This window comes from Apostichopus japonicus, chromosome 17 (genome assembly GCF_037975245.1).
Source record: "Apostichopus japonicus isolate 1M-3 chromosome 17, ASM3797524v1, whole genome shotgun sequence".
Taxonomy (NCBI): Eukaryota; Metazoa; Echinodermata; class Holothuroidea; order Aspidochirotida; family Stichopodidae; genus Apostichopus; species Apostichopus japonicus.
Genome location: NC_092577.1, coordinates 15,266,013 through 15,367,890, shown reverse-complemented (window position 1 = coordinate 15,367,890; position 101,878 = coordinate 15,266,013). Strand labels below are relative to the sequence as shown.

The window sequence follows — 101,878 nt, the reverse complement described above, 5'->3', positions numbered from 1 at the left end:
AAATAAAATGTGTGGATTAGCATGGAATTGCCCTAAAGTATTAGTAGTAGCTTTTACTCGTTGTAGTAGGTCTATAGTAGGCTATTACATGATGGGACCAAACGTTCAATTTTAATTAGGCTTTACATTATCTTTAGCCAAGGCCTAATGTAATTAGGGGCAACGCTATTCAAGTTAGTCCAGCCAAGGACAGATTATGCTTCGAAAATAACATAATACGGCCCTATTACCATTTACTGAACTACATAAATGGGTAACTTAACACTCTGCCCGCGCGCCGACTGACTCGCACATCTGTATTTGGATAGATTTGATCGTACCGAACAGTTTCATAGGCTAGCTACGCACAATCGAAGTTCACATATGTATAGATATTACACCACAATAAGAGTGCACATCCGTCTGAGATGGAAAATAGCTCCAAAGTGCTCTACTGTAATAATGGTTTTGGCATTTTCTAAGTCATCTTCATTCTTTTTAATGTTTGGATGTTGAAGAGGATGAAATAAACTACCGATGGTCTAAACAAATCTGGAGGATTGAAGGAGATTTAAGGTATTTTAGAAAATCTTGGGTGAAACATGAAGATTCCGCAGCGACAGCTGCCAGATGGGATGGGGAGCACCATGATAAAATTTGAGCTCTTCTAGCTCAAAATCTAAATGGTCATGGTGGCAAAAGTTGAATGTTTAATGATGAACATGACAGTTGAAAACTTCTTATCTATATGCTATATCGGCCTGGAATAGTGACGAGTTAATAGTGCGTAAGTCAATGGGAGCAATTAATTGTGGTGCGATGCCTATAGGCAAAATGGTGATTTAGTCAATTTGGCTGAAAAACAGCATGTTAATGGCTCTACAGTATAGTGTAGCAATTGATATTTCGCAGGAGACATTCCATGATTTCATATATCAGTGGTTTCTGTGGTCAGAAATGAGTATTTAGGTCAAAATTTTGGCTTTTAGGCCTGGGATTGATGAGATGGACTTTGTTAGGGTCCTATTGTCACACAGTGAGCTATTTTTCCATACTTGAGTTATTTTTAATGTTTCTTTAGGCTCAGCGGCTACCGATGACTAGCAGTGAGGAGGACGCTCGGTCCTATATAGATGTGTGTGGTCGACACTAGTTTCACGAAGCTTGCATAGCAACGGTAATCAATGTACAGGACGTTTCGTTGTATGGATAACAGTAAATTTGGAATAAGTTTATTCCAAATACATAAAATGTGGTTGTCCCAGCTTGGTCACTGCCATATTGTTTACTCCCTGACTTAAATGGTAGCAATGAGAAGCTCAGTAGTAGCACTAATAACTATTGACTTTTGAAGATTCATGTTGGCGAGTGGCCTTCATATATAATTGCCTTAAACTTTGATGTTATAAACAGATGCCTTGGTAGTGTTGTGTAGGACTAACATTTTGACCACTGTTTGCTTTGGACACATTAGGGGCCTTTTCAAAACTTGCCGTTGCGGTATGCCGCGGAAGAGCACAGCTCGTGTGCACTCAGGTGTGTCTCATTATTGCAGCAAGCTCAAGTGAACACTCCCGAGCCTTTCCGAAATATTCCACCAAGTCACTTAATCCGATTAGAGTTACAAAGAAAGCATTGCTGCTAGGAGCAGAAACGATCGATACTCTCAGTCCAGGAAGTTATTATACTGTAGTGATTTACCGAGTTCTACGTACTGTTTCGTGAAGAAAGTGGTTCCCCAGCTATTGTTGTTTACAACATCGTAACTACAACTATCGGAATACAAGTACCATCAGTATACACCTTGTCAAATTTGTAGGCCATCAGCCTATACTAGGCCTACATCGCACAACATCAACCAACGGCCCACAATAAACTTTCAAGAAAGAAAAACTGAATTTCTGTTGAAGTTGTCACTTCCTAACAAATTTCGTTGTGAAATATTTTTTCAGTTTATGGTATATAAAAAAAGGTCTTAAATGCAACCTGTTCGTAAAAACTTTCCATTTGTATATTCTGTTTATTCGCCCGTATCGAGCACTGAGTTACGGCCAAGTCACGCAGTTACTGTACATAAAAAGCCTAGCCTAGCATGTGTGAAATAGCGTTATGTGCAGCGCGTTCGAATATGGAAGTGATTCCAGCATATCTCTCGCCGCCTAGCGCTACTTTCCGTCAAGAAAGGAGTCCGTGGCTTCGGCCTTAATTATATTTAGCCGCTCAGTATGTACTGCGCTTGCTGCTTAGTATATGTGCACTGAACGTAAGTTTATCAAACAGAGGGCAAGCAGATCGAACCTCGTTAAAAATGGATAATACTGTACGCGTGCTTCGCATCGTGTGCATAAATTTTTTCTGGGTGTTTTAATACCGATAACTTTTACAAAGCCATTTATAGCGTCCGAATTGACTAGCACATAAAACTTTTCGCCAGAGATTTTTTTTTATGTATCCTTTTAAACAACATTCTGTTACGTTTGATACCATCATAAATTCAACACAACTTTATTATTTTTCACCTTTATCGACCAGACTATAAGGACTTCGCTAAAAACAGACCAACTGACACCCATCGTTAATATATTGAACACAATCTTTATTACAAAACATTTCTTAAGGCAAAACAGCAAGAAAATATAAAGAAATTATTGCCTTAGAACACAACATGTATTGGTCAAGGAAAACCTTGCGAACCAGGTTCGCGGGAAATCCGCGATGCTCGCTGGAAATCCAGCCTGGCTGGAGGAAAACAAATTCACGCGAAACTGGCATATCGTGCTAAATGCAACTAATACCATGTAAACAAGGCTCTAGTACACCCATTTATGAATAAGCCGTAAGACCACATCTGGTGTTAAGCGGGGGAAAAGAAAGTATTTTCTAGAATTTCCAAAAATACGGAAAAAATAATATCCTACCATAGTTAAGTGCATAGCAAATAGCCTAACCACCTCGTCGGTTACGGATGTCACATAACTACAAAAACACAACTAATCGTATTTTGCGAACTTGACGTGTTCTAAAAGAACATGGAAACAATATTAAGCATTTAGTTAATCATGCCAAGTGGCCTAAAACATATTTTATTACAAGGTTTACTTTCAAAAAGATGGCCATAGCTATAGGGGCCTTGATATCGTGTGCTGCGTGTATGGTATGGACTGTGCCTCGTGTATCATGGGGAATACTCCATGAAACGTTTCTTGGAAACGTCCCAAAAATCGTAACAAACAGGTGTTAGACAGGGGATGAGCTCACAGTTGTTTGGCAAGGTACCTGGGGAAATTCGTTGCACATGTAGCCTACCGTAGTATATAAGTAGGGTTAAACCGTACTGCAGTTCTAAACTGATGTACGTATAGTGCACGCTATTCATTGTTAGGCAGTCTAGAAACTGGGCTTTGCCGAACGTTGTTTGTTCATAATATCGGAAGTTTTGTAAGTTAAACTTTTTAAAGATTGTAAGACAGATTAAATCTCTTTTCATTTTATAACATAATATAGCTACTCTTACTTGTCATTTTAAAATTGTCATCAGTTTCGTGACAATTTAAATTAAAAAAGTTCACAGTATTTTGCATCCTCAACTGCGAATTTTTTATCGCCAGACACGCAAAAATACCAAAATAGGTGCCTGTAATTTTTGGACCTGTAGTTTACTTGAATTACCTTTATTCTGTTCAAGTTAAGCTGCACATGGTAGACTGCATGTATTTCTTCTTCTCTTTCGCACTTGGTGTGCAGAATTTCACAGAACATTGACTGACAAATTCATTGCAAAGTGATACTGTTGCTTAAAGGCATTGAAGACTCGCCCCAAACCGCGTGCGGCCATTTGAAAAAGTTAACTTTCTGTTGCTTGCAAGTGACGTTTTGTTCGTGTCGCTACAAAATGCAGACAGTAATGAAACGTGATACCTTGTTAGCTTTAGCTGGACCTGAGATGTCCATTGCTGTATTGTTTGTACACTGTGCTGTGGGTATTGACCGCAGCTGTATGTACTGACTGTACACTAGTGTCTAATTACCGACGGTAGCAAGCTGTGTGTATTTTCTGGGATCGATGGTGGTGTCTAACACTTCTGTTACACCTCATTCGAAACTAGCTCAAATAACCATTATACGTTTTTTTGCGCGAGTCTTCACACCCTTTAACTACTTGTTAGTACTAGGGTGGCAAATAATATATAAATAATGGATCCCCTCCGGAGATGTCAGATGAATGTGTCTTTGTCTGTAGTGATTGTAATTGGTATAAGCTCAAGCTTTGAATTCTTCCTGTGATCTAGATCAAGCTTGACAGGTGATATGACATTGTTAACTACCCTGATCTGCTGGAGAAATCTTTTCATGCAATTTGCCTTACTTTGATGGTTGACGGTCTTATTAATTAATACATGACCTGTTTCTTCAGTGAATTTTGTCTCCATGCAACTCAGTCAGATATTTTGTGAATATGTTACATACCCTGCAAGAATACTTTAAATCCTTTATTTGGGTGTTACTAAAACGAATGACAATTGCGTTACGCATAACGAACGACAATATGTTGTACACACTTAAAAATTGCGTTGACTAAAACGAATGACAGTGAATGACAGCACAGACATTTGCTTCAACCGGATATCACAGTTCAGACTTCGTGGGTATATATTAAAGCCACGCAAACCGAGTGGACGCGAAGTGTGTGGCTTACAGATCTAGTAAAGTACGGACAAGATACAAACGCACCTTATAGTAAGCGAAATTGTAAGTCTGATTTTAAAAAGTAAATTGACGTCATTTTTCCGATATTAATTGTTAGAAACTAACAATACTATAATCTTGAAACGGCTACAATTTTTATACTTTAATAGTACGATATCATAGCATTTTCCACCCAAATTAATCGTGGATATATCAGTTTGAAACATACCAATAAGCCAGCATCTAACAATTACCCCAGTTATCTTTCTATTTAAATCTACAGAGGTAATTGTCAAAAGCACAGCACTCAAGCGCATTCTCACACAAAAACTTTCCCTGTGGTTTCTATCCGTAAATTACACCAAAACTCTGCAACCACGTAACATGCGACTTTCCTCAAATCATTTTTGAGCAGAAAACCAATAACCGCATTTACTCCACTGCGTTAATGATATCTATCAATCTATCTCTTCTCATCACCGTCATTCGTTGTCATTCGTTGTCATTCGTTGTCATTCGTTGTCATTCGTTGTCATTCGTTGTCATTCGTTGTCATTCGTTGTCATTCGTTGTCATTCGCTGTCATTCGCTGTCATTCGCTGTCATTCGCTGTCATTCGCTGTCATTCGCTGTCATTCGCTGTCATTCGCTGTCATTCGCTGTCATTCGCTGTCATTCGCTGTCATTCGCTGTCATTCGCTGTCATTCGCTGTCATTCGCTGTCATTCGCTGTCATTCGCTGTCATTCGCTGTCATTCGCTGTCATTCGCTGTCATTCGCGAATGATAATTAACCCTGTACAAAGTCAATTGTCATTCGGTCATTCGTTTTAGTTTGTCCCCTTTATTTAGTCATAGTACAAGGTGTCCACATTTGATTGAGATAAGGGTATTTAGCATCTTGAACACTTTAATGTAACCACCATGTTTTTAATCTGTGCTGTTTTGGTAAGTAGGCCTATAATCAATTGTGAAGACTTCAAAATCTTTATCAATAAATTTGAATGAGCTTGAAGTGGCCTTGGAAAGTGACAAGTTTAGTGTGTAAGTCAATGGGAGCAATTAATTTTCCCAAACAGGTTTGCAATTACGTAGTTTTCAGCGAATCAGATTAGGTTAGTTTAGTATAAAAAAATGGATCAGGAGGGACACTCAAGGACCCTATAGGAGAGGGGAAAAAAAACTGAAGACACAAACACTCAGACCCGATTACAATGCTTAAAGTGCTTGTCCAAAGCATTCTTAAACCCATTCACACTACATGCAAACTTGTACAACTTTCTCAGGCAAACCATTCCTCATTTCGATTGCTCATTATAGCAGCACCAATAATTAAGTTTGAAGTTTGGAAGTTTGAAGTCTGTAGTGACTGGACTGCAAGCGAGCCTATAAAGTATTCCCTCTCGCAAAGTGGAACAGCCTACGTATTTTGTTTACAAACATTCTGTTGCCCAACTTTCTTGCTTATCTCCCTCCCATTTATAGTAAACTTGAACAAAGAGGACCAGTGTTCAACGATCGAGAGACAGTTTTGGGTTATAAGTTCAAGTGTACAGCGACATCGTTTTTTCAGCCAATTCGTTAAGTGAATTGGTTAGCGAAGGTTGTTTTCTAAGCCGTAATATTACTTTAGCACTACAATATATACCAGCGCCTACACCACAGCGATAGCTGGCTAAAAAGGCCGATACTTCGTATATTCTTCGGGAATCCACCGAACATTTTATGTGTGGGATGTAGCAATGCAACCCACCAATTACTAGCGGATTCAGTTATTCAATTATTCAATACTAAGCATTATTTTATATACACGGATCTATCCTGGAACTGACAGTTCAAGTTCCCTGGACCGACGCCAAGGAGGGTTAAACTCGACAGAACTATTATTAGAGGTTAGTAGTTTTTATTATTATTAAGTAGACCTCTAAAAGTCTAGAAACTGTGTTTCCCTTCAAACGCACTAACTTTACTTTTAATGTTTGGATCACATGTTGACCTTAATTATGGTACATATGCTACATTCCATTTGGGTTTGTGTTAACGTTATCCATTCTTGAGTCGTTCTATTGAAATCTGAATTCGTTTCGTGGAATAGGTACACTTAATTCAACTTGACGCCGCGAGTTCCCTAGTCTAGATGAATATACTCAAAACAGTACGTGTGCAGTATTATATATTTCCGTCACTGCGTTGTGTACACAGTTATATTACTTTAAGGCCTACAGCGCATGTGTGATGCACCCTGTACGTAACTTTCACTATGCGATGTTATCGATTAATGCCTTCACAGAAAACTTCGATGAAACATCGATAATAGATCATACAATTTTACCAAACAAGTGTGCTAAATATGTCTAAACCAATTCAAAGATATATACTTATACTTACGAAAAGCTTCGGGTAATTTTGAATGGGTATATCTTCGTTACAACGAATGGATTGCAGACATTTTGGTAACGTCGAAATGAAGGTTTTTATGGTGATGACGTAACTTTTCCGACCAATCATGAGCGACTATAGTCAATAGTCATAAGCCAAATTGGCCCGTTGACCTCCCCGAAGATTATAAACAATGTTAGGATTCTAACCTTTTATAATGTTAATCCGGTGCCTGCAATCTTCGAGTAGCTGGGCTGCAGAACGGCCGGACCATTTGGTTAAATTGTCAATCCATCGTAAATGCGGTCGGCCTGGCTTACGTTTGTAACCACAGGGTAGCCCACAGAGTACAGCACAGCACATGTAAGGCCTCCACAACGTACTGCATGTCCGAACCATTTTGCGTTATGTTGAAGAACAGTTTCAGAAGAGAACAGCCATCGCCCAGCGATCTTCGTGTTTAGTTCATCATTCGACACATGGTCTTTCCATGTGAGACCAAGCAAACGTCGCCAAATTTCTCTACCTAAAGCGTCAAGGCGATTCATGTCAGCCGCTTTTATGGTCCAGGTGCACCCGATTCTCCTTGTCGTCACGATAACTAACGTGGTTCTTGCTAATGGTGATCCACGATAGTTATCGTGCTGTGTTATAACTTCATCACACATGTTATGAATTTCACGATAACTATCGTGGACCCTTACAAACCATTCAAGGAGACTTTTGATAGTCGGATATTACAGAAAGCGACTGGGATGCTAACTCTAAAGTATTGACAATTTACATTTCACATTGCGCAATCCACTTACTTTTGAAGGTCTCACTGAACTAAATTGTTTGACCATCGGCGCATAAGATTCAACCCTAAGCTAGGGTTGACTGACAAAGCAGGCCAGTGTAACCGTTTTTAGAAGTGATTGTCAGTTAGTGAGCAATTTGTGATTTCGGTTTATTTTTCGCCACAGTAGTACAAAACGCATGCAGTTAATTCCAATTCTTAATATTTTTCATGATATTATTGGATGAGAAACACTCATTCAGCAGTAATGTCATCTAAAAAATTTATGTCAAATATTGCTTTGCTTTGGAAGCCATTGGGGGGAGAAATGCCCTCCCACTTGCAACATTCTCCTGCTTTAAATTTATTTAATGTAATGGTCACATGGTCAATCATAAGTGCATCATCATGTGAAATTGCTAAATACACAACCGCATTTCAGTCTATATACATTATCAATAATCCTTTTTTTATTAAGAATTCTGACAAATGGTTACCACACTTGCAATTATGAAGATTTTAAAGCAGATTGACCTCATATATGTTATATAATTGCATCAAAGTCAACAGGGCACTACTTATTATGGGCCACTCACCCATCAAGTATTTTATTGAGGAAACCAAACCCATCGATTATCATGAAGATGCCCAACAGTCCCCACCAACCACCCCCTCCCCCCTTTTACTGATCTAGCATCCCTTTTCGAACCTTCACTCGCGATTGCTCCAAGAACAAGGAGGATGTTTCATTCATTTTCAGTTGTCTGACCCCCCCCCCCCTTAAAAAAGAAAAAATGAAAGAAGATATGACATTATGGTACTGGGTATATTTGCCTGCACAGATGGGTTGTGGTTGGGTACCATTCTTGCGATTTATACGTTTTCTTGTTACTACTCATGCCAGCTATGGTGATGCAACTTACACTGAACATTTTCAGGTCAATACCATATTTGCACCCAATACTGACGAAACTATTCCATGTTCATTTCCGACCTTTTTCGGTACAACCATGGACCACCACATACATATTTTCCGGGGTAATTAAAGTATCATATCAGAAACGATGGAAAGAACATGATAGCAACCCGCCTGACAGAAACTTTTCCCTACGTAACAGTGCTTAGGTCAGTAACGTGTCAATCATTGAGGTAGCAAGTCCCTGTCAAATGTGACTTGATACTATGATACTTCATTGGAATCATCTAATTGTGGTGACGACGGTTTGGCTGCCAGTTAACCAACATCTTCCAATTTAATTGTTGTAATCAAAGTTTTGAGTCGACTTCTTCAACAGTAATATAATCCTTTCAGTTTTCATGTTGATTGCAGTCTTTGATATGACCTTCATGTGCCATATTGTTCATTAATCTTTTTCATCTACATAATCTTGTGGTGCTAATTTTATCCATGCAAATGTTTGTCAAAAGGCAGAAATAAATAATAAATAAAAACAGTTGAAGAAGTTTGACCAAAGGTAGGTGACCATATTTGAAAATCTACCATATTTGGGCTCAATGCAACATACCATTAAAAAATAGTGTTCTTAGGAATGGCAAGACTTGTTTCCCAGCAGCCACATGATTTTGCTGTAGGCAACAATATTCTCACTACCAATCAGAAGAAAAGATCAGAAATGGTGAACACATTGGCACACACATTGTAGAGAGAGCCCATATCTTCACAGAAAGAAATAGAATACCATATTAGACATGTATTGGTTATCACAAGAACTACACAAGTGCTTGATGCCAAAATCTCCTCCTATTGGGGCTGATGTATTACCATACTTTGCACGATTTTTTTCATGTACCAGACACTAGGTGATGTCCATTCTTTAAAGGTCATCTGATGTATTGCCAGATTTGTTCTTCAAGTCAATTTTCATATGCTCTGCTTTGCTGCAGAGTTATATTTTCTCAACACAAGTCATGAATAACTCACATAGAAAGAAGAAACAGAAAACAAGTATTGATGAAATTTTAATAGATTCTTATATGGAATACATATAAAAAGGTGATTGTCATATTGCATCATTATGATAGACAGCTTAACTATCTCAAGTGATACATGGTAACATTACATATGTTGTGTTCATGTAGGAAGTAGAATCCTCTCTAGTAAGGTTTGAATCTATTCCTTGAATTAGCCTACCGTGTAACTCATGTGATATCAACTTAGTAGATGTTAACTCCCATAAGTCCCAAATTGCACTTTCGAGTCATACTTAACCACAACATTCTAGTGAAGATGAGGCGCGACTCCAATTCAGCAAATGGCCACATATATATGCGACCCAAAAAATGTTGAGGAATTTTCACAACATTGTAGCAAAATAAAAAATGTGTAAAATATGTAAACCTATTAAATGTATGTAGAGCTTAATAATGTGTTATGACACACTAGTTATTTTTGACTGTCATTTTTTGTGGATCAGAGGGTATGACATGATACTACTGTACACTCTAATACTGTTCATATGAAATGAGCCCTTTAATACCATGGTAGTTTGGTTAAAGGGAGGATTTCGAATGAGCTGCTACAGTCAGTGTGACTTATTAGTAAATGTATGTATGTAAATGTGTTGAAGGAACAACACTTCCATGCAATGGTTAGACTGGAGAAGCTGATTTCTAGTATCTAGTACATTTTGATAAACTTAGCAAAGAGTAATCATAACCAATCACCACTTCAGTTCATTTTCATCAGCTGTAAATACTGTCACTTCAACTAGCTTTGTATATAGATGTGCTTATTACAAACAGTTGAAATAGTAGTTCCTGGTCTGCTGAATTACGATATAATTTACATTTGTACTTAAATGCTAACGACATGGGGCTTAAATACTTTACCCAAATAGCTAGGGTTCTTTCCTCCGTTGACATATAGTCACTGTGTTTGTCATCACTACCACTGTTTAACATAATCACTAAGTCCCTCACACGTCTTTAGTTGTTTCTTTCTTCCTACTGAATCTTCACTCATGGCTGATATCCAATTGCATTTGGTTACCATCATGCACAAATAATATGATGGGAATTTAAAAATTTGTTACACTGTAGAGATGTGCAGTCTGGCAAGAGTCTGGCATGTACCTGTTACGGAACTTGATCATCCCGAAAGGGCAATGAAAAGGCAAAGGCAAGATGAAAGCAATCACATTGACAGCTTTAACGATACAATATGAAAATTGGGCTATTTGGAAGATGGATGTCACCATAATTACATTGGCGCACATAGATAAAAGCTCCATAGATTATATTAGGAACATGTTGTTGAAAATTTCATGTAAAATATATGTTGCAGAGATGAATATGTTTTGTGAAGTTAACCAATTCATTTCATCTTGGCTGTCATGATGCTGGTGACCGGGAATAGCACATATATATCTCCAACAGAAGTCACTGCAAGAAGTCAGATCCTGGTAAATAGGTTGGAAGATCCTAAAGACAGCTGTGCAATAAGGAAAACAGATACATGAACACAATGTAAATGAAGGCAAGCTATTCATAAAAGCAGTATAGATAGATAGATAGATAGATAGATAGATAGATAGATAGATAGATAGATAGATAGATAGATAGATAGATAGATAGATAGATAGATAGATAGATAGATAGATAGATAGATAGATAGATAGATAGATAGATAGATAGATAGATAGATAGATAGATAGATAGATAGATAGATAGATAGATAGATAGATAGATAGATAGATAGATAGATAGATAGATAGATAGATAGATAGATAGATAGATAGATAGATAGATAGATAGATAGATAGATAGATAGATAGATAGATAGATAGATAGATAGATAGATAGATAGATAGATAGATAGATAGATAGATAGATAGATAGATAGATAGATAGATAGATAGATAGATAGATAGATAGATAGATAGATAGATAGATAGATAGATAGATAGATAGATAGATAGATAGATAGATAGATAGATAGATAGATAGATAGATAGATAGATAGATAGATAGATAGATAGATAGATAGATAGATAGATAGATAGATAGATAGATAGATAGATAGATAGATAGATAGATAGATAGATAGATAGATAGATAGATAGATTAAATTAAATTAAACAAATTAAAGAGTATCAAACCTAGAAATGTACTGCATTCAATGCATGACAACACAAAAGACAAGCTTGCTGTTTAAATGTGTAACACAATGAATCTCTTGTCATTGGTTGTTGGCACAGATGCAAGTGTCATAGGTTGAAAGAACCAGAAGCACCAGGGGAATGTCCCCAGCACCCTAACCTTTGTGAAAAATGTTAACAATGTCCCTCATGAAAATGAAAAGCCCTACTTTAAAATTTGTATTCCCAATTGAATATGTAAAGTAGACTGAGTTTTCTAATTATCTCAGTCTCAGCTGTTGTTTGAATTGATTGCTTCAAATAAGCTCTACTGGTATAACAGCTCAAAACAGTGGCAAAAGAAGCAGATATGGTTCCATGGATACCAGTCAGGGGTAGCATGCCAACCAAGTTAGAATGGGTTATTCCTAACATATAATCATAATTAAAAGATCAGAGAGGCATACAATTTGAAAGTCTATAATCTACACAACTGTTTCTCTGAGCTTTTCATGCACATACCACAATAAATTTTACTGCTATTCACAACAATTGCCTGTAGGTCTTCCAGCCCATATGATGATGGCCGATTGAATGAGACACCTGGTGGTAGGCCACAAACACTGACTTCCCCAGCCGCTATTTTCTTGTAGCTCATCCGACGTTTCCCAGTCAATGCACCTTTAAAATGTAATGCAAACTGAATTATAAAAATCTGACTGGGAGATATTTTAATGAAATTTTGAACAGTGCAAATAACTTAAGGCTAAGACAGGATTTGAAAGAGCGACTTTGGGATTGCGAGTTCTAAGCTCTATCAACTGAGGTAAATCAGCCCTTATTGACACTACTGATCCCTATTTCAACCCTGTTTCACCATTGATTTCTTTGTACTTTTAAAAATTTCATAGCAAATCTGATAGCAACCACTGATAATTAGTTTTGAGTTGTTATTACAATTACTGATTATTTCATAGAAGTAGTATGAAAGAAGCATCTGCAAAGCAGCCATATTTTACAGTTGGTACCATTTGATCTCTAGCTGTAATACTAGAACGGATCATTTTGTCACCATTATTTGGTTTTCATGTTTCGGATGTTTTTAAACTTGATCTATTACCCTCAAATCATATTTGACATCCATGATGAAGGTATGGATCGATTACCCATGAACGACTTTTGAAGTTCCACTTTTGAAGTTATAAATAATACTTATTTCTGAAGATAATTTGTTTAATTCAGATGACCATTGGACTGAATGGAAAAAAAAAATGTATCACTTCCTCACCAAATTTTAATTTCAATTTTCTGGGGATACCATATTGACCTAAAATGAACCCTCACACAAACAACAACTTACTAAGTGCAACCTGGTACATGACACAGACACACTGTTACTTCCCAGACTTTGATCTCTGTTCACTTAAAGGCATTGAAGACTATCCCCAAACCGTGTGTGGCCATCTGAATAAGTTAACTTTCTCTTGCTTGCCAGTGACGTTTTCTTCATGTCGCTACAAAATGCAGACAGTAATGAAACGTGATACCTTAATTGTTATCTTCATCTGGACCTTAGATGTCCATCGCTGTATCTTTGGATACTGCGGGATCGATGGTGGTGTTTAATACTTCTGTTACACCTCATTCTAAACTAGGTCAAATTACCGGCATTAGACGTTTCTTTTTCGCGAGTATTTACACCCTTTAACATGAATTGAAATATCTATTGAAATCCATAAGAATCATCTACTTGCCAAGGGCTAACATCAAACTAAGTTTAAATTTCAAATATCATTCACTTCTGAAGATATCTTTAAAAGTTTCTTGACTTCTGTTGACTTTAAAACACATTGACTGCCTTATAAAACATTAGGAATCTTGTACTTACTACATGAAATGCACATATCAAGTTTGAAGTTCTCCCCAATTTTTATTTTCTGGAGATATCACGGACACATGTGTTTCAGACTTTCACATATATGAGCAAACACACAAGAGGTGTCATCTACTCACAACAGGCAATGTACAAAGAAGGTTTAAACTTCAAGCAATATTTAATTTTAGAGCATCACGTTGGGTTTACACGCATATTGTGACATGAAGCAATATGCTCAAATGGATGGAGGGGCTTGAGCAGGTGACCCACCTCTGTAACAATTCAGGAAAAACACTCAGATGGGGATAACAGCCTCTCCCCTTAGACCACTCCCGCATATCAAACAGGAGAATCACAAATGTAGCCCCCCCCCCCACAATCTTATACTATATGCACAACACTGTTCATATACAGACACAAAAACACCATGGAATAGAGTCCTTCTGCAAAGAATAATATCAAATTGTATTTAAACTAGCTCTCACAATGTGGCAAACTTAATATATGTTTACATTTTACCCAGAAGCTTTGGAATATTTATCTACCATAGAACAGGGGTTCAACATCCTACAGGCCGATGTTTGGATATTTCCAGCCCACCATGGATGCATTGTACCTATAAAGGTAGAACCAGCAGGCCCACCATTAACAATATGTTTTTTTTATTTCACATTAATTCACTTTAAATGGTATAAACAAAATTACACCATGTTGCATTTAACACCATTGATCATGATAAACTTTTCTCAAAGGGAAAGAGGATCAAGGTACCTTTCCCCCTTTGGAACCTTTCCCATTTCAGGAAAGCATTGCAGACCATCATAGTCCAGTCAATCTATGATTTAACCTTAAACAAATTGCAACAGAATTTATTTCAACGCAAATTGATAGAATAAATTCGTCTGAGTAACATACTAAAAATCGACATAAATCGACATTTGCCAAATTCCGAAATTTTGGCTACAAAAGGAGACGGTTTTGTCGATTATACTTATGCTTCTTATCAGCTACGGTAAACAATTATATAGCCGTTGCCGTGGCTACATCCTACTGCTTACACTCGCGCACGCTCGGTCACGAAAACCTTTGACTTAAGGATGTAACGTTTTTGAGTCTTTGCTATCTGTGTGGAATGTTCAGGTAAGGAATAGATGTACATTTTTGTTATACGTAATAGCCATTGCGTTTCTCTAGTTTAAAATCAATTGAATATAGCACAAAAAGAAAGAAAATAATCGAAAGAATAGCTTCGCTTAACTGGTGTGAGGCTGGTATTACACACAAAATACATGTACTGATGTAGCCTATATCGCTGACATTGGAGGCCTAGTTACGTTTAGACTTGGACCTTATCTAAATTCGAACTCCACGCAAATAGAACATTTGCTGGTGTATATTTTAATTTACCACAAGGTTACAAAGAAAACTAACCCCCAACTACCATTTACAAATGCAGTCTGGCTAGTTTCGCACGTAATACGAACGTATAGGCTAGCGTAACGTTAGGCCTAATGTTATTTTAAGCGAATGAACGGTCGATAAAGAACGCAATATATTCCAATAAGTCTAACTGCATTCGTTAAAACAGCTGTAAAACCATAAGGTATATAAAACTTGCAAATAAAAAAAAGAGCGATTAAAATAGGCTTAATCAGGGTTGCACTCAAAGGCAAGCCGAGATTTCGAAAATTTTGTACGTACGGATGCCTTTACGTACCATTAGTAATTACGTACAAATTGCTGGAAAAATGAAGAAATCATGGATTTTCTTTATTGATCCACATTAAGTTTCATTTTTTCATACATTAATATTAACCAAACCATTATTCATTCGTATTCTTTAGATAACAACCGCATTTTCATCGATGATTATGATACAATCTTTGTAAACTTTGCAACATAATTGCATACTTTTGAAAATGTCACTTAAGATAAACAAACGTGACTGTGTCGTCGTATGCTTTTCACTATTTACTCTTTACGGGGTTTGGGGTGTAATTAGGTTGTATCCCTACCTTAATGCTCTATCAGTGACCTAGTGCACTAAGTAAAGTAAACCTGCACATATATCTTCATTGTACAATTTTTGTTTTTATTATTTTCTTTATTAGATGGACGTGTGCGTCATCTGTCAGATTTCTTTGGAAACTGACTGCGACCCTGACGTGACATTGCGAAAGAAGGGAGTTCAAGGTATTATTGAGGCAAGCCAAGAACGTGGTGATGAACTTACCATATCTGTTGGACAGAGGGTTCACCAAAAATGTCGTAAACGATATTGCAATAAACGATCCATTGCTAGCGATTTGAAACCAAATGTAAAATGCGGTTTAAAGCGTAAATTACGTTCACAAACTGAACAGTTTTTGTTTGGTGAACACTGCTTTTTTTGTGGACAAAATGCTGAAGTGAACGGTAAAAAAGGTCATCAGGCTTACCCCGTCAAAACCTTTGAATTTGAAAGGAAAATTGAGTCGGCATGTGACGACCGAGATGACGAATGGGCTAAACAGGTGAAAGCCAGAGTTTCACTTGTGAGCAGCTTCCAAAGTCTTTTAAAGGTAGTTCTAAGAGTAAACGAAGCCCTGGACGTCCCGAAGATGAACATCAAGCAGCCGCATTTATCAGAGTTGCGGAATATTTGAAAGAAAATGACGAAGTACAAGCTACTCTAAGCGATCTAGTCGAAAAAATGAGAGAGTTTTGTCCGAACCCTTATAGCACTGTATACATGAGGAAAAGGCTACAAGATCACTTTGGTGATACAATTTTGATAACTGAGGTTAACGGCAAACCAAACGTTGTATCATTCACAAACACAGTATGGTCAATTTTGCAAGAATTTTCAAAGAGACCACGGCATCAAGACGCATTTTCCGAGAAGTTGTTTATAGTAGAGGCTGCTGCAAAACTTATCAAAAGTGATATAAAGCAAATGGAAGCATCGCATTTGAGATATCCATCCTCATCAAGTGTGTCGTCAACTGAGCAAAATCTTCAGTTTATTCCTGACAGTTTGAAACTACTCTTAAACACTATTATGGTTGGAAAAGAGAATGATGTGAAAGTTTCTTCAATTGGACACGCCCTCATCCAAGCTGCACGACCCAGGGTTTTGATGGCTCCTCTACAAATTGCATTAGGAATACAAATGCATCACCACTTTGGATCTCGGTTCCTAATAGATACTTTGAATAAACTGGGATTCTGTTCTTCGTATTCTGAAGTTCAAAGGTATGAATCGAGCGCAGCGGCAAGCCAAGGAATCCATATGCCACCGATTGGTACAGACCATTTTGTGCAATACGTTGCGGACAATGTGGATCATAATGTTAGGACCCTTGATGGGCACGGTTCCTTTCATGGTATGGGTATCATTGCGGGAATCACTCCAGGCATCATAAACCAACGAGCTGTAGAACGGTTATCGGTAACTACCAAAGAACTCACTACCATGGGGACGATCAACATATCTTATTATACGCGAAAACAGAGTATATTGCCGGAACTGAGTTTCCAAGAAATCAGAGATCTTCACTGCGATGATCCAACGTGGAAGCTGGATTTGTTATGGAAGATAATGCGCCCCATCAAATCATCAGTTCCAGGATGGTCAGGTATGATGCAGATGATGCAACAGGGGGAACACCCAGGGGAATCGTCTGTCTTCTTTTTTCCAATGATAGACATGAATCCCAGTGATAACTCATGCATATATTCTACTTTGAAGTTTGTATGCAATGAAGCAAGACGACACAACACAAAGGCTATTCTTACTTTCGACCAACCCCTGTACTGGAAAGCTTTAATGATAGTACTTAACGAACCTGAAGGTAGCGATCTCAGGTCCACAATTTTGCGTCTTGGTGGGTTCCATCTCCAAATGAGTTTTCTTGGTTCTATTGGTCACTTGATGGCTGGCTCTGGTTTGCGTGAACTTTTACAGACAATTTATGCGTCAAACACTGTCAACCACATGCTGACCGGTAAAGCTGTAGCAAGAGCGTTGCGAGGGCACTGTTTGGTCGATAGTGCACTAAACTATATGGTTATTTCAAAGGTCTTTACAACAAATATTGAGACGAAAGAAGTAAACATCCAGGTTTCAGAGGATAAATACAGTATCAAATATGGTACAACAACAGGCCAATGACAATGCGAGTACGTTAATGAATGATGAGCAAGAAACAAATCAAATGGATGAAGATCTAGTTCATGAATCAGAAGAACCTTCTGTATGCAGGACCGATGAAGAACTTCTTTTAACGGCAAAGAACCTCCATGACAGACTGATGGACAAGGCAATCTCACCTCAAGAGGTCTGCGAAAGCGATGTGCTCGACAGTATAAATAAAGAGCTTGAAAGGAAGAAACTTTCTTTATCTAATCTTCGCACAGGAACACTTTGGATGCAGTACATGCATATGGTTGATTTGCTTCGCTTGTTTATTAAAGCTGAACGGACTGGGAACTGGAATCTTCATCTAAGTACAATAAAAGAAATGTTACCATTCTTTGCTGCTGCAGGACACAACTTGTACTTGAAATCAGCATACATATATCTGCAAATGATGATACAATTAGAAGTGGATCATCCCGAAGTTCATGCCGCTTTTCAAAATGGTCATCATGTGATCCGTAGGAGTAATCGGTTTTGGGCTGGACTCTCATCCGATCTTGTGATTGAGCAGGTACTGATGAGATCTCTGAAAACAACAGGTGGTTTGACAAGAGGACGTGGCATGACAGACGCCGAAAGGGCAAGATGGATACTTTCAATGCCAGCATGTGCAGATATGAACAACGCTATGCAAGAGGTATGTGGAATTGACTACCACACAAGCAGTCAGCATAAAGAATCCTCCGAGGCGCGAAAGGAAAGGGATCACAAAGATCTGTTCACTGTAATTTCGTTTCTGCAAAATAGGGATCCGTTTGCAGAAGATCCATCTCTACGAAACATTGAAACAGGTGTAATAGCTGACGGAAATGTAAACGTAGACAAGGCCAAAGATGTCGGGTCGACTATTGTGCAAGAAATGGCTGGAAAAGGAGTGACAGGATTTTCTTTCAAGCGATCACAGCAGGCCACCACAATGAATGCCAAAACAGCTGTCAAAGTGGATGGAGATTCAATTGAAGTTGATCCACAACTCCTTTTCCAGCGATTATTATTGGCGTCAAATGGTATGTACGATGACAAGGCAGAACTTTTCCGTTACGAATTATGCAGTCACCCATCATCACTGTTTGATACATCTGGTCTTATGAGAGCATCGAATAAGTCTTCCCACGCTGATGCAATATGGGGGCTAGGTGAATGTAACGCACAAGAACTGCCATCAGTTGGACTGCAGTTTGTATTAGACGGTGGTTCCCTCCTACAGCGTCTGCCGTGGCGCCAAGGCGAAAGCTTCAACACTATTTGTAAGATGTACTTGGACTATGTCAACAAAAAGTATGGTAACGCCATTGTTGTCTTTGATGGTTATTCAAATGGCTCATCTACAAAAGACTCTGCTCATATCAAGAGGTCAAAAGGAGTTGTCGGATCAACAGTATTGTTCACTGAAAGCATGCCTTGTAGATCCCGTAAAGACATATTCCTCGCCAATTCATGCAACAAACAAAGATTTCTTAACATGTTGGGTCAAAAAATGCAAGAAAGAAGTCTTAGTGTGTTCCATGCCGACGACGATGCCGATTTACTGATTGTACTAAAAGCTGTCGAATGCTCTACAAACAAAGCAACAGTTGTTATTGGTGAAGACACAGACATAGTCGTGCTACTTTGTTTCCATGCCAACAGTACCTCACACAATGTATACTTCATGAGTGAAAAATTAAACATGCAAAGGATCTGGGACATACAGAAGACAAAGAAAGTATTGGGAGAAGACATGTGCAGGCATTTACCATTTGTGCACGCTATAAGTGGCTGTGACACCGTTCGGAATAGGAAAAGGTGCAGTTTTAAGGAAAATGGCAAATGACGATCATTTTAAGAATCAAGGTGAAGTATTTTCTAGACAGGCCTCAAAAGAAGAAGTAATTAAAGCCGGTGAAGAAGCCTTAGTCTTTCTGTATGGAGGTAGTCGAGGAGAAAGACTTGATGATTTGCGAGCTCGAAATTTTTTTAACAAAGTAGCGTCGAGTAAAACATCTGTTAAAGTACAGACCCTGCCACCGACATCAGCAGCAGCAAGATACCATAGCTTAAGAGTGTTTCTGCAAGTTCAACAGTGGATTGGAACAGACAGTGATTTACTGCCCCACGAATGGGGATGGTATACGAGTAATAACAATCTGATGCCCACCAAGTCACCTTTACCGCCAGCTCCTGAAATGCTACTGCAGGTCATCAGATGTAAATGCAGAACCAACTGTGATTCGAAACGATGCTCCTGTAGGAAGCATGGGTTGAAGTGTTCTGTAGGATGCAGTGAATGTCGTGGAATCAGCTGCTCCAATGTTGCAGACTACGACAACGATAGTGAGGAAGACTGACCGTAGTGACCTATTATTCAAGGTATAATTGACTTCATCAGTGTTTCAGTAAAATATTTGGTTTGTAAAGCTACTCCATATGAGCCGTTTGAGGAAAAATCACGAAAGTTATCTAAAAGATTCAGCACGCCAATTTGATCGTTTCTTCAATCAAATCAATATCCCTCAATATTTGATAATTCGTTTTTAATAAAGAGGGGAGTCTGGGCATGCCCGATTAAAGTGAGAGTGAGCACATTGAAAAAAATGTATAAATTGTTACAACGACCCACAAAAATAAAAAAATAAATGTTTCTCTCTACCACCGTTCTATAGATACCCCACCCCACCCCCCCCCAAAAAAAAGCAAGTCACAAAACGAATCGCCGCTCGGTTAGAAAGTACTAATTGGCTACATGAAGCGATGTGGGCACTGCAAGTTTAGCTCGATTGCAAATGGATAGTACTCGCTGCTTATTTACAAAAAATGGCAATGTGTAAAGAAGTTAAATTTCAGTTTTAGTTTTGTAAATCAAGAGATGCCCATACAATGTGATGTCAAAGGAGAGTCACATGTTTTCATTTTATTTGCCAGGAAATATACGTTTTATCTCAATACTCTTATGCCCACGCTAAAGTTATGTAAACATTGTTCACCTAAAATCATAAATTTATTAAATAAGGAAGAAGTTAGAAAACATAAACTTGCACGTACATAGTCCTCTCTTAACTTATGATCACATGGCGATGAGGAAAGCGCCCTCATTGACGGATTAATTTCTATCTAATTTACAACCATTGTTTACTATTTAAAGGTTCCGCCGTATGATTTGATTATGCTTTTATTGTAATTAATGTCTTTAATGGCAATATATATTGAAAATTGATTGAAAAAATAAGCCCGCCGCCATTTTGTTTTAAGACGCCATTTTGGTTGGGTTAGACAACCAGGATCAATGTCGATTTTGGATATGATGTTTATTAGACACTTATAAGTCTAAAACTGCTAAAAAAACATTCTGTTGCAATTTGTTTAAGGTTGAGCCATTTTTTGTCATAGATTGACTGGACAATCAGGGTTGTCGCAGGAGGAGTTCTAGAAGTAAATGTGGATTTTGTACAAAAACAAGGAAGGTCGATTGTAGCTCTTACATCCCATGAACTCTAAAGTGGCAATATACATATAATATCTCACCACAAGGTCTTAATTGTTCTGCTTTTGAATCTACAGTAAAAAACTTGTTGTAATTAACATACTTACAAAACTTCTCATTGAATATTTCTTGGACTTTGCAGCGCAGATCATCCCAAGAATCCTTTGACTTACAAGCAAACTGTTCTATAACATTGAATGAAATATTTAGTATAAGGCAAACAATAATCCATTTCAAACATACAACTTCCAGTTATGCAACATACATTTTTCAATCTTGTTTTTCTATATGTACTGCCACATTTTCTTGAAAATATTCATATCTAGTATCACACTGAACATGATTTTATCCAGTTGGACAATGATTTCCTCTTAATATTGGGTTAATACTGAAGATCATTTAAGGTACATAGGTGCAGTAGTTGTGAACAACATTCTACATTAAGTACTGTTCACTTTCATTCCAAAGCAGTTATTATTAGTTAAATCACATGGTTTCCAAGAGGTGAACAATTATCATTTCTTTTCTAATCATAGTTTCCATGGGAACACAATCTTCCTCAGCTGAGGTTGATCTCCCACTATACGATAAACTTTCATTTCTCCTATGAGTTTGTTACGTATGTCATGAAGCTGTGCAGTAATGATAAATGCAGCCATAACAAATGGTTAAGTGGCTTTTTTGGCAATGTACAGAAACAAATATTAAACATAGTGAAATATGTGAAAATACCTTTGCCAGATACAGCAAGGCCAAATCGTTGCAGGAACAGATCTTCTCTCTGCATGAAGTTTTTCGCCATATCTGTTCCTGCTGTAATCAGTTCCCCATCTGAATTGACTACTGCAACAAAATCCTCACAGTTTTGCTCCTCAAGTTTCTCACACTGTGAAGGAGTAAAAAAGTAACCATTGATAATTGTGCTATTGATGTCCCATTTGGCGAGTGAAAATGCACATCATAATTGTTCAAAACCAAAAAAAATAATCTCTTTCATTATGTCTTCAAACCCATCTTGCCAATGATTTCCTTCTTTTAACAAATTTTGGCTAACTGACAATTTTTATAAGAACATTTAAATTAACAATGAAGGAATGAGAGCCATCAGCTCGGTTTACAAAGTGCAAGAGATATAGAGGTTGGCCTTCAGCGCTATCAACAGGAAACATCAACAAAGCATTGAATGTAAACAGGCATAAAGGCAGTGTTAACTTCTCTTACTTATTTAATGTTTAATTGGATATATATTTGAAGATGAGACTTTTAATCAAAAGGATTGTTAATATTATCAAAACATTTACAATAACTGTTTGCTTGATTAAACTCTGAGGATGAAAATATTCTTCCACATGTAGACCAACAAGTCGTGTGTAAAACCCAATAGAAACCTCATTTTTAAGAGACAGTCCAATAAGAAAGTATCCAAAGCCTTCAGACAATAATTCATCTTAGCAAACAGTTAATTCTTTGAAAAGATAACAATACAGCACATTGCTGCAAAACTGCCATTTGATGATTTTGTATTTCTTACCAAAACTTGCATCTCCTTCACAACTTTGTTTTGCCACGGTTTCATCTGATGTTGGCTGAACTTTTTGTCGTTGGCATTCTTCTTACTTGCAGCAAGATTGTAATTGTTAAAGCTGGTTTTATTTGCTTTAATCTTTCTCCATGCTTCCCTGCACTTTTCAGCAGATCCTTTCTGCTCTGTTGAGATTTATTAGCTGCATGTGCAAAGACAATATACAAAGGAAGTGACATGATTATTGGATATTACTTTTCCTTCAAATTTATGCTTGGAGCATTTACACACAATACCTCCCGATTTCATTAATAGCCTATGAAAGTACCTGATTGTGTTTCTTCATCTTCATATTAGAACCGACAGAGTTGCAACAGGGCAAAGATAAATATTACACTACATGATAGCAGTGTTTGTATAAATACAATAGCCTCAGTAAGAGAACCAGGCGTGTAGCCACAGGGGTGTTTTGGGTGTTCAAACACACTCCATGGCCCAAGTGCCACCCAAAAAATATGCAGAAAACACTAGTGACTTGGAGAGATACGCTAGTGATAATTATCGCTCCCTCCTCTGGGCCTCACTCGAGTCTCTTCCAATCCTCCTGATTCCCCAAATTATCCTTCTTACAGTTCAAACTTTTGAGTTGATGTTGAACCTAGTTGCTTGTAAATTATAAATATTGAGAAAGGTATCTCTTTAGGTTGGCATTTTCCTTGCATCAATAATTTAGTCTATATAGGATTACATTTTTCTGATGTGAATAGAATTATTATCAATATTCTTTTGCATGATTTGAGCTCAAACATGGCACCATTTTGCATCTAGAGGCCTTAAAATAGACACAGAGAAACTAGAAGGGGTGGAGGAATCTGCCTATTTATATGTAATGATGTTAGTTATAAATGTAGATCTGATCTATCAATATTTAATGAATCTATTGAGTCATTGTTTATTGAAATTACAAAGCCTTGTAAACGTGAGAATTCCATCATCGGTGTAGTGTATAGACCACCAAATGGCTCATTGGTTGATTTACACACACACATGGAAAACATTTTGGTCACTATAACCAAACACCAGAGTACTACGTATATTGTGGGGGATTATAACATTAACTTGTCCAATTTTAGTAAGTCTAGAGATTTGTTAAACATTATGCACTCGTACGGTTTTAACCCTACGATAACAAAACCTACTCGTTTTAGTAGTAATGCAGCTACTGTTATTGATAACATTATAACGAATGCTAATACCCCTCTTACTACAGGCATACTCATTACTGATTTAAGTGATCATATGCCTATATTCCTAAAGGTCCTTGACAGGACAAACAAGACAAAAGAACCCTTTCATATACGAAATTTTAACAGACACAACATGTCAGAATTTATCGACGACAATTTAACGATATTGTTAGGCTGAATGTAGCCACATTCTTTTACAAGGCTTGGAATGGCTTACTTCCTGCAGCCTTTCATGACTTATTTACTATTAACAGCGCCATACATAGTCACCGCACTAGAAGTGCCGGTCAAGCACACCACAACTTATGTAATACAACATTTGGTACGTTAAGTTTAAAGAATCGTGCTATGAGGACATGGAATGATCTAACTGCTACTAGAAAATCTAAACCATCTAAAGAAACATTTAGAAAAGCACTAAAAAAAGAAGTAATTTCTCAGTATTGATACATCGTTTATATTGTATGTTATTAATTATTCTTTATTAAGACACTAGTTATATTTTCATTTATGTATATATGCTTTTTTGTTTGGTTTTTGTTCTTTCTTTCTTTCTTTCTTTCTTTCTTTCTTTCTTTCTTTCTTTCTTTCTTTCTTTCTTTCTTTCTTTCTTTCTTTCTTTCTTTCTTTCTTTCTTTCTTTCTTTCTTTCTTTCTTTCTTTCTTTCTTTCTTTCTTTCTTTCTTTCTTTCTTTCTTTCTTTCTTTCTTTCTTTCTTTCTTTCTTTCTTTCTTTCTTTCGAGTCCTTTCTTTCTTTCTTTCTTTCTTTCTTTCTTTCGAGTCCTTTCTTTCTTTCTTTCTTTCTTTCTTTCTTTCGAGTCCTTTCTTTCTTTCTTTCTTTCTTTCTTTCTTTCTTTCTTTCTTTCTTTCTTTCGAGTCCTTTCTTTCTTTCTTTCTTTCTTTCTTTCTTTCGAGTCCTTTCTTTCTTTCTTTCTTTCTTTCTTTCTTTCGAGTCCTTTCTTTCTTTCTTTCTTTCTTTCTTTCTTTCTTTCTTTCTTTCGAGTCCTTTCTTTCTTTCTTTCGAGTCCTTTCTTTCTTTCTTTCTTTCTTTCTTTCTTTCGAGTCCTTTGCCTTGTTAAGCCTGAATTGGCTTTTTAGAGGACTTCCCTCCACATGTATATATCCAGTGGAAAATCAAATAAATCAAATCAAATCAAATCAAAAATACCATTTTTATGCCAAAGGGGGAGGGGACACCCCCTCCCACTTAGACCCCTCCCCCATGTCAGTCTCCAGCACAACAACCCCCAGGAACAAATCCTGGATATGCGCATGAAGAGAACAATACAATAATGGCTTCGGTTTTAAGAATCGTTATCGGCCTTGGTCGGACAATATGCATAGTTTGTTGTCTTAGTTATCTTAGGGAAAGATTAGTAAGCCTTATGCTGCCAAAACACAAAGAAATAATAATGAAAACAATTTTTTTCTCAGTGGCCACCTGATAGAGGAGCAAAAACATCACATTTTAAGATGAGTAATCTTCAGTTTGGGTAGTACACTAGTTCATTTCAATGGGTACAGAATGGTTCAGTAAGCCGACATCTGACTGGTTACCTCCCACATAGCTGTGAAAATTTCTGCAAAGTAATAGATCACTGCAATGGCCTACCTTCATAGATCGTCAAATCAGCCTCAAAGTTGTTCCCTATCAAGTATATCAAGATTACTAAAATATGCTCCAAATGACTAGTGCAATTTTACAGAATATACTCTTCAAATGTCATAAGCAACTCTCTAAACTTGGTATAAAAATATGAACAAAATAAATACAAATTTTCTGGTAAAACCGTGACCCTATTACACATGTTTGCTCACACTCTCGACACTTTCCAAACTGAGTAAAATGGTTGATTCCAATCTAAAATTAATAAGGTCAGTCAGTAGAAATGATCGGCAAAGAAAGCAAACAATTAGATGTTTGAGAAAACTAGATAAACACATTCATGTAATATTTACAACCTCCATATATTTCATAGAATGCACCTCAAATCAATGGTACGTCCCTCATGAACCAGTCTATTCCCCATGAAAACATGATCAAAAGCCCATACGGTACGTACTGTACATGCACATTTTGATATCACTGCCCCTATCTAATGCCATCGGTTATTAAAGTAAAACCTAGATGTCCCATATGTTTTATGCCACTTGGCATGATTGTCAAAAGACTAACATAAATGTTTTAATGATCCTGTACAAAACACTAACTCTGTGAACTACGTTTACTTGTGTTTCTGTAGTATGTATGAAATACATAACTGCCAATGTGGTTAGGCTATTTGCTGTACACCTCAAAGTAACTATGGTAGGATATCATTTTATCTGTATTTTGGAAAGTTCTAGGATTTTTTTTTAAAACACCAGAAGTAGTCTAGTATTTGTGTACAATATATTTTTTAAGTGAGCATAAAATGCCATTTTTGAGACAACAATTCGGGAAATGTTTGAACAACAATTTGGGAAGTGTTTGCTTTATCTTTTGTGATATTACCTAGGTTTTCATACATCTAAATTCAGTTCCTTGAATTACGTCAAGCTTGAGTTTTAACTTGCGTACATTGGCATCACCATTTCCTGTGTCTATTGTTTGGCAATCTCAAAGAATGTCCACTATGAGAACCTGCTTTGTGGATTAAAAGACAACTCTTGTTCTCTTGTGAAAACCTGTGCATCCCGGCCAGGGTCCCCATCCAGTTGGAATCTGTTTATGCAGATGGATTTTCGTGCATAGGTTACCTGGGGTCTCAAGTTAGCAAAACACTGATATGGAATTACTGACTATTTTATTTTCTTCTTTCATTTCTTCTGAGCACAAGCTAATGTCACAATATTTCATAAGTTTCTAGTTGAAATAACCATTTAAAAATGAAGGTAATTTTCCTTACCTTCCTTTGCCATATATTCAGACAAAAATGTGCAGTATGCACTTTTCCTTTGTGCATGAACACTTGGAGCTTTGGTTGTCCCAAACCTTCTTCTTGTTTCCATCCTATTTCGTGACTTGATCCAACACTGTTGATGAAAATCAGGTGGAAAAAAGGTGCAGACAAGACTTAACTATATGACAACTACTGTATGATTGAACATAAAGAGAAAAAAAATGAAACTCTAATACATTTCAATACTACAGGCAAGGTAAATTGGATTACCCGGAATGAATTAGTGATTGAGCCAGTATAATGCTCATCCCATTTTGTTTGGTATGATCGATCCTCTTACTTTTGTTTTTTTATTGAGACAGTTAGTTTGAATTTGTAATCAAATTGGCAGTATACATTTTAATTTGGTTCATGAAAGATTCAAACCAAGCCACAAATAAAGATTGATACACAAAAGTAGCTTTAATCAGGAATAAAACTTTATGTATTACAACCACATGAAGCTACTTTGCATATTGCTTATTCTATACATGTATAATGACATTTGGTTCTCCTACATAGCCACTTCCTCCAACCAAAGTTTCTCTTTAGCTGGCTTCAAAGAAAGTTGATTGAGAACTCTTGATCATAGGAACATACTCAATCATACTACCACTGGAAATTCACTTTGTACAATAAACTTGATAAAACATAATCTACTGTACCTTTTGCACTTTGGACGCACATCTCACCTAGAAGAAATATTTGCTTGCAATATTAATTGTAACTATAATTCCTGAGCTTGTGCTTTCATTTATGCATGAATATTACGTGAGCTTACCTCGACACAATCTTTCAACTAAAACCGTAGTTGTGATCATATCTTCGAGAGTGGCAGAAGACATATCTTTCGTTACCTTTACTTTCTTTGCCGACATGCCAGTTTTTTTAAACTATTTCTGCAACTCTTTCATTATTTCTTGATGAACCATAACTAGTCATTCCATTCTGCCAATACTCCTCCAGTATCAGTTTATGGTCAACAACCTATCAAAAAAGAAGAAGTAAGAAATGTATTCTGAGTGTATAGTGCACAAATACTTTTTTCAAAATCAAATAATTAAGACGATGTTCAACTTGGAATCCACCAGAAACTTTCGTTCTGGCAAAAAGAAATATCATACATGAAAAGTTACATGAAATACTGCTGATGAAAGACATATAATTTATTCTAAGTAAATGTGCCGATTACCATCTTGATTTACTGTTCCAAGTTGCCAACAAGTTCTTAAAATAACTTGAAATGGATTTTCCAGGAAAAATTCTTTTCACCATTGGAGTTGACTTGAAGACCCATGACAGGAATTGCATCATTACTTCACAAATGTAGCAAAGCTTAACCTACAGTATATATAGCTAGGTCCTATGACCATGCTACAAGGTGGCCTAGTTTAATAGTAGTAGGCCTAACTCAATCATGGTTTAAGACTGGGTTTTAGGTGAACTTATGTCAGGTTTGCTTGGGCGCCCTTCCCAAGATTATTCTGCGGAGGGTTAAGTCCGAAATATAGCGATTATACAGGAAACAGTTCAGGAGACAAGTGGGATACTTTTTAGAATTTCTTGTGATAAACTTTATTGAAATGTTCAGATTCCAAATTGAGAGCAATCGATGGGATAAAACGGTGATACAATAAAAAGAATTGAGGATTTCAACAATAATACGTCCTTACAGGACAGGGACCAACTAAGAACACCTGAATTAAAAAACATGCTTCTTTGAAGTCACGCAAACTGGAATAAACCAGCATTTAACGTCCCCATCTGACGGACAAGATTGTATGCCTCAGCATCTGACCACTTTCTCATATACTGAGGTACTGTAGGCAAAGGCACCCCATTTGAAATCACTGTAGTGCAACCATGACGAACAAAGTTGTTTTGAAACAAAGTGAAGAACAGAAACAAACCCCTAAATTGTCCCAAAGTTCACAAACCAGAAATACTAAATCCATGGAAGACTCTGCACATACTGTAACCATTACACTGCAGCGACTTTTGATTAATTCAAGAGAATCTGGCTCCTGGCTGAATTTTGATCCTGGAACCGAAGGATTGTGAGGCGGACACTCTACGCATTGAATAAGCCAATCAATCACGCACAGCTAAATGCAAATGTATGCAAATATTAATACGACTAGTTGTAACAATTGTTTATCAACTATTCTTACGACAAAGGCGAATTCAAGCCCAGTAAAGTAAATAAAGCAACTGCGCATATAGTAAGGGTAGCCCTAACCCTACACATAACCCTAAACCTCAATTCTAACCCTAACTCTAAGTTTAACCGGAAATTATTGTTACTCCTAGTAAAAATAGTACTCCTGGTCATAAAAATAGCAACTGCGCATGCGTAGTCGGTAATTATTCTTACGACTAGTCATAAGAATAGCCACTTTGAATATAGTATCATGCACATAACGTACACAGAAAGACACACAACGCATAGATTCTATCAACAACTACGGATTCCCAAGCCATGGTCAACATAGAACAGTTAATTATTATGTCTAAGTTAGGTCTATAGCCCTAGTACTATGCTGGCCCAATCTTTTACTAGTACTCATTATGACTAGCTGGCAGGTTAGTAACAATTAATACCATGGTCTTAACATTGTTAGGCTTAGGCTAGGCCCTATAAGCCCCTTATTGTTAAGTTCACAACGTGTGGTCAATAGGCTATCACTAATTATAGCCTTGTAGTACTGAACTAAGGCTGAAGGCTTTACGTTCAGCCGAAACCAAACGTTACTTCTAATAAATATGACCATATACATTACGTTATCGTTTTGGTTAAGTACTTCTCCATCAGCCATCTCGATTGATCACATGGACAGATCTAGCACTAATTGAACTTGACAAGTGTTCTTTCCGCGAATCACTGTGTGCAGTCACGCAGACAAGTACATACCGCATATTATGTTGGCGGCATAGAACTTAAGTTACGAAGAAGACGACATCCAGAGTCGGGTGGCGCATTCATACGGCGAAAGGAATGGAGGGTATTACCAAAATATTTGCTATAAAATAACTGGAAGCCGAAATGGAAGTTGTATATACGTAGCCAGAGCCGAACTGAGATACGGGTCTGTACCACGGAAGTAAAAAATACACTACTCTGCTTACAAAAGCGCCTCCACTTTCCCCCCTTTTCTCACTTTACCGTTTCTCGCTAAATTTCATTCTATGGGGAACAGTCCTTGTTTTGACTAACCTTCATTGAACAGTCGTTTTACATTCAAGCAAATATAAAAGAATGAGTCGGTCAGCAGATTAATGGCATGAAGTCTTAAAACTTTATCAATAATAATTATGATGAAAGCTCTAAAAATACCATGACTATTGCATTGGGGGGGGGGGGGGTTAGATAATTCATAAAGCTTCAAATTTAATTTCGGTTAAATGAGTTTTGATTTCCGGTTTTTCAAATCTGGTAAACTAATATTTTATGAGGGATCAACTTTTATGATATCTCATACTTGGATGTACTGCGTGGGATGCTCTAACCTTAATGGAAAAAATAAAATTTTAGGAAAATTAGTTTTAATCCAGTTTTTAAATTTTGCGACACTATGTGCAACACTTTTTCTTAATTTGCATACCCTATGTGAAATGGTCTAATGAAGTTTCATATACCTTTTTCAGTTTCCGATTAATACATGCTGTTACTATATCAGTGACAGGTCTAGAGTTTCATAGGCTACCTGTTCAACATTTATAGGCTACGGCTACAATCCAGATTACCGTACGCAGCGTGTTTTTATATCATTCAGTAAAATTAAACAACTTGGTTGCGATTGGAGTGGTTTATGTAGATTATTAGAGTCTTCCCGAATGCAATTAACAATTGACAACAATATTTACATGTGGAACATTTAAGGAACAATAGAAAATTAAATGATAATTTGATGAATTCAATTTTCATTTGTTAGGTAGGTAACAGAAAGAAGGAAATATGCCGCCAGAGATTGATAATGCAGTTCAACCGTACATCACAACTGATCTGCAAATACTTTAAGGGTGTGCATTATGCGTGACTTGATGTGCATGTGACGGTCACAGTGTGACTTGTGACAGGTCCAAAAATGATGTCATTCTCTTACTTAACACAATTTATTTCCCATCTTATCTGAACACAACTTATTCATGAAACAGTTCATATCCTTGTAGCATTAATAAAATTGCCGTTCTCAAATGATGGCGTGGATAATGAATGAACTTATGAAGACAAATTACATTTAGATATTCCGTTGATGCACAAACCATTATATTATAATAACATACGTAATAACTCTCGTTAGCCCAATCCATGTTTTGAATATTTATGTGAATACTTTAATTCTAGTACTAGACCAATATTCCAAAATGTGTTATTTCAACCCAACGGCTGCATTCTGAGCCAGTCACAAAGAATTTTGCCCATATTCTGTAATATTCTGGCATATCTTCAATATAAGATCACTGTAGCAATCATCCCAGCAAAGTATTGGGAAGTAAAATGCAATAACTATATATAGCGGAATATAATCATGATGTGTTTTCACTTTGTGTTCCTTTGTATAAGTGGGTCTCAACCGGGATAGCTTCATTCTTTATATGGGACAAACTGTTCAATCAGTTTGACCAAACATATCCACCCCAAATAATTCCGCTTCTCGTAACACTGCCAACTCGAGCAATTCCAAAATACAATGCTACGGTATTCTTGCTTAATCTCATTTTTGGAAAGGCACAGGCTATTTAACTATGGGTTTAACTCATTGTGTTCTCCTACAATTTTGAGAGCTGCACATTGAGTGGCTGAAATTCCAACTGGATGGGTTTTGGAGCCAGAAAATTCCGAATGCTGTCTTTTTTTTTTGGGGGGGGGGGGGGGCGGGGCTGTTAATAACTCACATGGAAATTTTAAATTGTTTACTTCATTCCAACTGAGCATTTCGAATGAAGTGAACAATTAAACATTTTGCAGAAAATATGTCAACTAACGGGTGAAAGTTTTACATATGTTGATGGCACTTTTAAGCTACCGTAGATTAGCATTGAGCGTTTTATCGTATTTCATAGAGACATAAGCCTATATATCTTGAACTTACTTGGAGCGAGCGAACAGGGTCATCCCACCCAATAGCAAAATTAGTGCATAAATAAACCGAATTGAAGCTGGCGAACGTTGTACAGTAGTTCTATTAGGCTTTTTTTTTTAGAGTATTACAAATCATACGAAGTTTTGTACGGTGAAGTATAAGGATCGCGAGATGCAATTTCTCAAAGAGGCAAGGAAAACGTGGTAAATATGACTATTTGGTCAATTTTTACCAAATTTTGTAGGTCATTTACAATCACAAGAATATTTGAATAGGCTTAGGTAAATTAGAGTGCTACAGTCGGAAATTCCGATTGTCGCACTCAAATGTTCCAGCTATCGTCAGTTTTACCAAGTTTGGGGGGGGGGGGGTGACAACCCCCACACCCTCTAGCGACGTCCCTGCTTTCAGTAAGGGTGTGGGTGGATGGCGACAGGTGGTGGATATCTAGTCAAAGGATGAATAGACCAATCAAATGTCAAATGTAGTATGTTATGACAATACAAGCGGGGGGGGGGGGGGGGTGGGGCATATCATCACCAAATTATGAAGGTACCTAGAAAGAACACCCTTGTAGAAAGTCTTTCTACTATTCATTCCCACTCATTTATCATGCCACTTGATCTGCATCAAGTACAATTCGTTTTCCTAAATTATCTAGTATAGGTTTTCAATGGACTCTTACATGTGGAAATTAGAAAAAGGTAGACAAAGAGACTTTAAAAAAATACACACACACACACAATGAATATTACCAATCACAATTATACTTGGGGTCACCTGCATCCATAGTATGAACTTTCAAGACCTATCAAATATTTTAGTCACTTGAATGTGAGCTATACAAAACACACCCACTCCACATAAGGCATGAAATATGGCTCATAAACCTACCATACCACTGTAGTGTTGCCCTAATGTAGAACTTGTCCTTAAATTTTATAAAAGGTTTGTTACAAATACAAGTTATTACTGCTAGAGGCACTGCTTAAAATATGATAGAAGTCATGTTTATAATGCATTTTCACCTCCTTCGACGAATGGAAAATAAATGTTCACAAGTGGAAGTTACTGACCAGGAAATTAAAACTAAATAAATGCAAAATCCATAAAAATAGTTGCTCCAAAGAATCAATCTCATGAAGGTGAGAAATTTGGAAGAATAAACTGGGATGGGCAAGAAAATAACATCTGATAATTTAAAATGTTATAACTCCGGAAGCATTAATTAAAGATCCCATTTAAAACAATTTTTTGAAATATTCAACAAACATGAATGCAAGAGTGGTAAACACTTCCCATTGACACATGCAAAAATCCTCTCCAGAGAAGATAAATGGGTATCCTGGAAGTAATATAGGTTCCATACCATAACATCTGTTCTGATGTAACCAATACAACAACAACTTCCTTCATGTAGTTATCTGTTAAATATAAACTTGATAACAAAAGATTAATGAAATGTTTCCTTGCACTGACCATAAAAATATTGTCTTACCAAAACATATTTTGAAAATGGAAATAACATATTGCAAGCAGTAAGAACTGTTATAAGATGGATTAATAGAGATCCTATCTGATGGCATTTGGGGATTTTGTGTTTGCTTTGCCAGTGACATGTTTATTACGAAACAATTTGGTAATAACATCTTACTAATGGACCTTGCATTGTAAATATAATAGTAAAAGAAATTATACACAAGAGCCAAAATATTTTTAAAACAGTGGTAAATATATTAAATGTTTTGAAGTCTCTGTTATGTATTAATTTTCTCTACATGAATATTCTAATAGATCGGACTACTCATGTTCTTCTTCTTCTTCATCTTCACTCAAGGTTAACTGATTTACAGGAATATCAACATTTCCTCTACGAGCTATAGCAAATTGACTTTTTAATATAGGAGATAAAGAATCAATAGAAGACTTCTTTCCTCTGTAATGAACTAATAGGCCTTCTTCCTTCAGTGACCGGGGTTGATGCAGCTCTAAATTTGAAATAAGGTTATGAAGTATTGAGGCCTGAACTTCATAAAACTCAATGGTGTTCTTCATGTCCTTTGTGGTGATATTTTCCTCTTCATTTGCTCTGTCTAGCATATTGAGGGCACACACTGCCTTCCTCTTCACACTCATTGGAATTTTTTGTTTGTCCTGTAAATTAACAAATAAGTATGTTCCCTTATTGAACAATTAAATAACAATATGTATGTATTAACAATGCATTCATTGTACACATACTAAATACAGTACCCAAATGAATGGGCTACATGATGTGACTGTTCCAGTGATGCAGTCATTGTAATTGTGCACATATTTTCTACAAATAAATGACTAAATATACATGTATAAAGTTTCATCTTTTAAACTGCAAAGAGGCTTGCAGTCACCAGCAGGATTACAATCTATGATCCCTGTTTGCTCTATATGTGGATGATCTATGTATGACACATGTTTCCATCTAGTTTAAAACAGTAATGGTCAGTGATGTCAGTCCCACTTTGTCTGCTGTTGTTAGGAACCAAACAAAATTGTTGTTGACTGTCTACCCTGAAACAACCAGAGCAAATAGATATATGTACATTTAAAGGTGCAATGACTCAGAAAAACAACTGATCAGTCAGTCAACTGTCAAACATATACAATCATAATTACCGTTGAATGTGCATCATCCAAAACATGATACAAATTATTGGACAAGTCAGCCACTTGTGCAAATGTGATTGGTTGGTCAAGTCTGAAAATTCCATTGTAGGTTTGGATGAGACCCTTTATGGATCCAGAAGATTTTTTAATCTGCTTCCCTACCCGCTGTGCAATAGCTTGTCCATCTAAATTGCCAAAAAAAACAACAACAATGATCAGTTAGTCATTAATAAAAAAGTTATTTAATGATATAAAGGAACTCTCTAAACCAGTTAATATGCACATAAGTAGCAAGTCCAACAAACATACCAGGAAAAAAAATTGATTATTTGTCTGCAAATACTGCTATAAAATATTCACACATAAAGAATGTACACATGAAAACAGTGTGCTGCTTGTGCAGGCACAGCCCAGCGATAGCAAACCAAAAAACCTGAAATATATTACTGATCAATAACTGGATTAAAATTCTTTAAATCTCGTCTGGACTCAACAGTTGTTCCACTCTAATCAGACAAATGAGCAAAAAACAAAAATATATGATATAAAACCACAATAATTTAAATTGAGAAGAACCAGCAGTATTGCTGCGATACATTTACATTTCACCTTTCAGAAACAACTATTAAGAAGTCTATAAGAGGTATTTCAATGCAGCTTACCACTGTACTTTTTGGAAATTTCTTTGAGGTAGCTGTACTCAACCACCAGACTCCTCATCTTCTCAAGGATATTTTTCCGTTTAACTTCACAAAGCTCACTTGAAATGGAGGAGTATTCAACAGAATCCCTGGACCAGCGACTTGTGATGTTGTGGTTTTTTTTCTTCAGATTTTTGTATTGCATCTAGCACTCTGCAAAATTTGAGCAATATAAAGAAAGAAGTTGGTTATGAATTGGATAAGGTAATATTATTGATATGGTTTGAAAATAGAAAAGTAACACAAATTTAGAGAATGACCTAACTCCAATATATCAGTTTAGTTAAGACATAATATATAAATGAAATGGGTAAATTTGGAAATTACAACAAGCTTTGCTGAATTATTCTTTTATGTAGGCTTCCAAATAGTAACAACAAAAAAACAATTGTTCAAACACTTACTTCATTGCTAGAACACAATATATAGGCTAATTGTTAATTTTATTTGTTACTAACTTTGGCTATAGGAAGACAGACATTGTTCAAAATCTGAGCAGCCAGACAATTAAACCATTATCAGCTGAGTTAAAGAGTGAAGCAATTGAAGCTACACACAGTAACAACTAAAAATATGTACGACTATATGAATCACATACCTAACATGTGTAATCTAAACTACATTGAGAGTTATGACTGAAATAACACTTTCTTCTTGTCTGAAGTATATCAAAGTGTGACTACCATATTAACATCAAACTCACAGATTATCTTCCCTGAAACAAAAGCATATTTCATAAATTTTAACCTGTAAATGTTTGCACTTATATCAGAAGGAAAACTATATCTAAATTCTCACAAACATAAATATATTTTGTAGGGTGTCCATGGATACTTAAACACCAATAGAAATGAGAGGAAACCTGTGGACAAGAATGTAACATTCTGTGCATCTTTTTGAAAAAGGACACCTTCCCTTCATTATAAATATCAGCAAACAATTGCTTTAATGTGTACTTACTCCCGAATATGTGTATTAAGCAGCCTGATGTGGTCGTGGTCTTCACACAAGGCTAATTCACAACTGAAAAGGTAAATGAAAAGAAAAAAAGGTCATAAAAGTGACATTCCTGTAAACCTTGAATAGTTGCTTAAATACATACAGGTTTCCATAACCTGATGATGATCTCAGTAGGACTTACTGAAAACAAATGGACATACTTGAAGCATGAATTATTTGGTTAATAGTAAATGCCATAGACAGAACTCTCAACTTCCAACTTCATTAGGTCATGGCTTCTAAATGTGTTTTTACATTCAACAAGGGAAATGAACAGGCCTCATAAAAGATATGAACATGTATTACTATTCAGGCATGTTCTGTTAATAGCCATCTTATAATAATATATCTTCTGCAGTAGATGAATGGATCTGAGGACAATTACAGAACATAAGTTCACTAGTTTAATCCTAAATTTATACACTGAATACACAACATTGTAATCTTCATTGATGGCTTTTCTTCCAGCCATTATGTTACACTTAGTCTTGGGGAGAAAGGTAACCTTGAAAGGTTTTCTTTGGTAATATGCAAAACACACCATAGTTGATGATACTGGTCCAGGTTTTGAACGTAGACCTCTTTCCATGAAGCACGTCCTTGAATAAAAATAAAAACACACACATGTTTAAGAATCTGGAATGTGAAAACTAATAAGAAAATAAAACAAGTGAAATAAAATGGAATATGTAAAAACTAGTAAACAATATAGTGGCATTTCTTATAGAAAATTGATTATTCCTTCAATGGTATTCCAAAGACTCAATATCTTACAAGACATTGACAAACTGCCGATAAAATTTGGAGACCAAGGATCTAAAAAGAACACAAATACTACCCATCTGAGGGCAGATACAATAAAAAGGATTCACATGCACCTTCAACACTAAGTTATACAAGTGCAAGTTGTAGTCATGGGACCAACCATTTGGGATGGGGGAAGCATTAGTGAATTCTAGAGCTTCTAAAGTCTTATGATATTGGACACACTTACTTCCTGATGATTTTTTCTTGCTAATGGCACATTTATCTTCTTCTCTCCACCTTTTGATGTTATCGACTGTGGTTTTAACTATTGCACAGAGAAAGAAAATCCCAAAATGATGCAAGAGAAATAACCCTACCATAGGATTCCATTGTAACCAAATGAGCATATGTGAATGTTTTGCATTCACTTTAACCATTCCTAAGATACCTATGGTGCAGGCTTTTATATGCAATTGTAGTGGAATAATTGAAAGGAACAACCACAGAGGCTGTTATGGCACCTGCAGGTTTAGAAAATAGCATTTATGATGATCAAAATGAGAATATAGCCCTTATGAATGTTCTCCTTTAATGTGGACTTACATAGTCTAGTACATTAAAAAATAAAACACTCACATTCTCTGCAAATCTCCTGAATTTCAGAGTTTGATTTCTGTGCGACATCCCGGCATTTTTGGAGGCACAAACATAGTGAGGCAGCTAATAAAAATAAAAACAAAGAATAAATCAATCAAACGCTAGTAAACAATTGGAAACAAAAGTCAAATGTTTAGCCCTATCTTCCTGATTATACTTTGGTCGAGACATATAATGCCTAAATAAACTCATCTGACAGTGAAGGCAGATGCTATTGAAAGCAAACATTCACATTTAATCCCATAGTGCATACTTGTGGCCATTCGACAAGTTACAAGCACTCAAGAATGAGTTTAAGAAAACAAACATAGAGTGAAACATAAGGGTTCTTGAAGCAGACAAATTTGATTGAAGGTACATTTGGAAATACCTGTTGTGTCAGAGTTGTGCCAAAACAAACAAGGTTGGCATTGCTGCTTTCTTCTGTTCTTCCACCTGATTAATGCATTATAAGAACTGCACTGACAATTGTTCAACCCTCTGATATATGTGAACTCCACAAAACATGTAGCAATCACTAAATAAAATAACAACACTTCTCATCTGGTCTCATCATTACTCTGTTCACCTGATTAAACGATAAGCTGAATAAATAACATCATTTAAACTGTTTGCATACAAACTGCCATTGTCTCTTTTCAATACAACAAGGAACACACAGACCAATGCATGGCACACCCATGCAGCTCATTTGGCCAAGTAGGTCCCTTTTTGGCAGGTACATGCAAATAACATTACCCACACTAAGTGATTTTACTGCCTATTCTTTGTTCTACTCAACATTTCCAATAACTAAAATATAACATCACAAATAACAATGTGTTGATGCAAGTAAGAAGGCCTAAAGAGTGCCATTGATGACTGATCTTAAAGGCATTTTGAGAGCAGACTTATTCTTGGGAAGCTAAATGCAAACTCATAGTGCCATGATGGTAACTTTTGGGAAGTGCCATCTCAGGCCTTCACCACACTAATTCCGATTACATCAATATTTGTTTGATTGTATTGAACATTTGAAGAACTTCAACCTGTATTTCATTGGGGATGGTTTAATTGGCTACAGTTTTGAAAACTCATGGGATAGGATGAAGCTTACCTTGGTTGCAAACCTTTCCCGTGGCGAAGTGCATCAGAGAGAAGGTCGATGCGATTCGAAGGGGTCATTTCTTTGGTTATGTGGGCAAATTTTCTTAAATAAGACCACAACCTTTCCATGCCTTCTCCATCTGTCAGCCCATAATCTTTCCTCCATCTTGTGCTGTATGCAACCTGAAAAGGACAGATGGTTACCTTTACAGGGGCTATAAGTGTGCCCTAAATGCTAAGGTATGCCAAAATGGGCAAAACAAGAAATAGTTTGATGAGCAACTTTGACCATTTTGGACTATTTGTTGTGTCTAAATCATTTAGACTGTCAAATACATTGAAATCACATTTAATTTAGTTTCAACAGTCTTTCACTGAATTTTGGAACAATCAAGAAATGTGTCAGTCATGACAAACGAACACACTCTCTGTATACACACACAAACCCCTTGCATGAATACAGTAGGTTAGAATTCTAGTGAAAGCTAAAGGACAGCAAAATATGTGTTTCTATACCTGGCATTGCACCTTATGCCCATATGCATGAAAAACAGGAAGTGCAAGGTCATATCCTGTAAGTTGTGGCAAGTTTTTCTGTAAGATAATAGATAAGTGAAAATGTTATCATGAATATGTTTTGTTGACCGTGAATTATGCAATGACTTTAATAATAACTTCATTGCTATGATCTTGTTTTGGTTTTCTTAGCTTCTTTTTGTAATTTTTTGTTACAAAATATATGACAACATACTATTGATGCAAAGAAATTTTAGTTATCTGATAGCAGTTGTTAACTGAATATATTTCTGCAGTTATTGTTCATTTCTATAAGTCAAAATGATCAACTGCTTCTCTAATACATCTCAATCCTTTCTGATGACATGAAGAAATTTCATATCTCAACTTTGAAATATAAGTAACAAAACTATTTACCTTAATATGTGTGTCAAACTTGCATGCTATATCATAAATGACATGATGATGCAAGGTACTACCCGTCAGTAATTTCTTCAGTAAAAGAGCAGGGTATGCATACCTGAAATCAATGAATAATAAATATTGAAAAGTGATGCTATGATGTTGCTAAAGTGAGTTGGGAGCTTTTATCTATAGTTAGAGAGAATTTCAGGGACGAGATGTGTAAGTTGAGGTGATTGAACAATGTAGATCAATCAGAAAATTATATCCTGTCTGCCTTTCAAACAAAGCAAGAGCTTATGCTTAACTCATGTTGTTTGGGTCAAATGTGATTCATTCCATGTGACATACCTTTCACCGTGGCGCATGCTCAGAAAAAGACGGGGCACACCATGGCGACAGGCTACACCAGTGGCATCTAGGTTTGCGGTCTTATTCTTCGTTCTGATAACGGATGTGGCTTGAAAACTGTTGCACTCCTGTTAAATTTACAAACATGTTAATTAGCCTGAAATGATGCCAATAATTGCGTGAACAAGCGTCTCATATCGCAATATCGAAGCAAATATGAACTGTTCTTTATCTTGTTTTAATATGATACTTTAAGCAGTCAAAATTCTCCCGATGCTTTATTAAATATCACATCTAGGAATTAGATTAGATTATTGATAGCAACATTAATGATGATAAATAGCAATTGTTCTTTAAAAATGTGCGGAGAAACCACACAAACAGTCTGCAGTATTTGTTAAGAAGCCATGTACTGTGCAAGTCTGAAATGAGTGTTGCTGGTACAATGTGCCTGTAATATGTTGAACTTACTTGATGTTCTTCCTTACTAGATGTCTGTGTACTGTACTGGTCGACATAGTCATCCACTTCTTCCTGGTTGATGAAAAATTTAGAAGCATGCTTGGGTGGCTCTAAGCTTGTTCCTGAATTTTTTTTCCTCACCAGACCAAAGTTAGCATCAAGTGACACAAATATGTTATCATTTTTCTGCAGAATGAAAAAAGGCAGTTCTTTCAATTAATCATGTTCTGTCTTCTCTTTGTTGTACTATGAGGATGGAATGCTTATGTTACTTTCATTTTAAATGTGAACTGTAGAGTGCATTTTCAACATAAATTACTGCATGTATGGTCAATGTACATTGTGATGGGTTACTTTTCAATATTAAATGTCTTTGAAAAACAAACATTACCCAATGGATTGTTTCATTTCCTTTCTTATCATTTGCTTCTGGTTATTGAGGATGCATTGCAAGGGTCATTCACACACTAGCCTACAAAAAGAAGTAAGTCACAGCTTGTTTTGGTTACCAGAGTGCGTGACATCTAGGGCACCCAGCTATCTGTCAAACATTTCCCAGTGCATTTTGGTCTGTTACTTTACACACTTAAAGTTGTGGTTATGACAAAGTTATGATTCTAGTTGTCTTTGGCATTAAAATAACTCATGCCACAGTGTTACTAGCCACATGCCAATATTCAAATCACTGCTGCAGCCAAATGAACATTATTGCCAATAACAATTAATTAGTTATGAACACACAGTGAAAATTACCTTTGGGCAAGCTGGACAAGCTGAGCCATCATCATACAAGCCTTCTTCTTCCTCAGGGAGCCTTTCAGTTTTATAATGAAAGAAGCGAAACTCTTCAAATGTCTCGTGTGTTAATGTGCGATACAAGTATGCAGTCTGAAAGAACAAACAATACAGTACCATGTAAGGTCATAACTCACTCTACAGATATAAGGCCAGCAAGTAAATGAAATTTCAGTCACAAAATACAGAACGCCTGTCAGAATTGTAATAAATTTTAAGGATAAATAAAGCTAAGCACAACAGTTGACCCATTAGAAAAAGAAAACATTTTTTAATTCACAAAAGCAAACAATTGATTGACTTTACAAATAATGCCTGGTGTGAAGAGCTGACATATATTCATCATGTTTTAAATGTTGATACAATATGTTAAAAACCAAAAAATGTTAAAACCACTTACCGATGCTATCTGTATGGTTATCTGTACAACTTTAATAGCAACTACTGCATCAGCAAAATAAGATATTTCAGGATCACTTTGAATGATCAGGCATTTTGAATCATGACATACTGTATGTAACAAACCAGTTCTATTTCATATCCATTTCATGTATTATGCCAATGATAGAAATACATTTATGCTCCACAAAAAAGCTCATCGACCTACCTCGGAATCTGACATGTAATTTTTCCACTGTAAGGAATGACATATAGCTCGCAGTGAGGATTGAGTTTCTAGTAACAGGACTCTCATCCATTCCAGCAGTTCAATACGAATAGCACATCTTGGTCCTTTTGCACTGGAGGGCCAATAGCCACATCGTACAAGACTCTCAACTTCCGGTACACATGAACAGAATATAAAATCACATGTGTGACCTCTCCCTTATAGAGCAAGAAACATAAAGAAATGTATTTGGATGTAGAATGGTGAGCAAACAAACGTTAATCTTCAAGAGAAACCATGAAATTTAATTGTACACATTAACCAAGCTGGTTTATTTGTGTTTAACCTGCCTTCTCCCTCATTTCTTTTCTACTTTTCCACTTGTGTACGTTACACGATAAAACCAACGGGAATTTAGCTCTTCTGAGGAACCATTTTTATACTGACTGAAAGGTACAATCATGGTTTGTTGGTAACATCAACACTACATTGCAGAAAATTTCATGTGACATCAAAAGACACCACAAACTGACATTCAAATTACCCCATTTACTAAAACTCTGGTAAATTTTTTTGTTATTTGCATAACAAGTAATGCATGTAACTATCTACCATTTACATTAAGTGGGATGTGGTACCTGTCATCAAGCATATCAAATATGAAAACTCATCATGCTCAGAGTTCACACCTGCAAAACATTAATTTGCAACTAATATTAGTTGATATCAAATGAAAAACAAACTATTGGTGTTTTTACAGTACCTCTATGGTCAAATACGTCCATTGACCTCATGAAAACGTTACCGCAGTCTTCATGGTGGGTAGCCTTTAGCTCTTTCTTAAAGTTGAAAGTGGAGCGAACACCATCCTTAACAAATATAATCAAAATAATAAAATAATAAATGAATAATAAAGAAATAAAATTATATGCACAGCGGTTGGTGATCATTTTTGTGAGTCATACACTAATTTTAGAACTTCTCGTTAAGAATCAACCCCCTCCTAAAAGAAGATTGTCATGTTCAGTAAATTTCAGTCCACAATTCAAAGTAGTAAGTCCAAACTTGAATGTTTTCAGATCTTGACCTCTGTTGACTATTCACCTTTACTTTACAGACCTCTGCTGGCCTTTAATTTACATTTGAAGTTCATAAACAAAGTACTTCTTGGTTTATCATGTCTACAATCCAATGCATAACATAGACAAACACATATAGCATTACCATCACATATGCTTCCTTTGCTTTGACAGGGAATAAACATCAAAACTGATATGCATCAGTACATCGTATACATCTAATGGCCCACCAATCCTATCATAGTTCCTGAACCCCTTACCCACAGCCCCATATAACCTATATACATATGGTACAGATTCTGAAGTAAGGCAAATATAGTAGTATACCTTGTACTGCACTAAGTTGTGAAACTTTGTATTCAGTGCATGCTTTTCCACTGCACATCCAGGGCACATCACTGGTCGAGTGTCGCAGTCAAAGCAGATGACCAATACTTCAGGGGAGGATTGAGAACAAACCTGGCAACAGGTACAAGAGGGTACAGATGATTCAATGTAGGCAGTTTGTACATTTCTTCTAATATTTTGCCATGCTCTGACCTCTTCCTCTTTCTTGGTTGGTTCAGTCTCTGCAGCTGATGGACTTTTCTCTATCCTCACCTCAGCAGCCACATGATCCATAGATGGAGTTCGACTGGTCGATGGTGCTGTTCTGTCACATACATTTTCAGTCGAAACATGTGGTATATTGACCGGGACAAACTTGACTGGAATCCTTGTAACAGACAGGTCTTTGTTGATGTGTTTTCTAGTAAAAACAAGTCTTTTGCGCTTGATTTTCTTCTTTGGAGGCATATTTTCAGGAAAACTTTTGAAGGAAGATGAAAAAACATGAATAATTTAGATCAATATGAAGTTTCCCGAGTTAAGGGAAGGGAGGAGGGGGGGGGAGCTTGATTTTGGAATTGGAGAAAGAGTGACGAGGTGCGTGCAACCAGCTATCACCTGTATTTTTCCCCACCACACATACATGTTTAAAATAGACTTCTTTTGGAATATTGATGAATACTCACGAAACCTGTATTTGTTACCATCTTACACAACTACTCAAAATGCGATATTTATAAGATCTTAGAGTGACTTAAACTTCCTTACTAATATTTAGCATAAATTTAAGTTTAGAGAGCAGAACCCACTTTCAAAAGTAAAATTAATTGACTTAATCATGCATGTCCTATGCAGTAAATACATATGCAGCTAGTATGGCATATCAATTTGCATACAACAAAAACATTTGGGTAGTTTGGTAGATGCTGCTTTTGTTTAAGGCTGTTGTCATAGGGCATTTAAGGTCAGTTGAGGCCATAAAGTGGAATTCTTGTATTTATGCCATATATGGTGACACTATTGTAATAAACAACAAGAAAAGCCACATTGTACAGTAGCTAGATTTCCCTTTAACCTGCACAGAAACAAATACCAGTCTATATCTATTAAACATAGAACTATATACAGAAATAATGAACATAGTAAAGTACTCTAAGGTCTACAATACTGTTAACCTTACCTTAAATGTATTCACTCCCTTTTAAAACTTTTAGATCTCCCACACACTTAACAACACACTTTGAATGCATAGGCACATATGTACCCTTACCTAACACGAATATATTCGATAAGTATTCGATAAGTATTCGAAGATTTCCTTAGTATTCAGAGAATGTACCATATAACACACAGTACAAAATAAGTATTCGAATACTAATACGAATAACTATAAGCCTTCGTCAGAGCCGAATTATGTTAATGAGTTAAGTATTCGAATACCTATTAGGTATTCGAATAGATATTCGAATAGATATTCGAATAGGTATTCGAATAGCTATTGGAATAGTATTGGAATAGCTATTCGAATAGCTATTCGAATAGCTATTGGAATAGCTATCTGACTACTTAGCTCATTTACATATAAGTATTCGCTCATTTAAATAATTCGGCTCTGACGAATACTTATAGTTATTCGAATACTTATTCGCTAGTATTCGAATACTTGTATGCTAATTAGTTATGTTATGAAGGCTTAACAGGTTTCTGAATACTTACTCGAATACTTACTGAATACTTGTATGCTAATCAGTTCCAAGGAGAGTTAGGATTTGGCCAGCTTGTTGTCCTAGCTCCTTGATTAAAACTCACCAAACAAATAATGAGAATAACCAGAATTCTGAAGCCTCCTTTTTATTCAACAAGTATAAAATTACAAAACAAAACAAAAATGAAACTACAGCTTCTTCAATTTCATATCTCTTCGAGCATTTGTGCACTTGTACGCAAATCGTTTGTTAATTTCTTGTGGCAGTGGTTCTGGCCACTGATTTCTGCCACACATACTGTGAATGTACTCTGAAAAAAAACATAAATAGAAATAATTAATAATGATACAGCACAAATATACATTGGCACAATAACCACCCACCAGAACAAAAAAGGTTATAGTTTCAGTGCATAATACAGGGACGTCGCGACGCGGGAGAGGGATAGGTGGCTTTAGTCCCCACTTTTTTGCAAGCAAGTATGTTTACACATGTCTTACAACATGTCACAAAGTTTATATATAACCTTACTAGCCCTCCCCCGCCCCCTATAATAATTATAAAAATGATGCTTTTTGCATATAACCACATATGAAAAACAGAAATGTAATCACATTTAACTCTGCATGCCCACCACTTAAATGTTTTGCAAAATAAGAGCCAAATAAGATGCATGAAACCGCCTCCATATTTAAAAATAGGACTATCAGGGTACCATGTGTCATTCTTGTGCTAGTAACACACGCTACACTGGAACCAAATTTTGTGGGAAAAGTTTTTAGATCCTAAGTTATCACTTATTTATTACAGCATATTAAATACCTCTCAATGCAGCAACTTTATCTCCTGCCAAAGGTTTTCTGTTCCCCCCAGATTTCCATCTTTCCGCAGTCCAAGTCCAGACGATGCAGCCAAAACATCTATTGGAAATATAAGATCTATGACTCCATTCAGCAAAAACAATGGTGCCTCCTGTGGATCTTTCTTTAGAGCCTTCAGCTGAATGGAGTATAGCTTGGTGGGCTCGACAGTGATATGGGAGAAGCGATCAGTGTCATTGGGATCCCTGATGAGAAGTTGCTGGAAAAAAAAAAAAAAATCTACATTTATTTTCAGTTTGTTACAATTTCAAGGCCCTGTAGTCAAAGAATAACATAAAAATGAAATTAAGAGTGCAAAGTTAAATTAGGAAGAAAAGGACTTGAGTATGAAATTTTGAGATTTTATGGAAGAGATTGCATGTAGGGTGAAAGAAATCACCCACATGTCTAGTTGACCACTTAACATTTCAACTCTTTAATTAAAATCATGTTGTCCTGATGGTTGGTTGGTGTAGTTCCACATCCCTTTATTTAACAGCTATGGTAATATATAGATGAGAAGAATCTGTATACAATGGCATGATATGATAAACATAAATGAGACAAATGAAGTGGGAAGAAACCGAAGTACCCTGAGAAAACCTACAACGTCAGGTCAGTCTCACACCCAAGCACATGTGAAACATATAATATTAAATTTCAAATATTAAATTGAAGCAACACGCGGAACAAGCTATTTGATAAACAAATCATTTAGAAAGGAAAACTGAAGGGGTAGGGAATGGGATTGAGGTACTGCAGGAGTGATCAATCTTAAGTTTTGAGGAAGATGGTATCAATTTTCTAGCAGAATGAAAAAGAATTTAGCCATTGTCACTAAAAGAACCAATACATATGAAGACTTTTATCTTACCTTATGCACTGAACCTTCTCCTAGGCTTGTGTCCCTGGAAACTTCAGAAAGCTCTTGACTTTGGTTCTGCCAGAAATAATAATGAAATACTAAATGACATAAGTTAACATTATGCAATATTAGATCAAGTTAGCAGAATTTTGACGGAAAGTTTTGTTACTTCTAATACTGTGACAACTGCTCGCTTTTCACTAAGCCTGATTTAACACTTTTTTTTTACTTTTTCTTTCTTATCATGCAAATTTTGTTTCTTGTGGGCTTACAACAATTGAGCAAATTTTTCATGAACAAAAGTGTATATGAGTTCTATAAACACTTTTGTCATTTTCTTTGTGGAACTAATCATGCATGATTAATTGCTAACCACTCACATTTTATTTGCAAGTAGGTGTTTAGTAAATTACTTTTCATTCACAGCACTAGTTCCTTTCATTGTTTTATAAGATTTCAAAGCAACTTAGGTAATGTTGACACAAGCATCCTACATTCAATTCAGTGCTTAAAGATTTGTGAACAAGTAGCCACAACATGTGCTAACTTGAGGATGAAAGTACCCGGATAAAACCTACAACGTCAGGTCAGTCTCACACCCATGCACATGTGAAACACAATGGTGCAGTCTGCGGCCTTAATCACTAGGCTACCTGACGACCCCAAGTTGTCCTGAAGTATTTTTTAACTTGCAAAAATTCAGCTGAAATGTAGGTTTCTAAATGGACAGACAAGGCAATCTTTTGGCTTGCTCCAACAATATATTAAATTGAAGCAACACGCTGAACAAGCTATTTGATAAACTAAATCATTTAGATAGGAGACTGAAGGGGTAGGGAAATGGGATTGAGGTACTGCAGGAGTGATCAATTTTGAGTTTTGAGGAAGATGGCATTAATTTTCTAGCAGAATGATTTTTTTTAGCCATTTTCACTAAAAGAACCAATACTTATGAAGACTGTTATCTTACCTTATGCACTGACCCTTCTCCTAGGCTTGTGTCCCCGGAAACTTCAGAAAGCTCTTGACTTTGGTTCTGCCAGAAATAATAATGAAATACTAAATGACATAAGTTAACATTATGCAATATAAGATCAAGTTAGCAGAATTTTGACGAAAATTTGATACTTCTAATACTGTGACAACTGCTCGCTTGTCACTTAAATCAGGCTTTTGTTGATAATTTTATATAACACTTTTTTTTAGTTTTTCTTTCTTATCATTTAAACTTTGTTTCTTGTGGGCCTACAAAAATTGAGCAAATTTTTCATGAACAAAGGAGCATATGAGTTCTATAAACACTTTTGTCATTTTCTCTGTGGAACATGATTAGTTCCACAGAGAAAATGACAAGATTAATTGCTAACCACTCACATTTTATTTGCAAGTAGGTGTTTGGTAAATTACTTTTTGTTCACAGCACTAGTTACTTCCATTGTTTTATAAGATTTCAAAGCAACTTAGGTAATGTTGACACAAGCATCCTTCATTCAATTCAGTGCTTAAAGATTTGTGAACAAGTAGCCACAACATGAGCTAAATTGAGGATGAAAGTGACAAATCAAAACTGGTTAAAACTGACTTCTACAGAAAGCAAATATTTAAGTAAGACACCATTATTGGTTTTCAATCCTGCACAATTGAATAACCATTATACCTTGAATACCCTCAGGGTTGGATTTTAGAAAATACATCTTTATACATATTTCTCTGTTGTCCTTGAGCATGTTGTAATGGGACTCTGATTCATGTGGCCTACATAAAACAAGAGTTCCCTGCTGAAGGAACAATTGGAACCAAAAGTTAGATGTATTGCAGAGAAGGTAAGGGATATATATATACTCACCAGAGTGTTTGATTTTCTGGATGGTTCCAACAGTTCACTAAGTTTGCGTAGGTGAAATAAAACCTCTGCATCTGTTGAGAAAAAGATGTACAGTAAATTAACAAGAGCAATAAAGATACAGTAATTAGCATGATGCACTGTTGTTTCAACCAATTTGGTATATTATGGTGCCTTTTTGTGAAATGTACGTTTCTTGCACCACACAGGCCCCGCTAACAGCAGTTTTCTCCAATTGGCCTGTTGGGCACAAGGTTAATTCCATGTGAAATAACTCGCTTTAACAATATTCCCTTTTAGCTTGAAGTGATAAAATAGCAAAGAATTGAAGCAAGTTTATCTATTGTTTTTTCAGAGGGAATCATTTGTTGGGTTAGTGGTAGTGGTTTCACACTACTGTTTCAGATTAACCATTTACAAACAACATAAAAACTATTAAATGATTAAAATACCTGGTTTAGAAGAGCCCTTTGCAGCACGCAATGCAGCATTTTCTTCCAAAAGGGCTGCGTTTTCTCTTTCAAGAACTTCTACTCTAGTTTGCAGTTCTACGTTGCTGTTCTCCATGACAAAGTCATGGATGACATCATCGTCATCGAGTGTCATTTGGCTTTCAAAAATCGACCAATGTGGCTGTTTGGTGGTGGGTTGATGATTAACTCTGGTTTGCTGTCGCATATTGAATGAAGAGGCAGTGATAGGCTGAGTTGCATAGGAAGCTGGAGAAGATGCCCTGGCAGGGGTTAAAGATGCATATGTGGCTGTGTGTTGTGTTGGCAGATGGGTATAGGTTGGCGAAGACGTTATGGCAGGTAAAAATGTTCTGGCTGGTGAAGTCATTCTGGTAGGCAATGACACACTGGCGGGAATTGGCAAAGAAGCAGGCAAAGATGTACTGGCTGGCAAAGATGTACAAGCTGGCAAAGACGTACTGGCAGGCAAGGATGTACAAGCTGGCAAAGTCGTACTGGCAGGCAAGGATGTACAAGCTGGCAGGGAAGTACCGGCAGGCAAAGTCGTACTGGCAGGCAAGGATGTACTGGCAGGCAAGGATGTACAAGCTGGCAGGGAAGTACCGGCAGGCAAAGTCGTACTGGCAGGCAAGGACGTCATTGGTTCTTCCATTAAAACTGAACTGAATCCAGCCAACATGTTTATCGAATCAGTTACCTTCTGTGTAGATGCAGAGGGTGCTGTAAGAAAGGATAAATACATGTTTCACTACTTAGGATCAGTCACGACACTGCATTATCACAAAATTTGTTTTCCCCATCATAAAGAATGACCTTCTATGGATGTTGCGACATACCTTATCAGTGTTTTAGCTAGGTTCAAAAGCGTATGACACATTTTCCTTACAGTAAAGGTTTTTTTTATTGATTTTCAATGCTATAATTATTGAAGGTGCAACACATTTTGTGTTAGCAATCTGTAAGCTTACTGTGCACAAATTCCTTATTTTTCAATTTTTTTTAATGTGTTATTTGGTCAGCATTGTGCGACATTTTTGCACAAAAATAAGCTGGCTTAAACACTGTACCTGATGACTCATTCTCCAGGCAGACCTTGAAATTCTTCTAGTCACATACTTAAGCATTCAAATGATTATGATTAAAGAACAACTGCAATGTGGTTTCCATAACTTTTTTTTTTGGTGTTACAAAATACACTTAAAACAAAACATCAGCATTACTGTACATGCATGTTGTCAAATATGTGACTATAAACCTCCCTTTAGACTTAATGTCATACATATGGCAATACCCTCCCCAAGGATAATCAACATGCACTTGAGACATATAAAAGTCAGAGTGAGGGATGAAGGTGTTTTTAGAGATTTGGTTATTTATTAGGTCATCCTTTCTTATTTTCCTTGAATTGCAACATTTGGTTTATTGTAAATTGGTATAGAGAATATTTATTTTGCAAAAAAAAAATTAAAATTGGCCTAGAATTTCTGGTCCAGACTGCCAAGGAAGTAAACTACACAAAAGAGACTAACTTCCCGAACTAGTTATCCAATTATTGACAGTGCACATTTACATTAAAAATAAAACTTGAGTGAAGATTTGTGGGGAAAAAAAGCCAATAAAACCTACCTCTCTTGGCGATCTTTACAGGTTTGTCTGTAACTCTTTTTACAGTTTTACAGGCTGTTCTGCATCAGAATTATCTGATGATGCGACCAGCTTCTGGCTTTTCCTTCTTTTTCGACCTTTGGAAGAAACATCTATATCACCGCTTGGAGCAGGTACATCAGCAGATGGAAGAGCTTCACTTAACTCTTGTTCCAACCTCTCCTGTGCAACCCTCAGAATATCTTTGTCATCTTTGAAGACAAAAGTATGAAAATAAAAACTGGTATAAATGCCCAGAAAATTATCAGGTGATAAAAAATGTTCAACACCATGCATGCACTCATGACTCATTCATAGCTTTAAAGCTTCAGTTATTGTGATTTTGAGAAAGACATGCAAAGGTCTTTACAATCTGCAAATCTTCCAACACATCTGAAAAAGCACACTGCCTTGTTTACAATCGTTCTGTCAGATTCAAAACACATCCAATTTACTGTGCACATGTGTGTTCAAATTAAGCCACCTATGTTCAGACGATGCTCAACAAGTAGGTAGATTTCAGGGGAAATTTACCCATTTGTAAAAAAAGATATTAACAGAAAATTTGATGGCAATTAGATTTTGTACACAAAATTTTAACCTATGTTTGTTCAGCTTAATTTAAGGTGCTAAAATAATACATGGGCCTAAAAAGTTACAGAAACTGCCCACATGATTCATTGCAAAAAAAAAAAAAAGATTGATAACGCTATTTCAATGGTAATTAAAATCTCTGTAGCACGGTAAGAGAAACGTCAGACTCGCACGTGAAGTACGACTAGGCCTAGGTAAAACTAGGAAAATCCAAGTAGCCTTCTGAATGTTCAAGTAATTACCGAACATATAGGCATTGCCCCATGCACCCATAAGAATAAGCTAAACTGTAGTAACCCTATAAGTTTAGGCCTCAACTAGAAATAATCTACTCATGTAACCTTGTCTTATTTTAATTTGAATATTTATTTGATTAACTGCAAATAGCCTAGGCCTAGGGCCTATGCTGTTTAGTGTTTATCGTTGCACAAGACAGGAGAAAATTAGAAGTTGAAATTGGTTATTGTGCCACTGTCAGAAAGTTTCAAATGATTACACATAGAAATGAAACAGAAAAAAAGGTCAACATACCACTTATTTTGATGATTTTTCCAGAATACGGCCCCTTTCCTCTCCACTTTATCAAGCAGACTGCATTTTCCATTGCATTTTCTTTGTCCATCACCGAACTTAAAGGCTCTGTACTAACTTGTTGATCATTAATCCAATAAACAACACATTTTTGAGGCTTGGTCTTCTTCGATGGGTCAACAATATTTTCCATATTCTTTGATAACTGCAGCAAATTCTGAACATTCATTATTGGATATTTTGGCCTAGGCCTATCGCCGTTGGATAAAATTATATTCTCTTCCAAGTTCCAGCCTAATGTTAATAATGTTCAGTCTACCACATGTTAGGCTGCAAGGACTGGAATAAATTTAGTCCGACTCAAAACTGAAACTTTTATTTCTGAAAGCTCAATCTGCTAATAAAAGTTGAATAACATTCACGAGGAATAAAAATTTATTGAAAATGGAATATTAAGCACTGAATACTAAAACAGTAGGTCTATGAATATGATCGGTGAGATTTTAGAAACGCTTCAGTCCGTCAGTCTTTCAAATCTTCCGCGGTATATTACCCACGCCGCGCCGGCGCACTTCACCTTGGCCAGAAAGCGTATTATAAGTAATACTATTTATTTGTTAATTTGAACATAAAATCTTCCGTTATTATTTATTTTTATATAATCCTTAGAAATAGGACTATATTTTTATTATGATAGTGGATGACATTAGAAACTCAAAATTTGCCGTTTAATATTAACAATTTTTGTCATGATCGAATCCTCTTAATTAGTAGTAGTAGTAAGTTGAGTTTCGTCTACCCTACATGCTCAGTGATTAACCGACGCCACGTACCACGATCTTGATCCAGCCTGACGCGACCGGTATAAGTTCTGTTGCTCATCTGTTTGAAATCCTTAGAATTTTTGGGCAGTCAATAAGTTAGGCTCGCATTGATCGGGAAACTTTGAAAGTAAATTAGCCCTGCAGTTTTATTTCAAAATAATTTGAAAGACCTGCAAATATCATCATCAGTGTCACTGTCCGCGTCACACTGCAGTTGGCTAGCCTAACAAGTTACATGCTAGACTTTAACACAGAGCCTACGCCTGAACAATAACATTAACAATCATGTCTAATAATGGTGTAGGTATAGGCCCCGTTTCTAGCAAAGGAGACTCAGTATCAAAGCGTCGCAGAGGACCTTATAGAAAGTGGACTGCACAAATCACTCAGGATGTGTCTCGTTTGGAATGTGAACAACAAGAGGTTAGTGTTTATTTAAAAAATTATATGTATACTCTTAATCAAATTGTGAATTTGGTTTTATTGTTTCTGGTTTTGTTATCAGTTAAAATACAATTGGGGCACATTTCTCCAGCTGGAGGGGTAATTCTCCTGGTCGGGAAGTTATGTCATCCCATACTAAGCAAAAGGGAAGTACAGGGTGCTAGCGTTTCATAATCACAATATTTTGAAATATTTTTTTCGTAAATTTTGGTTAGGCGTAGGTTAAGGTTAAGTTTAGGCTTGGTTTTACTTTTAGGGTAATTAATTTCAGAATTTGGGTATGAATCATCACGGTCTTACAATATTCTTGTCATGGAGAAAATAAACTTTCCACTATAAATGCACCTGTCCGGTTGTTGGACATTTTGAACCCTCACAATTTGGACGTTTCGTAGCCTAGTATCTAATATTCCAATTATCTAACATTAATTTTAAAGTATTTTTTAATAAATTTGGGTTGGTGTTAGGCCCAAGATTTTGTTTAGGTTGAGGGTTGGTTTTAGGTACATAGATTTAAGAGTCTGGGTAAGAATCGTAGAGGGTACAAAACCAGGGTATGAAATTTCTTTTCTGAAACTCAAGAATGTTAAACATAATTTCAACTTAACAACACACTACATGTATGTTCCTGAAAAAGGAGCATGTTATTAGCCTTATTGGTTATGTAGAACTGCTTATTTAAGAAAATTGATAGGCCATTTATCATAATTTGCAATTTTGTAGTTAAGGGAAAGTTCTCACAGTTGGGAAATTTTTAGTTTTTGTATCAAATTTTCAAGTTGCATGGAATGACTAAACTTTAATTTTTTTATTTATAGTACTGTTACAGTACAGTAACTACAAATTAACATCAAATTTAATTTAAATATGGTAATTAAGCTGTGAAAATGTTTGTTGTTGCAGAGATCACTCAAAAATCCCACCATAATGGATGATTTTTGGTCAAAAACTCTTTTGTTGTGGTGGAAAGAAATGTAATGTTTTTAGTTTTCTAAATTGTTAAGCATATAAAAGGTATATTGTCTGAATTTTGCAAATCAAATAATTTTTTGGCCTAGTACCTACCTACTCAATTGTTTATAACATTGCAATAAATTATGAATGTCCTAAACTGCAATATTGAATCAAATGATATGCTTAAGCTTTAGTAAGATAGTAGTCTATTGTGTTTTTTTGTTGTCTTTCTGTTTTATTAGATCAGAACACCCAGTAAAATGAAGACTTCCTTGGCTGATCCTGTTTTAAGTTGCAGTATAGAGTCTCCAGATGATAATTTTGCCTCAGGGAATATACACTCGATGGATGATGTTGGTGAGGTGACTGAAGAACGTGATGTGCAACCTGATAATTTTCAGGATTATTCCCCACAGAAGGACGAGGATCTCGATGATCTAATAAATGAACTCCATGCCAATGCGAAAGAGAACCATTTTGGAGAACTAGCTGAAGACACCTATGACCCCATTACAGTTTTAGGGAATGATATAATGCAGATAGCTGAAGATGAAGTAGAAGAATGCTCTAGCCACAGTGAAAAAGAAGTTGACCCACCTTTGTACCCGGGATCAAAACGGCGTCTTGGCACCATTGTTTTACTTTTAACATGCTTCATGATTCGTTTTAAACTCTCTCAAGAAACCATTCATTACTTTCTTGTTTTATTGCAACTAATTTTGCCAGACAGGAATTGTCTGATGGGAACATATCATGGCCTCAAGAAGTACTTGGCCAAGTATACATTCCTACCAGTTGTACATTACTACTGTTCCAACTGTTACCACCACATCCCTAAAAGTGCCAAGATGTGTAGTAATGAACTTTGCAAAATTGATGTCACAGTATCAGGTGCGGTATCTTATTTTGTGCAAATCAGTTTACTACATCAGTTGCAAGTACTGTTCAACCGAAAAGAATTTTCGCAGCAGGTCCGAAATCATCGTTTTCATCACCTTAAAACAACAACACATAACTGTATTCGTGATGTGTATGATTCCAAATTATATCAGGATTTGTATCAAGCAGGCTTTTTAAATGATCCCAATAACTTGTCTTTCGCTATGAATACTGATGGTGTTGCCATTTTTAAGAGCTCCAAAATTTCCATGTGGCCTGTATATATGATTGTAAATGAACTACCCATTTCAGAAAGGAAGGCGAGAGAAAACATGTTAATGTATGGAATTTGGATCTCTCCAAAGAAACCTATTATGTGGAGCTTTTTAAATCCTCTTTTCCTTGATTTGAGAAAGTTGGAAAGTGGTGTAAGATTAACTGATTTTTCTGGAGAAGAATTTCTATGCAAGGCTGCCTTACTGTCATGTACATGTGACTTACCAGCTAAGTCTTTGGTGACAAATAGTATTCAATTTAATGGTAAACATGGTTGTTGGCATTGTTTGCAACCTGGGGAAACATATAGAACAGAAAGTGGAGGCAATTGTCATGTTTTCCTCTTCAACACTGAAGATCCTGTTGGTCCAAAACGCACCATGGAACAAATTTTAAAAGATGTCAAAGAAACTGTCAGTAAGATCAAAAACCAGGACAAAGCATATGTAACCAATGGATGTAAGGGACCATTTTGGTTTTTGTATTTAAAATACTTTCATTTTGCGGATGGCATGGTCATCGACTACATGCACTGTGTTTGTGAAGGTGTAATGAAGCTTTTATTAAAGCTTTGGTTTGGGGTAGAGAATCGTAACAATAAATTTTCTTTCTATCGTGCAAAGTCTCAAGTGAGTGAGTCTTTATCTTATATTAAACCAACAATCAATATAACAAGAGTGCCTCGATCTTTGAATGATCTAGCTTATTGGAAAGCTTCAGAGTTTCGTAATTTCCTCCTGTATTGGGGAATACCAATTTTGTCACAGGTGTTAACTCGTGATTATTTCACTCATTTTTGTTTGCTAGTAAGATCAATTTACTTGTTATCTCAAGATAATGTATCAGTTGATGACTTGGCTTTGGCAGAAATGTGTATGCTAGAATTTGTTAAAAATTTTCAAGATTTGTACTCACTAAGGTATATGACCATGAATGTTCATCAGCTGGTTCATTTAATTGACTGTGTTCGTTTCAATGGACCTTTGTATGTAAACAATTGTTTTCTTTTTGAAGATATGAACGGATTTATTGTTTCCTTTATCCATGGTACTCAGGGTGTAGATACACAAATTGTTCAGTCATTTAATTTTTTACATTTGGTTCCAATATTGAGTCAGAAGTTTTGTATAAATGATTTTGAAGCATTGGAATATTTAAATAACCTTAAAACTTCAGTTTCTTTTTCAAAGTCATGGCAAACTGTATTTCCAGGAATTTACAGAATTGATGGTTTTAAAGAAATATGCTTATCTGCCAGTGAATTTTCTGCAGTAAAACAAGTTCTTAACATTTTCTCAAATAACATTGAAATTTGGCTTAGAACATTTTTCAAGGCTAGTAATTCATTTGTTTATGGGAGTCCATATAAAAAATTGACCAGAAGAAATCAGAGTGTCATCAAGTACCAGTACAAAGATTCATACAAGTTTGGTTCTGTGAAGTATTTTGGCAAAGTTGGATCTAAGGAAAACCCACTGTTTATTTGTATAGTTGTCCCTTTTCTGTTGTTTGTTTCGGAGAGCAATGATCACATTCATAAAGTACAGATGGAGTTTCAAAAATATGAGGTAATCGATATTCAAAGTATTCTGTACTCATGTATTCTTGTTGAAATTAATAATGAGAAGTTTATTTGTGAATTTCCAAACAAAGTTGAAAAGAATTGAAAGTCATTTTGTGCATTATAGTTATCAATTAATACATGCAAATAAACACCCTTTTCACATAAAGTAGGAATATTCCAAATGGAATGGCCCCTTGACAAAAGAGGCACGTGAATAGTTAAATACAGTGGCGCAGGAACGGGGGGAATCCGCGCCCCCCTGCCGGAATTTTTTTGTAAAATTTTGTCAAAATCGCAAGTGAAAAGTCTGAAGTTTTGAGAATTTCGCCCCCCTGGAAAATAGTCTAGCTACACCACTGGTTAAATATCGTAAATATGTTTGGTCGTAGATTGAAAGGAGGTGATTTCAATACCAGGCGGTTAGATGTCATGGAATATCATTAACCTCAATCTTTGTTACCATTGCTGGTTAGCTGTCCAGTTAATGTAGTATATATTGTAATATTAATTAAATATAATTCAACATCTTGTAACTATCAGTGTATTTGGTGTGTGATCAGTTAAATCCAGCGCTTCTCACAGACCAATGTCTTTTGCTGTACATGTAGGTTTAAAAGTTTAAAGTCTTAATTTGACTTGAAATGTGTGTATTTGACTGGATATTTCTCAACAGAAATACTTGAACTTTACTAAAATATATTTACAAAACATACATATCAGTTGAAAGTTTGTCTTTTTGAAAATGTGTTAACTTCTTCCACTTTCTAATTCAATATACATTATATTTATCAATATACTCTTCCATCCTTCATATGGAATGCATCCCTCTGTAATTGCAATTAAAATTGAATTAGTTGTTATATAAACTAAAAATACATTGATCTTCACAAGCAAGAAATTTTTCTAAGTCCACAATCAACTGAAAGTTGTCCAAGTTCACAATCAACTGAAAGTCCACAATCAACTGAAAAATGTCTAAGTCCACAATCAACTGAAATTTGTCTAAGTCCAAATTGTTCTGAAAATAATCTAAGTCCAGTCTCCTCCTATACCTTTGTACAGCAAAACAGGATGTAAAAAGTTAGAGTCCAACATTACAGTTGAGAATACTGTATATTAGAACATGTGCATTTTTGAATAAGTATTCGTCTTAGTATTCGAATAGATGTTCAATAGTTTCTTTAGTATTCAAAAAATATGTTCAAAGGAAATAAGTATTCAAATAGGCATTCCTTAAGTATTCAGTGAAATAGGTATTGGAATACTTATTTGTATAGCTATATTTAATATTCGATTAAGCATTCAATTGAAAGAAGTATTCGAATACCTATTGGAATAGTTATTTTAAGTGTTCGATTAGGTATTCTAAAGTCTGAATACTTAAATTTTTGAAATACCAACTATTTAGCTATTCGAATACTTAGCGAATACTTAGCGAATACTTAATAGTTATTCGTGTTGGGTAAGGGTACACATAAATGGCAATTACTGACTTTTTAACCTTTCTATTGAACTATAAAGCTGCAGTACTGATAAAGCCACGTCATGAGTCAGCCATCAACTTATCATGGTTAAGTCAACTATAGGCCTCCAATATATATCCAGAAACTAAACTATTTTTACAATAATCATGTTAAAAATTAAAGAACAATTGAATGAATGGAGGCACTCTGATGAGTAATTGGCCTCAACATTCTTTATTAGCAAATATATCACTTTAAGGCACTGTACCACAGCCTTATCCTACACAATACACAGTACAATGAAGTATAGCAAATGCCAACCCTTATTTTGCAGTAGGGGTAAATAAGACTATGAAATAAATAATGCCAATTTAATTAATTGACCAAATTTAAATAATACTTTACACTAAACTTCTTGAACTTTTCTCATTAGATTGATGACTTCTCCAAAGTAGCACAAATGATGAAGTGATGGAACAAAGGGAAATTGGAGCAGATGTTCCCCAACCAACTCACTAATACTGATCTTCTTAGAAACATTGAGAAAAGGACAGATGTATGCAGTGCCTGAGACGTAGCCAATCAAAGACAAACATTAACTCTGGATTACTTTACCTGGCTCAAAGACACCATACTCTAAGGGGTACAGCTTTGTAGCACGAGGAACCTGTCATGATGACTCACATCCTGTTTATTCCCTACTCTCTATTTTATTCCCTACCCTCTTCCCTTAATCCTCTCTTTGTCCCTCTACTGTTTATCTTTCACCTCTCCTTTTCCTGGGTTGGTTTCGTTCATTCTTCTCTCCATCCCTTGTGTAGTAATCCTCTTACATATCTATTTGTGGTCACCATGCTCATTAACCTGTCTGTATTTCTGTGTGTGTATTTGTCCCTGCTGTTAAAGTACTTGTCATATAGCCTCTGAAGAAGATCTTGCTAGGCAAACTTACTTACCACATCCTGTTTATAAGAATTCTTTAAGAGGAGCTCTGTCTCTATGCACAGAGCTTTATTATAGACCTATAGGGAACTTAGTAAGGCAGGCCAATTGGGAAATATGCAAAACTACACTTACCACAGTAGATTTATGGTACACTTTGGTAAAGGTGGGTGAGAATGCAGTTGTGCATATCTCATAGAGGGTCTTTTTATTTCATCACTGTTACATTGGTTGTCCAAATATTGACCAGTATCACAACTGCATCAAATTAATTCTGTGTAGTTTTGGGTATATACTGTAATTCACTAATTTCTGTAAAATCTTCACCAATTATTCCAAAAAGCATGTTCAATTACAAAAATGCTACATGTTACACAAGAAAGGTCATTCATCTGGGGACTTTGGTGGGATTCGAACCCACACTCCAAAATCAAGCTTTGGATTCAACCTCATGACAAAGTCTTGACCAAAAGAATGTCCAACCTGGATTCAACCTCATGACAAAGTCTTGACCAAAAGAATGTCCAACCTGGACAACATAACATGCTTTATGTGTAATGAACAGAACAGAATTTGCTTAGACTGTATTATATGACATAAATTAAGGTCAAAGGAATGATGATAAAGTCTTGATTAAGCTTCAGTTCTATTTTTTGTAAATGAATGAATGAAACTGTAATGATTAGCAATGTCGTCAGAGCAGCCTGCTGAACCTATACACCCTTGACCTACATGATAAGGCCTAGACATGTCATGTTTCCCCAGTTCAAATTTTGGGTAGATTCTCACTGGTATTTTCCACAAATGTCTTCAGAGAGTCAGACACTTATGCCCAACAAATATGAGCGGCAATGTACAGGCACCGTCATGTTAGGCCTATGGCCAATGCAGTTAGGCCTAGGCCTATGTCCAAACACAGCACCTACAAAGGCACCTAACCATTTTTTTTTTTTGCAGTATGGCCTGTGAAAATAACCCTACTAAGAAATAGGCATATAGCCTAACAAGTTACACTTACTTACCGAACAATAACCATAGTAATACTTCGACTACTGTCCTAATCTCCGTTAGGTCTTTCGTGCGAGTAAGACTAAGAGTAGTTAGCCTACGAGTACGAGTAGTTAGGCCTCTGTAAGGCCTTACGTTAGGCTAGTACTAGCAGTAGTAGTATCAGTTATCTCTAACAAGTAACATACGCCTATCAATTTCACGACACGATTGCACTTACTATAGAAAAATGACGCAGATCGAAAGCGTTGATGGAGTAGGCCTACTGGTTGGACTGAATATCTAATTCATGTAACTTGTTTGATGTTGGTTGTTTACTTTATGCCTAAGCATGCATCAATGTACAGCGAATAGTTTTGTGTTGCGATGGAAATACTTCAGGTCGTTATTAGAGTTAGCATCCCAGTCGCTTTCTGTAATATGCGACTATCAAAAGTCTCCTTGAATGGCTTGTAAGGGTCCACGATAGTTATCGTAAAATTCATAACATGTGTGATGAAGTTATAACACAGCACGATAACTATCGTGGATCACCATTAGCAAGAACCACGTTAGTTATCGTGACGACAAGTAGAATCGGGTGCCAGGTGCTACAACCGTAAGTAAGACGAGATGCAACCAGAGCTCTGGTCAGGTGGAGTTTAACATCCACAGAGATACGATTCGACTTCAAATATGCACAATTGTTGAGAGTCGCCTTTGTCATGGCTACACGAGCACGGATCTCACGACTATCGTTGAGATTGTAGGTGATGTAGGTGCCAAGGTATTTAAACTCAGATGTACGCTTCAGAGGGTTGCCCCTATAAATAGATGGTATTTTAGAGGTCTTGTAAATAATAATAAATACTACTAACCTCTAATAATTGTTCTGTCTAGTCTAACCCTCCTTGCGTCGGTCCAGGGAACTTGAACTGTCAGTTCCAGGATAGATCCGCATATATAAAAATCCTTGTAAATGAATAAATGTATCACTGAATCCGCTAGTAATTGGTGGGTTGCATTGCTACATCCCACACATAAATGTCCGGTGGATTCCCGAAGAATATACGAAAAATATGTGAAGTATCGGCCTTTTTAGCCAGCTATCGCTGTAGTGTAGGCAATGGTATATATTGTAGTTATAAAGTAGTATTACGGCTTAGGGAACAACCTTCGCTGACCGATTCCATGAACGAAGTGACTGATAAAAATATGTCGCTCTACACTTGAACTTATGACCCCAAACTTTCTCTCGTTGGACACTGGTCCTCTTTGTTCAAGTTTACTATAAATGGGAGTGGAGATAAGCAAGAAAGTTGGGCGACAGAATGTCTATAAACAAAATAAGTAGGCTGTTCCACTTTGCGAGAGGGAATATATAGGCTCGCTTGCAGTGCGGTCACTACAGTATCAACACTCATAGAAGTATGAATAATAATGTATTCTGTCTTGAGCGACTATTTACACACAATTGCAAACCTGTTCGGGGGGGGGGGGAATTCGCTGCCGGGTACTCATTGATAAAAAGGAGATACCATGCTGTGGTAATTTTGGCAGTATACATAGGCGTTGTAGGCGGGGGGGGGTGGGGTTGGGGAGGAGTGGAGAAGGGGGCTCCAGCCCCCAACCAAATATTTTTGTGAAAATTCGGGCAATAAGCTGAGAATGTTTTCAATGGTTAAACTTATATTATTATTTATTTTTAACTATTATTATTAATTTATTAATAACATTAAATCCTTTGAAAATCTATAAAAAAAAATGCAATGCATAAAATACATTTTCTTTCTTAACAAATTCAAGCCACTTTATGCATTCAATCTCGACGGTCTTAACAATTGTTTTTTTGTTACTATTGTGTATATGAATAATCACACAATTCCGTGTTTGTGTGCAAAATTGTTCAAAACATTAAGCGGAAGCATGCGCGGACGGATTTAAGTCGACATATAAGGCTATATGTCGTGGTACTTTACTGAGTCCACTTAAAAAGTAGTCGCCGTGTCGCATATATTAATTTTGTTTTAATATTCTGGTCTAGGCATTGCTCACGTGTGCGTCCCACGAATATTATCTTGAACCGATAGTACCCAAAAGGAGTAAGGATCGATTAGTACGTGTTTCATATGAAATGCAATAGGAGGATTTGTACAGGAAAATAACCATACAATATGACTGATGCACTGGCGGATCCAGGGCCTTTATTTGGGAGGGGCCAAAGTGGCATTAGAGTGATATGGGGGAGGGGGTGCCATATGGGGATTTACAAACCCTCTAGATGGCCGGAAACGGCACTTCCCAAGGTTTCCAAGCGGCATATACCCAACTTTAAAATAGGGATATCATGTCCGAAATATCTCATAATCAGGATCCAAAATACTTTTTTTTTAATTTCGGGTGTTATTTTGGGAAAATTGCCCCTGTCAATCTTGTTTCAGGCGCTACGTTAGAATGTTCGAGAGCTCTTTTATATTATTCGATGAAGAAAATGGCCTCATGCAGGCTATTATAGGCCTATACACATGCAATACACAATTACACATAGTTACATTCCTAGGTACCGATTGCTAGGGCATCCAGGTGAAACGTGTATTAAGCATTACCCTGGTAACATGAGATTCTCAGCTGTTCGAGGGAACATGTACGTGTGTAGGCCTACTATAGGACCTATATAAATACTATGAGGGTGCATATATGTACTATATATCAATACCGTGATAAAGATAAAGACGGTTTATTTGAAAAGATCGCAATGCGTTTATGGTAGGCGAGAAATGAAGCTAAAAAAGAGCCGTACATTCACGATGATGCATAAATGTAGGCATGAAAATATTCTTATCCCTGGCATTTGGTGGGGGGATATGGTGTATTACATCCCCTCCACCCATTTTCATGGGGGGATATATCCCCCCTCCCCCCCAGGATCGCCGCCCATGCATACATTTACATAGCTCCCAACTCTTGAGAAGGCAACGAATCGCCGTCCTGGGGGAGGGGTATAAGGGGAGGGGGTGTCCCCCTCCCCTTTTGATTTTTTTTGGAATCCAGGTGATGCCTACATGTAAAATGGTGGCACTTAGAAAGGCTTTTGTCAGCCAAAATTTTCTGAGAAATATGCATTTTTTTTTGTGTAACATCAATAAATTGATTAGTAGGTGATAATTCATTCTTTCCCGTGGCATGAAAATGTTCGCTACTCGCCCCAATGAAAAGAAATATAGGCTAATTTGAGGTTCAAATGATGCTGTAAAGGAGGTTTTATACTCTATTATGCTAAATGCTAAAGAAATGATGGTTGCTTAGTAAAAAATTGATGCAATTTTTTTTATGTATACTTGACAATTACAATGCGGTTTTTTCGGACGCTTGTGCGGGTCAGCGGGTTTGGGTGTTAGAATGCGGGTCTAATTCCCGCGAATTGCGGGTCAGTTGGGAGCTCTGCATTTAATTTTAAACCAGAAAACGAAAAGGTTTAGACTAGTCTACCACTGCTATTCCTTTCGATTGTTTTAATTTCCAATCATATGATTTAGCGGATGTTCGGAAACACTTTTTGGCTCACCTTTGGGGGGGGGGGCATGGCCCCCCCTTGGATCCGCCAGTGGACTGATGTTGAAGTAGGATATGGTCCTCGAAAATTTCAATTAATTTCTAGGTAACAAAAGCTTATGCCCTTTAACGATGTTTACACTAAAATTGTTGTCGGGCTGTCATTACTGTACAATATCCAAAGTCGATATAAAATAAAGTCATTGGGACCAACTTTTCAAAATTTATTTTTCGTTAAAATATATATTTTTTATACGTGCAGCCAATGTGGGTGGCCATTAATTACACACCGGTTATATCCCGAAGCATTACCACTTCTTAAACAGTGATGGCTTGACTGATTGATCCCGCGGGCTTATCGAAGTTGTTACGGCACTGTTGACTTGTAACTGTGTTCTATAGGTGGCAGGTTTCCAACGACTGAAGCATTTTGCAAAAGTAAATTGGGCTACCTTCAGATAACCATAGTATGAATAATCGTATTATGGTATCTACTAGCAGTAAGGTATATATATTTATTGTATCTCTTATAAATGTTGAATTTCCAAGCTTCTTTTAAAATTCCACTCATTAGTACTTTTCATTTGAGTAGCACACTATGAAATAATGTCAAATAATGTAATTGTTATCCGTCACTTGTCTAGCTTTACACTGACTTTGATAAGGCTGAGGGTAAATTTTTAATAATCGACATGTGAACTTGTTCTCTTTGCTTGTGCATGATATAGGCCTATGCTGTATGTCGGAAGAGAGATCAGGAGGAATATGACAATGACTACGATGGTTGTATCTTGAGATGGGCACCACATGATATTGTCGAGAATACATCATCATATAGTCAACAGTAACCAAAGAGTAATGAGTTCAATAGAAAGAGGTTTCTATGGTAACATGTAACAATGTAATCACTTACATTGAAATATTAGTCACATTAACATCGAATACTATAAATACAAAGGGAAAAGTGTTCTAGCCAACAACCCACATGAAATTCATGTTCACTATTTCATACTAATTAGGAATAATTCAGATATACCTCAATACCATAGTAGTGATCGGTCCGCAACAGGGAGAGAAAACAGGGTATCAGACTTGTAAAGGGTGAGGGTATGGGTGGGGGTGAACTGATAAGTAGATGAGCTTCAGTTACACAGCGACATTCCCGTTCATACAAAAGGTATGCTTTTCTTGATCCACTTTCAATCCCAGTACCTTTGTATCAAGACTGATAGCATTTATTTACGACGGTGCTACGTCAAGTTCACACATTTATGTTTTCACTTGCATATGGGCTTTGATAACGCGCAAAGACTGACAAGGAAACAAAGTCTCATATGTAGCTTAGAAGCGGTAGGAAATATCTTATCATAACGGTAACGGTAATACAAATTGGTACGTGCTAGTGTGTGAGAATGGAGAGGACAAAGAGTTGAAAAGGAACCCACGTTATACCACATACCAATCACTTCACCGTATACAATAAAGTCTTTGTTGATGTGTGGTTTGTCTCGAGGCCAATCCTAATCTTATGCATCACACCATGACGTATTGAGGTATAGATAGAATAATACAGAGAATAATAGTGATAGGACCGTCATAGGATATAACATGTATTCAGTGTCAATGGCGTATAAGAAAAATAACGAATAAAGTTATTTGTAACGTTTAACATGCCAGCTCTCAAAGCAGTTCGAGTTTTTGGGGTTAGAACAACCAAATCTCCCAGCCGTGCACGCCACCGCTAACTAAAACTTGTTATTTTCGGTTAAATTCTTCCATTGTTTTTTTTGGCAATATATGAGCTGGGGAGCACTATAAACAGCACATTTTGGCTACGCTCCCAAGCTTAAATCTGTTGCCAGGTTGCTTGTCTATCAGGCGATTTTTTTTTGGTGCAGTTACGTTGCACCCATTTAGTTACCAAGCTCATATTCTGATGAATTTTCTCTTCGTCTTTATGGTTTTACTTGTTACCACCTGCAAAACGAGTTGCATTTTGAGTTAACCCATAATTGTCATCATTACTTTTTTAGATCTCGTTCAAAAAATATTGTTCGGTCTCAGCTACAGTGAGTAATGATATTCTGTTTACAAGAAGTAGCCAGTGATGGTCTAATATATTCACTATGTGATATCACCTGATACTAAAATGTGACATGAACGTTGATACATGCAATTCACTGATCTACTTGCACGACCGTGAAATACATGCATTTCATATAAGAAAAGCATACGAAAGATATAACGGAAACGTGTAAACCATTTGGTTGGTGTTCTTCGGTAGTGTAATTGCGAGCAAGTCACGGTAAATTTGCCGATTACATTCAGACGTTTCAAGACGATCTTACTGGTATAGATCACTGACCTGCTATTGCCATCAGGATGCCCGAAATATTTACGAAGCAGCCTACAACATCAGAAAAAGTCATTAGAAGCATGCACGACAGAGGAAGGTTAATATTAAGTAATACATTTGAGTTAAAACGATAATTTCCAGTCAAACGTTAACGGCACATCATAACATACAATAAGAGAATGCCATAAAGTCTAAACCTCTTGTCTGTATACGAAATATATTGTAGGAACATAAACTATGTTTATGTCACACATGGAATACCTTCATGGTTAGCCTTTGGTAACTTATAACCTGCAATTTATTAGTGGTGAGATTCAGGACGTATTGTTTTCTAGTGTTGTTTTGTACATCAACACGTCACGTCATATACCTTCCGGGGTTGTTGTGTGGTTGAAATTTGACAGTAATATCATGAATTTTCAGAGGGTTATCATTGAGGACAGGTTTGTATTTGTAGCAACATGGTATTCAGTAATTTATTTGTTAGGACGATACCTAGTAGCAACCTTTATTTACATTTAGGCACTTCAATAAACATATAACATGTCAGCTAGTGAGTAAATTTAATATTTAATATATGTAATCTCTACTGGATGACGATGATGGCCACTCAGTACATTCCTTAGTATTCATACATTGTTTAGTGAATTCTAATAAGTCAGCCAAAATATTTTCCTTCAGCTTCATTTCAACAACACCATTTATCCTCGACACATCGGTAACCATGTGAATACTGTACGTCACTGAGGTCATAAAAGTCTTGTTTTCCTATTTAGTTTTGTCTTGCATCGGAAGAACTGACCAAATGGTCTGTGTATTGTGCTTAAACTGTAAGATGAACTCCCGGTGTTTAAATGGTCAATTCTACAAAAAATTTGAAAAAATACAATATTTACTGATAGCATTGTGTTTGAACGGTCAACGTCATATAAGAAATACTGCTATGCCTTTAATATGAACCACAGTATCACCAAGAATAATATTTACTATTACTTTTTGATCGTACTATGTTCTCATTATAACTTGAAGTTAATTCCCTGTTGTTCATTTCCTACATGTGCATTGATTAGTTACGTACGTAATGTCATAATAACGAATGTCATATTATACAATGAATGGTTGTTTGTGCATCCTTGTAATATCATCATTTCTGTCAAGTTGATCACTTATTTTCATTTACAGTTATGCCGTATGTATAAATCTTTCCCGAAGTGTATGTCGCTATAAGAAGTTTCTCGTTCTCTTTCACTTCACATATCGTTACACATCGAGAGTTGCTATCTACATTCCTTGTTTTAAGTAAGTGACGGCCATCTTGGCTATACTGGGCTAGGATGCATAACATGTTAGACGAATTAATGTTATCCCATAACATGTACACAAATCCACGCTTGTCTGTACAGACACTGAGAGGTCTATAGTCACCGACATCCAAACACGGTTTAGTGAATTCAAACATCACCGTACTCCTCGTTCCCTGGATGGTGACAACGTATGCTGTCCTACCAACATAGTCACAAACAAGTAAGTTTCCCACATGTGCAGCTATATCAAAAGATCCAGTGATAATACCTGGTAGAAGTATGGTTTGAATATACGTCAGATTATCGTCAAATACATACACGTCTCTACTGTTGGTACCGACCAGAACAATATTGCGGACTGGATCAGTAGTTACACAGGCCAGAAACCGGTCTTTCGGCCATTTTCTGACGCCAACAACGATATTTGTCTCGTTGGTTGTACCATTGCAAACATTGTATGTACTGATCCCACCCGCTGCACTAACTGTTACAACTTGATAACGTAACATGTTGGTACAAAAACGATCCGGGATATGAACTGTTTTCATTTCTCTCTTTATATTTTCATGGCGTTGTACTTTGTCATTTGCGTCAATGACAGTGATGTGTGAGTACTTTTTCGTTGCACTACCAGTAATGACGATGCTGCCGTTCATGTCGCTTGTTACACCAGTGATATTCCAAACTTTACTTTTAATCCCAACAACATCGACAACCGACTCTTCATTTTCAGTAAGCGTGATGTCATCAACAACTGGTTGGGCTATATCACTGATACGGAAATTACTTAACACTGTTATCTCTGGAAATTGTGTCTTCATTGCTTTGATCAGAGGTTCGCACTCTCTCTCTAGATCAGGAATGAACTGGGCGTCTGTCCACTCGTCGTTCGCCGAAAGAAAAGATGAAGCCGTTGTTTTAAAGTTCTCGTATCCTTTAGTAATTCCTTCGCAGACGTCTAATATGTGTTGAAGTTGACGTTCTTTACACGTTCTGAGTAATTCTGCATTTGCGGTCAACTTTTCCCAATCCAAAAATGCATTGTCAATTTTTTGTGTTATTCCCTTGTCTATTTCATGGTGTTTCTGTTGAGACTCTTTCAACTGTTTGTCATATTTTCTCATCGGAAGTTCCGCTTTTTGCATGAGTTCAGCTTGTGTCAGTCTAAAGCCAAGTTTTCCTTCCAAAAAGTTAGTAATTTGATCTCTTTCATTAGCTCGTCTGATTTCTATTTTCTCTGCGTCTCTTATCTGTCGCGTATTGCTTTCTTCAAGTTCAAGTGTTATCTTCTGTATCTGTGGTTCATAATGAACTCGTAATTTTTCAGTTAATGTTGCGAAATTTTCTGTTAGTTGTTGGTTTGTAGATTGAATCCTCTCTTTTAACTCCTGTAGTTTGCGATACTCAATATTAAGTTCAGTGAGCTTTATTCTAATTGACTTTCTTTCCCTGTTTGCTATTTCACTTACGTGATGAAGCTGGTGTCCTTCGTGCTTCTTGTTGTCACAGGCCATGCAAACTGGTACATTACCGCATGTACAACAACACACATATTTTCGCCCATGAGTATGGCACGTGGGTTCCGGTAACCCGTCCTGTGGTTGGTTCATTGCTGCAAATAGTGCGCACATTCGGACTGTTATGTTGTTGAGAAATATCTATTTGCTATACGGATATCACATTACATATTGGAATCTCAGAAGTGTTTTTCATTTTGTACTTCTGCAACCCCCCTTATTAATATCCAAACGGAATTAATATAGAATATTTTTAAATAAAGCATTTCTGACAATCACAATTAAATCTTTTTATGATGTTGTGTAATCGTCATTATCTAAAAAGAAACATATTTTCACTACTACCGTCTCGCCAATGCTAGCGTTCTGACGAAAAGTTACTTCCATATCCGTGAGCATGACAAAAGACGTCATTGCGATATCTCTGAAAATGAAAGAGAGACATATAACAATTCTTTAAATTGAGCAAATGAATTCGCAACACACAACAATCATTAGTAATAATGAGATCTGGACTTAAAGGTGTGCTGTATAGACCCCAACTATTATGGCGGGCCATCAGTCTCAATCGTGGGGACTCGACTAACACCGATTTAAATCGTCATATACCAATTTCCTTCGACTTCTACCAGTTTCCAGCAGCTTAAATTGACTTCTACCGATTTAGATCGACATATACCAGTTTAATTTGACATATACCAGCTTAAATCGATGATATATCAAATTAAACTGGTATATGTCAATTAAAATCGACATAGACCAATTTAATTCGACTTATACCAGTTTAAATCGACATATACCAATATAAATCGAGGATATGTAAAACAAATCAGTGTATGTCAATTTAAATCAACATGCCAGTTTAAATCGATGATATGTCGAATTTAATCGGTAGAAGTCAATTTCCTTGGACTAATACCAGTTTGTAGCAACTCAATTTGACAAAGCCTATACCTATTTAAATCGACGTATCATCGATTTAGATCATTAACATATTCCAAAAGCCGATTTCGGTGATGATTGACATGTGGAGATACATCACGTGCAGTCACCTGACAAGGCGGGCGAAAAATTAAATAGTTCCAAAATTACCAAGCTAGTAAGGGTGTTCATCATGATCATGTCAATGGTAATTATGGAAAATTACTTGCAAAAAGATTTCGGTGTAATAATAAGGCTGAAAAACTGATATGTCAATGACGTGCAATTATCTCAATGCAAACTGGGCTTGTCTAATCAAACACATGGAGGTATAGTATAGGAATAATTTTAGCCAAGTACACGTAGGCCTACAGTACGTACACAGACGTAATTACCTACTCCAGTTACACCCTAAACAATGATGATAATGTTCTGCAGTCAGGCATACTGTAAGGTTATCTTTTACTGTAGCTAAATATATACCCAGGGGGATTAAAAATTACAGTATTCAAGCTAAAATCATGCATTCCACTCTACTCGTGTTTATTTTCAATTATTTGCGCGCCTGGTATATGTCGATTTAAGTTGACATATACCGACTTATTTTACTTATCATCGATTTAAATTGGTATCTGTCCATTTTAATCGATGATATGTCAAATTAAACTGGTGTATGTCGATTTAAATCGGTAGAAGTCAATTTAAGCTGCTAGAAACTGAATAAGTTGTATGAAATTGGTATATGTTGATTTAAATCGGTATATGTCGATTCCCCACGATTTGAGACTGATGATCCGCCATAAAATATAGCACGCTATCCTGGAAAAGTTTCTTGATATCGACCTGACTTGGTCGTAAAATTACCTCTTTTAACGAATTAGTCTGCAACGCCTGCCACATTTTCCTTGTTTGATGGTCTTTGTGAGAACACTATATGATTAACTACACTGTAGACATGAACCTATTTCCACACAGTGTTGGGCCTGAGGTCGATTTACGACCGTGACAACTATAGCGTGCTATAATTGGGGCCAATTAGGCAGATCTTTAATTGCAAGCAATAACACGTTGTGAAATCATACTTATCCCGTTATCGGATGGGCCATTTTATAAGTTAATAAAACCCTCTGAATAAGAAAACGTTAAACGTAGGCTGCAAAACTTGTAAAACAGTGTTTATGTTTGCGGTATTGTTATGAACGTTTTCATTACATTGTTTTTACATTTTCTTTAAGTTTCAAAGAAGTAATGAACTCTTCGTTTAACTAGACACACATTTTTATTCATCCCATGATCCTTGTGTATTTGACATATAAACATAATAAAGCCACTAAGATAAAATATCATGATGACGTACGTACCTTTGAAAGTCCTTGCCCTGTTAGCCATCCACAGTGCGTAAGTGCAGTATAGACTATCACGTTGAGTGATGCTTTGCTTGTTCCAACTATTAGCTATTGCACTTGTTATAGTGCGGAATGGTTATGGTGTCTTTCACAATGATAGAAGTAACTTGACCTTGTATCACCCCATGCATGAAACCATAACTAGTGATGCAAATTAAGTGAGTATAAGATTTGGAAACCCCCAACTCTCACGTAATAGTACCTACATGTTCTATGTATGGGTTAACTTTTTTTCTGTCCTGTTTGCTATAAGTCAATATTGATTTTAATTCTGCCAAATAAAATGACGACACTTTAGATGAATGGTCATAGTTCCGCGTTGGATTGTGTTTACCGATCGACTTTCTTATTTAAATTTAGGCGTCGAGCAACGATAATGAAACTGTGAAGATACATTTCGCAAGGTGCAATGTGGTTGCACACTTTTAACCGTCTATCATCTCACCCGTGACCAAGGGCGGATACAGATAGAGGACAACCGCCCCACCCTCCTTCCACCGTACGTCGAACTAGAAAAAAAAATAACCAGATCTGAATCATACAAAGTGCCTGACATATCCAGTATATGGGGTATAGTGTTAAGACCTCATTTCAATGGAGTCGGAATCATCTCTGTTGTACCGACTGTAAGTAAAGCGCGCTGAATTAAATGTCTAAATCCTGTGTCAGCAATATTGTCTCACATTACTCCAATTGAACTGACAAACGCTACAACCTGTGAGCCTCAGTCGGGGATGTCGGCGGTATTGACAACAAAATATTTGGGGGGGGGGGGAATTGTGGGGACATTCGTGCCCCCCGGCTCCTACCCCCTGCTTTTATGGTTAAGACAGGAAAGCGGCTTGATTTACGGTTTACCCTCTAATTGTGGACATATTTCAGGCTTCTTGATAGTTTTGGAATGTACATCTCTCCTCTCTTACCTGTATTAATGCTACTATTGCACTTTTTCATTTATCCAGCTGACCTATTAACTGACAACATTTTAGAACTTCACTCCCATTGAGCCTCCTCTGTTTACATCCATCACCTCTCCCTCCTAAATTCACGAAGTAAAGAAGCGTATTCTACCGACAAATTCCATGGTTATGTAGCACTTAGCTTTAGGACTAAATATGTGCTGGTAACGCAACCACGAGATACATAAGATCAAGGGAAGCGGGGTTCAAATTCTGTGATGAGTCGCCTGCCTTTGTGAAGATATTATAACACAGTATATTAAAATGAGGACAAACGCAATGTTCTATCGTAATCCGCAGGGTAAATATGATTTATTCACCATACGGTAACAGAGAATTACGATATGCAAAATAATTGAAAATATATAAAATACAAATAAAGTGAAAACATAATTAACGCATGAAAGTCATCATGGCCTAACACTAATGGCCTACTAATACTAATAGCTCGGGGATCACGCCCATCTCGTCGAATAAAGGATCAGTCCCTCAGTCCACGAATGGCATCTATTAGTGGGGATACATCATGCGTCCTTGGTTACCCGGACCGGGAGTGGGGGTTCCGGCGTCTAAGACTACCGTCTAAGAGAACATCTATAAGTACGGTCTCTCGGTATCTCAATAATATCTAAATACTGTGTAGAAGTCTGGTACAGCCAGGTGCATGGCAGCTTGGAGTGTCTTTGTGAATGGTCACCATGCATTGCCAACACATTACGAATAACTAAACAAGGGGCAAGGGGATTAACGATCTCCCACAGTAAACAAACAATTACTAAGCAATTAAAAGAAGTATGAAAATATGCAATAATATAGAACAAAGATAATCAGTAAGGGTGACACAACAATAGCAAAATAGTATAAGCGAATGTCAACCTGATCACCTAATAAAGAGTGAAATATATGGTACGACCCATCATACATGGTCGGCATGACAACAAGTAAACTATAAAGTATTAAAATAAAGTGAACCTTTCCGAGACGTAGACACTAATACACAACTGGATGCTAAACATGCAACTACCTGCCTATGTTACTCATACAGCAATAACACAGTGCTCCATAAATAAGTGAAACTGTCTATCCCTATTCGGCATAGCAGTATAATCTTGGAATGTTGTAGTTTAATATATATATAACTAGAAGCTGGTTGCTCTAATTCCACTACGAACATATCCAAATAGAGGCGAGTGATTAACTCTAATACCAATACACCCTCTATGACTTACGTGAAGTCTACAAGTATAAATAATGTACTACTGGGGAAATCCCTCAGCTAGTAATAATAGCAACAACAGTAGTATACTAACTATGTACTTCAACCCATGCACCTCTACTAACTTAGACCACAGGTTGCCATGGCAACTGACACCTTATGTTAGGCTGCAGGTACCTAAGCGTCACTTGGGACTAAGAGCAGGCTATAAAACGGAGACTGTCACCTAGCTTATCTGCTGTAAATATCTGGTCAGATGGAGTCTGTACCAGTGAAGGGTGACTCACAGGGCTAAATACATGCTAATACTAAAATTCTAATAAACAACAACAATAGTGTCTCGGTTCACGAAATAGTCAATAAGCCTACTAACATATTGCTACAACTCTTTCAAATATAAAAGTTAACAGAAGTTCAGCTATTCCTATCACCATGGCAACAGTAAAAGTGTAGCATTGCATCATGGGATGTAAACATAGCTCGAATAGCGGAAACTTAGAACAACTAGGTACGAATATGAGTACATTACAGTAACAGGTAATGCTAGACGTATCGCAAAAGTACATAATAAACTAAGTAAATATCAAAATGTGGGTTCTCGTTAGACCAAATAACCTAAGTATTTATAATACTCTTACATTAACTCAATGTAGGTTAGAACATAACAACACACAAGATGGCAACGGTTGAGGGCAGTACAAGTGCCATAATCAACCCTATAAACATACTATAAAACAACAGGTAACAATAATAATGATCTCACCTGTAGACTCTCTATAGCCATTACAGGTACAAAACGTTTAAGTAATAATTACAGTCTGTGTGCACTCAGCCATCACAGGGAAAACATAAAATATATAGTCTGTGAGTATTCAGCAATCACAGGGTAAAATATAGTAAATAGTAAATACAACACAATTACACTTAATGAGGGCTGCTATATATTCTGTGTGCACATGGCCAGCACAGAACTAACATGTATACATTTGCAAGTAAAATACACTATGTATGCACAATGAAAATGAACAAGCTCCTGAAGGGTCTGGGGCAAAGTCAAAAGATGAACTCTTACCTGTGTAGAAATTAATATAATTAATTTCTAATGAAAACTGGTACAGTCTGGTACAGCCAGGTGCATGGCAGCTTGGAGTGTCTTGGTGAATGGTAGAGTTGCTTGCAAACTTAGCTGTTTTAAGCCATTCTTAGAACAAAGGGAAGGTTGTTATCCCACCCTACCAGACAAGATTTTACTTAGACTGGCTACCAATACTCCAGGAAGTAGATAAACTGTCTTCCCACATCTTTAACTTACTCCACCAGAGATTCCAGAGAGCGTGAAATACTTACTACACTGAAGGGAGACTAAAACAAAGCCTGGTCTGTTAATGTAGGGAATGACAGATAAATTATCACTAACTTAGCGTAACCTAAGAGTAACCTAAGTGTGAACCAAACCACAAAAGGCTTAATGGTCCTTCTAGCAGGAAATTAGTCCACTGAGGGGTAATGCACACAGTTCACTGACTCTGTGAGCGTTACTAGAAAATACCACAAATAGATAAGATGAAAATGGAAAAACAAAAGTGAAGGGGAAGGGTATATTATACAGGGGGACAAAACTACAGACACTACTATTGGAATATTAGGGGTGCTACAGTTAGGAACTACACTTGTTCACTGTTTTCAGTTGTGTTTTGCATCTCATCAACATGAAGACAGATAAGTTTCATTGCATGTAAATACCAAAACTAGTGAGGTTAAGGTTTTTGTTACTACTGCATGAAACATATAAACTCACCTTTGGAATATGCATCTATTTTCTTAGACACCTGTAATACTTCTGGCCATGCGGAATGAAAAATAATTCGCATAGTGATTATCTGTTTTGCCAAAGCATCCCTTTCTGATAAAGAAAGCTCTGACACCCTTGTTGCAAATAATCAAAGTCTTGCTCTACCTGTAATTGTAATGCAATGACATGAACACACATGTTAGCTGTCCTCACATTGACTTGCACAGATGAAACACATTAAGACATGTAAGACTCACATATACCACGGAGAAATGAAACTAGAAATCAGAGATTTATCATTTACAATATAGACTGTAGGATATGCTTAGAATAGTGTACAATTGTATATTGTACAGTCCCCTGATTTGGCTTTCTGTTTTGAAATATCCAAGATACATCCACTTTAATTGAACTGAATTTCACTATCTCACGAAAATCCCTTTAATATACAATTGAGGGCTATTGAAGAGTTATGCTTTCACACTTGGCGGAGAGTAAGTGACCAATCCTTTGCGAAGATAAATCCATATGCTTTAACACTTTAAAAGTTGGAAGTGTATGGAAGTAAGACAATATGGTTACTGCAACGCTCCAGTGACCTCAATTGACCTCTACATGCATTACTTGTACCTGGTATAAATAGCCTTGCAACTAAATTTGTGTAGAACTTTTAACGTGATGGTATGAGTTGTAGTTTAATATAAGGCAAAATGAAGCATGTCTTTGTTGTACCAAAAACTGTTTTGGTTGCTCAACTTGTATGGAACTGTTAGTTCTCTCATAGCCAGGACTCAGTTTAAAGAAAATTGTAAGAAAATTTAGAGTGGCGTAGCCAGGATTTTTTCAGTGGGGGAGGGGCGCTGGGGGAGCTTGACCATTTCCTGGGAGGGCGTCTTGTTACTATCTAAGCGGAGCGCCACGATGAGTTGGCGTGCAGAGGGCGTGAACTAAAAAGGCCTCCTAGATCGTTGGAAATGACACTTCCCAGGCCTTGTAAGCTACTCTTAAGTTTTCTCAACATCCTTTATTTTGAGATCCCATGTCTTGGTATGGTCATCAAATAGTTAAGTGAAATAGAAAAAAAAAAACAGTCTGGTAAGTTACTTTGAAATATCATGACATATCTTTTGTGAGTTTGACACCGGCATTGACGTTTTTCGACAAAACTGAAAATTGCGCGTGGAAAATAAGGAAAGATTGACTTGACTTTCAGGCAAGTAACATACTGAAATGACCGAACTATATGCCAAACTGACATCAAAGATTGCGTCTGAAATATTATTAGGGTGTTAGACTGATTGGCCGGTAGTTCTCAGCAATGGTATTGTCTCCTTTCTTGATTTTTTTTCTTTTAGCGGTGTTAAGAGCATCAGGGTACGTCCCAGAAGTGAAACCCCGATTGAAAATGTAACAGAATACTGAGACAATGACGCGAGCAATGATGTGAGAAACCTGTATGTCAGTTTTTTATTATAAGGGTATAGTATAGTTTACTAGCTTGTTTTATCAGTTACATGATTCTGGTAGGCTGTTTGAATTAGTATTTATTTAGGCCCGTGGCGAGGAATTTGCCAAGGGAGGGGCGAACCTGGAGGAAAATTATCAGAGCCGTAGATTCGGCATTGGAAACTAAGCGTAGCGCCACCATAAGTTGGTGCGAAGCGTACAAGAAAATTTTGACCGAAAATGCCTCCCAGAACGCTGGAAATGGCACTTCCCAGGCCTTGCAAGTTGCATCTAAGCATTTTCTATTTTGATATTACCAGCAATATCATAAAAACCTACAAAACATATGCTCAGAGGGGGAGGGGGGGGGGGAGGCGGTCGCCCCCTTCGACATCCCCATGGCTACGTGACGGTCGACGGTCGTTAACATGCGTTTTCAGTACAGTGCGACTACTGTAAGACTTCTCGGCCTATGCGCTATGTCACGTCAGGATTTTCAGCAACTATAGCCTACTGCCGGTTCGCGGTCGAAGGGACGTTCATGAGTGGTCATCATGGAGATTCGAGACCATTCAGACCAATTATATATAATTCGCACATGTAATTTTTTTTCGACACCCAAAATCCCACTGGGAGGGCGACTGGGGGCGACAAGCTTTCATGGGGGGGGGGCGTCGCCCCCACGCCCAACGTGGCTACGCCACTGCGGAAAACCTTGCCTTCATATTTGGTTGTCTGAAGGATTGTTTGGTTGTAAAATGAAAGCACCAACAAGTACTGGAGTTGCATGACGTAGTACATCGCACACATCGTGTGCACATAATTTACTTAATATATGCCCGGGACTATCATGTTATAGTGACGTACGTCCTACCTATTGCCAACACTTGGGATTTTTAAAATGGAGCGCCTAGCACGAGAGCTGTAAGTAATACTACAATGTATAGATTTAGCCTTGTAGGTGAGTACCGTAACGAATTCCAATCCTTTGCACAGATGATTGAATTCCTTGGAAAACAAATAAATTATAACAATCAACCGCAAGTACACGTTAACAACAATTCCATTACAGATATTTCCGTCCTAAAAAAGTAGTCAATAGTGGTATCTTAATTTCTTGCGATTCGGTCGGCTAATAGCCCTTATCATTGTTTGCAAACAGTCTTGCATCGATAGTTCACAATGAACACAAAGGGTGTTGTCTAAATGCAACTACTTGTAAATATATGGTAACTAGTCTACGTCAAACTTCGCGCTTCAGTTTTTTCTTTTTTCCTTTTTTATTGTCATCTTTAATGAGGGTAGTCCTGCTCCGTGCAGAAGCACTGCTTTCCAGAGCAGCCCTCAATACAAAATACATATACAATAATATGCAGTAGAAAAACGGTGAACATCCAAAAGCACAAAAGGACGGCAAAAAGATAGACAAACAAATATCAGACATCTAAACAAAAGATATCAGTTTTCATATTGCGATTAAAACTATTAACATTTGGCAAGAATTTCAAATTTGGGAGAAGACTGTTCCACGACCTGTCTCCAGAAAATTTAAAGGACCCTTTACAATTCCCAGTTCTAACAGGAGCAAGTAAAACATTATTAGAGCAGCTAGATCTAGTTCTGTAAGAATGGCTATCTCTCACTAGAATAGTATTATCAGTAAGGTAATCTGGAGCCAGGCTGTGGATACATCTATACATTAGAATATTCCTGAAATATAATGCACGTCAATTCATCAAAAATATCTGTAACATGCACATCCCGAAGCCCACACCCCAGTACTAATATAGCTGCACGATTTTGAAGAACTGTACCCGGTCAACCAATTTGTTCGTCGCCGTAGTCCAAACGGCAGAACAATAATCAATATGGGGTACATGGAGCGTTGTACAGAGTATTACGTGTATGCTGGTCAACACACCAACTAAGTACTTTTAGAATACCCAGTTTCTGTGATATTTTTGCACTAATTATGTCAATATGTTTTTCCCATTTAAGAAACGGGTCGAACCACATTCCAAGGTATTAGAATACATACACATTCTCAAGAACATCATTATGAAGCTTTACATTGAGGGGAATAACATTTTTTATCATCTGAGAATAAAACCAAGGTTATGACATTTGGCTCTTAAGAGCCAAATGTCATAACCTTGGTTTTAGAAGCATTATGTGTCAGCTTATTAGTGTTCATCTAATTCAGAAACAGCTTCCAGGTCCAAATTTACGACCCTTTTAATATCTAATCCGTATATTTAACTATACATGATGGCAGTATCATCGGCAAGAAAACCCTTACAATTCGAAACTACAGTAGGAAGGTCATTAATAAAATGATAAATAAATTGTGGACCTTATATGGATCACTAGGGTACACCAATTATAACAGGTCTTGCATCAGATTTGACCCCATCAATACTAGTAGTTTGTTCTCTATTTGACAAATCATTAGAGAACCAGGCCAGCTCATTATCCCGTATCCCATTCTGAGCGGACGCAAACATTCTTAAGACGTTTTAACTTTTAAATCTTGGTAACAATAATGAGTGCAGAATTATAGACATTTTATGTGTATGACACTATTCATGATTCATTATGTTGGGTTGCGGGAATTCTCTGGTAGTTAAAAATGATTTCTGTAATCGTTTCCGATCATTTCCAGAAACAGAGGGTAAGCCCTTGGTGTACAGAATGTACATTGCAGCAACATAAACGAAAATGCGGTATGCCCACATGCACAATAAAGCACTGCATACACGTTGTACTCCAGCTAGTTTGTCATATGTATGTGCGGCCGTGAGATATAATGCAAGCGTGGTTGTGGCCGCCAGGTTTTGTAGTGTACGAAGTAAACTATACTTATCGTAACCATTAGTACATATGTACATTATCCACATTCTGTCTTTACTAAGTAAAAACACATGGTAACTGTCTGCAAGGCCGCTAAAGTGTAGGATTTCACCTCATTACGGAACGTACCAAGATGTGATTTATTTCTTACGCTGTTTTTAATATGAATGGGGACGATATCAACAAGATAATATCACTTTTTTGGGGAGATTTTGATTTTAAAGAATAGAGATTTTCCGAGTTTTGTTCAAAGAATTGAACACTTACGGCAAATTCTAGTCGTCTGTAGGAAAACCTAAGCAGTGTTTTAGGTTATCCGACGTGATTTTTTGTCGTTTCGGATGATCGTTAAACTTCAGCACTGATAGCTGTACCAGTTAGCCTAAATGACGTTAAACCGGGCTCTCTAATTACATGAAGAACCAGCCGCAGCAGCTAGGTCACTCGTATTTTCTTGTCTATTTTCTGTATTCGTAACCTGTATTTTTGTGCGTATATATTTGCCGTGAATTTGACTTCGTTACAGGATGATTCGAAAAGAAATGGATATTGATTTATGGTTAAGGAGTATTTTCAGCGAATATACCAGTTTTCAAATTCGAAATCATGACATTCTTGCCAAAAAAACTATTTTTCTAAACAGTTTAAAAGCGTTCGCGGCTCATTTCATCTCGACTGTTGTGGCACTTTACACAAATTTTCTGAGTTCAAATTGTCTCAAATTGCAAGATCCTCCAGGGGATCCGCCCCCTGGACCCCCTTCACCCCCTCTTACAGCAATTGATGGATCCGACCTTGCCCGTTACCATCTAATTTAATTAATCTAAAAGAATAACCTAATAAATCGACAGTAGATCTAGAAGGTAGTCAATTGTCCAAAGCATGCCCTCTCTACCTTAATAAAATTGTTTGCAACATATATCATTTCCACTTTGTATTCTTGTACTATAGTAACCAGGTTTTTCGTCCGCCCTCTATTGGTGAGTAAAGGCCCCTAACGCAGAGGAAATGAAGACGCAAGTGTTTTTGTTGTTGTCCCAACACGTACTGAATATAATACGGCAATGGTACTCAAATACTGAGACAGAAGATGGGAATCCACCTGGTTGAATATGGTGTTGGGCACACTTTAAAGATTAAAGTAATAGCAAATGGATGCTACCCCACAGTCGTGAGGTAAACCCCCTCTAGTTTAATACTCCCCCCATTTCATGCACTTATCCCCAGCTATGTTATAGTAATTGTTCTTGCGCATAACTGATCAGTTCACGGACATCATTGGCTACGGCGAAGTTCCTGCAACTGTCAAAATCCACGTCCAGTCAGACTTTAACAGGTTCTCTACACTGAAAAGCGGTCAAGTAATCACCTCATACGATCCCTCAGAGAATTTAATAAAACACCACCTGAACTATTATTCAGGCTTAACTATGCCTAACAGGGAACAGCAGGACTAAACTGGCTGCACGGGCAAAGATGGCTACCGAGCAACAATTCCCAAACATGTGCAGTGGCATAAAGTATCTTTTTAAAAAACCCCTCTAATTAAATCTAATCAGCGAAACCAATTTTACAGTAACCTAACATTTTCATGAACAGCGATAACTCAAAAAGAACCCCCCCCCCAAAAAAAAAGGCGCAATGCAATGACACGGCTTCAAACGCGGCTTCAAACGCAGCATCTTCGAGATATATGAATGCTCTTTACAGTATCAAGAGGGAGATAAAAGGATTTACATGAAATTATGAAACGACAGAAACTATCAGGCGCGTATCCAGGGGTGGGGGTGTTGGGGGCGCGCGCCCCCGGGTAAGAGAAAGAGGAGAGAAAAAAAAAGAAAGAAGAAAAAAGGGAAAAGAGGGGAAAAAAGAGAAGAAAGAAGAGGAAGGAAGGGAAAAGAAAAAGAAGAAAGAGAAAAAGGAGGGAACAGAAGAGAACTTATAAAAGTGTGCTATGAAAGCAACTGTGGCTGGTCTTGAACTCGACCGAGTCGTCGGGGAACATGACGCATTTCGGTATTAGCCCAGGATCTATATGCGAACTGCACTAGACATATGTCCTTCGATGCAACACTGTCATCCAGAGATAAAATGTTATACAACGCGAACTGAATGCTAATTGTTACCCCACCCCTAGAACCGTAACTCATACAATGAATCTAAAAATAAAAAAAAAAAATTTCGCATGCGATTTGAGAATTGAGCACATTTCCTATGAATATCATTTAGCGGATCCGAAGGTGTATCATTGCCGGGGGGGGGGGGGGGGGGGGCGCACACATCACTTCTTGAGATTGTTCCCACCTGCATGAAAACGCGCGCCCCACAACCCTACGCCCACCCCTCTTATCGCTTCCCGATGAGCTACGAAACCAGACCCATCGTATACAAAAGTCTACTTGGATTATTTGTCCCCTGATTTTTTTCTGCAGATGCCCATGCATTTCCCCAAACTAAATTTCTAAGCCATGAGATCTAAAACTTAAGGAGGTTTGGGAGCATCATTGGGTCTGGGAAGTGTTATTTCCTGTGATCAGGGAAGTATATTTGCCAAAATTTTCTTGTACGCTACGCGCGAACCCATGGTCGCGCTCCGCTTAGATAGTATCACAGAACAGACACGCATCCCCACCATTATCCAAGACTGATATGTGCCCATGCACCCAAGAATTAACTGTCTCTGATTTTTCGAAATTTCCCTGACCAACATTCCTAACACATTCTTCCCTCTTCTCGTGCAATTTTGACCGGTCTGTAGGGGTTGAAGGAGGTTTTTCTGTATTGGCTGTCCATAGATGAAAGTTTGTGCAACATTATTGGTATGTTTTGAAGTGAATTTATTTCACGAGAAGTGTGAATTTTCAAATTCTGAACGAATAATGGGCTTAAAACCTTGAAAAGTAGGGCAGAGGGGTATTGTGGGCCGCGACGTAGAATCACCTAAAAAAAGCAATGATCCACAGGAGATGCGATGAGGTCGAACATGATGTGTGACTGGTTACAATCTTCAAAAAAGGTCATGGATGGGGAAAATAATATTGGGAAAATTCTTGGTTTACTCAGGCCAAGGTGAACATCTAGTTGGTCATTTTCAAGCCCGATATGTGCCATTTCAGGTGATCTGGGGGGGTGTCAAAACCAGAAATTTTCTTGTACGCTGCGCGCCAACCGATGGTGGCGCTCCGCTTAGATAGTCATTCGCGCCCCCCGGGTTAGAAAATCCTAGATACGCCCCTGACTATCATGTATACTGCACTAGTGCTTTATTACTGATTACTACCGTTAATATTAGCCTTACGCATTGTTAATGAATTTAATGTAAATAACATGAGAATATGATATCGGATAAATACACCACGGTTATGAAGTATAACTGTTACAGAACAATAATACTTCAGAGCTAGCAATTTGCACTATTCTCAATACCACCCGATACTCATAGCTAGTACAGTAACTACTGTTCATGTTCCACAACTGTGCATCAGTAACTACTGCGCTGTGTTCGTAACACGGTAACATGTGTTACAGGTGGCACAGTAATTACTGCAAGCTTTGTCTTACTTTTTAGAATCTAAAATTGAATTTTTAAATTTAAAATAAAAACAAAATTATTACTATTTTTTTGAAATTACTGCAAATTTTTAAACTTTGCATATTCAAAGTATTTATTTCTTAAAGTCATCCTTTAACCCCCCCCCCCTTCTTTAACGGGCATCGTGTATTAACATTTCAAATTATCAGCTTCGCATAAGTAGCGCTATATGGCATTTTAGTCATTTTGGAATTAGTGGAAACTGAGTTTAATAGCAAGAACTTACCTTTCCCTGCAAATTGCTGCAAGTTTGAGTACCTGACATTTCGATGCTAAACAAGATCTTCTTCAGGGCTAATTGAAACAAAACGAAACAAACTAAGAATACGTTAAAAGACACAGATAGCCAGACAGTTAAATTGGACAAATGAGCAATGATTATGACTAACGAACAACGAATAGGAGGTATGATTAACAAAAGAGATGAGCGTTGTGGAGATAAACTCTGAGTGGTGTAAAAGGAAGGAAAAACCTGTCAATATAGATAGCAAAGATGAGAGAGGCCAGGCGGAGGAGGGGAAAGAAAATGGGAGGGGAAGGTTTAGTAATTTCCTTTTTGGATGTTGGCGGCGATGTGGCCGAAGAGTGAGAAGGCGTTGGATCCACCAACGTTTCCTGCTCTGCTCTGTATCGGGCGGCTACCCAATAATGTAATGCCTTGAAAGATCATATCAGAAATAGTGTGGTTAGGAAGGTTCAAATGTCGCCCTTGGGGAGTTTCAGTCCTGAAAGTGTTGACTGTGGATCTGTGGCGATAGAATGGTTTCTTCAGAGAAGTCTTGGTCTCACTAACATATTGAATACTACATAATCTGCAAGAAATAAGGTAAAGGACATCAGAGGTAGTGCAAGTGATGTTACTCTTGTTTTGTGATGTTAACTTTGTTTACATTTTCACAACTAGCACATAGATAGATATACGTTACGGCGCTTTACAAAATATGTAAGCAATATATACCACGCGCATTAGGGCAAAGAGCTCTGTTAGAATCGATATGCCATCGCCCTTTGCATAAACGCTGAAGATCCTTATTCAAACCTTATACGACAAACGCAATACACAAATCAAATATTTACATCGCTAGCATCGACACAGGCGGCGAACAGGGGTGCAAATAAACCGACAGTTTGGAAAACTGTATGCCGATATATCTCCACTATGTAAGGTAATTCTGATGGACGTAACCTTACATTCACTTATTCCTATTTATCATACGTAATCGATTTGACACTTGGTCCCATTGCTTTTCGTTACACTACTAGCATGTGCTACAGTGTATTGAAATAAGGTAGCATGGCCTACCGCTCTGAACTTAGCGCCAAGAGGTATGTATTGATATATAGGCCAAGGCCTAACTTTAGACATTACTTTACTGAATTACTTGAAACTTTTAACACACTAATGACTACACAGCTGTGTTATTTGTTTCAGTTGTGTTTTGGAAAAAATAACAGGTTCAGAGAAATTTTCTTTAATGAAATTTGTTTTCCTTAAATGTCAAAGCACCATAACTTTTGTTTTCCTGTTGAAACATAAAATCATGATCACGATCAACCATACTTCAGCCAACTTTGGTCCAACTGACTAGCAAACCACTTTGCCATATTCTGCCCAACGTTGAGATAGATACTTCATATTTAGCTAAACTTTGGTCCAACATTAGAATTTACTAATGACCTAACTTGATTTACCAATGAGAACCCAACACACAACAAACTGTTGGCCATATGTTGTCGCAATTATATTTGACAACGTTGGCCCAATGCTCTTTTATGGATTGTTCAATATATTGATTCCAACAACAACAACAAAGTTATAATCCCAGCATTATAATTGATTGTAAGTCCAACTTTTGCCGATGAGCACCCGGCCTACAACAACAATTTACTAACATTTCGGCAATCAAATTGACCAACATTGGCCCAACGGTTTTGTATTATCTGGGTAGACTCTTCGATATTAAAATACGTTTAAATCCTGCACTGATTTTTTTTACATCGTTTAGTGTATTGTCTATATTTCTTGCAAGTCTCACTCCGTATATTTTTAATTTTTGTCACCTTTTTCCAAGGACCAGTATACTTATTACCAACTGAATAAGTTACCGAATATGCTAGCAATTTCAACACTATATCCTGCTTTTGCAACGAACTTAAACCTACCATGTATTTATCACCTCATAGCCCAAATTCTATATTGAATACCTATAAGCCAAGAACGGCACTAAAACTTGGGGTATCACGAACGTGATTTGAAGCACCATATAATATGCTTAGTAATAAGCAACAAAGTATTATAATGTCAAAGTACTATCACGTCATAAATTATAAAACTCTTTTATGGATATTTCTATCCCAAAATATGCTAAATGCACAAAAAAGATTCTTTTACGCAAAATAAGCACAAAAATAGATTTCACTAAACAAAGTAGGAGTTATGCACGAATGGAGATGCTTATCAACTGTGTGCGCTGTTATTAGAATAAAAACCCAGCTATGTACCACTAGCTTTCCATACCTAACAATCGTTGTATTAGGGAAACTCTTCAACAATCTGGATTCATTTTGCTTTATTGTTGATGTCACTTGAATATTTGACCAGTCTCTTGGATATCGTAGTGGACTCCAAATGGTCATATTATACCATGGATATCCATCGCCTCGTGCGGTTGGAATTAAAACCACTTACACGTACTTTATCTATATCCTTTTCTATATGGGACAGCTTCGATGTAAGTATACTATATTTCATTAAGGATGTACCTTAGTTTACTTAGTAGACATAATATATGACGTTGGACGTGCTTCCTAAGAATAAGAGTATCACTGTTGTCCTATATAAGGGACCTGTCTTAAATCTTTCTCGTAATGCACATGTTAGGCAAGCACCATTTGTCACTGACGAGTTCCCCTTTTCACTGTTTACATAGAGTCCAATGTATGTGTATCATCGGTCATCAGTTGACTTGAGAAGCAAATTCGTATTGCATTGTCCAAGTATAGAAATGTTTACCTATGGAAGTATAAGCTGTGACGCCTTTAGTAGTATCCCCCTCCACCCCGGGAACACTAAACATATGCCAGTCATTACCCAGAAATGGTGATAATCAGTATTGAATTTGTACATTTAATGTATCTAAAAGTGACGAGGCAGCTGTGGAATGTTTTTAATAAAACAATGCTTATTGTAATATTATAACATCTGTACTTTTAGAGAAAAATCTTTTATCAATTTTCCCCTCTACCCAATTGGTTTTTCAAATTTAGGCAATTTATGCAAATATGATCATATATAATGTGAAACCACGTAATGTTCACGCAAGCTACTTTCGTGTAAATTTCAGTGATGATATTTTAGCGTATCCTTAATCATGACATTAAATTGAAGTTACTACCTAAGACATACGAGAAATGAAGGCGACTCAGATATGTCTTAACGACCATTTAAAAACAAATAGCATAGTCTTATGCAAAATGCCAAAATTTCACATTTAAACCCATCTTAAACATACAATGACGGTGGCACAGACTCCAAAACCACTGCAGTTGTAGTCTAGGATGATGTTTTTAAATTTAATTGAATTTTTCATTAAATTTTAAAAGTAACATCGAAGACAGTAGGTCACCCCCTAATGCCTTGGTTTTCAACCTTTTTTCGATCACGAGCCCAATTCGTCTTCCGAGCCGTCCTCGCGAGCCCATACCCTACCCTGCAAAGTTATCAACTTCATAAAATCAATTTCACAACGTTTATTAGTGTATTCTTGACACAAGTGACCCGGGGACTCAATCAGAGCTATGTATGTTCCTCCGTGATCAGATGACAGGTACTGCCCAATTAGAGCCTATCTCAAAGATTTCTTGCAACCCTCAATGGTACACTGGTTTCATAAGAAATGTGTGACCGTAATCACTATCAGAATAATGCAGAAAAATGGAGATGAGCAATGCAATAAAAAAGCAGCAAAACCGTTTGACGTGTGCATATGAGGCCCAGTAGTATTAAAGGAGATATATTTCGAATCGGTGAGGTAATTTCTATTTATTGAAAACAAATTAACAAATAAAGAGAACGTAATAATACTTTGTGTATTGACAATAGAACGGGAGAACTGATAGAATACTTGCTGCGTGCACTGGGAAGAGCTGGGTTCGATTGAGCAAGGCTTCCACACATCATAACCTTGGTAAATACGTAATACGTAGTGTGCAGTGGTTGGTGGGAGTCACCGAATTCTCTTATACTAGTCTTATAGGGTTAGGGTTGAGTAAATTTTACCCGTTGTACAAGGTTTCATCGAAGAGGCTTCCTAAGAAACATCATCATGTGCCTTCGCCACCAGCCCCCCAAAATGCCACAATTTTTAATCATTACTGGGGCAATGCTCGCGAGCCCACAAAATCGGCTTCGCGGGCCCAAATGGGCCCGCGAGCCCAAGGTTGAAAACCACTGCCCTAATGTGACCATTTAGAAAAAACCAAGTTTCCTTATGCCAACAATATATCTTACTGTAGCTTGGAGTCTATTTTACTAAGAAAAATCATGTCCTACTTTTACTGTTCCCAGAACTTAGGCTTGAACTTGAACTTCAAGTTGTTACCAGAACCGAAATGGCCGCAAGTTCTTTCTCAATATAATCTGAAAATAATATTTGGAATGCTTCGAGTTTTCAGATCATGAAAATACTCCTCTCATACCCATTTAACAAGATTTGAAGAACACAATTTTTAAAGAGGATATAGAATACTAGTTTACAGGCGCGTATCCAGGATTTTCTAACCCGGGGGGCGCGAATTACTATCTAAGCGGAGCGCCACCATCGGTTGGCGCGCAGCGTACAAGAAAATTTCTTTATTTTGATACCCCCCAGATCACCGGAAACGGCACTTCTCGGGCTTGAAATGACCAACCAGATGTACACTTTTTGCCTGAGAACCAAGTATTTCCTAAAAGTTTTTTTTCCATCCATAACCTTTTTGAAGATTGTCAACCCGGCACACATCATGTTCGACCTGATCGCATATCCTGTGGGTCTTTGCTTTTGTAGGTGATTCTACGTCGCGGCCCTCAATACCCGTCAGCCCCACTTTTCAAGGTTTTAAGCCCCATATTTGTTCAGAATTTGAAACTTCACATTTCTCGTGAATAAACTCACTTCAAAACATACCCATAATGTTGTACAAAATTTCATCTATGGACAACCAATATAGAAAAACTTCCTTCAACCTCTAACAGACCGTTCAAAATTGCACGAGTAGAGGGAAGTGTGATGCAGAATGTTGGTCCGAAATTTTCAAAAATTCAGACACAGTTAATTAATTGGTGTACAAATATTAAAACCTCTTATAACGGCTATTGTAAAACTTGGTTGAAGGAAATGAAAAAATAGCAGATATATCCGAAACCGAACACTACACACATAGGCGTAGGAGGCGCGGCGGCAGTGGCGGAGCTAGGGGTATTGGTCAGGAGGGGCGAGAATGGTCTGTAGGGACGCTTTCGACACTATCTAAGCGGAGCGCCACCACTGGTTGGCGCGTAGCGTACAGAAAATTTTTGAGTAAAGATACTCCCTAGATCGCCGGAAATGACCCTTTCCGGGCCTGGCTAATTTGCAGATAAACGAAGAATAAGGTGTCATCGCCAAATTACACCAACAAAATGTGACAAATGTCAATAAGTAGATGAGAGCGCAATAAAAAAGTCAATAATCTAGAATAAGTAAAAAGTGGTAAAGAGCTGAAAAAGGGCTCCAGCAGTCCATTTGAGTCCGTCGGGGGGGGGGGGGGCATCCGCCCCTGACCGTATGGACGCTCCCCCACTGCGCGGCGGGGGTGCAGCCCCTAATTCGCCATTACTAATGTAAAAGAGAATTTTGACATAATTGGACCTCCATGCAGTGTTCGACTTATGGCCAAAAAATTGCATAGCAACAAATTTCGACAATTGCTATACAATACCTTTGTTGCATAGCAGTTCCCCAATATTGAATAGCAGTTTTGAAATTACCACAAAACGGACCAAATGTTGGCGATCAATGTATTAACTAGAAAATGTTTGTTTATTATTATATTTATACTAGTGTTGCTACGATAATCGTTTTCAATATCAGTATCGGCCGATATTTGCAATATCGGCAGCATATCGGTATCGGTAAAATTGTGCCTAATTGCCGATAACAGCAAACCGATATTGAACTTTTCTTTTTAACAGCAGAGCTACCTGTACTCAGGGGCGTAGCGAAGGTTTTTTTGTTGGGGGGTGTGGAGAATTTGATTTGCCAACGGATCTGGAAGTGGTGACTGAAATGGGGGAGGGGTCTAAGGGTAGGGGGTCTACCCTTCCCCTTTGGAAAATTTTTAGTTTTGAAACGTCCTTAGATGCAACCTGGTGCATATTTTAAGTCAAATTTGATTTGCCGACGGATCTGGAAGTGGTGACTGAAATGGGGGAGGGGTCTAAGGGTAGGGGGTCTACCCCTCCCCTTTGGAAAATTTTTAGTTTTGAAACGTCCTTAGATGCAATCTGGTGTATATTTTAAGTCAAATTTGATTTGCCGACGGATCTGGAATTGGTGACTGAAATAGGGGAGGGGTCTAAGGGTAGGGGGTCTACCCTTCCCCTTTGGAAAATTTTTAGTTTTGAAACGTCCTTAGATGCAATCTGGTGCATATTTTAAGTCAAATTTGATTTGCCGACGGATCTGGAAGTGGTGACTGAAATGGGGGAGGGGTCTAAGGGTAGGGGGTCTACCCCTCCCCTTTGGAAAATTTTTAGTTTTGAAACGTCCTTAGATGCAATCTGGTGCATATTTTAAGTTAAATTTGGCACGGAAGAAGCTCCCGTTCTCCTTTTCTCTATTCAGCTTTCCATCTTTCTTCCCCTTCCGCTCTCTTCACCTTTTCTCCTTTTGCCGACAGACCCAAAATTTGCCGACAGCGACCAAATTATTGGGGGGGGGGTGTGACACCGCCCCCACACCCCCGCTCGCTACGCCCCTGCCTGTACTTATTTATACTTGCAATGATTTGTTAATCTGCCCAAGACGGTCCATTTCTTTAGCGTCAGTTAAACTCAGATTCATTTTCGATTAATATCCATGGAAACCTGACTCTCCGTAACATCTAAAACACGTCTACGGCGCGCGAATATAACCAATGACCTTCGTGAACCTTGGCCTACAAACAGCATTAGTGCAGTATATATACACTGTACTAACCATTCATTTCCTCAAAGGCCTCCGTGAAAACCTTGAACATGGTGCATACAGTAACTGCACAGTTCAGCAGTGTTGGAAAACCTTGTTCAATTTCCCGCGAACACACTGTCGATTTCCCGCCGGTGTTCGCCTGCCTAGCACGCGTAACGTGCGAGCATAAAGGCGTGGTGTCCAGGGGCCCGTCTTAGGGCTATGGTGGGGTTATGGGGTAGAACCCCTCTTGGGGATCCTGGGGGCGAAAGCCCCCGAAAATTGTCATTTTTTGCGATGTCTGGCGATGAAAAAATTCACAGTTGAGGATGCAAACTACTGACAACTTTTTTATTTAAATTGTCACGAAACTGATGAAAATTTTAAAATGACAAGTTAAAGTAGCTATATTATCGTATAAAATGAAAAGAGATTTAATCTGTCTTTCAATCTTTAAAAAGTGCAACTTACAAAACTTCCGATATTATGAAACAAACAACGTTCAGCAAAGCCCCGTTTCTAGACTGCCTAACAATGAATAGCGTGCACTATGCGTACATTTTTACAACTGAAGTGTTTAACCCTATACCCAACTACTGTACCACGGTACATGTGCTGTGAATTTGCCCAGGTACCTTCCCAACAACTGTGAGCTCATCCCCTGTGTAACACCTGTTTGTTAACATTTTTTTGGCACGTTGCCAGGGAGTTTAGTTACGTGAGATCCGTAACCGCCGAGGTGGTTAGGCTATTTGCTTTACACTTAACTATGGTAGGATAATATTTTTTCAGGTTTTTTTTCTCTATACGGTCAAGTGAATAAGTTGTACATTGAGTATAAACTCAATAAATTATAACTTCTACATTGTGATCGACAGTTCGTAAGTTAAGGTTTGAGTGTTTGCTCCCAAATCTGACTAGGAATTTGTATCGCACAAATCGGCACAATGTGCGATGCTGATTTGGAAACGTCTCGCAAGTTTGTCGTTTTGGATCGCATTTTGCGATGCGATACCGGAAAAATCGAACACTGCCTCCATGCTTTTTATACATCTACATGAGATATGTCGTTGTTTACATTAGCATCCCGCGGTATACTGCGCAATTTGAACGGACCGTACGGTACATGATGGCATGCGATGTAATAACCGATGCTTGCTTATATGATATTGACATGAACACGTTGAACGCGCGCTTCGCGCGCGAAAATTTTTGGTTATTTTTTCAGGCAAGTCGGACAGTTTTGAGGCTTTTCATCCTGGAACGCCATTTTCATGCTCACTGATATGATGTGATATCTGCTGTTTGCGTTACAAATTCGAACAGGCGCGTAGCGAGGAATTTGCCAAGGGAGGGGCGAAGCCTGTAGGCAAACTATCTAAGCGTAGAGCCACCATAGGTTGGCGCGAAGCGTTCAAAAAATTTTGGCCGAAAATGCCTCCCAGATCGCTGGAAATGGCACTACCCAGGACCATTTGTTAGCGCGAAGCGTACAAGCAAATTTTGGCCGAAAATGTCTTCCAGATCGCTGGAAATGACACTTCCCAGGCCTTGTAAGTTGCATCTAAGCACTGTCTATTTTGAAATTACTTAGCGATATCATTTAAAAAAATGCGTTATGATAGACCATATATAGTATATATATAGATCATTAGTGAGAGAGGAAAATGGAGTTGTCGGTGTAAGGGGTAGGGTGAGTCACATTTTTACGAAATCATTGATCCGTCACTGGCTACCCTTCAGCGCTGTAATGATGTCACTGTTCCTCTTTCTCTTCGCGTTTTTCTTTTACTCCCTCCTTTTCTCCTTTTTCTCTCTTTCTTCTTTTTCTTTTCCCTTCCTTCCTCTCCTCCTCCTCTTTTTCCCCTCTTTTTTCCTTTTTTCTTCCCTTTTCTTTTCTCCCCTCTTTTTCTTACCCGGGGGGCGCGCGCCCCCAACGCCCCCCCTGGATACGCACCTGGTATAGCATTTTAATAATTAAAACTTGGGCGCATGCGTGACTATACAGGGCAAAAGCGCTTTCTCATAAAATGTTTTCACTGAAAAAAATGACTATTAAAGAGGCTCCACCGACCTAAACATTACAGGGGCAATTCATTATCTATTAACGTTATAAACATGTGTTCATTCAAATGGAGGGGGGGGGGGGTGAGGTTTTGGTACAGGACCCCTTGTTAAAATAAATAGCAATTACTCTTTTGATGTATGTCCAAAGTGACCTGCATGATGAAAAGAAACTGATGTAGATATTTTTTCCTGCTGTGTTCTCTTTGAAAGTATATGCACTGTTTGTTCTAGCCCCAACTCACAAGGTTTTATGGGGGATGAAAGTAGGTCCCTTTTGCATTTGAATGAAGTGATGTTATGTTTTTCAAAGAACTGCATGATCATGAAAAACAACTGGTAACCCTCTCATATATTAAACAACATTCTATTCAACTGATAAAATAAATCTCTTACTCCAATGTGCATGACCTTTGACCTCAGAAGGTTTGTTTTTATTATTACGAAGTTAGAAGAAAAATGTATACCCTCTGTTACCCCCTCCCCCAGAAAAACAAACAAACACAAAACAAACAAACAATGGGTCCCAAGGTTTGGTCCCACATTCAGTCAAAGATCCAATGAGTTCCAAAAGCGATGTCCCTAAGATTACTTTTTTGGCCACTATTTCAAATATGCAATTTTTTTTTATTGGAAATCTACTTAGTATCTACGTTATTAAGTAAAGATATTTTTTAATGTAAACAATGCAACTATGCAAGTATGCAGATGATGGCATCTAGCTTTATCCTGTGTGTTGTCGAAGCTACGAATTGTCGCTTTGTTACACATGTGATTTAAAATACCAATATAAGTGAAACAGGGTAATACAGGGTTGAGTTTAGTTGCACAAAATCTAGAAACGTGCAAGCACTTAAATCGAAGGAAAATAGTACGAATTTGTCAATGAGGACATTATTTTCCATCGTACCCGCTGAGGGTCGAATGTTGTAGCTTCTTGTCAGAAGCTTCTTGGTCAGTTGACAAAGTAGTTATTGCTCGAATACGAGAATCGGCTGATGGACCGAATGGCGCCTTTGTTGTCCATTTTGTGACGTTATGATCTATATGTCGATGTTTGATATTGGTACTGCTGTTTAAAGAGTGGTGCCCTAGAGTGTGAAGGCTACTGGCCCATGGAAACCGTTTATGGTGTGTCTAAGGGAGCGCGGCCTGGGGGAGGGGGGGGGGGGGGGGGGTTGGAAGGGGGTGCATAAACTGAGTTCGTCTCTGATAAGAGAATGATCAGAAACGGCAACGTAGAGGTAGTAGCTGGTCCTGGATTGTTTACGACCCCGACTCCATTGTGGACCGCAGTTTTGGGTGGCTCTCTTTTCCGGGAATAGTTTTTAATCAGTGGGCCACACGTCGTTAATAACAGTAGAATAATGATCAGTTTCTTCAAACCGGCCAAATGTAGGGCCCTGAAGGTGCCAGGTTTCATGCTTAATCCGACCCTTGACTTAGTGTGCAACAATGAAAGAACGGCAATATCCCCTTTGTAGCAGTGGTGACAGTACATTTATTGATCTCTTAATCCCCGCCCCCCCTCGAGAGAATATAGTTAATGTTAAAACAGGTCTACATGTACCATGAAAACGTATGTAAAGATATTTTGCTTGTTTGTTTCCTATGAAAATCGTACCTTTTGTTACGATACCTTTTGTTACGATAACTTCATTCGCAGGGAAAAATGTTTCATCAAATTTTCAAATATAAATTTTTTTCTGGATTTGTGCCCCATTTTGGCCAATTACCGTTTTTTAAATTCATATTATGATATTTTCCGTTTTGTATACAAACAATGTATCTGATAGGCTAGTTATGTTGGGACATGGACAAAATTCATCGTTCTCAGTGGCTTAACTAGGCCAGTGCGACTACTCAGGGCTCGGAACACGGGGGAGGGGGAGGGGGGGGCAGTGACATGTTTACATCCATCTGCGTAAGCATAGTATTGATATTAAAGATGCAGTCAGTAAACCAAACGGGCATCCATCTAGATATCCAGATATGCGCTTTTTATATTCTGCTGTCGTGCCCAGCAAAAGTGTCCAGTCCAGTAACGTAACGTAGGGCTACTGTCAAAGGCCCTTGGAAATTTGGAATAATTAAATGGGCCCTTCAAACTAATATCTAACATTCTAAGTCGGAAACTCTGCCCGCCCCCCGGAATGTCAGACCCTCCACCGACCACCGCCGTATATGACTAGATGTACTGTGTATGTGCCTACCCCTGGCACCATCCAAAACATGAATATTTTATTCCATTTACATTAACGGAATTGCTGCATCAGTAAGTACATTTATTTGTGTAAGTGGATGCTTAGTACAGTATCAGTTAGTACTGTGCACTTGGGTGTGTGTGTTGGGGGGGGGGGGGCTATAGAACTGCTGGACTGCACCTTTTGACTTTTGATAAAATACTATGAAATTGTGAGGGACCAAACAATGCTAACAACATGTTTTCCCTAAATTTATTTTTGTAATGGGAGGGAAGCTCTAATAACTGATATATGTTGTGCCAAGGGTGCAACGCAAAACATTTATTTTGTGAAATTGGTTCAACGTTGTCCTATCATAAGTCACTGATCGGTGTGCAGAGGCGGAGCTCCTAATTTTCTTCCCATGTGTCAGAGCCCCTTATCAAACATGGACCTTTGGCGTATAGGACTATAGAAATTTAAAAATCTGTACATACATTACTGCATTAGCTGCCACACATTTCTTGAACAGCTGATATTATATATAGCAATACATTGCAAATGAATATTGAGTATAATTATGAAGAAGCCTTTTCCCCCTCAAGTAACCATCCCAGTATAGTCTGATTCCATCTTATCCCGAGTCCAAGACCAGAGTCCACATGCAGAAAAGTCTGGACTTGAGTACTGTAGCACTGGTGATATTAAAGAATTATATATATAGGTGTGTAACTGAGAAACAGAACATGGAAAATAATAAAATGGAAAATATATGGAGGTTCATGGTATGGAAACAAGTCCTTGGCATTGAATATTTGAGGAGCTTTAGGTTAGTCCATGTTACGGTTACAGAGATTTAATCAGTGACACATGCCTTGTTACCCCATTCCCTTTAGATAGCCTACCGAGGAAGGGGGTAAAGGCAGGCAACATACAACTTCATTTTACAAATTACCTACATTACCTTTTAACCTATTACTACATATCACATGTTTTATTTCACTGATGGGGTTCAATTAGACTGCTTCTTGACACACACCCACACCAATACATAAAAACAGGCTCCACAGTAGGCTATAGATTCCAATGCTTGCTTATGGCAGCAGAACCAAAAATGCATTCCCTTTTCATCTCCCGAATAAAACCATTTCCTGATCTGGATCCAACGATGAACAACACAAGCAGTAAAACTGTATTGAAATGCCAACTTTAAAATTGAAAGTACAGAGCTCTATGGGTACCCAACACAACAAGACACCCTAAACAATCAACCCATACCACATTTGTGATTTACTGTGCTTCTCTACAATAAGGCAACCTATAAAACATTTCTGTAGGCTAAAGGAGAGGAGTAAATAAATGTAACCAAAAACAAAATAGCAACATCAGACTCCCCTCCCATCATTTTAAATCACTGCCATGGAACTGTCACTGGACACAGGTCACTACTGGGAACCAGAAGGGACATGATAATTTGACTCATTAAACATTAATAGCATGCAAAAGCAGGTAACCGTTCAACTGGCCTGCCTTTCTCACCCCCTCCTCATTTTCACCCAAACAACCATTTTACTCTTCTTCCAAAATATTTAATATTTAAAAGATAAAGAAACTTTTGTACAGTTTAGATATTTGGAAATTTAAATGCATAACAAAGTGAATACAATATTTGATTTTTTTATAACCATTTATAGTTATCAACAAATTATGGTATTACATCACAAAACCAAACCAACAGTTTGCTTGCAATGTCTGATTTTACAGAACAATGAATAATACAATGATACATTGTTTCAGATCTGCTGTATTTGTCATCCTGATTAAGAAATCAGAGTGTATTGCATGTGATAGGCCACAGCAAGAGTTTGATGCAGTTGTAAGTAACATCAGTGATAACTTGTAGTAACATGTAGTACTAAAGCGTGCTACATTGCTTGACCACATTATAAATTAATATTGAAACGGTATAATAATACTAATGATAATGATAAGGATAGTGATAGTAATAATAGTAATAATAGTAAAAGTAATAATAGTAATAGTAATAATAATAGTAATAATAATATAGCGCCAAACAAACTATGAAATAATTCCCGTACCGCTTAACAAAATAATAGCAATTATAACATATATGCTTTGGTGAAGAGATACGTTTTGAGTGCTGATTTGAAACTATTCACAGTATTGCATATTTTTTATATGTTCTGGAAGTGAGTTCCACAGCCACGGTGCACTGGATGTGAACGTTCTCAAGCCGTAAGTTCGTGTTTTTGGTTTCGATGATAATCGTAACCTATGCATTCATGCAGGCGGAGAGTGTGTGTATGTGTGCGTGTGTGTGACGCCTCGCTTGTAAACACGATATCTCAAGTGGGGAAGCTTGGACCAATCTAATATTTGGTGTATATTAGTACCACATTTAGTAGATGTGCCCTATTTTTTGGTGCATGTGAAGGTCTCCAAAGGTCAGTTAGAGACCAAAAACCAAAATATTAAAACAAGCAATAACTCCCATTGACGGGGTCCGACATGGTTGATATTTTGGGAGTAGTTGTGAATGGGGTAAGGGATCGTTTCAAAACATAACGGTAATGTGATCCAAGTTCAACAAAGGTCAATCAGGGGTCAAAAACTAATATTTTTGCCGTAACTTGAGAACAAAATGTCCGTCAAGGTTGGGAGTTACGTTATTGTAATCCAGGAGTCGACCCGCATCTAGGTGACCTTTGAACTCAGGTTGACCTCCGGTGACCTTTATCAGTTCTTTGGTTATTTGAATTTTCGTGGCCATAATCGGATCTCAACGGTACCTTCCGATCAAAATGTTCCATGGTTGACCTTCGTGCGACCTTCGTGTGCGAAGTTTTCAGAGGTCAATTTTTTTTGTTTTTTAATAAGTACAGTTAGGATGGTCGCACAGACCATGTTGCCTTTTGAAATCAGCGTGTCAAACTACATCTGACCGCGAGGTGAAAAGGTCAAATCCTGAAAAATATTTTCAGTTTAGGAGATATGGGGCAAAACAAGAAAAGTTTGTCAATATTTTGATATATGGTACAGCTCTTTGTCTTATATAAAGGAAACCAACTCCCGCTTCAATCGGACACCCAGTTCTCAAGTTATGAGGGGTCAAAGGTTGGTTTTGATACCTTTCTAGCAATAACATTATGTGTGTACATTGTAGTCCAAACAAATTTTAGGACAGAGTGCACATCATCAAGAGGAACTTTTTTGATAGAACCATCAGGTCATCCAAGTCATTCAAGGTTGATTATGTGCAAAAAACTGCCAACTTATGCTAATTTTTGCAACAACTTCTAGTCACGAAATCTGATATGGCTGGTATATATGGACAAGTTGTGAATGAAGTAGGGGCACATTTTCCAAAATAACCGTGATGTGATCCAAGGTCGTCAAAGGTCATTTATGGGTCAAATGTGTTTTTTTCTCAATAACTTGTGAAACTACCACTGACAGGGTCCGACATGGTTGATATTTTGGGACTAGTTGTGAATGGGGTAAGGGATTGTTTCCAAACATAACGGTAATATGATCCAAGGTCAACAAGGTCAATTAGGGGTCAAAAACTAGTATTCTTGCAATAACTTGAGAACCAAATGTCCATCAAGGTTGGGATTTTAGGACAGAGTGCACATCATCAAGGGGAACATTTTTTATAAAAACCATTAGGTCATTCAAGGTTGCTTATGCGCAAAAAACTGCCAAATTATGCTACGTTTTGCAACAACTTCTAGTCACAAAGTCTGACAGGGCTGATATATAGGGACAAGTTGTAAATGAAGTAGGGGCACGTTTTCTTAAATAACCGTGGTGTGATACAAGGTCACCAAATGTTAATTATGGGTCAAAACTTGTAAAACTACCATTGACAGGATCGGACATGGTTGGTGGACTAGTTGTGAATGGGGTAAAGGATCGTTTCCAAACATGACAGTCATGTGATCCAAGGTCAACAAAGGTCAATTAGGGGTCACAAACTCGTATTTTTTCAATAACTTGAGACCCAAATTTCCATCAAGGTTGGGAGTTACGCTATTGTAATCCAATAGTCGATCTGCATTTGGGTGACCCTTGACCTCAGGTTGACATCCAGTGACGTGTATTAGCTTCTTTCAAGTTGAATTTTTGAAGTTTCGTGGCCATATTCCAATCTAAATTGTCCGTAAGTTGACTCCTCTGCAACCTTGATGTGCGAAGTAATTAAAGATGAAGGTTTTCTATTACTTGGTGTGTGGATTCATAACATTGAGTACAAGAACCCTATTGTTTTTTATGGAGGTGTGTATAACCACGTACAGTAGACTGACCTGTGTTATCATGCCATAGTGTTATTGTAACAGCTAGTTCTGGTTATTCTAACAAGCAGAAGTCTAGTGCATTGAAGTCATCTAAACCTCAATGAATTTTGCATTCTAGTTACTCTAGGGATGAGTAACATCAGTAATGAATTAGAGCGAAGTGAGCGTGTGGATGATGGTCGGAGCTGAAACAAGTTGGTGAGGTAGCTTGGTCCTACATTGTGCATACATTTGAACAACATCAGAAGCAGTTTGTAGTTGATTCGTTCACGTAACGGGAGCTAGTGGAGTTCGATCATGGTAGGGGTAATGTGATCATACTTCCGAGTTCTTGTAACGATACGTGCGGTGGTGTTTAGTATATACTGTATATAAATGATGGAGTGTAATCATTTACAATGCTTGATCCTATAGTATTACTACTGGATGCGATATAGTAAATGTTCTTTGGAAAGTTTATCCATTATCCTGAAAGGAGGCAGAGGGTCACAAAAGGGGTTGAATGCATTCTGTAGTTTCATTTGTTGAAAGCAAGGAACCTAAAAATACATTTTAATTGGTAGCATGATTTTGGTTTCTTCAAGGAACCCAGAATTTTTATTCAAGAACCAGGAGGAGTTTCAGATCTACTGGATGTGATCAACTGAATAAGAAATCAGTGTATTGCGTTTCATACAGTAGCCTATATGTACAGCAACATAACTAATATTAGTGATAACTCAATAGAACTTGCAGAACACCAGGGGTGATATGTCAGTGTTTTGGTCAGGGAGGGGAAGGGAAGGTCATCAATTTAATGCCACGGACATGAACAATTTTTCATCTTTTTTCAAATTTGGATAAATTTTAACCTGCTTCTGCTTGGCAGATGGAACCAGAATCACTCCTTGCTGTGTCAAAGGGATTCTGAAGGGGACAAATGTGAACACTGAATGAAACTTGTTTCGAATTATAATATAATCATTGCCCGTAGTACTAATGAAGGCTATGCGTAATCATATTCACACAGTGCATTGAAATAAACACCATTAATACAATAGCTTTGCATTTTAAAAACAAAATGATACACTTCAGTATGGTTTGTCAACCGGATCCTGATGGGAAATATGCTTGTGGTTCAGCAAAACTGGAAATGATGTACATACCGAACTTGTATATGCAGTATGTCTCAGAAGGATCATTTAATGGGAGCAATACAGTTATTCAGAAATGGTAGCTAGATGGAGTTTGTAGGCAAAGGGTAAGATTTAGAAGAACTTTGAATATATCACCCGAGTGTGACTCCATCAAGGTTTACATTATCAAAGAGCACATCTTACTGTGCTTTAGAGACACAGTCACCGTCTTGTCCTACTGTATCTGCAACTGATACTTTAAAAGTCCCTTCCACAGCACTGTATGTATTAGACATCATTAAGCATGTCTAATGTCATGCTTCCAATCGTGCAGTGAGAGCTAGGGTTAAGTCGTGGAGGTACACGTCTGCTTCAGTCCCCTTGTATAACATTTTGAACTGTTCTGCACCTATATGTCCTACAAATTTAAATTCCAAATTGTAGACTTCCACATCTTAAAGTTTACCCTTGTTGTTCTGTTGCATGTGCCAGTAACATTAGACTAGCCAAGCCCTATGCCTAACATATGGAAAGTTAGTCCAGATGGTGTATACGATGGTACCAATATTAGGGCAACCTTGCCGTGCAGTTTGGTTTTCATATAGGTTTTCATATGATGTGACACATCATGCAAGAAACATGTGATTTTGTATGTTTAATTTAGAGGATGTTAAAAATGTAGTACAATATTTTATAAATTAGTTAGGTATATTTGGTAACATATAATAATGCACCATGTAATTAACATGTTTCCATTATGATTGATACTGTGTATTTCCTTTAAAACAAATAGTTTTTAAAACGAGTACAAACTTTGGTCTCGAGTATTGCAACAGCCAATGTCATCCTAACAATAGCACTAGATTTTTTTTTTGTAATTGTGCGACCATTCAGGTACTGATTCCTATCTTCACCATATTAGCAATCGTTGAATAAATATGTGATAGTAACGGTAACAGTTAGTACTTTTTGTGAACCACAGAAAGATATTTCTTTCAACGGATCTGTTTATGCTAGGTTGGATTTCTGTTGTTTCCATTCTACTTCTTTCTTCGAAAAGTCTGGCTTCCTTCAGTTTTAATCTGAAAAATAATGAATGATCATATATTATAACTAAACCAGAAAAAGAGTCATATTCAACCAAGTCATTGGGAAGTTTTTGAAGCAAACACTGTAAAGTGCTGCCCACCTTTTCGGGACATTGTCACTCACCAGAAATAATAGACAGCTTAGAGTATACCCAACACTCATTTACCTTTAAAAAACGATGGCCATTCAATGACTGTTAAAGGGATTTCTTCATCACATGAAAATGCTACTATATATACAGTACTGTACTTACACAATTATACCAAGTTTGAAGTAAATAAGACATAGATAAAAACCATTTAAACAATGTTACATTGTCTACCACCCACTTGATACTGTCCATGCTATGCTGCACACCAACCTAAATAAGTTTGGTTTATCTACTGACTATACCAAGTAACATATCAATTGGTTCTTGTGGGGTCATACAGACAAGCTATGTATACCTCCTTTAGGCCCTGCTGATCAAAAACATGTACAAAATCATCTACTACCATGACCAGACATGCCAAGTTTGAGCTGGTGGTTGCACAAATACTAATAACGTAGATGATTGATTTGTGTACATTGGGATGG

The 101,878-nt window shown here is 37.3% G+C and overlaps 7 protein-coding genes across 10 annotated transcripts in view; 2 read left to right on the top strand and 5 right to left on the bottom strand.

Moving 5' to 3' along the window:
- Positions 1 to 12,396: 12,396 nt before the first annotated feature.
- Positions 12,397 to 29,520, bottom strand: LOC139984467 (general transcription factor II-I repeat domain-containing protein 1-like). The gene is made up of 6 exons (XM_071998385.1): positions 27,905 to 29,520; positions 27,091 to 27,217; positions 22,966 to 23,158; positions 22,167 to 22,320; positions 21,542 to 21,619; positions 12,397 to 12,599 (listed from the first exon to the last, which is right to left on the bottom strand). The coding sequence occupies exons 3-6, from the start codon at positions 23,008 to 23,010 to the stop codon at positions 12,397 to 12,399; spliced, it is 480 nt and encodes a 159-aa protein (XP_071854486.1). The 5' UTR covers positions 23,011 to 23,158; positions 27,091 to 27,217; positions 27,905 to 29,520.
- A 3,728-nt stretch (positions 29,521 to 33,248) lies between these two features.
- Positions 33,249 to 39,073, bottom strand: LOC139985242 (uncharacterized). The gene is made up of 8 exons (XM_071999514.1): positions 39,054 to 39,073; positions 37,937 to 38,020; positions 37,548 to 37,625; positions 37,095 to 37,152; positions 36,515 to 36,577; positions 35,516 to 35,707; positions 34,863 to 35,038; positions 33,249 to 34,361 (listed from the first exon to the last, which is right to left on the bottom strand). Exons 6-8 carry the CDS (start codon positions 35,697 to 35,699, stop codon positions 34,008 to 34,010), a joined length of 714 nt encoding a protein of 237 aa, XP_071855615.1. The 5' UTR covers positions 35,700 to 35,707; positions 36,515 to 36,577; positions 37,095 to 37,152; positions 37,548 to 37,625; positions 37,937 to 38,020; positions 39,054 to 39,073; the 3' UTR covers positions 33,249 to 34,007.
- Positions 37,960 to 60,822, bottom strand: LOC139984464 (uncharacterized). The gene is made up of 11 exons (XM_071998382.1): positions 60,673 to 60,822; positions 43,583 to 44,063; positions 42,940 to 43,045; positions 42,177 to 42,394; positions 41,528 to 41,662; positions 40,784 to 40,960; positions 40,313 to 40,440; positions 39,977 to 40,079; positions 39,560 to 39,637; positions 39,054 to 39,226; positions 37,960 to 38,020 (listed from the first exon to the last, which is right to left on the bottom strand). The coding sequence occupies exons 2-11, from the start codon at positions 44,048 to 44,050 to the stop codon at positions 37,960 to 37,962; spliced, it is 1,647 nt and encodes a 548-aa protein (XP_071854483.1). The 5' UTR covers positions 44,051 to 44,063; positions 60,673 to 60,822.
- LOC139985231 (uncharacterized) lies at positions 44,848 to 51,095 on the bottom strand. 4 transcript variants are annotated; one of them, XM_071999492.1, is made up of 7 exons: positions 50,956 to 51,095; positions 49,309 to 50,049; positions 48,860 to 48,930; positions 47,984 to 48,049; positions 47,023 to 47,088; positions 46,111 to 46,368; positions 44,848 to 45,598 (listed from the first exon to the last, which is right to left on the bottom strand). In XM_071999492.1, exons 2-6 carry the CDS (start codon positions 50,006 to 50,008, stop codon positions 46,114 to 46,116), a joined length of 1,158 nt encoding a protein of 385 aa, XP_071855593.1. In that variant the 5' UTR covers positions 50,009 to 50,049; positions 50,956 to 51,095; the 3' UTR covers positions 44,848 to 45,598; positions 46,111 to 46,113. The 4 variants fall into 4 exon arrangements, with proteins under 4 accessions (XP_071855593.1, XP_071855592.1, XP_071855594.1 ...); XM_071999491.1 differs by lacking the exon at positions 50,956 to 51,095 and having other exon boundaries at positions 49,309 to 50,890; XM_071999493.1 differs by lacking the exons at positions 47,023 to 47,088; positions 50,956 to 51,095 and having other exon boundaries at positions 49,309 to 50,889.
- LOC139985230 (uncharacterized) lies at positions 53,206 to 58,503 on the top strand. The gene is made up of 2 exons (XM_071999490.1): positions 53,206 to 53,345; positions 54,563 to 58,503. The coding sequence occupies exons 1-2, from the start codon at positions 53,208 to 53,210 to the stop codon at positions 57,140 to 57,142; spliced, it is 2,718 nt and encodes a 905-aa protein (XP_071855591.1). The 5' UTR covers positions 53,206 to 53,207; the 3' UTR covers positions 57,143 to 58,503.
- A 4,755-nt stretch (positions 60,823 to 65,577) lies between the features above and the next one.
- On the bottom strand, positions 65,578 to 71,668 carry LOC139984884 (uncharacterized). The gene is made up of 2 exons (XM_071999007.1): positions 71,443 to 71,668; positions 65,578 to 69,584 (listed from the first exon to the last, which is right to left on the bottom strand). Exon 2 carries the CDS (start codon positions 69,272 to 69,274, stop codon positions 67,502 to 67,504), a length of 1,773 nt encoding a protein of 590 aa, XP_071855108.1. The 5' UTR covers positions 69,275 to 69,584; positions 71,443 to 71,668; the 3' UTR covers positions 65,578 to 67,501.
- Positions 71,669 to 79,174: 7,506 nt separating this feature from the next.
- The window catches only part of LOC139984883 (uncharacterized), a 94,955-nt gene continuing 72,251 nt past the window's right edge, over positions 79,175 to 101,878 (top strand). The window contains exon 1 of the mRNA XM_071999006.1: positions 79,175 to 79,571. Within this exon, the coding sequence (XP_071855107.1) occupies positions 79,496 to 79,571 (76 nt within the window). The 5' untranslated portion in view covers positions 79,175 to 79,495. The remainder of the gene's footprint in view (positions 79,572 to 101,878) is intronic.

Excerpts from the sequence above, each read along its gene's own strand:
- LOC139985230 (XM_071999490.1), top strand. The coding sequence starts at position 53,208 with ATGTCTAATAATGGTGTAGGTATAGGCCCCGTTTCTAGCAAAGGAGAC. Across the intron at positions 53,346-54,562 it reads TGGAATGTGAACAACAAGAG|ATCAGAACACCCAGTAAAAT; the intron begins GTTAGTGTTTAT and ends CTGTTTTATTAG.
- LOC139984884 (XM_071999007.1), bottom strand. The coding sequence starts at position 69,274 with ATGTGCGCACTATTTGCAGCAATGAACCAACCACAGGACGGGTTACCG.
- LOC139984467 (XM_071998385.1), bottom strand. The coding sequence starts at position 23,010 with ATGAAACCGTGGCAAAACAAAGTTGTGAAGGAGATGCAAGTTTTG. Across the intron at positions 22,321-22,965 it reads TGAAGGAGATGCAAGTTTTG|TGTGAGAAACTTGAGGAGCA; the intron begins GTAAGAAATACA and ends ACTCCTTCACAG. Across the intron at positions 21,620-22,166 it reads CCTTGCTGTATCTGGCAAAG|AACAGTTTGCTTGTAAGTCA; the intron begins GTATTTTCACAT and ends TCAATGTTATAG.
- LOC139984464 (XM_071998382.1), bottom strand. The coding sequence starts at position 44,050 with ATGCCTCCAAAGAAGAAAATCAAGCGCAAAAGACTTGTTTTTACTAGA. Across the intron at positions 42,395-42,939 it reads GGACGTATTTGACCATAGAG|GGAGAGGTCACACATGTGAT; the intron begins GTACTGTAAAAA and ends TTGCTCTATAAG. Across the intron at positions 40,080-40,312 it reads AGCATGCGCCACGGTGAAAG|GTATGCATACCCTGCTCTTT; the intron begins GTATGTCACATG and ends CATTGATTTCAG.
- LOC139985231 (XM_071999491.1), bottom strand. The coding sequence starts at position 50,071 with ATGTATTTATCCTTTCTTACAGCACCCTCTGCATCTACACAGAAGGTA. Across the intron at positions 48,050-48,859 it reads CCAGAAAATCAAACACTCTG|AACCAAAGTCAAGAGCTTTC; the intron begins GTGAGTATATAT and ends TATTTCTGGCAG. Across the intron at positions 46,369-47,022 it reads GAGAAGGTTCAGTGCATAAG|CAACTTCTCATCAGGGATCC; the intron begins GTAAGATAAAAG and ends TTTTTTTTCCAG.
- LOC139985242 (XM_071999514.1), bottom strand. The coding sequence starts at position 35,699 with ATGCAATACAAAAATCTGAAGAAAAAAAACCACAACATCACAAGTCGC. Across the intron at positions 35,039-35,515 it reads AATTTCCAAAAAGTACAGTG|ATGGACAAGCTATTGCACAG; the intron begins GTAAGCTGCATT and ends TTGGCAATTTAG. Across the intron at positions 34,362-34,862 it reads TGGATGATGCACATTCAACG|GACAAACAAAAAATTCCAAT; the intron begins GTAATTATGATT and ends GTTAATTTACAG.